This window comes from Macaca fascicularis, chromosome 19 (assembly GCF_037993035.2).
Source record: "Macaca fascicularis isolate 582-1 chromosome 19, T2T-MFA8v1.1".
In the NCBI taxonomy this organism is placed as follows: Eukaryota; Metazoa; Chordata; class Mammalia; order Primates; family Cercopithecidae; genus Macaca; species Macaca fascicularis.
The window spans coordinates 65,161,844-65,287,018 of NC_088393.1; the positions used below are offsets into that span (position 1 = coordinate 65,161,844).

The 125,175-nt window shown below is 45.1% G+C and overlaps 8 protein-coding genes across 50 annotated transcripts in view; 7 read left to right on the plus strand and 1 right to left on the minus strand.

Moving 5' to 3' along the window:
- TRAPPC2B (trafficking protein particle complex subunit 2B) overlaps positions 1-11,879 on the plus strand; it is a 16,914-nt gene extending 5,035 nt beyond the window's left edge. Inside the window, exons 3-5 of one of the 2 annotated variants that reach the window (XR_012428028.1) lie at positions 278-313; positions 3,454-3,580; positions 9,461-11,879. The gene's annotated coding sequence lies outside the window, so the exon portion shown is untranslated. The remainder of the gene's footprint in view (positions 1-277; positions 314-3,453; positions 3,581-9,460) is intronic. The other variant, XR_012428029.1, reaches the window with a different exon arrangement.
- Positions 1-11,879, plus strand: part of ZNF547 (zinc finger protein 547) — a 16,914-nt gene extending 5,035 nt beyond the window's left edge. For both annotated transcript variants that reach the window (XM_015441450.4, XM_005590503.5), the window contains exons 2-4: positions 278-313; positions 3,454-3,580; positions 9,461-11,879. In XM_015441450.4, the coding sequence (XP_015296936.3) occupies positions 290-313; positions 3,454-3,580; positions 9,461-10,518 (1,209 nt within the window). In that variant the 5' untranslated portion in view covers positions 278-289 and the 3' untranslated portion in view covers positions 10,519-11,879. The remainder of the gene's footprint in view (positions 1-277; positions 314-3,453; positions 3,581-9,460) is intronic.
- Positions 11,880-19,736: 7,857 nt separating this feature from the next.
- On the plus strand, positions 19,737-31,940 carry ZNF548 (zinc finger protein 548). Of its 3 annotated transcripts, none has more exons than XM_005590522.5 (4): positions 19,737-19,997; positions 24,311-24,346; positions 27,172-27,298; positions 28,967-31,940. In XM_005590522.5, exons 1-4 carry the CDS (start codon positions 19,983-19,985, stop codon positions 30,424-30,426), a joined length of 1,638 nt encoding a protein of 545 aa, XP_005590579.2. In that variant the 5' UTR covers positions 19,737-19,982; the 3' UTR covers positions 30,427-31,940. The 3 variants fall into 3 exon arrangements, with proteins under 3 accessions (XP_005590579.2, XP_045235049.2, XP_045235048.2); XM_045379113.3 differs by lacking the exon at positions 19,737-19,997 and adding an exon at positions 23,595-23,684; XM_045379114.3 differs by lacking the exon at positions 24,311-24,346.
- Positions 31,941-47,365: 15,425 nt separating this feature from the next.
- On the plus strand, positions 47,366-57,154 carry ZNF17 (zinc finger protein 17). 15 transcript variants are annotated; one of them, XM_074024927.1, is made up of 5 exons: positions 47,366-47,601; positions 49,482-49,522; positions 53,154-53,280; positions 53,802-53,921; positions 54,870-57,154. In XM_074024927.1, the coding sequence occupies exon 5, from the start codon at positions 55,175-55,177 to the stop codon at positions 56,714-56,716; it is 1,542 nt and encodes a 513-aa protein (XP_073881028.1). In that variant the 5' UTR covers positions 47,366-47,601; positions 49,482-49,522; positions 53,154-53,280; positions 53,802-53,921; positions 54,870-55,174; the 3' UTR covers positions 56,717-57,154. The 15 variants fall into 15 exon arrangements, with proteins under 15 accessions (XP_073881028.1, XP_073881021.1, XP_073881032.1 ...); XM_074024920.1 differs by lacking the exon at positions 53,802-53,921 and having other exon boundaries at positions 47,366-47,675; XM_074024931.1 differs by lacking the exon at positions 53,154-53,280 and having other exon boundaries at positions 47,366-47,675; positions 53,348-53,921.
- Positions 57,155-60,724: 3,570 nt separating this feature from the next.
- ZNF749 (zinc finger protein 749) lies at positions 60,725-71,706 on the plus strand. Of its 7 annotated transcripts, none has more exons than XM_074024914.1 (4): positions 60,725-61,058; positions 63,793-64,294; positions 67,529-67,655; positions 69,244-71,374. In XM_074024914.1, exons 2-4 carry the CDS (start codon positions 64,205-64,207, stop codon positions 71,220-71,222), a joined length of 2,196 nt encoding a protein of 731 aa, XP_073881015.1. In that variant the 5' UTR covers positions 60,725-61,058; positions 63,793-64,204; the 3' UTR covers positions 71,223-71,374. The 7 variants fall into 7 exon arrangements, with proteins under 7 accessions (XP_073881015.1, XP_045235043.2, XP_073881016.1 ...); XM_045379108.3 differs by having other exon boundaries at positions 64,254-64,294; XM_074024915.1 differs by having other exon boundaries at positions 60,725-60,984.
- LOC102138110 (uncharacterized) lies at positions 60,725-95,971 on the plus strand. 11 transcript variants are annotated; one of them, XM_074024935.1, is made up of 5 exons: positions 60,725-61,058; positions 85,827-86,433; positions 91,973-92,099; positions 92,615-92,713; positions 93,358-95,971. In XM_074024935.1, the coding sequence occupies exons 2-5, from the start codon at positions 86,416-86,418 to the stop codon at positions 94,590-94,592; spliced, it is 1,479 nt and encodes a 492-aa protein (XP_073881036.1). In that variant the 5' UTR covers positions 60,725-61,058; positions 85,827-86,415; the 3' UTR covers positions 94,593-95,971. The 11 variants fall into 11 exon arrangements, with proteins under 11 accessions (XP_073881036.1, XP_073881037.1, XP_073881038.1 ...); XM_074024936.1 differs by having other exon boundaries at positions 85,827-85,987; positions 91,970-92,099; positions 93,358-95,184; XM_074024939.1 differs by lacking the exons at positions 60,725-61,058; positions 85,827-86,433 and adding exons at positions 87,623-87,853; positions 90,656-90,694 and having other exon boundaries at positions 91,970-92,099; positions 92,615-92,739.
- Positions 77,912-85,890, minus strand: ZNF772 (zinc finger protein 772). 9 transcript variants are annotated; one of them, XM_005590515.5, is made up of 5 exons: positions 85,623-85,890; positions 84,980-85,018; positions 84,007-84,133; positions 83,373-83,495; positions 77,912-82,727 (listed from the first exon to the last, which is right to left on the minus strand). In XM_005590515.5, the coding sequence occupies exons 1-5, from the start codon at positions 85,653-85,655 to the stop codon at positions 81,580-81,582; spliced, it is 1,470 nt and encodes a 489-aa protein (XP_005590572.1). In that variant the 5' UTR covers positions 85,656-85,890; the 3' UTR covers positions 77,912-81,579. The 9 variants fall into 9 exon arrangements, with proteins under 9 accessions (XP_005590572.1, XP_065391127.1, XP_005590573.1 ...); XM_065535055.2 differs by lacking the exon at positions 83,373-83,495 and having other exon boundaries at positions 84,007-84,127; XM_005590516.3 differs by lacking the exon at positions 83,373-83,495.
- Positions 95,972-110,078: 14,107 nt separating the features above from the next.
- On the plus strand, positions 110,079-118,111 carry LOC102136965 (uncharacterized). Its single transcript, XM_005590508.5, is given in 5 exon segments — positions 110,079-110,328; positions 114,789-114,918; positions 115,434-115,532; positions 116,482-117,532; positions 117,534-118,111. Coding segments are annotated over 5 exon segments (1,398 nt in total). The 5' UTR covers positions 110,079-110,295; the 3' UTR covers positions 117,619-118,111.
- The last annotated feature ends 7,064 nt before the right edge of the window (positions 118,112-125,175 follow it).

Below are 125,175 nucleotides of genomic sequence, written 5' to 3' on the forward strand. Positions count from 1 at the left end.
GATGAGCTACCAGTGTTTGACACCGGTAAGAGTCCTCTGGGGTGGGAGCCATTCTTACAACCTATTTACAGATGAGAGCACTGAAGCTCCAGCAGGTTCAGTTCTTTCTAGAGTCACAGTGCTACTAAGAGCCAACGCTGAAGTCTGAGAAGCTGAGTTTATACAATCAACTTGAGATCAGTTTGCTTTAGGGTAAGGAAGAAGAGATGGTGGTCCACCTCTGCCTGTAGGATCTTCCCATGGTTTCCCATTTCTCATGGTTTCCCTCTTCCCTCAGGGCCCCCTGGCGATGGCAGAAATGAACCCAGCACAGGTGAGTAGAGTTTTTTCTACCTTTCACCTACCAGTTATCTCATAGATGGTTTTGGCACCTCCATGTAAAGAAAAGTGGTGTCCTGAGACTCTTTCTCTGTCTTTTTCCCTCTCTTATGTCTGAAAAGTGGGTGGTTCCACCAGTTCTAGTACCTTAAATTAGGTCTGGGATTTTTGTTTGATTGTTTGAAGTTTATTGTGACACCTTATCTGGATGGCCCTGGATTATATGGAGTGGTTCTCATTTTTGACAACTGACGTGGTAACATCTGTCAGAGTGTCATGGGCACAAGATTAAGAATGTTTCAATGTTTGGAGGGGAGACTGAACTGGATTTTTAGTTAACTGCAAGTGTCTGTTATATCAGGTAGGAATAGGGAGCAGAGTGGGAGGTGGCTAGAGACACACGAACATCAGGCCAGGAATGACAGCCTAGGTCCTGGGTCTCTAAGGGAGGTGGTAGATGGGGAAGATTTGAAGCAGAAGAGGGCAGTGATAGGACCCTAGCTTAAGGAACTTTCTTTGGCTTCTGAGGAGGACAGACTGTGGAGGTGAGGGTAATGGCAGGGAGATCTGAGAGGATGTTCCTGCAGCAGTCTAGGTGGATGTTGGTGGTAACTTGTCAAGAGTAGTGTTGGCTTCAGGATGTGTTTTGAACTGGAGCTGCCCACATTTTATGATGTAGAGAGTGAGGCAGCTGGGGAGGTAGGATAGAAGGAGAATCAGGAGTGGCCCCATGGTTTTGTTTGGAATTATAGATGCTCCATTAGCTATGACGGGAGAAGTCAGCAGTAGAAGGAATTTTCAGAGTGAGTATGAGGAGTCAGTGTTTGTTCAGGCCACAGATGTCTCAGAGACTCCTGGTGGAGGAGTTCAGGTTGGAGACGTCCACACCACAGTGGCTGTCATATGGACCAGGATGAAGCCGTGGATTCAGTTTAGGTGACAGCATCTCTAGGTTATGGTGGCAGTGCTGTTTGACGATAGAGAATTGGAATGGGGCATGAGACCTGGGTCTCTTACTGGGTACGTGTGTGGTGGGGGGGAGTCACTAGACAAATGAGGGAATGGAGTGTTTGTGGGGATGAGTGTATGTGAGATGGTGGGGTATAGGAGTGAGAAAGGCTTCTGAAGGAGAGTGGACATGATGGGGTTGATGAGGGGGTAATAGGGTGAGGTTGGAGAGTTGCTAAGCATCAGTTGGATTGAGGTGTGGATGGGAGTTGTATTAGTCCATTTTCATATTGCTACAAAGAACTACCTGAGACTGGGTAATTTATGAGGAAAAGAGGTTTAATTGGCTCACAGTTCTTTTTCTGTTTGTTTATTTTTGAGATGTGGCCCAGGCTGGAGAGCAATGGCATAATCTCAGCTCACTGCAATCTCTGCCTCCCAGGTTCAAGTGATTCTTCTGCCTCAGCCTCCTGAGCAGCTGGGACGACAGACTCACGCCACCATGCCCAGCTAATTTTTGTATTTTTAGTAGAGATGGGGTTTCACCATGTTGGCCAAGATGGTCTTGATCTCCTGACCTCATGATCCACCCTCCTCAGCCTCCCAAAGAGGCAGGACACAGCTGAGAGTATGTGAAGTCCTCACATGGTTGGTTTGGGCTGCTGACAGTGAACTGAGAAACAGGGTCATGTAGGGAACCTTCAAAGCAGGGCTTTGGGCTGCCCCCGGTGCTAGGAGACTTTGGTGTTCTGGGGCAGGACTGGGAGTGAACTGGATGCTGAGCGTATTTGCCGTGCACCACCTGGTTTCCATGTGCAGAGTGGCCTGTTAGGAGATGAAGGAAATGCTTGTGGTGTGGGCTGAGAGGTGTCTGTGGAATTGATGGGAGTGGAGGTGTGAGAGCTGGGATTGGAATGCTGACCAAAGACTGATGTTTAAGCAGGAGGAGTGTGAATGGAGGCCCCAGGCCCTGCCCCTGGTAGCTCAAGGGAGGAGGATGAGTCTGAGTTTGGTTGTCTTGGGAGGCAAGATCTGGGTGACCCCATGGACTCTGGCTGGCAGGAGAGGATGGATCCCCCATGGGAGGCCCACATTCCTTTTCTACCTTATCTTCCATCTGTTTCCTCTGTGCTGGACACGGTAGCCAATGGAAATACGGAGAGAAAAGTCACTTGTGCCACCTGGATGTTGTTTGTCTGCCACACTGACTGGGAGGGTGTGGAGGAGACTGAGGAAGGAATGGAGGTGTAGGGGAGAGGGATGAGTTCCTGGAGAGAGAAATGTAGCAGTGATTGTACCCACTGGGTTTTTTTTCTCTTTCTTTTTCTCTTTTTTTTTTCTTTCTTTTTTTCCTTTTATTTTTTTTTTTTTTAGATGGAGTCTCGCTCTGTTGCCCAGGCTGGAGTGCAGTGGCACGATCTTGGCTCACTGCAACCTGCACCTCCTGGGTTCAAGCAATTCTGCCTTAACCTCCCAAGTAGCTAGGACTACAGGCCTGTGCTGCCATGCCCAGCTAATTTTTGTATTTTTAGTAGAGACGGGATTTCACTGTGTTGGCCAGGCTGGTCTCTAGCTCCTGACCTCAGGTGATCTGCCCGCCTCAGCCTCCCAAAGGTCTGGGATTATAGGCATGATCCACTGTGTCTGGCCCCCATGGAGCTTTCATTTATGGATGTGAGTGAGTGATGCCAGGGACAGGCCAATGACACTGAAAGAAGATATTTATTCCTTACGTTTCCCTAAGGAGGGTGCACACCACATTACACGGGGCCACATGGTGAAGTGCCAGATTTGGTCAGGAGAAAAATTGCCATGAGGAGAGTTTAGTTTAGTCCACAGATGCTCTTGGGATTTCAAAGGGAAACAAGGCAGGGCTGGGTGTCAGGATAGTTTGGCTAGTTTTAGTAATTCCAGGACACCTGGGCTATTGGGACTGTCCCTAGTTGAGCAGTACCTGTCCCTGGGTTGATTTAGAACATGGGAAATAGTGGCTTGTTTGAGAAAGTTAGAGATGGAGGTGGTTCAGAATATGTGCCCAGGATGGTAGGGGAGATGGAAACACATTTGGCTGTTAGTTTGGCCCTGTGTTTAATGGGTGGTAAATATAAGTAGAAAATAAATAGAGAATTTAAGTAAATACAGCTTGAAAAGAAGCTACTCATGTATTCATCTCTCCCAATTTGGCAGGGCCGTGTGGTCTTTGAGGACGTGGCCATATATTTCTCCCAGGAGGAGTGGGGGCACCTTGATGAGGCTCAGAGGTTGCTGTACCGCGATGTGATGCTGGAGAATTTGGCCCTTTTGTCCTCGTTAGGTAAGGCCTTCATACTTGCCCAGTGTCCTGGGTTGGGCTGTGTTGTCTCCTTTTACCTGAAGGTGGCTCTGCGTTTCCCGCAGTGAGACCGTGGGTGCTGCTGCTTTTCCTTGTTTCCTGACATATGTTCTATGAGAGTCAGGACTGGGCTGTGTGCTGTGTGCTCCCTTTTTCCTAGCAGCCCCATCCCCTGCTGCACCGAGGCTTGCAAGAAAGGGCTCAGGATCCAGAAATGTTGAAGTTGACATAGAGACCCACTGGCCCTGAGTTCTCATCTAATGCATGGGACCTCTGTGCTCTGTTGTTCCCTTGCTCTTGCCAATATTTCTTGGTGCCTTCTTGTTCCTGGAATTTCTGGCACTGACCTGATCACTAATTTGATGAAGCACTGGCTTGATTGTGCAGGATGTAGAAATCTTCTGTGAAGTTCTGGTGATTATAGAATGTGGGATATCATCAGGTGGTCTCTCTGGGTGTGTGCTTGTCTCTTTCTGTGTCTTTCCCCTAGGACTGGTCTCTTTCAGGTCTCACAGACTGTCACCTTAAGCAATGGGGAGGGCCCTGGTACCCAAGAGGGTGGATATTACTCCCTGAAGGGCTGTAGAGACTCAGAGGGACATGATCCTGGTTCCTGGGAGTTGGGAAAAGGTGTAATATCGGCCGGGCGCGGTGGCTCAAGCCTGTAATCCCAGCACTTTGGGAGGCCGAGACGGGCGGATCACGAGGTCAGGAGATCGAGACCATCCTGGCTAACACGGTGAAACCCCATCTCTATTAAAAAATACAAAAAAACTAGCCGGGCGAGGTGGCAGCGCCTGTAGTCCCAGCTACTCGGGAGGCTGAGGCAGGAGAATGGCGGGAACCCGGGAGGCGGAGCTTGCAGTGAGCTGAGATCCGGCCACTGCACTCAGCACGGGCGGCAGAGCGAGACTCCGTCTCAAAAAAAAAAAAAAAAAAAAAAAAAAAAAAAAAAAAAAAAAGAAAGTGTAATATCACAGGTTGGGTCATACCACACTAGGAACCTGTCCTGTGACCCCTGTTGTTTAGTTCAAGACCGGTTGCCACAACTCACTCTTCCTTTCCTTCCCGCATTGTCATTTCTACTCTGACTTCTAATCCCTGGCTTCCACCTGTTACCTATTCTCTTCGACTGCTCCCTTTGCAGTGCCCTCCAATGCATGACCTGTACTTGAGGTGAGGTCTGCATGTATTTGTCAGTCGTCCCTGAACGCCATCTCCTCTGTCACAATCAGATCTCTCTGGGTTTAGACACAGCCTTCTACACACTGCTCACTAGTCACCAGCAGCCATGGCTTGTGGAAGGCCATTTGCAGAGAAGTGATTTGGAGACCCTCCTTCTCTTCTCTGCACTGTACCCCTCTCTTGTGTTCTTACCTATCATCAGGGCTCTCCCATTAGGGGTATTTGCCAGGTCCAACTCTGCACAGCAGGCCTTCTTCTCATTGGCCTTCGTGTTTGTATTACTTCGTTCTCACTCTGCTATTGGGAAATACCCAAGACTGGTAATTTCTAAAGGAAAGAGGTTAATTGACTCACAGGTCCCCATTGCTGGGGAGGCCTCAGGAAACTTACACTCATGGCGGAAGGCAAAGGAGAAGCAGGCATCTTCTTCACAGGGTGGCAAGACAAATGAATCCAAGCAGGGGAAATGCCAGACACATAAAACCAGCAAATTTCATGAGAATTTACTCAGTTTCGTGAGAACAGCATGGGGGAAACTGGTCCCATGATTGAGTTATGTCCACCTGGTCCCATGCTTGACACATGGGAATTACTGGCATTACAATTCAAGATGAGATTTGGGTGGGGACACAGAGCCTAACCATATTATTCCACCCCGGCCCCTCCCAAATTTTATGTCCCTTTCACATTTCAACACCAATCCTGCCTTCCTAACAGTCCCCCAAAGTCTTAATTCATTCCAGCATTAACCCAAAAGTCCAAGTCCAAAGTCTCATCTGAGACAAGGCAAGTCCCTTCTGCCTATAAGCCTGTAAAGTCAAAAAGCAAGTTAGTTACTTCCAAGATATAATGAGGATACAGGCATTGGATAAATGTACCTATTCCTAATGGAAGAAATTGGCCAAAACAAGGTCTACAGGCCCCATGCAAGTCCAAAACCCAGCGAGGCAATCATTAAATTTTAATGCTCTGATATTATATCCTTTGACTCTCATCTCTCACATCCGGGGCACACTGATGCAGTAGGTGGGCCCCCTCCCACTGTCTTGGGCAACTCTGCCCTTGTGGCTTTGCAGGGTATAGACCCTCTCTCAACTGCTTTCATGGGCTGGCATTGAGTGTCTCTGGCTTTTTCAGGCACATGGTGCAAGCTGTTGGTGGATCTACCATTCTGGGGGCCGGAGGACAGTGGCCCTCTTCTTATAGCTCCATTAGGTAGTGCCCCAGTAGGGAGTCTGTGTGGGGGCTCTGACCCCACATAACCCTTCCTGCAGTGCCCTAGCAGAGGTTCTCCATGAGTTCCACCCCTGCCGCAAACCTCTGCCTGGACATCCGGCATTTCCATACATCCTCTGAAATCTAGGTGGAGGTTCCTTCCCAAATATCAATTCATGACTTCTGTGCACCCACAGGCCCAACACCATGTGCAAGCCACCAAGGCTTGGGGCTTATACCCTCTGAAGCAATGGCTGGAGCTGTACCTTGCCCCTTTTAGCCATGGCTGGAGCTGAAGCAGCTGGAATGCAGGGCACCATGTCCCAAGGCTGCATAGAACAGGGGGACCTAGGGCCAGCAGCTGGGAGGCAGGGCTCCATGTCCTGAGGCTGCACTAAACAGTCTGGGCCAGACCCATGAAACCATTTTTCCCTCCTAGGCCTCTGGGCCTATGATGGGAGGGGCTGCCAGGAAGGTCTCTGACAGGTGTTGGAAACATTTTCCCCATCATCTTGGTGATTAACATTTGGCTCCTCGTTACTTATGCAAATTTCTGCAGCAGCCTTGAATTTCTCCCCAGAAAATGGGTTTTTCTTTTCTATTGCATAGTCAGGCTGCAAAATTTCCAAACTTTTCTGCTTTGCTTCCTCTTGAACACTTTAGCACTAGACATTTGTTCTGCCAGATACCCTAAATCATCTCTCTCAAATTCAAAGTTCCACAGATATCTAGGTCAGGGGCAAGATGCCGCCCATCTCTTTTCTAAAGGATAGCAAGAGTCACCTTTACTCCAGTTCCGAACAAGTTCCTCATCTCTGTCGAAGACCACCACAGCCTGGACTTCATGGCCCATAGTGCTAAATCAGCATTTTGATCAAAGCCATTCATCAAGTCTCTAGGAAGTTCCAAACTTCCCCACATTTTCCTGTCTTCTTCTGAGCCCTCCAAACTGTTCCAACCTCTGCCTGTTACCCAGTTCCAAAGTCACTTCCACATTTTCAGGTATCCTTACAGCAGTATTTCACTACCTCGGTACCAGGTTACTACATTTGTCCGTTCTCACACTGCTATTAAGAAATACCCTGGCTGGGCGTGGTGGCTCACTCACTCCTGTAATCCCAGCACTTTGGGAGGCTGAGGTAGGTGGATCACCTGAAGTCAGGAGTTTGAGACCAGCCTGGCCAATATGGTGAAACCCCATCTGTACTAAAAATACAAAACTTAGCTGGGTATGGTGGCAGGTGCCTGTAATCCTAGCTACTCGGCAGGCTGAGGCAGGAGAATCACTTGAACCGAGGAAGTGGAGGTTGCAGTGAGCTGAGATCGCGCCACTGCACTCCAGCCTGGGTGACAGAGCAAAATTCTGTCTCAAAAGAAAGAAATATCCAATATTTGGCCAGGGTTGGTGGCTCACGCCTATAATCCCAGCACCTTGGGAGGCTAAGGTGGACGGGTCACTTGAGGTCAGGAGTTTGAGACCAGACTGGCCAACATGGCGAAACCCTGTCTCTACTAAAAATAACAACAACAACAAAAATTAGCCGGGCATGGTGGCTCATACCTGTTATCCCAGCTAGTTGGGAGGCTGAGACAGGAGAATTGCTTGAACCCAGGAAGCGGAGGTTGCGGTGAGCTGAGATCACACCACTGCACTCCAGCCTGGGGGAAAGAATGAGAGTTCATCTCAAAAAAAAAAAAAAGAAAAGAAATACCTGAGCTTGGGTAATTTATAAAGGAAAGAGGTTGAATTGACTCACAGTTCTGCATGGTTGGGAGGTCTCAGGAGATTTACCATCATGGTAGAAGGCGAAGGAGAAGCAGGCACCTTCTTCACAGGACGGAAGGATGGAGTGAGTGCAAGCAGGGGAAATGCAAGATGCTTATAAAACCATTAGATCGTGTGGGCGCTGTGGCACACGCCTGTAATCCCAGCACTTTGGGAGGCCAAGGAGGGTGGATCACCTGAGGTCAGCAGTTCGAGAAGAGCCTGGCAAACATGGTGAAACCCCGTCTCTACTAAAAATACAATAATTAGCTGGGTGTGGTGGCACACGCCTGTAATCCCAGCTACTGAGGAAGCTGAGGCAGGAGAATCACTGGAATCCAGGAGGTAGAGGTTGCAGTTAGCAGAGATTGTGCCACTGCACTCCAACCTGGGCGGCAGAGCAAGACACAGTCTCAAAATAAATAAATAAATAAAACCCATCAGATCTCAGGAGAACTCACGATCATGAGAACAGCCTGGGGGAACCGTCCCCATGATCCAGTTAGTTTCACCTGGTCCCACCCTTGACACGTGGGGGTTATGGAGATTACAATTCAAGATGAGATCTGGGTGGGGACGCAACGCCTAACCGTATTGTTCCCACACCAAACCGAGGGTGGGGCTGCTTATTCTCGCAGCCCAATAATGAGATGCAGATGAACTGGGAAAATAGAGTTTTTATTTCTGTAACCAGTTACAGGGAGAAGGCCTGGAAATTATTGCCAGACCGGCCGGGCGCGGTGGCTCAAGCCTGTAATCCCAGCACTTTGGGAGGCCGAGACGGGCGGATCACGAGGTCAGGAGATCGAGACCATCCTGGCGAACACGGTGAAACCCCGTCTCTACTAAAAAAATACAAAAAACTAGCCGGGCGAGGTGGCGGGCGCCTGTAGTCCCAGCTACACAGGAGGCTGAGGCAGGAGAATGGCGTAAAGCCGGGAGGCGGAGCTTGCAGTGAGCTGAGATCCGGCCACTGCGCTCCAGCCCCGGCGACAGAGCGAGACTCCGTCTCAAAAAAAAAAAAAAAAATTATTGCCAGACCAACTCAAAAGCACAAAGTTTTCCAGAGCTTATATACCTTCTAAGCTATTTGTCTACATGTAAGTGTGCATTCTTCTAAAGATGTAAGTGATTAACTTCTCTATAACCAAGATCTGAGTCTTGAAGACCTTCCTCTGGAGCCTCAGTAAGTTTACTTCATCTAAATGGGTCCAGGTGCTGGAGTGATTACCCTTGTCTCCTTCTAAATCATGGAGGTTTGGGGAGTTTCTTTAGAACCCCAATAAACTTATTCACAGAGGCCTGGGGAGTTTCTTCAGACCTCCAATAAAACATATTTAAAACGTATTTAATCCTAAACGGGTCCTGTTAAGAATTCCTTCGTGATCTTGTCGTCCTTCAAGGCCCAGGAAAGGCCTAGGCAAAACTCTTGGTGGACTTTTGTTACACTCCAGCCTGTGCATGAGAACACTGGCACTATCAGCCTTTAATCAACTTAACCAGTCAGTGCTGAAACCGTTGTCATGGAAGCCTGCCTGCTCAGCTGTTAGGGAGACCTGGCCTGCCACAGTACCAGGGTTCATGCCTGTCACCAATTCCATGATCATTTTCATGGGGTGTCTGACTGACATTTGTGATGGGGTTGCCTCCGCTCATCACAGTCAACATGCACCTCACCAGCATTTTTATTCTTACAGGTTGTTGCCATGGAGCTGAGGATGAGGAGGCACCTTTAGAGCCAGGTGTTTCCGTAGGAGTGTCACAGGTCATGGCTCCAAAACCCTGTCTGTCTACCCAGAAGACGCAACCGTGTGAGACATGTAGCTCACTTCTGAAGGACATTCTGCGTCTGGCTGAGCATGACGGATCACACCCCGAGCGGGGACTGTACACGTGTCCAGCACATCTTCACCAGCACCGAAAGGAGCAGATTAGAGAGAGACTTTCCAGAGGGGATGGAGGAAGACCGACATTTGTGAAGAACCACAGCGTTCACATGGCAGGGAAGACCTTCTTGTGCAGTGAATGTGGGAAAGCCTTTAGCCACAGACATAAACTTGCTGACCATCAGAAAGTCCACACGGGAGAAAGACCTTATAAGTGCAGCAAATGTGGGATATTGTTCACGGAAAGGTCCACACTCAATAGACATCAGAGAACTCACACTGGAGAAAGGCCTTATGAGTGCAATGAATGTGGGAAGGCCTTTCTTTGTAAGTCTCACCTTGTTCGTCACCAGACAATCCACTCTGGAGAAAGGCCTTATGAGTGCAGCGAATGTGGGAAATTGTTTATGTGGAGTTCCACACTCATTACACATCAGAGGGTTCACACTGGAAAGAGGCCTTATGGTTGCAGTGAATGTGGGAAGTTCTTTAAGTGCAACTCAAACCTCTTTAGGCATTACAGAATTCATACAGGAAAAAGGTCTTATGGTTGCAGTGAATGTGGGAAGTTCTTTATGGAGAGGTCTACACTCAGTAGACATCAGAGAGTTCACACTGGAGAAAAGCCTTATGAGTGCAACGAATGTGGGAAATTCTTTAGCTTGAAATCTGTCCTCATTCAGCACCAAAGAGTTCACACTGGAGAACGGCCTTATGAATGCGGTGAATGTGGGAAGGCCTTCCTTACAAAGTCCCACCTCATTTGTCATCAGACAGTTCACGCTGCAGCAAAGCAGTGCAGTGAATGTGGGAAATTCTTTAGGTATAACTCCACACTTCTCAGACATCAGAAAGTCCACACTGGATAAGGCCCTTATGAATGCAGTGGATGTGGGAAAGCCTTCAGTCGCCAACATATTGTGGCTGGACAACAGGCAGTACACACTGGAGAAGGACTGAGTGTCATGAATGTGGGTAATTATGTAGGTACAGTTCTCCAATCGCTATGTATCAGATAATTCACACTGCAGAAATGTGTGTTCAGCAAACTTGGGACATTATTTTGGTTTGACTCTCATTAGACATAGGAGAGTTTACACTGAAGAAGAGTCTTTTCAATAAAGTAGGAAGTGGTAAAGATTCAACATGGAAGATTGTACTTACTGGGCTTCAGAATATCCACACTAGTGAAAGTCTTCTGAGTACAGCAAATGTGTGACATTATTTTGCTACTACTTCGCACTACTTAGACACCGGTAGTTCACACTGGAGAAGGGCCACATATATGCCTTGAATGTAGCCAAGATAATGAACAACACCCAGAAATCTCTGATTTAGCAATGAGAACTAGTATCATATGTTTTTTTAAAAAACAATGGTAAAGTACGTGCCACATCAAGTTTGCCATCTTAACTGTTGTCCTGTTTAATACTTGAAGTACATTCACATTGTTGTGCAAATAATATCCTGAACTCTTTATCTTGTAAAATGAAACTATAACCATTAAATAACAACTCATTCCCACATTTCTTCAGTCCTTGGCGACCACCATGCTAAAGTCATTATGAATCTGACTATTCTTGGTACTTTACAGAAGAAGAATCTTAGAGTGTTTTTCATTATTTTTTTTTTCACTTAGGATAATATCCCCAAATTTCAGCCATGTTTTAGCATGTGTCAGAAATTTTAAGGCTGAGCAATATTTCATTGTTGGCATTTGCCACATTTCCTTTATTTATGACATCTATTCATGGACACTTGGGTTACTTCTACCTCTGGCTATTGTGAATGTTGTCCCTACAAGCATAAGGGCACAAATATCTCTTCGAGTCCCTGCTTTCAGTTCTTATTGGGTATACCCAAAAAAGTGGAACCGCTGGATCCTGTGGTAATTCTAACTTGAATTCTCTGATGAACTGAGAAACTTTTCCATAAAACTTGTACCGTTTTACATTCCTAGCATTTCACAAAAGTTGTGATTTGTCCTCATTCTAATCCATAGAAGGCAACATTTCTAACAAGTTTCTAGGTGATTTTGTTGTTGCTGATGCAGGGACTACATTTTGAGAACTGCCCTATCCCATTTCTAGTACAATGCAGATATTCTGTAAATACCCCTTGTTTCTATGTTCTATCCTGTGAACCTTTTCATTTTGTTAATTTTTCCCAATGTTTACAACCAGGAAATAGCTTGTCATCTTTGATATAAAATAGAAATATTTGCAAAATACCAATTGCATTCTGTAGCCCTTGGATCCGTTTCTACCCCAATCTATGTAGATATTTAGTGGCATATAATCTTGTGTGAGAATACCTCATGGTAAGAATACACTTTAAAGGATCTTAAGTAAGGTCCCAAAATAACAGCAGTTTCCCTGTGGACCTGCCCTCCACCCAGGCCATCCAGTCCCAACGACTGTGCTCTCACTGCTGCTTTCCAGGTGTGTACCTGTCATGGGGTGTGCATGCCGCTGACCATTCCTCTTAATGGGTTCTAGGCAACAGATAGAATAGCTTAGATGCCAAAGCCATAGAACCTGCCAGGGGTTGTGTCATTTTGAAAATTATGCAAAATTCTAAATGATCTTACATGGCAGCAGTCCCCAACGTTTTTGGCACCAGGAACTGGTTTCATGGGAGGCCATTTTTCCGTGGATGGTTTTGGAATGAAACTCTTCCACCTAAGATCATCAGGCATTAGTTAGATTCACATAAGGCCCACACCTAGGTCCCTCGCATGCACAGTTCAGAATAGGGTGTGCGCTCCTATGTCTAATGCCGCCGCTGATCAGGAGGTGGAGATGAGCAGGAATGCTCGCTCCTGCTGTGCGGAGGCCTAGTTCCTGACAGGCCACGGACTGGTACAGTCTGTGGCTTGGGGGTTGAGGATCCCTGTTAAATGGGATTTGGGGAATTTTATTTGGGTTCTCTCTTTGACTATTCTATTGTCAAAGTTATTGCATCTAATTTTTCTAGAGTAAGCCAGGTTCTGTGTCACGTCATAGAGCCACATAAACAGCAAGGGGCGCTATTGTGAACTGTGCCTGCGAGGGATCTCCGTGTGCTCCTTATGTGAATCTGAGCTAAAATCAGAAAAAAATAAAAAATAAAAATTGAGCCTGTGAGGTTAGAAGCAAGACAGTCATGTTAGATTTCTGTCATTATTCATAGTTCTGCAAAGGTGGTTTCAGGTTCTGCATCAACCCAAATGTGCTCTTCGATCCAGCAGCATTTACAACCAAAGATGCAGCCAGGCGCGGTGGCTCAGGCCTGTAATCCCAGCACTTTGGGAGGCCGAGGCAGGCAGATCACGAGGTCAGGAGATCGAGACCATCCTGGCTAACACAGTGAAACCCCGTCTCTACTAAAAATACAAAAATTAGCCCGGCGCGGTGGCGGGCGCCTGTAGTCCCAGCTACTCGGGAGCCTGAGGCAGGAGAATGGCCTGAACCCAGGAGGCGGAGCTTGCAGTGAGCCGAAATCGCGCCACTGTACTCCAGCCTGGGCGACAGAGCGAGACTCCATCTCAAAAATAAAATTAAATAAATAAATAAAACCAAAGATGCTGTCCCTTAATTAGTTACTCTCACAATCCATTTTCGTACTGGTTCCTCAGGAAACTATTTCAATCTATAAAAGTGAAACAGTTTCTTCACATTATACTCTCTGGTTTGAATAGTTACTTGGTTTTGCTCTTCCCCACATTGACTACCTTCTTGGTAGCCATAGGTCTCAGAGGCATTTTCTGTTGTCCCTAAATGATTCTGCCCTTGGTGGGGGTGGCTTTTAGGCTGGCTGGTGGCTTTCATTCAGATGGACAGAAATCTAAGCTTGATCTAGCATCAAGTCTGGACCCAGCACTCTCTATTATTATTTTTTTTTTAGCTATTATAGATAACAAAGGATTGAATAATTTGCTTTTGGCTTATTAGCTCGCATTTTCTTATGCATCCAGTGAATCAGAGATTGAATATTTTGCTTTTTGCCTATTAGTTTGCATTTTCTTATGCATCCAGTGTGCCAACTCCCTGGGAGTTGGATCCACCTCTAAATTTCATAGTAACTTTTACCTTTAGTAACTGAGCACAGCCAGCCACATGGCCACCAAGGAGTCAAAGGTTTTTCATCCTCCACCCATTTTTAAATAGAGAATTATTCAAAAGTTAAACAAAAAACTTTATTATCTCTTATTAATATATGAAAATTGTGTTCAAAATAGAAAGTGAACTTCTACTTTTCTTTTTTTGAGTGGTGTGATCTTGGCTCACTGCAACCTCCACCTCCCAGGTTCAAGTGATTCTCCTACCGCAGCCCCCATGTAGCTGGGATTACAGGCACACACCACCACGCCTCGCTAAGTTTTCTATAAGTAGAGATGGGGTTTCTCCATGTTGGCCAGGCTGGTCTCAAACTACTGGCCTCAAGTGATTCACCCACCTTGGCCTCCCAAAGTTCTGAAAATTATAGGCTTGAGCCACTATGCCCAGTCCGAGATCTATTTACTTTTGTCTACGTTATTTTCCTTTCATTTTGAAATGACCTTTACATAACCCCTAAACCTGAAATAATCCCTTTGTGTTTTTTTGGCTTTTTTGGGTTTTTTTTGAGAGAAGTCTCACTCTTGTCTCCCAGGATTGAGTGCAAAGATGGCTTAATCTAGGCTCACTGTAACCTCTGCCTCAGGGTTCACACAATTCTCCTGCCTCTGCCTCCCAAGTAACTGGGATTAAGGCACCTACTACCACGCCCGACTAAGTTTTGTGGGTTTTTTTTTTTTGAGACGGAGTCTCACTCTGTCGCCCACGCTGGAGTGCAGTGGCATGATCTCAGCTCACTGCAAGCTCCGCCTCCTGGGTTTACATCATTCTCCTGCCTCAGCCTCCCGAGTAGCTGGGACTACAGGCGCCGCCACCTCGCCCGGCTAGTTTTTTGTTTTTTTTAGTAGAGACGGGGTTTCACCGTGTTAGCCAGGATGGTCTCGATCTCCTGACCTCGTGATCCGCCCATCTCGGCCTCTCAAAGTGCTGGGATTACAGGCTTGAGCCACCGCGCCCGGCCGTTTTTGTTTGTTTGTTTTTTGTTTTGTTTTGTTTTGTTTTTAGGAGAGACGGGGGTTTCACCAAGTTGGCCAGGCTCGTCTCGAACTCCTGACCTCAGGTGATCTGCCTGCCTCTGCCTCCCAAAGTGCTGGGATTACAGGCGTGAGCCACTGCGCCCGGCCCAGAATTACTTTTTCTTTAGCAAAAACCACATCTTCATTTTTTAAATATAAGCTTCTTCACCAAAAACACATAGTAAACATCATGGCGCTGGGCTGCACAATACTTGGATAGAGCACGTTGATGTAAAGACATTTTTCTAAGTGTTTAGACCATGCCTTTTATATCTAAACATGCAAGAAATGAGTAGGTTCCTGTAAACAACTGCCACCAACTGCCTCTTACACTGCAGCTCTTGCTTGTGACAGCCATCATGCACACCAAGGTCAAGTTCTTTCCCAGGACAAAGTAATCTCTGGTACCCCCAGAACCAATGATATCAGGTAATGCACTACAAAAGAAGGCAGAATTTTAGACCTGAGAGAAATCTGTCCTCTTAAAACTCTTGACAGAGAGATACTTCCTCATCTGGTTAGTGTAGATAATAAGTTGGCTTCCTGAGCTGGTCAGTGCAGGAGTGGGTTAGAGTTCTGTTTTATATTTGGCTTGGCCATTGTTGATTTCTATAGTCAATTTCTTACATGTAAACAAGGAAGATATCTATAATATTGAGATTTCTTGTTTTCTTAACTGGTCTTAGGTTGAAAACTGATTTAATTTTCATTCTCTTCCCCTCTCCCCGCACCATCCCATTCCTCTGCCTCTGCCAGATCTTCAGCTGGGTAGAGTTTTGGTTTTGTTTGTTTTTTAACCTGGAGGATGTCCCCAGATATCAAAACCTAAACTTCTGATTCTTAGAAGTCCTCCCTTCGATGAGTTGCTAGTTTTATTTCTGAACATGAACTTACCAAAACATCCCCCAGCAATCCCCTTGTTTCAGACATAGCTCTCTATGCTTCCCATTCCATGGCAGCAACTAAGTTTGACTCATCCAAAGCACAAAACCAATCCCTTTTTGCTTAAGTGACACAAGGATCCCCAGATGAACAAGTAGCTGTATCACCCTCCAATTAAATGGAAATAATATTTACTTCTGGTGGAACCTCTCCTTCCTTGGAACAAAGGGCCCCCAACCAGCAGAATTTACAGTTAAGAAGAAGTGGCCAGGCACTGTGGCGCACGCCTCTAATCCCAGCACTTTGGGAGGCCGAGGCAGGCAGATCACAAGGTCAGGAGTTCAAGACCAGCCTGGCCAACATGGGGAAACCCTATCTCTACTAAAGATACAAAAAATTAGCTGGGCGTGGTGGTGCATGCCTGTAATCCCAGCTACTCAGGAGGCTGAGACAGGAGAATCGCTTTACCCCAGGAAGTGGAGGTTGGAGTGAGCTGAGATCACGCCATTGCACTCCAGCCTGGTCAACAGGACGAAAAAGAAAAAAAAAAAAAAAAAAATATATATATATATATACACACACACACACACACATATATATATATATATATATATATATATATATTTTAGCCGGGCGTGGTGGCAGGCATCTATAATCTCAGCTACTCAGGAGGCTGAGGCAGGAGAATCACTTGAACCTGGGAGGCGGAGGTTGCAGTGAGCTGAGATCACGCCGTTGCACTGCAGCCTGGGTGACAGAGCAAGATTCCGTCTCAAAAAACAAAAAAAGAAATAAAAAAAGAAGAAAGGTAGCAGAAATTCTGTGAATGAGTTATTAAGTTCAAAAATGAGGATGCTCAATATAATCCATAGGTTCAGAAAAAAATTACGATGAAAAGAATTGTCAAATTTTGTAACTGATACTTGACCTGGTTAAATTTGAATTATTTCTAATTCCCTATGCAGTGAGATAAAAGATAAATATTGTATGTGACATATTCATCATAAAATTATTTGTTGTTTATCTGAAATACATTCTAAATTAGGAGTTCCCAACCCTGGGGCCACAGATGAGTACTATGGCCTGTTAGGAACGGGGCCATATAGCAGGAGGTGAGTGGCAGACGAGTGAGCATTGCTGCCTGATCTCCGCCTCCTGTCAGATCGGCCGCAGCATTAGATTCTCATAGGAGTGCAAACCCTATTGTGAACTGCCCATGAGAGGGATCTAGGTTGTATGCTCCTTATGAGAATCTAATGCCTCTGAAACCATCTGCTCCCACACCCCTCTCCCTTATCCGTGGAAAAATTGTCTTCCACAAAACCGGTCCCTGGTACCAAAAAGTTTGGGGACCACAGTTCTAATGACATAACTCTTTCCCTGATAATTTGCCTGTACTTAACAATGCCTTGTTTTATAGAATTTGCTCACAGAATTCCTGCAGTTACAGTCTTGATGCCATTTATGTTGTGACAAACCTTCATCATTCGTCATATTCAACTTATTTCATTCCTTTATCTATTGGACATTCATTAATGAGAAACACACTCAACAGTAGCATTCTGAGCCTAAAGACTCATGATGATAAACAGTGTAGAAAACATTACAAACTCTATTATAATTATCCTACCATCTCCATCTGAATTTAACAAAAAAGTGATTTTGTCTCTTTCTTTGGAACTAGTTGAGATTAGGGGCGTGAGCCACCACACCCGGCCAGGTCATATTCTTAAACTGTGTCCAGGTCTTAATTCATAATTAGCAATAACACAGTTCACTGCCATCAAAAATAAAGATTAATGTTACAGTTGCCCTGGAAATAAGAGGCACTGCACACCACACAGGCCACAAGAAACCTTGTTACATACAGAGACCAGAAAGCAGAAAGAAAAGAGAGTAACTAGAACTATGTCTTTATAACTAAAGTGGCAGAGAATGATGTAGAGATATCATCAATGGGCAGGAAGGAAAAACACATTTTAGTGTTTGTGGTTGGGGGGTTTTATATGAGTTTCATGCACTTTAGTAAGTGGCTTGCAAGAAAAAAAGTAAACAACTTTGGTTCTATTAGTTTGACCCTGTGATTAATGAATATCAAACAGACAAATATGGAATCTAAGAAAACACAGAACAGTTCTGTATACACATAGCAGCTGGGAAACCTATTCCCAGTGTGTCCCATGCACCTGTCATTGATCTGAAACCCAGTACATATGTGCTTATTGAACATTTACTAGAGTAAATACACATCATCACACAGCTTCTCTATTCATTTTTGTCATGTGGCAAGTCTTTCACTTTATCATCTGTACTTACCCCTCTAAGCAGTCAATGAGCAATGTTTTCAAGTATGTAAAAAAATTACATTTTGGAAACAAAAGCATAGCGTGTCCAAGTGTCCAGCACAGCCACAGGCTCAACTTCATTCTCTGACTTCTCAGAATTTGCTGTCTCTCACTCAAACATCATTGAGATCTTATCTTTCTCTCACATCACAGATGGATTTTTCTAGGGCTATTTATGGTTTTTTTTCTCTTTTGGACTAACCTACATAATTACTAATAGATTTCAGTAATTTTTTTATTTCACAAGTGTTTTTCACAGATAATTTCAACTCCCTGTGCAAATACGGTTGTAAACACAGGTGAAATTTTAAATCACTTCTGAGGAAGAAGATAACATCAAGGAATTCCACACCTTTTTTGAGGATAAGATGTGCATATGCTTCAACTGTGAAAATGGTAGACAATGTCGTGTCCAGAAATGGCATGTATCAGCTGCTCTTGAGAAATAAAAGTAAAATTCTAAGCACCTCCTAACTAACTGAATGGATGCCCTCTTGACCATGAGAACCCTAGAATAACTTTGGAAGCTGAATTCACCACTATAGAGGAATGGGAAATCAGACACCCTTCATTATATCCCCTACCTCACTACAATCATTAGGTTTTCTTCCCTAAGGGCTAAATAGAAATCAGCCTTTTCAGAAGACTACTAGCTTACCTTCCAAGGTACAGAACAGAGAGAAGATGAGATTATTCATTCCTTCATCCTTCTCTGAGGCATCTGCTTTCTCTATTCCCTTTTCCCCTCACGTGTTTACTCTATCTTATGTAAAATGTAGATTTACTGGGCACTAACTAAAGTTTCACATGTCTGTAATCAGTTGTCTCACTGCCAACCCCTCTTCCTTTTTAAGGAAAATGTATAATAAATACTAAAACTCCTAAGAACCTCTCTGGAAAAATCAGTCACATTTGCTTCTGTGACTTACATTTTTCTGGATGTGCCTTTAGGCTGGTCCAGTAAACCTCCATGATTTGTGACTTATGCTTCAATCACTCATTTTGGTCGTCACTTTCATTTTCAGATAGGATCGTGATTCTTAAAATAAATGGAAAATGTATATCAGATATGAAGTAGTAAGTATTATTAGAATAAAAGCGTTGTACCCTTCATAGGAACACAATCGCTGACTCTACAGTTAGGTAACATGTCTTCTCTTTGATCTAGAGGCATAGCTTCACCCTTTCAACCTACTTCAGTGCCTCCTGCCATCCTTCCTACAAATTCCAGTCCATAGCCCTAACTGTGTAGTCTGTCTTTCTTCTTCTGGACCAAACATATTGAGGCTTACTAAACAGACTCCAAAGCGTAACTGTATGTGTATTTGAAAAGCAACAATATGGCTGACAGGCATGAGTAGAGACCGAGTGCCTTTATGGTATGGGGTGTCTCTTTGGACGTGTAGTCATTGGGAATTAGCTGTGCTTAATAGAGTCTTAAATAATAAGTTGCTAACATTTCTGTAAATATCCTACACTAGGCTACAAAAAAAATCGTGTGTTGCCTTTAAGAGCAAGCCAAGCCCCCTCCTGTCTTTGGAGTCGGGGACTCCGTTTCCCAGCTCCCCTGACAGTGCCACTGGGCCTTTATCTGCCATATAAGGACTGATCAACGCTCTAAGACAAGTCCGGAAGCGGTGTCGAAACTTCATAACCCAGAAGACACTGCAGCGCTCGGCGGCACGACTTACCCAATAAAGGTTTAGAAGGTGACAGTTGCGTGCGTGCGTGCGCACCGTCGGGGGGCGGGACTTCCGTCGTCCTCCTGGTGGTCGTGGTTCTGGTTCTCTCTGGTGTTTCGCTAGGTCCGGCCTATGGCGCTCTCTGACGTCACCGAAGTGACGGAGCGGAAAAGCGCGAGAAGCGGCTTGGTTCCCACCGCGGAGAGGCGGGAGTGAGTCAACTGACAAGCGCTGGGGACGGCGGTGTCCTTGTCTTGCCTTTGTCGCCCCCGCCCCGCTCTTCCCTGACTGGGCCGGCGGAGGCCTTGCTGATGAACCTGACTGAGGTGGGTGCCCCGTCGCAGGCTCCCCCGCCTCCCAGTGCTGAAGCCCCTAGAAGGGGCCCTGCCGGTCAGGCCCCTTGTCCCGAAGAGAGGGGCGTTCCTGTGTGGGGTCCCCGTATCAGCCGGTTTGATGCAGCCTCAGAGCTCCCTTCGGGGACCTCAGGTTCAGGGCATGGAGGCGCTGCCGAGTGCGCTGTGTGGGGGCGCCCGGGGTGTGTGTGGTTTGTGCGGGAAAGAGCGTTTTGTGAATTCTCGCTTGGAATGGCAGCCTAAGCAGCCAGTAACCATGGAGGGTTGTCGAGGGACGGACAGTTGGAGGGGGCAGGTCCAGAGTTCGAAGTTTCAAGTTAGGAAAACCAGGCTAGGAATGGATGGATACAGGGAGACCGGCGAAAAGGCCCTGAGGCCACTGCAATAGACCCAGGAGAATTGTGGTTGGGGCTGGACCAGTGACAGGAGAGGGAGATGTGATGAGATTCTTCATAGGCCTGAAGGATAGGGCCGGTGGGTTTTCCTGGTGCTTCACTTATGTCTGAACAAAGGCAGTGAAGAGCCGTTTCAAGTGTTTGTTTTGTTTTGTTTTGTTTTTTCTGTTTAAACGTTGGAAAGAATGGAGTTGGGGAAGTCAGTATAAGGAGCAGATTTCCGGGAGAAGATCACAGGTTGGATTTTGGACATGACGGTTCTCAAATGTCTTAAGATGGATATGTCACACAGGCAGGTGGATATAAAGGTGTGGAGTCTGAGGAAAGAGATTGGGTTGGCCATACCAGAGGGATGGAGGGCGTGGACTGGGCCGGAGCATGGTCTGAGGATCAGATTGAGTAGGAAGGTCTCTGGGGTTTTCGTTTGTTTGTTTGCATAAATTTAAGGACTCAAGTGGAGTTTTGTTACATGGGTATATTGCATAGTGGTGAAGTCTGGGCTTTTAATGTATCCATCGCCTGAATAATGTACATTGTATCCATTAAGTAATTTCTCATCACCCATCTTTGTCTCATCCTTCTACCTGTTTGGAGTCTCCAGTGTCTGTCGTTCCATACTGTGTGTCCATGTGTACACATTATTCAGCTTCCACTTATAAGTGAGAACATTTGGTATTTGACTTCCCCCCCACCAGGCGGAGTCTTGCTGTGTAGCCCAGGCTGGAGTGCGGTGGTGCGATCTCGGCTCACTGCAAGCTCCGCCTCCCGGGTTCACGCCATTCTCTTGCCTCAGCCTCCGGAGTAGCTGGGACTACAGGCGCCCGCCACCACGCCCGGCTAATGTTTTGTATTTTTAGTAGAGACGGGGTTTCACTGTGTTAGCCAGGATGGTCTCGATCTCCTGACCTCATGATCTGCCCGCCTCGGCCTCCCAAATTGCTGGGATTACAGGAGTGAGCGACCGCGCCCGACCGGTATTTGACCCTCTGTTTCTGAGTTGTTTCATTTAATAATGGCCTCCAGTTCCATCCACATTGCTGTAAAAGACATAGTTTCATTCTTTGTGTGTGTGTGTGTGTGTGTGTGTGTCCCAGTGGTATTACCTTGTGTATATATATGCCCCATTTTCTTTACCCAGTCATACATTGATGGACAGTTACGTTAATTTCCTATCTTTGCTATTGTGAATAGTGCTGTGATAAAAATACATGTATGTTTTTTATATAATGATTTCTTTTCCTTTGGGTAGATGCCCAGTAGTGGGATTGGTGGATTTAATGGTAGTTGTATTTTCAGTTATTTGAAAAATCTTCGGCCGGGCGCGGTGGCTCAAGCCTGTAATCCCAGCACTTTGGGAGGCCGAGACGGGCGGATCACGAGGTCAGGAGATCGAGACCATCCTGGCTAACACGGGCGAAACCGCGTCTCTACTAAAAAAAAAAATACAAAAAAACTAGCTGGGCGAGGTAGCGGGCGCCTGTAGTCCCAGCTACTCGGGAGGCTGAGGCAGGAGAATGACGTAAACCCGGGAGGCGGAGCTTGCAGTGAGCTGAGATCGGGCCACTGCACTCCAGCCTGGGCGACAGAGCGAGACTCCGTCTCAAAAAAAAAAAAAAAAAAAAAAAATCTTCATACTGTTTTCCATTGAGGTTGTACTTATTTACATTCTCACCAACAGTGTATAAGCTTTTTCTTTTCTCCATATCCTGGGCAACATCGGTTATTTTTTGACGTTTTAATGATAGCCATTCTTACTGGTGTAAGGAGATACTGTGGTTTTAATTTGAATTTGTCTGATGATTAATGATGTTGAGCATTTTTTATATGTCTCTTTGCCATTTATATGTCTTTTTTTGAAAAATGTCTATTAATTTCCTATGCTTACTGTTAATGAGGTTTTGTTGTTGTTGTTGTTTTGTTTGTTGTTGAGTTCTTTGTAAATTCTGGATATGAATACCCTGTCAGATGCATAGTTTGCAAATATTTTATCCCATTTTTCAGGTTGTGCATTCACTTGGTTGATTAGTCTTTTTGCTATGCAGAAGCTATTTAGTTTAATTAGGTCCTATCTGTCTACTTTTTTTTTTTTTTTTTTGAGACGGAGTCTCGCTGTGTTTCCCAGGCTGGAGTGCAGTGGCATGATCTCGGCTCACTGCAAGCTCCGCCTCCCGGGTTCACGCCATTCTCCCGCCTCAGCCTCCCAAGCAGCTGGGACTACAGGCGCCCGCCACCACTCCCGGCTAGTTTTTTGTATTTTTAGTAGAGACGGGGTTTCACCATGTTAGCCAGGATAGTCTCGATCTCCTGACCTCGTGATCCACCCGCCTCGGCCTCCCAAAGTGCTGGGATTACAGGCTTGAGCCACCGCGCCCGGCCTACTTTTCTTTATGTTGTTTGTGCTTTTGAAGTCTTATTCATGAATTTTTTGCCTAGACCATGTCCAGAAGGGGTTTCCCTGGGTTTTCTTTTCGTATTTTTAGTTTCAGGTCCTATATTTAAATCTTTAATTCATCTTGAGTTGATTTTTGTATATGGTAAGAGAAATTGGTCCAGATTCATTCTTCTTCATCTGGCAATCCAGTTTTCCCAGCACCTTTTATTGAAAAGTGTGTCCTTTCCCTAGTGTACGTATTTGTTGCCTTTCTCAAAGATCAGTTGGCTGTAGATATGTGGCTTTATTTCTGGGAACTTTATTTTCTTCCACTGATCTATGTGTCTTATTTCTGCAGTCAGATGCTTTACCATTGAGCTATACTCCCTATGTGTCTAGTTCTATACCATTACCATGCTATTTTGGTTACTACCAACTTGTAGTATAATTTGAAGTCAGATGGACTTAATTTGAGGGAAATCTTGGGGTTGTCATTTCAGGTGGGCTCTGTGGTGAGAGAGCAGAGGGCTGAGACTTGGGGGCCAGACCATTGGTGGCTCCACAGACATCATACTTTGTTCAGAAAGGCACAGACCTGGCCTAACAGGGATTCTGGATTGTATCTGTAAAAAGGGAGGCCTGGACTGAGTAAGCAAATAGCCTGGGATGGAGGCTGAGGTGTGAGGTGGTTTCGATTCTACATCTGCAGGCTTGGTTGACCCTCAGGGCCACTCTCTGTTGAACAAGAGAAATGTTATTGAGGCTGGTGGAGTAGCTGGGTTCTAGACCAGAGCACTGCTTTTTCTCCTTCTCTACATGTAAGGGCAAGAGGGGATGATCTGCTGCTCCAACCAAGGTCTCCTGGCAAGCTCACTTTAGAAGCTTCTGCAGCAGGTAGACCTGGTTGCCTAAAGGACCAGTACCTGACCTGCCTTCTCTTCCCCTCTCTATAACTCATTAACTTAATAATGTATGAAACACATACTGATTTAAACCCTAATTAGACAATATCTTTCTAAGTGTGTGCAAACAGGTAGGCAGTTAATAGTGAAGTTATTAAGTTAAATTTCCAAAAGTGGTTCATAATTGGTTTGATGTTAATTTATTTCATTTGCTTTCCATGGAAAAATTTAATATCACATCCTCTAAAATCTTAAGCTAAAAACATACATGAAAATTTCAAAACCCCACTATTTCATTTGTATTGAACACATGTACAAAAGCATTAATTCGTGGACCCAGCAGCTGATATATGGTATATGCTACTGATGTTTGATACTACATGAGCCCTGTGAGGGGGCAGCTATTCTTACAATCTATTTACAGATGGGGACACTGAAGCTCAGGTGGGTTCAGTTCTTTTCCATGGTCACAGAGCTGCAGCACTGAGGCCTGAGGAACTTTATGCGATGAATTGAGATCAGTTTGCTCCCAGGCAGAGTAGAAGAGGTGGCGGTCCATCTCAGCCTGTAGGATCCTTCCATGGCTGTCCATTTCTCATGGCCTTTCTCTTCCCTCAGGGTCCCCTAGTGATGGCAGAAACGGACCCTACACAGGTGAGTAGAGTGCTTCCTACCGTCCACCCACTCCGGTTATCTCCCAGATGGTTTTGGCAGGTGCCAGAACCTCTTTTCCTGTCGTTCTCTTATGTCTGAAGAGTGGGTGCTTTCACCAGTTTCAGTATTGTAAGTTGGATGCTGGGTTACATGGACTGGTCCCCGTTTTTGAGAATTGATCTGATAAGATATGTTAGGGCCTCCTGGGCACAGGATTCAGAATATTTCAATGTTTGGAGGAGAGACTGAGCTGGATTTTTGGGGAACTGCAAGTGTCTGTTACATCTGGTAGGAATAGCGAGCAGAGTGGGAGGTGGCTAGAGACACACGAACATCAGGCCTGGAATGACAGCCTAGGTCCTGGGTCTCTATTCTAAGGGAAGTGGGAGGTGGGGAAGATTTAAAGCAAAAGAGGTAGTGATAGGACCCTAGTTTAAGGGACTTCCTTTGGCTTCTGAGTGGAGGACAGACTGGAGGTGAGGGTAATGGCAGGGAGATCTGAGAGGATGCTCCTGCAGAAGTCTAGGTAGATGTTGGTGGTGGCTTGTCAAGAGTGGTCATAGCTTCAGTTTTAACTAGAGCTGCCCACATTTTATGATGTAGAGAGTGAGGGAGCTAGGGAGGTGGGATGGAAGGGGAATCAGGAGTGGCCCCATGGTTTTTGTTTGGAAGCATAGATACTCCATCAGCTAAAATGGGAGAAGTCAGCAGTAGAAGGAATTTTCAGAGTGAGTATGAGGAGTCAGTGTTTGTTCAGGCCACAGATGTCTCAGAGACTCCTGGTGGAGGAGTTCAGGTTGGAAACGTCCACACCACAGTGGCTGTCATATGGACCAGGATGAAGCCGTGGATTCAGTTTAGGTGACAGCATCTCTAGGTTATGGTGGCAGTGCTGTTTGACGATAGAGAATTGGAATGGGGCATGAGACCTGGGTCTCTTACTGGGTACGTGTGTGGTGGGGGGGAGTCACTAGACAAATGAGGGAATGGAGTGTTTGTGGGGATGAGTGTATGTGAGATGGTGGGGTATAGGAGTGAGAAAGGCTTCTGAAGGAGAGTGGACATGATGGGGTTGATGAGGGGGTAATAGGGTGAAGTTGGAGAGTTGCTAAGCATCAGTTGGATTGAGGTGAGCATGGGAGTTATATTAGTCCATTTTCATATTGCTACAAAGAACTACCTGAGACTGGGTAATTTATGAGGAAAAGAGGTTTAATTGGCTCACAGTTCTTTTTCTGTTGTTTGTTTATTTTTGAGATGTGGCCCAGGCTGGAGAGCAGTGGCATAATCTCAGCTCACTGCAATCTCTGCCTCCCAGGTTCAAGTGATTCTTCTGCCTCAGCCTCCTGAGTAGTGGGGACGACAGACTCACACCACCACGCCCAGCTAATTTTTGTATTTTTAGTAGAGATAGGGTTTCACCATGTTGGCCAAGATGGTCTTGATCTCCTGACCTCGTGATCCACCTTCCTCAGCCTCCCAAAGTGTTGGGATTACAGGCATGAGCCACTGTGCCTGACCCATAGTTCTTTAGGCTTAACAGGAAGCGTAACTGGGAGGCCTCAGGAAACTTACAATCCTGTGTCCATGAGGCAGGACACAGCTGAGAGTATGTGAAGTCCTCACATGGTTGGTTTGGGCTGCTGACAGTGAAGTGAGAAACAGGGGCATGTAGGGAACCTTCAAAGCAGGGCTTTGGGCTGCCCCCAGTGCTAGGAGACTTTGGTGTTCTGGGGCAGGACTGGGAGTGAACTGGATGCTGAGCGTATTTGCCGTGCACCACCTGGTTTCCGTGTGCAGAGTGGCCTGTTAGGAGGTGAAGAAAATGCCTGTGGTGTGGGCTGGGAGGTGTCTGTGGAATTGACGGGAGTGGAGGTGTGAGAGCTGGGATTGGAGTGCTGACCAAAGACTGATGTTTAGGCAGGAGAAGTGTGAATGGAGGCCCCAGGCCCTGCCCCTGGTAGCTCAAGGGAGGAGGATGAGTCTGAGTTTGGTTGTCTTGGGAGGCAAGATCTGGGTGACTCCATGGAAACTGGCTGGCGGGAGAGGATGGATCCCCCCATGGGAGGCCCACATTCTAGATGGTACTTTTCTACCTTGTCCTTCATGTAGTTTCTCTGTGTGCTGGACACGGTGGCCAATGGAAATGGGGAGAGAAAAATCACTCATGCCACCTGGATGTGGTGTCTCTTCCACACTGGGAGGGTGTGGAGGAGATTGAGCAAGGAATGGAGGTAAAGGGGAGAGGGATGAGATCCTGGAGAGAGAAATGTAGCAGTCATTTCACCCATAGGGTTTTAATTTATGGATGTGAGTGAGTGATGCCAGGGACAGGCCAATGACACTGAAAGAAGATATGTATTCCTTGCATTTCCCTAAGGAGGGTACACACCACATAACACAGGGCCACATGGTGAGGCCCCATATTTGGTTAGGAGGAAAATTGGAGTGAGGGGAAAGTTTAGTTTAGTCCACAGACGCTGTTGGGGTTTCCAAGGAAAACAAGGCAGGGCTGGGTGTCAGGATAGTTTGGCTAGTTTTAGTAATTCCAGGACACGTGGGCTATTGGGACTATCCCTAGTTGTGCAGTACCTGTCCCTGGGTTGATTTAGAACATGGGAAATATTGGCTTGTTTGAGAAAGTTAGAGACGGAGGTGGTTCAGAATATGTGCCCAGGATGGTAGGGGAGATGGAAACACATTTGGCTGTTAGTTTGGCCCTGTGTTTAATGGGTGGTAAATATAAGTAGAAAATAAATAGAGAACGTAAGTAAATACAGCTTGAAAAGAAGCTGCTCATGTATTCATCTTTCCCAATTTGGCAGGGCCGTGTGGTCTTTGAGGACGTGGCCATATATTTCTCCCAGGAGGAGTGGGGGCACCTTGATGAGGCTCAGAGGTTGCTGTACCGCGATGTGATGCTGGAGAATTTGGCCCTGTTGTCCTCACTAGGTAAGGCCCTCACTCTTGCCCAGTGTCCCGGTTGGGCTGTGTTATCTCACTAGGTAAGGCCCTCACTCTTGCCCAGTGTCCTGGGTTGGGCTGTGTTGTCTCACTAGGTAAGGCCCTCACTCTTGCCCAATGTCCCGGTTGGGCTGTGTTGTCCCTTTTTACCCAAAGGCAGCTCTGTGTTTCCCACAGTGACACCGTGGGTGCTGCTTCTTTTCCCTGTTTCTTGGCATATATACTGTGGGAGGCAGGGCTAGGCTGTGTGTTCTTTTTTTTTTTTTTTTTTTTGAGACGGAGTCTTGCTCTGTCCCCCAGGCTGGAGTGCAGTGGCCGGATCTCAGCTCACTGCAAGCTCCGCCTCCCGGGTTCACGCCATTCTCCTGCCTCAGCCTCCCGAGTAGCTGGGACTACAGGCGCCCGCCACCTCGCCCGGCTAGTTTTTTGTATTTTTTAGTAGAGATGGGGTTTCACCGTGTTAGCCAGGATGGTCTCGATCTCCTGATCTCGCGATCCACCCGTCTCGGCCTCCCAAAGTGCTGGGATTACAGGCTTGAGCCACCGCGCCCGGCGGCTGTGTGTTCTATACCCCCTTTTTCCTAGCGTCCCCATCCCTGCTGCTCTGAAGCTTACAATAAAGGGCTCAGGAACCCAAAATGTTGAATTTTGCATAGAGACCCCACCAGCCTTGTCTGTCCCTGATCAGGTTACTCTGTGCAAACACATGAGACCTGTGTTCTGTTGTCCCCTTTCTCTCGCTGCTATTTCTTGGTGCCTTCCTGTGCTTGGAATTTCAGGCACTGCCCTGGTCACTATTTTTGGGGACTACTGGGTTAATTGTGCAGGACACAGGACTCTTATGTGAAGTTCTTAGGATTGTAGAATGTGGGATGCCATGGGCTCGATCTCTCTGGACATGTGCTGTTTACGCTTTTTCTCTTTCCCCTAGAGAGGGCCCTAGGCACCTGAGAGGGTGGCTAGTACTTCAACAATGGCATTGGAGGCTCAGGGACATGGTCCTGGTGCCTGGGAGTTGGGAAGAGGGTTGATGTCACAGCTGGGGTCAAATCACCCTGGGAACCTGTCCTGTGCTCACCATTGTTTGCTGTCAGGGCCACTGGCCACAAATTTCCACCTTTTCTTCCCCGTTATCATTTCTAGTATGATTGCTGGCCCCTGCACCTCCAATGCCCCACAGTCTGTACTTCTGGGGCCACCACCCCTCACCCATTCTTTTCCACTGCTCCCTTTGAATGCCTGCCAACACGTGACCTGTATTTAAGGTAGCGTGAAGTCTGCATGTATCCGTGAACACCAGCTCCTCTGTCACAGTCTGATCTCTCTGGGTTTGGAGAGAACCTTCTACACACTGCTTTCCAGTCTCCAGCAACCATGGCCTGTTGATGACTGTGTACAGAGGAGTTAGTTGGAGATCCTGCTTTCTCTCTCTGTACCGTATCCCTCCTTTGTATGCTTACCATCATCAAGGCTCTCCCATTATGGACCCTCGCCAGGCCCAGTCCTACATAGTGGACCCTCCTCTCACTGGCCTTAATGTCCATGATGTCCCCAGTCCCATGGCCTTATTTGTGTGTGTGCCTGACACACATTGTGATGGAGCTGCCTTCTCCACCAGAGTCAGCATGCACTTCACCCGCATTTCTGTTCTGACAGGTTGTTGGCATGGAGCTGAGGATGAGGAGGCACCTTCACAGCAAGGTTTTTCTGTAGGAATGCCAGAGGTTACAACTTCAAAGTCCTATCTGTCCACCCAGAAGGTCCACCCTAGTGAGACATGTGACCCACCCTTGAAAGACATTCTGTGCCTGGTTGAGCACAGTGGAATTCATCCTGAGCAAGACATATATATTTGTGAGGCAGAGCTTTTTCAGCACCCAAAGCAGCAAATTGGAGAGAATCTTTCCAGAGGGGATGATTGGATACCTTCATTTGGGAAGAACCACAGAGTTCACATGGCAGAAGAGATCTTCACATGCATGGAGGGCTGGAAGGAGTTACCAGCCGCCTCATGCCTTCTCCAGCACCAGGGCCCTCAAAGTGAGTGGAAGCCATACAGGGACACAGAGGACAGAGAAGCCTTTCAGACTGGACAAAATGATTACAAATGTGGTGAATGTGGGAAAACCTTCACCTGCAGCTATTCCCTTGTTGAGCACCAGAAAATCCACACAGGAGAAAGGTCTTATGAATGTACCAAATGTGGGAAATTCTTTAAGTACAGTGCCAATTTCATGAAACATCAGACAGTTCACACTAGCGAAAGGACTTATGAGTGCAGAGAATGTGGAAAATCCTTCATGTACAACTACCGACTCATGAGACATAAGCGAGTTCACACCGGAGAAAGGCCTTATGAGTGCAGCACATGTGGGAAATTCTTCCGGTACAGCTCCACATTTGTTAGACATCAGAGAGTCCACACTGGAGAAAGGCCGTATGAGTGCAGGGAATGTGGGAAATTCTTTATGGACAGCTCCACACTCATTAAACATCAGAGAGTTCACACCGGAGAAAGACCTTATAAGTGCAATGACTGTGGGAAGTTTTTTAGGTACATCTCTACACTCATTAGACATCAGAGAATTCACACTGGAGAAAGGCCTTATGAGTGCAGTGTATGTGGGGAATTGTTTAGGTACAACTCCAGCCTCGTTAAACATTGGAGAAACCACACTGGAGAAAGGCCTTACAAATGCAGTGAATGTGGGAAATCATTTAGGTACCACTGCAGACTCATTAGACATCAAAGAGTCCACACGGGAGAAAGGCCTTATGAGTGCAGCGAATGCGGGAAATTCTTTCGTTACAACTCCAACCTCATTAAACATTGGAGAAATCACACTGGAGAAAGGCCTTATGAGTGCAGAGAGTGTGGGAAAGCCTTTAGCCACAAGCATATCCTTGTCGAGCACCAGAAAATCCACAGTGGAGAAAGACCTTATGAGTGCAGCGAATGCCAGAAGGCCTTTATTAGAAAGTCTCACCTGGTTCATCACCAGAAAATCCACAGTGAAGAGAGGCTTGTGTGCTCCATGAGTGTGGGGAATTCTTTAGCTAAAACTCCAGCCTCATTAAACGTCAGAGATTTCACAATGGAGAAAGTTTACCATTGACTATTGTAATTGGGTAGTAATGTTATATAAATTCCACATTTTTATGCAACTAATCTCCAGAACATTTTTCCTCTTGCAAAAAAAGTAAAATGCTGGACCCATGAACAACAACTCATTCCCCTTCCCTACTTCCCCAGAAATGTCTCAACTATATTTCTATACTCTATGTCTATGAATTTCATATCTATTGGTACCTCATATAAGTGGATTCATACAGTATTTATCTTTTGAGACTGGCTTATTTCACTTAGGATAAGGTCTTCACGGTTCACCCACATTGTATAATGTGTCAGAATATCCTTCCTTTATTAGGTGAAAAAATATTCTGTGCTATTTATATACTACATTTATTTATCCATTCATCTGTTAATGGATGCTTGGGTTACTTCCACCTTTTGCCTATTGAAATAATGCTGCTATGAAGATGAGTATACAATTGTCTATTCAAGATTCTACTTTCAATTCTTGTTGGGTATATACTCAGAAATGGTAGTGCTGGATCATATTGGATTTCTTTTTTTTTTTTTTTTTTTTTTTTTTTTTGAGACAGAGTCTTGCTCTGTCACCCAGGCTGGAGTGCAGTGGTGTGATCTCGGCTCACTGCAAGGTCCACCTCCCAGGTTCATGCCATTCTCCTGCCTCAGCCTTCTGAGTAGCTGGGACTACAGGTGCCCGCCACCACGCCTGGCTAATTTTTTTTTGTATTTTTAGTAGAGATGGGGTTTCACCATGTTAGCCAGGATGGTCACAATCTCCTGACCTTGTGATCCACCTGCCTTGGCCTCCCAAAGTACTGGGATTACAAGCGTGAACCACCGTGCCTGGCCAGATTTTTATTTTTAATATTTTTGAGAAAACTTTTTCCGTAGTACCTGTGCCATTGTACATTCCCACCAGCAGTGCACAAGGATTACAATCTATATATATCCTCACCAACATTGTTCATTTTCTATTTCTGTTTTTTGGGTTTTTTTGTTGTGCCTTTTGTTTTGCATAGCAGCTATCCTGTTGGATGTGAGGTGGAATCTCATAGTGTCTTTCATTTTTATTTTGTGAATGATTAATGATGTTGAGGATCTTTTCATGTGCTTGTTAGGCATTTGTGTATCTGGAAAAATATTCAAGTCTCTTTTTCCATTTTTAATGGGACTCTTTGCTTTTTGTTGAGTTGTAGAAATTCTTTATAGATTCTGGATATTAACTCCTTACCAAATATATGCTTTTGACATATTACCTCCCAGTCCATAGGTTGCTTTTTTGCTCTGTTGATTGTGTCCTTTGATGAAATTTTAAATTTTGATGTACTGTTGACTCTCTCTGTCCCTGGGTTCTGTATTCATGGATTGAAGCAACCATGGATCAAAAGTATTTGGAGCATCCATGGATTGCACTGATCATTAATCAGAAATATTTGGAAAACAAAAAGGGTAGTTGGATCTGTACTAAACACGAACAGACATTTTTTCTTGTCATTATTCCCTAAACCATATATTATAATAAATATTTACATAGCATTTACATTGTGTTAGATGTTATAAATAACCTAGTGATTATATAGGAAGATGTGTGTAGGTTATATGCAAACTTTATGCCTTTTTAGATGAGAGACTTCTTGAGCATCAGATGATTTTGGTATCCACAAGGGGTCCTGGAATCAGTCCCCCACGGACACCAAGGGATGACCGTAGTCCAGTTTATCTATTTTTACCTGTTACCTGGGCTTTTGATGATATATATATATATATATTAGTATCAAATCCAATGCCAAGCATTTTCCCTATGTTTTAATCTAAGAATTTTATATTTGTAGGTCTTACATTTAGGTCTTTTTTTTTTTCTTTTGGAGACAGAGTCTTGCTCTGTCACCAGGCTGGAGTGCAGTAGTGGAATCTCAGCTCACTGCAACCTCCACCTCCTGGGTTCAAGCCATCACCCCACCTCAGCCTCCCTAGTAGCTTGGATTACAAGTGTATGCCACCACACCTGGCTAATTTTTGTATTTGTAGTAGAGATGGGGTTTCGCCATGTTGGCCAAGCTGTTCTTAAACTTCTGGCCTTAAGTGATCCACCCACCTTGGCCTCCCAAATTGCTGGGATTATAGGCAGGAGCTGTAATGCACTGTGCCTGGCTACATTTAGATCTTTAATCCACTTGGGGTTCATTTTTGCATATGGTTTTAAGGCAAAAGTCCACTTCATGTGGCTATCCAGTTTTCCAAGCACCATTTGTTGAAAAGAGCATCTTTCCTCTGTTGAGTAGTCTTGGCACACTTGTCAAAATCATTTGTCTGTATGTGCCATGGTTTATATGTGGATTCTCTATTGTATTGGTCATATGTCTGTCTTTATGTGAGTACCACACATTTTAGGTATGTGTGTGAGACTCAGTTTTGAGGACAAGGCTAGTGGGCTTTCACACTCCAGACTGCTGTATTCCAGCCCAAATTATTCAAATTAGCCAATCCATGGGGAACATGGAAAACATAGCTAATGCAATCCCCTTGCCTTCCCTAAGTTGTCCCTGCAGCCTCAGGTTGCTGTTACTCTGTCTCAGATGCATCCCTCTGTGGGACCTCACCCAAGTTCTCTCATTCTTAGCTATAGGTAATAAATAGTTCTGATTTTGTGTATCCAAGTGACATTGGGTTGTTTCTTGCTATGAGAAAAACCCAGAAAGGTATTATGAGTCTAGCGAATGTTGGAAAGTCTTTAGCCATTAGCCTAATCTTATCTCGTGCCAGCACGTTCACCCTAGAGAACAATAGAAGTGAAGGCAATGTGATCTTTCCTTGTTAACATAATAACTCAGTAGAGCAATGCTTTGGAGATTAGTTTTTTAGGGAGACAGCCAGCAGTTGAGCCTCCTGCATCTAAACATCCACACTAGGGATATTGTCTATACTGCCAGATATATGGGAAGATTTTGTGAACTGTGTTGCTCTTTTCAACTTGACTGGGGCTTTTGCCAGAGTTATGCCCCTGCCAGGGCCTATTAAAAAAGTCATCTCTTTTCTACCAACTGGCAAAGAGCCATGGTGTGTAGCACTTTAGTCACATTAAAACGCAGTTATGGGCCGGGCGCGGTGGCTCAAGCCTGTAATCCCAGCACTTTGGGAGGCCGAGACGGGCGGATCACGAGGTCAGGAGATCAAGACCATCCTGGCTAACACGGTGAAACCCCGTCTCTACTAAAAAATACAAAAAACTAGCTGGGCGAGGTAGCGGGCGCCTGTAGTCCCAGCTACTTGGGAGGCTGAGGCAGGAGAATGGCGTAAACCCAGGAGGCGGAGCTTGCAGTGAGCTGAGATCCGGCCACTGCACTCCAGCCTGGGTGACAGAGCGAGACTCCGTCTCAAAAAAAAAAAAAACAAAACGCAGTTATGGCAGCATGCTGTGTTCTCTATCTGAAGAATTCACTAGTCACTTGAACACTTTGGAGGCCTCACCCCCACTCCTATGATTGATTAGGGCATAGACATCAGCCTTGGACAGAAGACATGGACTGGCTTTGGCAGGCAGATTGCAGAAATTTCCTTTCTCCAGGGGAAAGTATTGGTTATCTCATTGATAGTGGTAGGACGCAGATAAATTCCTAGGCAGACTAAGGACAGGTCCCTGGTGAAACCCAAACTTCAAGCCAAAGACAGTTTAAAGCCTGAAAATTGAGCTGCCAGTTCCAAGTCCATGACTGGAGTGAGAACTTCTTCAATGCCTTTTAGCCAATCGAACGGTGCTTTTTCCAGGCTCACCCATGGCCCAATCAGTATGCAGTCCCCATTCTGAGCCCATAACCTGGACCCCGCTACATACTGGGGCTACCCACTTTCGGGTCCCCTCTTCTTGTTGAGAGCTTTTCTGCCACTCAGTAAAGTTCCCTGCCTGGCTCACTCTCTGGTGTCCACATAACGTCATTCTTGGTTGTGGGACAAGAACTCGGAAACTGCCAAATGGCGGGTGTGAAAGGAGCTTTAACACTGCAGCCCTCCTGCCTTCCACCAGCCCCAGGCAGCCACCCCATGTGACAGGAAGCAGTGGCAGCAGGGCCAGGCCAGCTCACACAGGGTGGCAGGACGAAACCAGCTGTGCCACACCCCCATTCACTGAAGTGTGTGGACGGTAGGAACAGACAAGCTGTGACACAAATCAGCTGTAATGCTTCCTTGGGGCTCAGACCTTGGGATTCCCTGAGCAAAAGCTGTAACACCCCTTGGGGCTCCGTGGTTGCTGACGTCTCTGAGTTTTTGGGCGCTACTGTGTCCCCCTTGTCCAGACACCAGCTCCCAAGGCAGAAGCCGGTCGCAGCACGCCTGGACCAGCTGTAGGCCAAGCACAGAGCCATAGTGGGCACAGGATCCGGCTGGTAGCATGAGCCAAGCACAGCTTGCCAGACTGAGTGGGTGGAGTGAGCCCAGCAGGCCAAGCGATGTCTGGGCAGAGGTGCTTCGGCCATGGAGGTTTCTGGCTGGTGAAGTGGCACTGAAAGGATCCTGTGTCATCATGACACTTGGGATGGAATTTTCCAACCTGCCAGTCACCCACACTGAACTCCTTCTCACCCCTAATGCACACACATACCCTGGTTGGTTTTGTGATAATAAAGGTCACATTGTTTAAGCTACCTTCACTCTTGGAAATCTAGTCACTGTCTGCAGTGGGTTTTGAACAGAATTGGTCTCTGCTAGAATAAAAGCATGAATGTTTTTTCTGTGGGACCTTTGTGAGCTCCAGAGGGAGTAGTAGGACGCAAAATCTCAGCTCTCATGCAGATTTGGACCAATTTGCACTGCCATGAGAAGCCTCCTGGGAAAGTCTGAAGGACTTCTGCACAAAATCTCGAGCCCTGAGTACAAAGGTTATTTGTATTCAGAAGACTACAATTTGAGGAGAAATCAGTTGCCTTGATGTTTAAGGCATTGGGCAACAGTATGCATTGGGTATCCCTACACAGATTTCCCATATTTCCCCTGCATTGAAGAGGGATAGCTGTCTCTTGTGACCTGCTGGGAGCTATGTGTCCTGAAGTAAAACACTATCTAGGTGTATGTTCCTGGCTATTGACCTTTAGGGCCAGATGGAAGCCATATTCGTTTTTTTTTTTTTTTTTTTTTTGGACAGAGTCTCGCTCTGTTGCCCAGGCTGGAGTGCAGTGGAATGATCTCGGCTCACTGCAACCTTGCTTCCTGGGTTCAAGCAATTCTGCCTCAGCCTCCCGAGTAGCTGGGACTATAGGTGCATACCACCACACCCGGCTAATTTTTTTTTTTTTTTTTTTTTTTTTTTGAGACGGAGTCTCGCTCTGTCGCCCAGGCTGGAGTGCAGTGGCGCGATCTCGGCTCACTGCAAGCTCCGCCTCCCGGGTTCACGCCATTCTCCTGCCTCAGCCTCCCGAGTAGCTGGGACTACAGGCGCCCACAACCGCGCCCGGCTAATTTTTTGTATTTTTAGTAGAGACGGGGTTTCACCGTGGTCTCGATCTCCTGACCTTGTGATCCGCCCGCCTCGGCCTCCCAAAGTGCTGGGATTACAGGCGTGAGCCACCGCGCCCGGCCTAATTTTTGTATTTTTATTAGAGACAGGGTTTCACCACATTGGCTAGGCTAGTCTCGAACTCCTGACCTCGTGATCTACCCACCTCGGCTTCCCAAAGTGCCAGGATTTACAGGTGTGAGTGACTGCACCCAGCTGGAAGCCATATTCTATGATAGTGGACCGGGCGCGGTGGCTCAAGCCTGTAATCCCAGCACTTTGGGAGGCCGAGACAGGTGGATCACGAGGTCAGGAGATCGAGACCATCCTGGCTAACACGGTGAAACCCCGTCTCTACTAAAAATACAAAAAATTAGCCGGGCAAGGTGGTGGGCGCCTGTAGTCCCATCTACTCAGGAGGCTGAGGCAGAATGGCATAAACCCGGGAGGGGGAGCTTGCAGTGAACTGAGATCTGGCCACTGCACTCCAGCCTGGGCGACAGAGCGAGACTCGGTCTCAAAAAATAAATAAATAAATAAATAAATAGTGGTTGGATTAATAGGACATGGGAGAGACTGCAATAGGGTGGTTCAGTCCTCTCTAAAGGAGCACTCACAAACGTCCCAGTAACTATGGCTATGTGGGGTGCGGTATTACAGGAATTCCAAAGACCTAAGGACCTGTGTACCTCCTGTAGCCAAGGTCAATGTCAGAGCAACTAATTCAATGACTTTATGAATTCCTGTACCCTCCCTGGGCTGTAAGTTTCAAACCATAGTTGCATCAACTACATAGGGATGGGCCTCGAGCCTTCCCTAAAGATAAAAGGCCCACATAGGCTGTGCTGCCCCATCACCTGTGTGTTGGAACATCTTCCTTGTTTCAAGCTAAATGAGTGCTTTTTTGTTCTGTTGAAGCGTGTCATGTCATGCCTGGTGAATTAATAAATCTATCCTCTGTAACTGACAGCGTTCTTCCACTGTGAAACAAGAGGGTTGTGTATAGGTTGTGTTTAACTAACTGGGAGTTAATTAAACCTTTTTACTTTAAAAATTACTCAGTCTTGGGCTGGGCGCAGTGGCTCATGCCTGTAATCCCAGCACTTTGGGAAGCCGAGGCAAGCAGATCACGATGTCAGAAGATCGAGACCATCCTGGTTAACACAGTGAAACCCCGTCTCTACTAAAAATACAAAAATTAGTTGGGTGTGGCGGCGGGCGCCTGTAGTCCCAGCTACTCAGGAGGTTGAGGCAGGAGAATGGCGTGAACCCGGGAAGGGGAGGTTGCAGTGAGCCGAGATCGCACCATTGCACTCCAGCCTGGGCGACAGAGTGAGATTCTGCCTCAAAAAAAAAAAAAATTAAAAAATTACTCAGTCTTAGGCAGTTCTTTATAGCAGTTGGGCTATAGATGAATACAGGTATGTTGAAGTGTTTTGGCTGCCTTTGTCCCTGTGGTGAACACTGGTATCTGAACTGTGGGAGAGCACCCCTGCAAAGCCAAATACTGGTGTGGGCAACAATTTGGTGACTTCTTGAGGGCATTACATTAGACTACCAACTCGTGCTGGACTGCTTGCTTCCCCAGGAACAAGTGGCAGTGGTGGAGTACCATACTTGGGGTGCAGCTGTTGGGGGACTGTTTCCTGCCTAGAGAACCTCAGTCCTGGCCAGGTGCAGTGGCTCACGCCTGTAATCCCAGCACTTTAGGAGGCTGAGGCGGGAGGATCACGAGGTCAGGAGTTCAAGACCAGCCTGGCCAACATGGTGAAACCCCGTCTCTACTAAAAATACAAAAAGTAGGCCGGGCGCGGTGGCTCAAGCCTGTAATCCCAGCACTTTGGGAGGCCGAGACGGGCGGATCACGAGGTCAGGAGATCGAGACCATCCTGGCTAACACGGTGAAACCCCGTCTCTACTAAGAAATACAAAAAACTAGCCGGGCGAGGTGGCAGGCGCCTGTAGTCCCAGCTACTCGGGAGGCTGAGGCCGGAGAATGGCGTGAACCCGGGAGGCGGAGCTTGCAGTGAGCTGAGATCCGGCCACTGCACTCCAGCCTGGGCTACAGAGCGAGACTCCGTCTCAAAAAAAAAAAAAATACAAAAAGTAGCTAGGCAAGGTGCTGCACACCTGTAATCCCAGCTACTCCGGAGGCTAAGGCAGGAGAATCACTTGAACCTGGGAGGCAGAGATTTCAATGAGCCGAGATCATGCCACTGCACTCCAGCCTGGGAAACAGAGCGAGTCTCCATTTAAAACAAAAACAAAAACAAAAAATCCACCTCAGTCCTTGTATCTCCACATTATGATCAGACTGTTAACAGTCTGATCTGTCTGTCTTTCCCCACATATGAGAGTCCCCAAAGACATTCCATGGTGCCCATTCAGACTGTGGGAGCTGCACAGGGCTGGCTGGACTCAGGGTGGCAGCAAGGTTGCCAGTGGTCCAGCCCTTAGGGAGTGCTGCTCCAGAGGGATAGTGCAGCATACCAAGATAGCACTTATTGGGACAAAGAAAACCAGAGCCCATACTTTACAGTGCCCAAATACCTCCCTTTTGCAGGCTGTGAGAGATGGCGCTGCCTCCAGCAAAGATGTGAGCACAGTGATCAGCTCTGTAAGGGAGGAGTGTAGTTCTGTCCCAGCAGCCAAGTGGCCCCAGTGCTCAGGCCCAGGTGTGGAGAGGGAGACTTCTCCCCACTCTGCCCACTGCTACAGACATCACTGCGACTGTCCCTGTTAGGTTTTGAAGGGAAGGCGAGGGTTAAAGAAAGACACAGAGGGCTGGGTGTGGTGGTTCATGCCTGTAATCCCAGCATCTGTGGAGGCTGAGGCGGGGCGGATCACTAGGTCAGGAGATCTAGACCATTCTGGTTAACACGATGATACCCCATCTCTACTAAAAAAAAAAAAAAAAAAAGACACAGGGAGGGCAAATTGACTCAACAGTAACACCAGTTGATTGCAAGAACCTGCAGGGGGGGACCAGCTTAGTGCTGGAGCCCACTGCCACTTACAGGCTGGGGTAAATAGGGGTCTGGGCAGGAGAGGTCTGGGTGGTATGGCTTGCTGCCCAGGAGGTATTGATAAGGATGTTCCTTGGGCCTTTGCACAGCAGTATGTGATAAAGAAGTCAGGTGGTTGGACAGGATGTTACTCATGGCCCAAGCCCCTGTGGAATATTTCACTCTGATCAGGGTCTGTGAAGTGGCAGGGGGGTTACAAAATGGTGCAGCTTGGACTGACATGCTTGCCTTTTACTTTAGTATAAAAGGACATTGTTGATTATCTGGCTGCTTCCTGCTGAACAGGGGTGCTGCAATCAGAGTTTGGATTTTGAAGCAGTGGACATCTGGCTTCACAGCTGCTTTCCTGGAGGCACTGATACCTGGAGGCACTGATACCAGACTCAGTGCGGAAGAGAAGGATGGTATTAACATGTTTCTGGGTGGTTGTTTGGACAAGGCAGTTCAACCTTCAAGAGATAAAGTGGGATATAAAATGTGCATGAGCCAATTGTTACTATTAGGAGGAGGAAGATTAGGGGCTTTAAGCAAGAGGCAATCTGCTATTCTGGTGCCCAGTGTAGTGGAGATGCTTAGTCCTGTAAACAGGGGAATGAAGCGTACAGCCTGCTTGGTGTGTGTGAAGTAGGAAATAGGAATTACTAAAGGAACCTGAATGGTGTGGTGGTTAGGCAAAATGTTAATGTCTGGAGATGGAAACACTAGGGTGCACGTTCCTGACCAACTTGTTGGCACGCAAAGATAAGAGTTTGAGGCTGGGCGCGGTGGCTCATGCCTGTAATCCCAGCACTTTGGGAGGCCGAGGCGGATGGATCATGAGGTCAGGAGTTCGAGACCAGCCTGGCCAATATGTTGAAACCCTGTCTCTACTAAAAATACAAAAATTAGCCGGATGCAGTGGTGGGTGCCTGTAGTCACAGCTGCTCTAGGGGCTGTGGCAGGAGAATTGCTTGAACCTCGGAGGTGGAGGTTGCAGTAGGCCAAGATTGCACCATTGCACTCCAGCCTGGGCGACAGAGGGAGACTCCATCTCAAAAAAAAAAAAAAGGAGTTTGTGCCACACAGAAAGAAAAGACGAGGGGTTGACAAGCAAAAGGTTGTAAGTGAAGCCAGCGAGCCATGAGAAGGTGGAGGAGGTGGGGAGGGCTGTTTGGTTTTGGAGAAAGAGGAAGAAATGGGCTTTTGTTGACTAATAGCCATTGTGGTCCTGACAGGGCAGAAGGATAAAGGTTGCAGTTGGGGGAACTTTTTGTATATTTTTTCCAGGGAGTGCCCTTAAGTTGAATACAAGGAGAGTGGTGCTGGCAGAGAGGGGAAAGGTTGGTAATGAGTGAGGGTAGGATTACAAAGGGATGGGGAAATCTGTCCAACAAAGGCATCATGGGCCGGTTTAGGGTAGGTTTGGCTGAGACATAAAAGGGCCAAGAATGCAAGTAAATTTGGGGTAGATATAAGATCCCTATGGGTGCTTTATGAAATTTAACTTGTAACATATTTAGTTTAGAGATTACGAGGTGAAGGAGGGTGACAACCCTGCATGTGACGGTATGGGTGAATTTGATGGATTGGGTGAGAAAGGTGTTTAGCTGAGCAAAATTCTAAACAGGTTTTGGGGATGGATTGGTTGAGTAGGTGAGATACAGGTTTGTTTTTGACCGGGTCCATGTGCATGGGTTAACAGAAAGAGATGAGAACCACTGGATTTGTGTGAGAAATTGAAGTGGACTATTCAGCAACTTAGGGAAGGGATGCCAGGAAAGATCTGAAATAAGGTTTGAGATAAAAGATTTGAAATTGGAGGTGGAGAGTTAAGGACAAGGGCCTCCTGGATTTGCAACTTTTGAAATTTTTTTTTTTTTTTAATTTTTGAGACGGAGTCTTGCTCTGTCACCCAGGCTGGAGTGCAGTGGCCGGATCTCAGCTCACTGCAAGCTCCGCCTCCCAGGTTTACGCCATTCTCCTGCCTCAGCCTCCCGAGTAGCTGGGACTGCAGGCGTCCGCCACCTTGCCCGGCTAGTTTTTTGTATTTTTTAGTAGAGACGGGGTTTCACGGGGTTAGCCAGGATGGGGAATTTTTTTTAAGCACAGCAAGGTTGGTCCTGTGAGAAAGGAAGAATATTTTTGGGGTAAGAAAATGTTTGGATGTGGGTCTGGTGCTGGTTTTAGTTTGGAGTAGTGAGTGTGGAGAGGATGTTAGCTTTGCCACCATGGGAGTCGCTAGGGTAACCTGGTGAGGACCCGTCCACTTAGGTTGGAGAGGGGAGGAGTCTGTGATCCAGATTCAGTCCCATGGTTGTAGGGCGGGAAAAAGTATTTGGAGAATGGACTTTCAGGCTTGGGCAAGTAAGCGTTAGGGTCCTGTCTTATTAGATATTGAGTGAGGAGTAATGCCAGCCAAGTATCCCGTATAGAAGATGGGGAGATACAGGGAGATTCTGGAGGAAACAAGGGCGTCCACACATGAGTTAAAATGGGCTTAGGCTGAGGGGCTTGCAGGGAATGGCTTGTAAACACATGAGGACCGATGGGAAAAGTGAATCACAGTGAGGACCAATGGGAAAAGTGAATTACGGGCCATTTAACCTCTTAGAGAGAGTTTGGCCCGTTGTTGCTTTAAAAGGGCATTGGCCTGTTCAACTTTTCCAGAAAATTGGAGGTGGTAAGGGATATGGAAGTCCCATTTAATGTTTAGAGGCTTTGCCAGCTGTTAGTTAACCTGTGAAACAAATGCTGACCTATTGTCTGACTGGATGGAAGAGGGGAGTTTAAACTGGGGAATAATATGGGTGAGGAGAATAGAAGTGATGAGGTATGCCTTTTCGGTGGTGGTAGGAAGAGCTTTTCTTCATTCAGAGGATGTGTTTACTATGGTCAGAAGGTACTGGACTTGTTTTATGGGAGGCATGTGGGTGAAGCTGATTTGCTAGTTCTGCCCTGGTGTCTTTGGTGTGTGGGGAGAGGAGGTAGTCTGAGAGCTCCCTGAGGGGAATTTTGAGTGCAAATGGAACATGCCTTAGTAATACCTTTGAGACTGGCAGCCATGGTGGGAGAATGTATCTAAGGTTTTGTTGTTTTTGTTGTTTGTTTGTTTGTTTTTGAGATGGAGTCTCGCTCTATCACTCAGGTTGGAGTGTAGTTGTGCAATCTTGGCTCACTGCAATCTCTGCCTCCCCGGTTGAAGCAGTTCTCCTGCCTCAGCCTCCCGAGTAGCTAGAACTACAGGCACACACCACCATGCCCAGCTAATTTTTGTTTTAGTAGAGACGGGTTTCACCATGTTGGCCAGGATGGTCTCGATCTCCTGACTTTGTGATCCACCCGCCTCGGCCTCCCAAAGTGCTGGGATTACAGGCGTGAGCCACCACGCCTGGCCAAGGGTGGCTTCATCCATGCCAACTAGGAGTTATTATATGGCCTCATTTCTGTTTGTGGAAATTATCTGATAATCCCAATTGGGGTTAGTTCTGGGGACAGCTAAGGTTCCTGTTGCATTATGAGCAGCATCTTGTTGGTGAAGGCATCATGCAGCATCATGCTGTCTGCCTGGGCCTGGTGGCTGTCTAGATACGTTCCCTATCCTCCAGGGTGAGGGAGGAGGAGAGGATAACATAAATGTCATGCCGGGTAAGGTCCTAAGATTGAGTGACATAGAGAAATTCCTTGTGGAAGGAGGTGGGATTTGTGAAAAAGGAGCCACATCTCTTTTCAAGGTGGGAGAGGCTGGCTAGGGAGAAAGGAACATGAACTTGAACTATGCCTTGGGCCCCCGCGACTTCCCCCAAGAGGAGAACTTTGCAGGCCCTTTGGGCATGTGTCTGGTTTTCAGTGGAAGGGGGCTTGATACAAGATTGGGTATGATGGGGAGAGGGAAGGGAAGATGGAAGACAGGGATAAGGGGGTATGTGAGCCAAAGGGGGAGGAGGAGGAGAGGGTGGTGGAAGTTGGGCTAGTGGAGTGGTTTCATCAGTGGGATCAAAATCAGAGGAGGAGGGCTTGTCTGGAAGGGGAGGCATTTTGGCAGGCTTCTCATTTAAGAGCAGAATCTGTAAGGTGAACAGGACTTACAGAGGGAAAGGCACAAACGAAGGCAGGCAAAAGCCTGGATGTAGGGTACCTTGGACCACTTGTCATTGCGTTGGAGGAAATTTTCTAAATCACGTTAAATTGGAAGTTGAATGTTTTGTTTTCCAGCCGTTGACTATTATTGTCCAGTTTACATTGGGGGCTAGGCCACATTTCAAAGGAACATAAGGTGTTTGGTTTTTTTTGTTTGTTTGTTTGTTTGTTTGTTTTTGAGACGGAGTCTCGCTCTGTCTCCCGGGCTGGAGTTGCAGTGGCCGGATCTCAGCTCACTGCAAGCTCCGCCTCCCGGGTTCACGCCATTCTCCTGCCTCAGCCTCCCGAGTAGCTGGGACTACAGGCGCCCGCCACCTCGCCCGGCTAGTTTTTTGTATTTTTTAGTAGAGACGGGGTTTCACCATGTTCACCAGGTTGGTCTCGATCTCCTGACCTCGTGATCCACCCGTCTCGGCCTCCCAAAGTGCTGGGATTACAGGCTTGAGCCACCGCGCCCGGCCAAGGTGTTTGGTTTTAATGGAGTTTGCCAAGCCTAAGGCTCAGAGGTCTTGGATGTTTATACTGGGGCCAGGCCCCGTTACAGAGGAAAATAAGGTGTTCAGTTTTAATGAAATCCATGAAGCCTAGGGCTTGGAGGTTCAGGATGAGATATGTGAGAGGGGTGTTTGGAGGGGTTTTGAGGAGGCTTTTCTCATACTGGGGGCCGGGAGGGAAAAAATATAGAGGAGGGGAGTGAGCACCCCGATTCCAACCGCGAGAAGGGAAGTGGAGGAGCCGGGGCATCCTCACAGCTCTTTGTGTTCCCTCCGGGCTGCAGAGGCTGGAGCGTGAGCGTTCTGAGGGCATCCCCGGAGAAGGCAGGCCAGGGTCATCCAGCGGTGATCAGGGAGTCCTCTCACTCTCAGGGGCTGCAGCGGCTGGGGCGTGAGCGTTCTGAGGGCATCCCCGGAGAAGGCAGGCCAGGGTCATCCAGCGGTGATCAGGGAGTCCTCTTACCCAGCGCTGGGATGTTCTGGCTAACAGACAGCAGATGGCGCTCTCAGGCAGGAGATGGCTGAAGTGGGCACAATAGGGTGTTTAGGCCTAACCTCAGTGCCCTAGGAGGACTGCTCAGGTGTTTCCCATGGTGGACTAGGTTGTGCAATCTCTGGGGGATTTTAAAAGTTTATTTTGCAATTGAGAATGGGATGTTTAGAATTTTTGTCTCCTACAGATTAGAGTATGGGAAAAAAATCAAGCAAAACTAGGAGTTTAAAGAAAAGGAGAGAGAAGAAAAAGAAATGAAGATACAACAATACAGAAAGAACAGAGGAGAAAACTTTATTTATATTTAATACCTATGATGTGACATGCCCGCAGTTAGGAGCATTCATAAGCACCATCTCATATTACCCTCCAACCAAGCTACTTATGTCAGAAAAAATTAAAATTAACAAAGGTCAAACAGGGAGTAAGAAATAGAAAATGGAAAGAAAACAATTTTAGAGGGAGACCCGCAAAATGATCTCAGAATTCACCCTCTAATAAGTCTTTCTTTGATCCCAGAGTGCACAAAATGTTACATGAAAAACAAATTAATATAATTAGATGTAAATTTCAAGCTTTCTATTTCATAAAGATTATAAGTCAAAATTGAGTGAGTTCAGGGACTCAGAGAAGACATTTGAAATATCTAAGTGTGCCCAGTTTTATGGTTTTAGGCATGCAAGGTTTAGATTTTTTTGCTTTTTTCTTGAGATAGGATCTCATTCTTTCACCCAGGACGGAGTGCAGTGGCGTGATCTTCACTCACAGCAGCCTCCACCTCTCAGGTTCAAGCAATCCTCCCACTTCAGCCTCCCCAGTAGCTGGGACTACAAGTGCACACTACCATGCTTGGATAATTTTTAACTTTTTGGTATATTCAAAGATATGTGGCCTGTCACCAAGTATTAGATGGATGTTTGGGCCAGGCGAGGTGGCTCATGCCTGTAATCCCAGCATTTTGGGAGACTGAGGCGGGTGGATCATCTGAGGCCAGGAGTTCAAGACCAGCCTGGCCAACATGGTGAAACCCCATCTCTACTAAAAGTACAACAATCAGCCAGGCGTGGTGGCCATGCCTGTAATCCCAGCTACTCAGGAGGCTGAAGCAGGAGAACCACTTGAACCTGGGAGGTGGAGATTGCAGTGAGCTGAGATTGCGCCATTGCACTCCAGCCTGGGCGACAGAGAGAGACTCTGTCTTTAAAAAAAAAAAAAAAAAAAGTTTATTTAATTTCTCTTGGTAAATATCTAGAAATAAATTGTAGGATGGTAGGGATGTATTGTTGGTAAATGATTAACATATTTTTAATTTTCAATTTTTTCAGAGACGGGGATCTCATTATATTGCCCAAACTGGTTTTGAACTCATGAACTCAAATAATCCTCCTGTCTTAGCTTCCCTGTAGCTGGCACTCCTGAGCAGCTTTAACTCTTCCAGACCTTCAGTTGGCTGGTTTTTCTTTTCTTTTCCTTTCCTTTCCTTCTTTCTCTCTCCTTCCTTCCTTCTTTTTGTAATTTGATAAACCAAATTTCAAGACTTTGGCCAAAATACAGTCTTCTCTTTTACTGAATATCTCAGTGCTCCATTTCATTTTTCCCTCACCAATTCTGCAGGAGAGATCACAAGACTATGTCCATATCTTTATTTGTAGGGGTATGATTTTCAGCTAACATAGCCACTAAGTGATTTAATTTACAATTAAATTTTATTTTAATAAAATTTATTTTACAATTAAATTTTATTTTAATAAAATTTATTTTACAATTAAATTTTATTTTAATAAAATTTATTTTACAATTAAATTTTATTTTAATAAAATTTATTTTACAATTAAATTTTATTTTAATAAAATTTATTTTACAATTAAATTTTATTTTAATAAAATTTATTTTACAATTAAATTAATTTAACATAGCCACTAAGTTATTTAATTTACAATTATAGTGGTAGAAAAATAGCTCTGACTTCTGAGGTTTTGTAATTTATTGTAAAAAGCTGAATACAGGACATTTAAAGTGACCTGACAAAGTCAATACAGGACTGAGGACTAATTCATTAAATATGTCTTACATGTCTTATAGGATCACAGACAGCTGGCATCCCTATTCCTGATGTGTCCCATGCACTTAGTATTGTACCTGGCATCTAATGAGTGTTCATCAGACATGTTAGAGTAATAAATACGACAGCACAGTTTCCCTATTCAGTTTTATTTTTCTGGTAACTCTTTTAATGTATAGTCTTTACCTCTCCCTTCAAGCTGTTAATGCACAATGTTTTCAAGTTTGAAAAATAATCAGATTTTGCACACCAAATTTGAGTGTGTCCAAGGTTCTAGGACAACCTTAGCTTTTTTCCTCCTATCACAGATATATTTCTCTATAACTATTTTTGCCAGTTTCTTTGGATAACTACATAATCATCATTAATAGTTTCAGTAATAGCCATTTCACAAGAGTTATTCAGAGACGATTTCAACTCCCTGTGCAGACACTGTTGATACAATTTCAGGCGAAATGATAAATCACTTTCCAGTGATGAGATGAGATCATGCATTCCCAAACCTTTATCTCAGCAGTAAGATGCTTTCTTTGCACAAGGGCTTTGACTGGTGGAAGGTCACATTATTCTGGCAGATAATGGTAGATAAGTCGCTTTTCCTTTTCAGTTAGGTTTCAGTTTCTTAAAGTAAGTGGAAAATATCTCAGATATAAAGTAATAAGTATCATGTGAATGAAGTGTTACTGGGTAGGCTGAAAGACAGTAACTGATTATTCAGAAAGGAAAGATATTCCTCCTCAAACTCCCCATCATGCCATGTCTGGGTCTTTTCTTGTCCCAGCAGAACACATTGAAGATTATAAAACAGTCTCCAGAGCTTCGTTCTGTGTGTATTTGGCAAGCACAAAAGAACTGATCGCTATGCGTGGAAGATCAGTTCCTTATGGTTGGCCATGTTCCTTCGGACGTTCGTCCTTCGGGAACTTGCTGTGCTTTACAGAATCTGAAAGGGCAGGTCTCTGAAACATTTCTCTGACTTGTTCTAGACTGCCTTCCGGGAAAATCTGGATGCTTGCCGTTTAAAAGCCAGTGAAGCCCTCCACGCCCTTGGAGCCCCGTAACTGCATTTCTCAACACCTCTGGAGGATCCTCCTGGCTTTCATCCTGAACGCGAGTTACCTAGGTTCACAGGCGGGGCAGGCAGCGGCGTGGGAACTACACTACCCAAAAGACACAGCGGCGGACACAAGCAGCGAGTGTAGCTGCTTAGCAGAGAAGGCCTAGCAGAGAGGCGTCTACGTGGGTTCGTACTGCGTGTGGGCGGGACTTCCTGCAACGCCCCAGGGTGTTGTCAATATGGTTGAGTGGGGATCTGTTCACCCTCAGGCTGAGTCGAGACTGAGGTGAAAGAGCGGAAAAACGCGAGAAAAGGTTTCCCCGCTGTACAGAGGCTAGAGTGAGGCTCGACTGAGTCGGGTGTAGGCGTCGGTGCCTTCGACAGCGTCCAGATCACCGCCGCTCCCGCCCCTCTCTTCCCTGGCTGTGCTAGCGGAGGCCGCGCCGATGAACCTGACTGAGGTGGGTGCCGCGTCCCAGGGCGCCCCGCCAGACCCCTCCTCCGAGTGCCGAAGCCCCGAGGAGGGGCCCTGCAGGTCAGGCCCCTGTGTCCCAAAGAGAGGGGCGTTCTCGTGTGGGGTACCGGTGTCCGCGGTGCTGTGAGGCGGGGGAGCTCCTGTCAGGGACCTGCACTTGCGAGGCTGCAGAGCGGGCGGCACTGGGGAGCCCGAGCGTCTTTGTCTCCACGGAGCTGAGAGTGAGGCGGAGTCTCGCCTGGGAGGGCCGCGGAGCTGCTGAAAGCCATAGCAGGCTGTGCAGGAAGGGTTACGCCCAGAGGTAGACGTTTAAAGTTGGGGAAAACAGGATGTTAAAGTAGGACAAGGGGACCGCTGAGGAGACCCCTTGAGTTATGGTAGGGATGGGCCAGAGGAGTTGCAGTAGAGGGGAAGTGTGATGAGATTCTGGGTGGATCTCAGAGAGACAGTCGACAGGATTTCCTGGTGCATCAAATATAGCAGTGAGGGTAGTGAAGAGTCTATTCCATGGGTTTTGTTTTGGCCTGAAAATCTGATAGAATGGAGTTGGAGAAATCGGCTTAAGGAGCAGGTTTCAGAGAGGATTACAAGTTGCATTTTTGGAGGACTGAGTTTTGGAAGGCAGGTCATGGTTGGGTCCATAAGCCTGACACTCCCTTTAGACAGGTGCAAACTTGTCATAGGAAGGATTCTGGGCCGTGTCTGCAAAAACGGAGTTCTGAATGGGTTAAAGAACTGGCCTAGGCTGGAGACTGAGGTGTGAGGTGGTTTAGATTTCGGCACCTGCAGACCCAGCAGACCCCCAGGCCCACTCTGTGGAACAGCAGGAAGGTCATCCAGACTAGTGGGGAGATTGGGTCCAGACGTGGGTAGGGCTTTCTCACATCTAGTCAAGGGCCTCCAGCGATCTTCCAGCAACTGAATTTGTAGCAGGCAGGCCTGGTTGCTGATGGGACTAGGAACTGACCTGCTTGCTTATCCTCTCCCTACAACTTATTTATTTATGAATGTATAAAACATTTCTTTAACCACTAATGAACCAATATCCTTCTAAATATGTACACAGAGGTCGGCAGTTAGAAATGAATGTAACCAATAGTTAAATTTATTCACTTAATAGTTGTTGAATGTTAATTTTTCTTTTTTCGTTTTTTCTTTTTTTATTTTTTTGAGACGGAGTCTCACTCTGTCGCCAGGCTGGAGTGCTGTGGCGCGGTCTCGGCTCACTGCAGCCTCTGCCTCCCAGGTTCAAGCGATTCTCCTACCTCAGTCTCCCGAGTAACTGGGATTACAGGCATACGCCACCATGCCAGCTAATTTTTGTATTTTTAGTAGACAGGATTTCAGCATGGTTGGCCAGGATGGTCTTGATCTCTTGACCTCGTGATCCACCCACCTTGGCCTCCCAAAGTGCTGGGATTACAGGCGTGAGCCACCGCACCCGGCTGAATGTTAATTTTTCTATTTGCTTGCAGTGGAAAGTTTTATGTATCACATTTGCTTAACACTGTAAGAAGTGGGAAAAATACACACCCAAAATTTCAAAACCCTTCCATGTCATTTGTGCTGAAAACTTGTACAAAATATTTAATCCAGTAGAAAGAAATTGCTGATACATAGTGTGTACTACTTATGTTTGGTGCCAATATAAGCCCTATTAGTTGGCAGTCCTTTTAATCTCTATTTTACACATAAGGGCACTGAGACTCAAGGAAGTTCAATCCTCGTCAAGACTGTGAACCCTGAGGACTTACTGTGTAGCCTGAGATAACTTTGCTCTAGTTGCAGGGCCAGAGGTGGTTATACAGTCAGCCTGTAGGATGCTGCAATGCTGTCTTAATCCTCATGGCCTGCCTCTTCCCACAGGGTTCATAGCAGTGGCAGCAGTGCTTATGGATGCTGGACAGGTGAGTGGAGAGTGTTTCCAGCTTTCACCCATCCCAGATGGTTTCAGCATGCTGATATAGGGAATGGTGTTATCCTGAGACTGTTCACCTTTTCTTCTTTCTCCCTTGGGTCCAAGGAGAGTCTGTAGTTTCACCAGACCTGGGTTCCAAACTCAGTCCCTGGTTATATAGAGTGGTTCTAGTTCTCACAACTGATGGTTTGAGATTTGGCAGGACATCTCAAACACAGGATCCAGAATGTTCAAATGCTTGGTGGTGAGACTTAGATGGGATGCTTAGAGAACTGTAGCTTAATGTTCTAGCTGGCAAGGATAAGGAGCACAGCAGCAGGGCAGGAGGTCGGGGCATGCAGGGATCAGGCATGGAATGGCAGCCTGAGGTTGTCTAGGTTTTGTTTTTTGTTTTGTTTTGTTTTTGAGACAGAGTCTCGCTCTGTCGCCAGACTGGAGTGCAGTGGCGCAATCTCGGCTCACTACAACCTCCGTCTCCCGGGTTCAAGCAATTCTCCTGCCTCAGCCTTCCAAGTAGCTAGGATTGCAGGCATGAGCCAACACACCCAGCTAATTTTTGTATTTTTAGTAGAGACAGGGTTTCACCCTGTTGGCCAGGCTGGTCTCGAACTCCTGGCCTCAAGCAATCTGCCTGCCTCAGCCTCCCAAAGTGCTGGGATTGCAGGTGTGAGCCACTGTGCTCGGTGGTTCTAGGTCTTTAATCTGAGGGGGTTAGTAGCTAGGGAAGTTTTGAGAAAGAAAAAATAGGTCATTTGGCCTAGATTCTAAGACGCTTCCTCTGCCTGCAGAATGGAGGACAGAGTGAGGGTTAGGGAAGAACAAAGGATACTTGGGTGATAATTCCTGCCACAGTCCAGTGGAGGTTAGTGGTGGCTGGACACGAGTGGTGGCTGTGGAGGTGGAAGGGTTGGGTGGCTTCTGTAGGTTTTGATCTAGAGCAGCTCACATTTTTTGATGTACAGAGCAAGGAAGCTGGGGAGGTAGGATGCAAGAGGGAATCGGGAATGGCCCCATAGTTTTGGCCTTGTTGAGAAGATTGGATGTTCCAGCAACTAAGATGTGGTAAATTTTGTAGTAGGGGGAGTTTAATAGAGCATATGAAGAACCAGGTTTGGGCCAAGTCAAAAATGTTCCAGAAACTCATGTAGAGGTGCCAGGAACACACAGAAATGGAGTTCATTGGAGGTGTTCAGGATGGAGACATCTACTACATGATAGCTGGTGTGTACACCATGGTAAATCTATGGGTCAGATTTAGGAAGAAACATCTTTAGATTCTGGAGGCGATGCTGTCAGGGAGAAGGAAGGGGAAGGAAGAGGCTGAGGACTGGATCTTTCTATTGAGCACCTTGGTAGTGTTGCTGGGCATCACAAAGACAGATGAGGGAGTAGATGGACTGAGGATACGTGTGTGTGTATTTGTGTTTATGTTGGGGACGGCCTTTGGAAAATAAGAGGCTTTTGAGCGGGAGAGGGCATGTAAGATGGATGGTGAGGCGTCTCCACAAAAGAGGTGAGATGGTAGTGAGGTCTGGGAGGGGCTTATTACCCTGTTATGGACTCAGCAGGGTTTTGTGGCAAGTCTTGGTTGTACCTGGGTAGTTTCTTGTGAACTCTGAGACTATTTTGGCAGAAGATGGGATCAGCTAGAAGCATTGCTAGGCCTGGGGTGGGAATGGCATTGGGGAGGTCGGTGTATCTGGGCTTTGGATTAGAGCTGGGGGATAGAGAAAGTCGTGACTGCTTGTGGGACAGCATATACATGTAGAAGTGGGAGACAGCCAAGGTCTGGAAATCAAAGGAGGTGTGCAAGAATATGTGGGTTTGGAAAGCCGAGGTCAAAGCAAGAAACAGGACTGGGTTCAGAGACCTTCAAAGCAATGTTTCCTAAACATTGCATTCTGGTCAGTCCAGGGACAAATAGGATTCTGGTTGCATTTGTCATGCACTGCAGGATTTCATGTGCAGAGTGGCATGGTAGCAGGCCATGGAAATAATCCCGGTTGGGCTGTGGTGGTTGTTAGTGTTGGAAGAGTGGAGGTGTTGGATACATGTGGAAGGTGCCATCCAAAGTGTGAGTAGAAGAGCATGAATAGATGGTTCCACCTCTGGCACTGGGCACTTAAGGGAGGAGGGTGAGTCCAAGTTTGGTTATCTGAGAGGCAAGATCTGGGTAACTCTAGGGAAATTGAGTGACAAAAGAAAGGTAGGCCCCCATGTGCCAGGTGTTTTGTTTTGTTTTGTTTTTTGAGATGGAGTCTAGCTCTGTCACCCAGGCTGGAGTGCAGTGGTGCGATCTCGGCTCACTGCAACCTCTGCCTCCCAGGTTCAAGCAATTCTTCTGCCTCAACCTCCTGAGTAGCTGGGATTACAGGTACCTGCCACCATGCCTGGCTAATTTTTGTGTTTTTAGTAGAGACGGGGTTTCACCATCTTGGCCAGACTGATCTTGAACTCCTGACCTCATGATCCACCTGCCTCGGCCTCCCAAAGTCCTGGGATTACAGACATGAGCCACCGTGCCCGGCCATGTGCTGTGTTTTGATGGCGCTTTTCAGTCTCTCCCCACTCATCTTTGTTCTATGCTGGAGTCAGTGATCAGTGGCAATGAGAGGAGAGCAGGTACAGGTGCCACGAAGACCTAGTGTGTCTTCGTCCTTGAGAAGTGGGTGGAGGCTGAGCAGGGGATGGATGTGTGTGGATGTGGTGAGGAGCACTGAAGGTCTTGGAGAGGGAAGTATATCAGTGATTGTACCCAGAGGATACAATCTTGTTCAATCTATGAACAAGAGTGAGTGATTAGAGAAAAGCCAATGACACTGGAATAATTTTTTTCTTCGATTGGTGAGAAATCATATCTGGATGAAATGATTTTTATTCCTTTCATTTCCTGAGTGAAGGGGGCATGCCACACAGCCTAAAGCCACAGAGGAAATTGCGGATTTGGTCAGGTGGCAGATGCACAATTGAAGGGAGAGCATACATCAGAGGCTTTATTGGGGTTTTGACTGGAAAGGCATGCAGGGGAGAGCAAAGAGCTTAAGACTGGGTGGTTTGCATGATTTTGGCAGCCTTGGGTATAGGGACTATCCCTCCTTTTGTGGTACAAGCCTTGTGTTGATTTAGGGCAGGAGAAATAATCATGTGTGATTGTTAGATAGGAAGCAATTCAGACTATGGGATCTGAATTATAAGAGAAATGTTAAAATGCTGGTTGTTATTTTGGTCCTCTGATTCTTAGATTTCAAGTAGATAAATACAGATCTAAGGAAACAGAATAAGAAGTTGCTCGTGGGCCGGGCACGGTGGCTCATGCCTGTAATCCCAGCACTTTGGGAGGCCGAGGCAGACAGATCACGAGGTCAGGAATTCTAGACCAGCCTGAACAACATGGTGAAACCCCATCTCTACTAAAAATACAAAAATTAGCCAGGTATGGTGGCGCGTGCCTGTAATCCCAGCTACTCAGGAGGCTGAGGCAGGAGAATTGCTTGAACCCGGGAGTCAGAGCTTGCAGTGAGCCAAGATCGCATCACTGCACTCCAGCCTGGCGACACAGCGAGACTCCATCTAAAAAAAAAAAAACTTGCTCGTGGACTAAACTGTCATAATTTTGGCAGGATTGTATGGTTTTTGAGGACGTGGCCATACATTTTTCCCAGGAGGAGTGGGGGATTCTTAATGGCGTTCAGAGACACCTGCACAGCGATGTGATGCTGGAGAACTTTGCACTTTTGTCATCAGTAGGTAAGGCCCTGACACCTACGTCAGTGTCTTGTGCTGAGCAATGTTTTTTCACTTTTTTCCTTGGCAGCTCTGTCTCACACCAGATCATGGATGCTGCATCCTCTCCTAGTTTCCTGGCATATGTGTTGTGGCAGCCACAGCTGGGCTGTGTGACCTGTATCAGTTTTCCTTAAGAAGCTTAGCTCTTGTCACTGTGAAGCCTTATGAGGCTCAAAAGTCAGAAGTCTTCAGATTTCTCAAGAATATCCTGATGACCTTGCCTGTTCCTGGTTAGTTTACTCTGTCCAAATGCATGACACTTTCCTCTGTGCAAGGCTTTCTCCATTCTGCTTGCCGACATACCTGGGGGATACCCCATGTCAGGAATTTCAGGGACCTACCTGGTCACTGCTTGTGAGGACTGTGGGCTTATTTCTGCAGGACTTTCCACTAGAAGTTCTGGTAACTTTAGAATGCAGCATGTCATGGGCTTATTGCTCTGTGTACATGCTGTCCCCTCCCTTTCCCTGTCCTTCCCCTAGCTTGGCTAACGCCACACCTAGATAGTTGCTTACCTTCAGCAAGGTAGAGGTCTGTGGGTGCCTGACAGAGTGGACATTACTCCATTGATGACAAGAGATGCTCAAAAGGACTTGGCCCTGGTGAGTGGGAGCTCAGAAGGGGTGTGATGACAGGGCTGGGTTCACATCACACTGGGAATCAATCCAGTTTGATGCCTCTGCCAGTGGCCACACCGCATGTCTCTCTTTTCTTCCCTATTGTGATTTCTTTTTTGACTTTCATCTTCTGGCTCCCACCTCTGACCCTACCTCTTTGGCCTCCACCTCTCACCTGTTCCCTTTTTTTTTTTTTTTGAGATGGAGTTTCGCTCTTGTTGCCCAGGCTGGAGTGCAATGGCACACGTGATCTTGACTCACTACCACCTCCACCTCCCGGGTTCAAGTGATTCTCCTGCCTCAGCATCTTGAATAGCTGGGATTGCAGGCATGTGCCACCACATCTGGCTAATTTTGTATTTTTAGTAGAGATGGTGTTTCTCCATGTTGGTCAGGCTGGTCTCAAAGCCCCGACCTCAGCTGATCCGCCCTCCTTGGCCTCCCAAAGTTCTGGATTATAGGTGTGAGCCACCGCACCCAGCCACCTGTTCCCTTCTGTTCCCTTTGTAGTGTCCTCCAACATGTGACCTATACTTAAGGTGTTGTGAGTTCTGGATGTATACTTCAGTCGTCCCTGAACACCAGCTCTACTGTCACATCAGATCTCTCTGGGTCTGGACACAGCCTTCTACACATTGTTCACCAGCAGCTATGGCCTGTTGAAAGCTATTTACTGAGGAGTAACCTGGGGACTCCGCCTCTGTGCTCTGCACTGTGCCACTCCCTATGTTGTTCCCCATCATCAGGACTTTCGTTACGGGTTTCTGTCAGGCCCGGTTCTGCCCAGAAGGCTTTCCTCTCACTGGCTTTAGTGTCCCATGCCTTTCACCAATCCCGTGGTCTTATTTGTGAGTTGGTCTGACAGACATTTGTTCGGGGGCTGCCTCCTCCCTCCAAAGTCAACATGCACTTCATCAGCATTTCTGTTCTTAGGTTGTTGGCATGGAGCCAAGGATGAGGAGGCACCTTCCAAGCAGTGTGTTTCTGTAGGAGTGTCACAGGTCACAACTCTAAAGCCAGCTTTGTGCACCCAGAAGGCCCCGCCCTGTGAGACATGTAGCTCACTTCTGAAGGACATCCTGCACCTGGCTGAGCATGACAGAACACACCCCAAGCGTACAGCTGAGCTTTACCTGCACCAAAAGGAGCATGTTAGAGAGAAGCTCACCAGAAGTGATGAAGGGAGGCCTTCGTTTGTGAATGACAGTGTTCACCTGGCAAAGAGGAACTTCACATGCATGCACGGTGGCAAGGATTTTACTGGTGATTCAGATCTTCAACAACAGGCTCTTCCCAGTGGGTGGAAGCCACACAGAGACACTCGTGGTGTGGAGGCCTTTCAAAGTGGACAGAATGATTACAGCTGCAGCCAATGTGGAAAAGACTTTTGCCACCAGCGTATGCTGTTTGAGCACCAGAAAATCCACACAGAGGAAAGGCCTTATGAGTGCAGTGAATGTGGCAAATTTTTTAGGTACAACTCCGACCTTATTAAACATCAGCGAAATCATACTGGAGAAAGGCCTTATAAGTGTAGTGAATGTGGAAAAGCCTTCAGCCTCAAATATAATGTTGTTCAACACCAGAAAATTCACACTGGAGAAAGGCCTTATGAGTGCAGTGAATGTGGGAAAGCTTTCCTTAGAAAGTCTCACCTACTTCAGCACCAGAGAATTCACACCAGGCCAAGGCCTTATCTGTGTAGTGAATGTGGGAAGACTTTCCTTACACAGGCTCACCTTGTTGGTCACCAGAAAATTCATACTGGAGAACGGCCTTATGGATGCAATGAATGTGGGAAATACTTTATGTACAGTTCAGCACTCATTAGACATCAGAAAGTTCACACTGGAGAAAGGCCTTTTTATTGCTGTGAATGTGGGAAATTCTTTATGGACAGCTGCACACTCATTATTCACCAGAGAGTTCATACTGGAGAAAAACCTTATGAATGCAACGAATGTGGGAAATTCTTTAGATACCGTTCCACACTCATTAGACATCAGAAAGTTCACACTGGAGAAAAGCCTTATGAGTGTAGTGAATGTGGGAAATTCTTTATGGACACTTCCACACTCATTATTCATCAGAGAGTTCACACTGGAGAAAAGCCTTATGAATGCAGCGAATGTGGGAAATTCTTTAGGTATTGCTTCACACTGAATAGACATCAGAGAGTTCACTCTGGAGAGAGGCCTTATGAATGCAGTGAATGTGGCAAATTCTTTGTGGACAGCTGTACACTGAAGAGTCATCAGAGAGTTCACACTGGAGAAAGACCTTTTGAATGCAGCATTTGTGGAAAATCCTTTAGGTGTCGCTCCACACTTGATACACATCAGAGAATTCACACTGGTGAAAGGCCTTATGAGTGTAGTGAATGTGGGAAATTCTTTAGGCACAACTCAAATCATATTAGACATCGGAGAAATCACTTTGGAGAAAGGTCTTTTGAGTGCACTGAGTGTGGGAGAGTTTTCAGCCAAAATTCCCACCTCATTCGGCACCAGAAAGTTCACACTAGGGAAAGAACTTATAAATGCAGCAAATGTGGGAATTTTTTTATGGACAGCTCCACGCTCATTAGTCATCAGAGAGTTCATACTGGAGAAAAGCCTTATGAATGCAGTGAATGTGGGAAAGTCTTTAGATACAATTCCAGCCTCATTAAACATCGGAGAATTCACACTGGAGAGAGACCTTATCAGTGTAGTGAATGTGGGAGAGTCTTTAACCAAAATTCTCATCTCATTCAGCACCAGAAAGTTCACACCAGATAAAGAATGTGTATATAAAGCAGACATGGAAAGACTTCACACAGAAATCTACTCTGATTTAACACTGGGACCTATGTTTTAAAAAAGTATTCTTGTAGAATACAGATAACATAAAATCTAACATCATAACCATGTTAAAGTGTATAGTTCAGTACTGTTAGTCATTCACATTGTGCAATGAATATCTAGAAGTCTTTTCAATTTATGAAACTAAGTCTATACCTTTTAAAACCTTATTCCCCAGTCCACCCAGCTTCTTGACAAGCACCACTCTCTATGAATTTTACTAGTCTGGGTACCTCATATAAGAAAACTTAAGTTTTGGTCTTGTGGATTATTTTGTGGCTTATTTTGCTTAATGTTATATTTTTAAGGTTTCATGTTCTAATCCATTAGAATTTCCATCCTTTTTAAAGGCTGAATAAAATTCTGTTACAGTCATGTGTTGCTTAACAAAGGGGAAGTGTCCTGAGAAAAGTGTTATTAGGTGATTTTCTTTCTTTTTTTGGAGGGGGAGTGGGTTTATCAATGCCTAGGCTATATGGTATATCCTATAGCACCTTGCTACAAACTTGTACAGCATATTACTGTGCTGAATACTGTAGGCTGTTGGAACACGTGGTAATTCTTTTTAAGTATATCTAAACAAAAGCTACAGTAAAAATACAGTATAAAAGAAAAAATGATAGACATACAGAGAACTTACTGTGAATGGAGCTTACAGTACTGAAAGTTGCTCTAGGTGAGTCAGTGAGTGGTGAGTGAATGTGAAGGCCTAGGTTGTTACTATGCTGTAGACTTTACAGACACTGTATGCTTAGACAACACTACATTTTTATTTTTATTTTTGAGACAGAATCGTGCTCTGTTACCCAGGCTGGAGTGCGGTGGGGCTATCTTGGCTTCCTGCAACCTTCACCTCCTGGTTCAAGCAATTCTGCCTCAGCTTCCCAAGTATCTGGGATTACAGGCATGCGCCACCACCATGCCCCGCTAATTTTTGTATTTTTAGTAGAGAATGGGGTCTTACAATGTTGGCCAGACTGCTCTCAAACTCCTGACCTCAAGTGAGCCACTTGCTTTGGCCTCCCAAAGTGCTGGGATTACAGGCATGAGCCACTGTGCCCGACTGGACAAAATAAAATTTATAGAATTTTTTTTTTAATATATTAACCTTAGCTGACCATTTTTTACTTTATAAGCTTGTATTTTTAAAGACTTTTTGACTTTTGTAATAATGTTTTGCTTAAAACATTGTACAACTGTACAAAAATTTTTTTATATCCTAACTTCTTAAACTTTTTTTTGTTAAAAACTAAGATACACACATTCGTCTAGGCCAGGACAGGATCAGGATAATGTCATTGTCTTCCACCTTCACATCCTCTTCCAGAAAGTCTTCTGGGGCAGTGACACACATGGAGCTGTCATCTGAAATAACAATACCTTTTTCTGGAATACCTCCTGAAGGACCTGCCCGAGGCTGTGTTACAGTTTGTGTTTGTGTGTATATACACCTGTATATTTATATACATACACACAACTCCATATATACTCTACTGTTGGAGAATACCTAATGATAAAAAGTGTGGTATACTAAGAACATAAGCTAGTAACTCATTTATTATTATATACTGTACATTATTGCATATATTATACTTCCATATGACTGGCAGCACAATAGGTTTGTTTGTACCAGAATCATCATGAACATGTGATTAATATATTGCCTTACCACTGCTGTCATGTCATTAGGCAATAAGTATTTTTCAGCTTCATTGCAATTTTATGGGACCACTGTCATGCATGTGGCCCATTGTTAACTGAAAAGTGTAGTGCATGATTATATATGTATGTGCCACTTTTCCTTTCATTAGTGGACATTTGGGTTGTTTCCACTCAGCTGTTGTTAATAGCAGATGAGCATGAGTGTACAAATGTTTCTTTGAGGCTGTGCTTTAAATTCCTTTTGAGGATTTACTCAAGTAGAATTGGTGCTTCCTATGTTTTGTTTTGTTTTTTTTGAGACTGAGTCTCACTCTGTCACCAGGCTGGAGTACAGTGGCGTGATCTCAGCTCACTGCAACCTCTGCCTCTCGGGTTCAAGCAGTCCTCCTACCTCAGCCTCCCAAGTAGCTGGGACTACAAGCACGTACCACCACACCCAGATAATTTTTGTATTTTTAGTAGAGACGGGGTTTCACTATGTTGGCCAGGATGGTCTCAATCTTGACCTCATGACCCACTCACCTGGCCCCCTATGTTCATCTTAAAAATATTTTTAATTTTTAAAATTTCTTCCTCACAGTGTTCCCATCCTATGTTAATTCTATTTTAATTTTTTTGAGGACTCTTTTTATAGCAGTTGCATCGTTTTTAACTTTATTAATTTTAAGTAGCTTTACTACTGGGTTGAGTTTTTGTTTTTGTTTTACTTCTCTAGGGTTATTTGGTTTTGTTGAAATGTAGGAGTGTTTTAGTATATGTGGGGACTTCAGAAAGTTTGTGGAAACTTGAAAGTAAAAGATAACAAAAAGAAAACATAAGTTTTATTTCTCAACAGAAGCTCCATCAAGTTCAAGACAATTTTATAAATGATAATACCAGGCATTTAGTCCATCCCTAAAGAAGTGAGGTTCCTGGGAATTTAACCTTGTGTATGCAATCTTTTTAAATATTAACTAAAGAAAAATGGGTGCCCTTTAAAGATTTTTTAAAAGTAGGAAACAAGAAGTCAGAAGGAGCCAAATCAGGACTGTAAGGTGGATGCCTTAGGATTTTACATCAGAATTTTCATAAAGTTGCAGTTATTTGATGAGAGGAATGAGCAGGAGCATGCTAGTGAAGGACTCCTGGTGAAGCTTTCCCAGGGGTTTTCTGCTAAATCTTTAGCTAACTTTCTCAAAACAATCTTATAGTGGGCGCAGTGGCTCACGTCTGTAATCCCAGCACTTTGGGAGGCCGAGTTGGGCAGATCACCTGAGCTCAGGAGTTTGAGGCCAGCCTGACCAACATGGAGAAACCCCCTTCTCTACTAAAAAATACAAAAATTATCCGGGCGTGGTGGCGCATGCCTGTAATCCCAGCTACTGGGGAGGCTGAGGCAGGAGAATTGCTTGAACCCAGGAGGCAGAGGTGGCAGTGAGCCGAGATCACGCCATTGCACTCCAGCCTGGGCAACAAGAGTGAAACTCCATGTCAAATAATAATAAAGTCATGTTTCATCTGTACAGTTCTTCAAAGAAATGCTTCATCTTGATCCTACTTGCTGAACATTTACATTGAAGGTTCTGCTCTTGTCTGCAGCTGATCTGGATTCAGTGGCTTTGGCACCCATTGAGTGGAAAGTTTGCACAACTTTAATTTTTCAGTCAGAATTGTGTAAGCTGAACCAATACAGGTATCTGTGGTGTCAGTTATTGTTTGTGCTGTTAATCATCAGTCTTCTTCAATTAGGTCATGAACAAGATGAATTTCGTCCTCACAAATTGATGTTAATGGTTTGCCACTGTGGGCTGTGTGGTCATCATCTCATCTCTTTTTTTTTTTTTTTTTTTTTTTTTCTTTTTTTGAGACAGAGTTTCGCTCTTTTTGCCCAGGCTGGAGTGCAATGGCACGATCTCGGCTCACGGCAACCTCCGCCTCCCAGGTTCAAGCAATTCTCCTGCTTCAGCCTCCCTGGTGGCTGGGATTAATACAATCTGAAACGACAGGTCTCTGAAATATTTCTTAGACTGCCCTCTGGTAAAATCTGGTTACTTGCAGTTTAAGAGTCAGCAAAGCCCCTCCACGTCCTTAAGAGCCCCGGAACTGTATTTCTCAGCGCTCCTCCAGGGACCTCCAGCTTTTTTCTGTAAGGTCAGCGCGCTCTACATTATGAGGCGGGGCAGGCAGCAGCGTGGGATCTACACTACCCAGAAGACACTGCGAGGGCACTGGCCGCGACTGTAGCCATCGGTTTAGCAGAGAGAGGACTAATGAGGTCTCAGTTGTGTGGGCGGGACTTCCGGCGGCGCCCTCATGGTTACGTTAGCATGGCTGCCTAGAGATCCGTTTACTGATTTAGGGAGTCCCAGAGCTCTGGGTCGGGACTGAGGTGACAGAGCAGAAAAACGCGAGAAGCGGTGTTCCTTCTACACAGAGGCTAAAGTGCGGATCGGCTGAGTCGGCTGCAGGCACCCCTGCCTCCGTCAGCGTCCAGGTGACCGCCGTTCCCGCCCCGCTCTTCCCTGGCTGGACCAGAGGAGGCCGCGCCGATGAACCTGACCGAGGTGCGTGCAGCGTCCCAGGCCGCCTCGCCCAACCCCTCCTCCCAGTGCTGAAGTCCCAAGGAGGGGCCCTGCAGGTTAGGCCCTTGTGTCTCTAAGAGAGGGGCGTTCTTGTGTGGGGTGCCCGGGACTGGGTCTGCCGTGCAATGAGTCGGGGGAGCTCCCGTCGGAGACCGACACGTCTCTGGGGCTTGGAGGCACTGCAGAACGGGAGGCACTGGGGAGCCCGAGCGTCTTTGTCTCCAAGGAGCAGAGGATGAGGCGGAGTCTCCCCTGGAAGGGCGGTGGAGCCGCAGAAAGCCTTAGAGGGCTGTTCAGGGAGGACGAATGGGAGGGTCACGCCCAAAGTTAGAAAGTTTAAAGTTGGGGAAAACAGGATGTTGAACGGGGGCAGGGGGACCGCCGAGGAGACCCCTTTGAGTTATGGTAGGGCTGGGCCAGAGGAGTTGCAGTAGAGGGGAGATGTGATGAGATTCTGGATGGATCTCAGAGGATTTCCTGCTGCATCAAACAGCTGTGAAGGAAAGTCGGTAGTGAAGGGTGTCTTCCGTAGGTTTTGTTTTGGCCTGAAAAATCTGAAAGAATGGAATTAAAGATATCAGCTTAAGGAGCAAGTTTCAGACAGAAGATCCTGGGTTGGATTTTGGGTGACATCACATGGGTAGGTGGACGTAATTTCTAAAGGTCAAGGAAAGTAGCTGGCCTGGAGCTTTAAATGAGTTAGAAGTTGTGCACTTGAGAAGCTGGCCTGTGGATCAGATTGAGAAGGAAGAATCCTAACATTGTTTTTTAGTATGGGCTGAGGGAGGGGAGGGCTCAGATTTGGAGGAAAGACCATGGTAGGGAGGACATCTCTGATACTCCCTGCAGAAGGGAGCAGATACGGGCTAAGAGTTTGGTCTGTTTCTGTTGAAAACGAGGCCTGGATGGATAAGGAGTTGCCCTGGACTCCAGAGACTGAGGCATGAGATATTGTAGTCACTCCACCCTTCTAACTCAGCCAGCCCTGAGGGCCACTCTTTGGGGAACAAGATAAGGCCATGAAGCAAGTGGGTCCAAAACTAGGCAGGGCTTTCTCATATCCTCCACCACAGTTAAGGGCCTCCAGCAAGCTCCCTTTACTGAATTATATGGCAGGCAGACCTGTTTGCTGAACGGACCAGTAACTGATTGATTGCTCAGCCCCATCCTGCAACTCAGTAACTTAGGGATGTAAAAACAGGTAATTGACTTAAACACTAATGAACTGTATCAATCTTAAATAACCAAGCAAGTCAGAATCTAGTTTAAAGAGAGTTCACATGTTGATAATAGCCATCTGAGACCCTAGATTCAAGTTGTCCTGAATATACACTTCAATTAGCAGCAGTGACTTTTTTTTTTTTAAGGAAAAAAGGAGCAGTTTCTGAGTTGTTTACCAATAACTTATGTTAAAGTAACGTAAGTTTTTATTGGCTATACGTTGTTCTTTATATTATAGATTACAGAAACACGAAGATAATAGGTGAGACAGCTAGTCAGGAACAAAATGTCTGTAAACAGTTGTTCTCAGGCATCGGTTCAGGGATGTGACTGACATATTCTTTTTTTTTTTTTTTTTTTTTTTTTTTTTTTTTTGAGATGGAGTCTCGCTTTGTCGCCCAGGCTGGAGTGCAGTGGCCGGATCTCAGCTCACTGCAAGCTCCGCCTCCCGGGTTTACGCCATTCTTCTGCCTCAGCCTCCCGAGTAGCTGGGACTACAGGCGCCCACCACCTCGCCCGGCTAGTTTTTTGTATTTTTAGTAGAGACGGGGTTTCACCATATTAGCCAGGATGGTCTCGATCTCCTGACCTCGTGATCCGCCCGTCTCGGCCTCCCAAAGTGCTGGGATTACAGGCTTGAGCCACCGCGCCCGGCCGACATCTCATATTCTGGCCTCTCTGAGCCTGATACATTTTGTGTAGGTCAGACAGCTCTGGGCTATTTTTGTTTGTTTGTTTCTCAGCCAATATCCTTCTAAATATGTACACATAGGCAATTGGAAATAGATGTAATCAATAATTTAAACGTAGTAAAATATTTATTGTTAGAATGTTAATTTACCTATAACTCTGCTTATAGTACAAATCTTTTTATATATCACATTTCCTTAAAACATTAAGAAGTGGGGGCTGGGCACAGTGTCTCACACCTGTAATCCCAGCACTTTGGGAAACGAAGGCGGGCAGATCACGAGGACAGGAGTTTGAGACCAGCCTGGCCAACATGATGAAACCCCGTCTCTACTAAAAATACAAAAATTACCTGGGCGTGGTGGTGGGAGCCTATAATCCCAGCTGCTCGGGAGGCTGAGTCAGGAGAATCGTTTGAACCTGGGAGGCGGACCAGTGAGCCGAGATTGTGTCATTGCACTGTAGCCTGGGCAACAGGGCAAGGCCCTGTCTCAAGAAAAAAAAAAAAGTGGGAAAAATACTCAAATTTTTGAAACCCTTCTACTTCATTTGTGCTGAAAACATGTACAAAACCATTAATCCTATAGAAAGTAATGCTTATACATAGTGTGTACTACTTATGCTTCTTGTCAGTATGAGCCCTATGAAGTGGGAACCCTTTTAATCTCCATTTTACATATAAGGGCACTGAGGTTTAGAGAGGTTCAGTCCTTGTCCAAAGACACAGAGCTGCTAAGAGGCAGCACTCAACTTAGGACTTGCTGTAACTTCAGATTACTTTGCTCCAGTACAGGGCAGAGATGGTTGGTTGTACAGCTCAGCCTGTAGGATGCTGCAATACTGTCCTGATACTCATGGCTTGCCTCTTCCTTGTTACAGGCCAAAAGAATGAGGGTTGTGATCAACTGAGTATACCACTGGAGGCTATGTGAGTAAACAGCAAACTGTTTCTCATGAAAGCAGGATGTTGGCAAACTGACAAACTGCGTCTGCTCCCCAGAAGGAATGCTGAAGGTAGTCACAACCCAGGCACAAGTGAATTTCTTGTGATTAGGCATAATTGAAGCCTGTTAACAATGTGAACTTGTGATCAATTAAGCGGCTGACCAGTCGTTACCTCCTCCTCCTTTTCATTCTATCCAATAAATGCGGAGGGCTGTGGAAGCTCAGGGGCTGCCTTTGCTCACTAGAAGCAGGGAGCTCTCTTCTTCCTCGGTTCGCCTTCTTTAAAACAGTTTCTTTTGTCTTAAGTTTTCATTTCTACATTCGTCCCCCTTCATTCAGTCTCGTAATGATGGTCTCAAGTAGTAACTGTACAAGTCTGTCACATCTTCCCACAGGGTCCATGGCAGTGGCAGCAATGCATAAGGACCCTGCACAGGTAAGTCAATGGTTTCTCAGGCTCTCTCCCCCAGTCCCCCACCACTTATCTCTCCAATATTTTAGGCATGCTGATATAGGGAAAGGTGGTGTCCTGAAACTTCATGTTTTTCCCTTCCTTGGGTCTGAAGACTGTGGTTCCACCACAACCAGGGGTCAGAACTCAGCCCCTGGTTATAGAGTGGTCCTGGTTCCGACAACTAATGGTCTAAGATGTGGCAGGGCATTCAGGCACAGGATATAGAAAGTTCAAATGCTTACTGGTGAGACTTAGCTGGGATGTTTAGTGAACTGAAAATTCATGTTCCATCTGGTCGTGATAGAGTATGGCAGCAGGGTAGGAGGTTGGGGCATGCAGGGATCAGCATGGAACGGCAGTCTAAAGCTCTGGGCTTTTCATCTGAGGGTGATGGTAACTGGGGAAAGTTTGAGCAGGGGGAAAAAGAGGTGACCTGACCCAGATTTTAGTGGCTCCCTCTGCCTGCAGAATGGAAGACCATGTGGGGGTGAGGATGGAGCCACAGATACCTGGGTGATTGGTCCAGCAACAGTCCAGGTGGAGGTTGTTGGTGACTGAACGAGAGTGGCGGTGGTGGAGGTGGGAGGAGTGGGGGGCTTCTGTATGTGTTTGATCTAGAGCTGCCTGTATTTTATAATGTAGAGAGCAAGGAAGCTTGGGAGCTGAGATGGCAGAGGGGGTCAGGAATGGCCCCACAGTTTTGGCCTTGTTTGGAAGGATGGATGTTCCAGCAACTAAGATGTAGTAAGTTGTGTAGTAGGGGGAGTGTTTATGTAGTAGAGCATATGAGGAACCAAGTTTTGGCCAAGTAAAAAATGTTCCAGTGGCCAGGCATGGTGGATCACACCTGTAATCCCAGCACTTAGGGAGGCAGAGGTGGAAGATCGCTTGAGGTCAGCCTGGGCAACATAGGGAGACCCTGTCTCTACAAATAATAATAAATAGCTGGGTGTGGTGGCGTCTGTCTGTGGTCTCAGCTAATCGGCATGCTGAGGCAGGAGGGTCACCTGAGCCTGGGAAGTAAAGGCTGCGATGAGCCATGATTGTGCCCTGCACTCCAGCCTGAGCAACAGAGTAAGACCCTGTCTTCAAAAAACCAAGCCAAAACAAAAACAAAAATCGAAGCCAAAACAAAAACAAAAATACACAAAAAATGTTTCAGAGACTTTGAGTGGAGGTGTCAGGCTGGCAGTTGTACACACAGGAATGGAGTTCAGTGGAGGTGTTCAGGATGGAGACATCCACTACATGATAGCTGAACTGTTGTGAAACTAGGTCAGACTTAGGAAGCAATGGTGTTAGTGGGAAGGAAGGAGAAGGAACAGACTGAGGACTGGGTGTCTCCATTGGGCACCTGGATGGTGTTGGTGGGTATCACAAAGACAGATGAGAGTGGATCGACTGAAGGTATGCGTGTATGTTTGTGTGTTATGTTGGGGGCGGCCTGTGGAGTATAAGGAAGGGCTTTTGAGGGGAGAGTCATGAGGTGGATGGTGAGGCATCTCCACAAACTCACCAGGGTTTTGTGGCAAGTCTTGCTTGGACCTGGGTAGTTTCATGCAAACTGTGAGACTACTTTAGGGGAAGATGCGATCAGCAAGGAGCATTGCTAGGCCTGGGGTGGGGATAGCATTGGGGAGGTCAGTGTATCTGGGCTTTGGATTAGGATTACGGGGATAGAGAAGGTTGTGACTGCTTATGGGACAGCATGTACAGTGCAAAAGAGGGAGACAGCCAAGATCTGGAACTCAGAGGAGGTATACAAGAACTGTGAGGTTGTCACTTGGGTTTAGGGGGCTGAGGTTAAACCAGGAAACGGGACTGGGAAGGGAGACCTTCAGAACAGTGCTTGGTGCTGCCCCAGGCACTAGGAACGTTACATTCTGGGCAGCCCAGAGGCAAATAGGTTCTGGTGCACTGCAGGACTCCATGTACAGAATGGCATCTTGAGAGGCCATGGAAATGCTCCTGGTTGGGCCAGGGCTGCTGTTAGTATTGCAAGAGTGGAGGAGTTAGATACATGAGAGATGTACTGTCCAAAGCGAGATGTGAAGGTGAGGAGGAGCGTGAATGCATGGCCCCAGCCCTGGCAATGGGCACATAAGGGAGAAGAGTGAGTCTAAGTTTGGGTGTCTGGGAGGCAAGATCTGGAGACCCCAAGGAAACGGGGTGATAAAAGAAGGTAGGGCTGGCCAGGCGCAGTGGCTCACGTCTGTAATCCCAGCACTTTGGGAGACCAAGGTGGGTAGACCACGAGGTCAGGAGTTTGAGACCAGCCTGCCCAACATGGTGAAACCCCGTCTCTACTGAAAATACAAAAATTAGCCAGGAGTGGTGGCAGGTGCCTGTAATCCCAGCTACTCAGGAGGCTGAGGCAGGAGAATTGCTTGAACCTGGGAGGTTGCAGTGAGCCACTGCACTCCAGCCTGGGCGACAGAGCGAGACTCCCTCTCAAAAAAAAAAAGAAGAAGAAGAAGATAGGCGCCCTGGGCTAGGCTTTGATGATGCTTTTGCTTTCTCCCCACCCATCTCTGAGCTGTGCTGGACTCAGCAATCAGTAGCAGTGGGGGTGAGAGAAGTGCAGATGCTACCAGGATGTGGAGTCTCTTCCTCCTTGGGAAATGGGTGGAGGCTAAGCAGGGGATGGATATGTGTGGGTATTGGGGAAGCACTGAAGATTCTGGAGAGGAAAGTGTATCAGTGATTGGCCCACTGGATTTTAATTTTTGGAAGAGTGAGTGATGACAGAGAGGCTAATGGCATTGAAATAATTTTTATTACTTTCATTTCCTTAGTGCAGGGGGAATGCCATGCTGCACCAGGCCACAGGAAATGCTAGATTTGGTCAGGAGGCAGAGGCATGACTGAAGGGAAAGCATACATCAGAGACCGTATTGGGGTTTTGGCAGGAAAGACATGCAAGGCGGGATGAGGAGCTTCAAACTTGGTGGTTTGCATAAATCTGGCAGCCTTAGGGCTTAGAGATTATCCTTTATTGTGTGGTGACAGGGCTTGTGTTGATTAGGACAGGAGAAGTAATCATGTATGAGCATTAGATAGTGGTTCAGCATATGGGATCTGGATTGCAAGGGAAATATAAAAACATTGGCTGTTAGTTTGGCCCTCCAATTCTCAGATTTTAAGTAGATAAATACAGATCTAAGGAAACACAGAAGAAGAAGTTGTTCACAGACTGAAGTGTCATAATTTTGGCAGGAGTGTATGGTCTTTGAGGATGTGGCCATATATTTCTCCCGGGAGGAATGGGGGATCCTTAATGATGCTCAGAGACACCTGCACAGCAATGTGATGTTGGAGAACTTTGCACTTTTGTCATCAGTAGGTAAGGCCTTCATACCTACTCCGGTGTCTTGTGCTGGGTGCTGTTTTTTTGCTCTTTTCCATGACAACTCTGTGTTTCTCACACCAGATTGTGGGTGCTATGTCCTGTCCTCTCCTGGTTTCCTGGCAAATGTGATGAGGCAGCCAGAGCTGGGCTGTATATACTGTACTACCTCCCCTTAGGCAGCCCCAGCTTCTGTTGTTCTGAAACTTTACACGATAAGGCTCGGAAGTCAGAAATCTTGAGGGTTTTTTTTGTTTTTGTTTTTGTTTTTGAGACAGAGTTTCACTCTTGTTGCCCAGGCTGAAGTGCAATGGCATGATCTCGGCTCACCACAACCTCTGCCTCCCAAGTTCAAGCGATTCTCCTGCCTCAGCCTCCCGAGTAGCTGGGATTACAGGCATGCGCCACCACGCCCGGCTAATTTTGTATTTTTAGTAGAGACGGGGTTTCTCCATGTTCGTCAGGCTGGTCTCGAACTCCCTACCTCAGGTGATCCGCCTGCCTCGGCATCCCAAAGTTCTGGGATTACAGGCGTGAGCCATCGCGCCCAGCCCAGGTTTCTTTAAGATACCCTAATGGTGGTGCCTGTCCCTGATTTGATTACTCTGTCCAGATGCATGAAACCTCCATCCAAGGGTTTCCCTGTTCCCCTTGCTGACATACTTGGAGACAGTGTCTGTGCTAGGAATTTCAGGTACCTCCCTGGTCACCACTTGTGAGGATTGTGAAGTTATTTCTGCAGGACTCTGCTCTATGTTCTGGTAACTTTAGAATGCAGCGTGTCCTGCGTTTATTGCTCTGTGTACATGCTGCCCCTCCCTTTCCCTGCCTTTCCCCTAGCTTGATTTATGCCGCAGCTAGATAGTTGCTCACCTTGAGCAAGGGGGAGGTCTCTGGGTGCCTGGCGGAGTGGATAGTCCTCTATTAATGGCAAGAGACACTCAGAAGGACTTGGCCCTGGTGGGTGAAAGCAGGGAAAGGATGTGATATCAGGGCTAGGTTCAGATCACATTGAGAACTTCCTTGTGACCACTATTGTTTGATGCAGGGCCACCGGCCACCCCTCACTCTTCTTTTCCTTCCCTGTTGTTATTTTTACTCTGACTTCCAACCCCTGGCTTCCACCTCTGACCCCTCCTATCCAGCCTGCATCTCTCCACCATTCTCTGCCACCACTCCCTTTGCAGTGCTGTCTAATGTATGACCTGTACTTTAGGTGTTGTGAGGTCTGCATGTATCCTTCAGTAGTCCATGAATACTCGCTCTCACACAATCAGATCTCTCTGGATCTGGACACAACAGTCATGGCCCGTTGAAAGCCATTTGTAGAGAAGCGAGTTGGAGACCCCGCCTGCCCTCCCTGCTTGGTACTTCTCCCTTGTGTCCTTACCACCAGGGTTCCCCCACTACACACACTTGACAGGCCCACCTCGGAACAGTGGGCCTTCTTCTCACTGGCCTTATTTCCTTGCCTGTGACCAATCCTGTGCCCTCATTTGTGGGTGTGTCTCACGGACATTTGTGATGGGGCTGCCTCCTCCCTCCAGAGTTCACATGCACTTCACCAGCATTTCTGTTCTTATAGGTTGTTGGCATGGAGCCAAGGATGAGGAGGTACTTTCCAAGCAATGTGTTTCTGTAAGAGTGTTACAGGTCACAGCTCCAAAGCCAGCTTTGCCCACCCTGAAGGCCCAGCCCTGCAAGACATGTAGCTCACTTCTGAAGGATGTTCTGCACCTGGCTGAGCACGATGGAACACACCCTGAGCAAGGGCTGGACACATGTGCAGCACAGCATGACCTGCAGCAAAAGGAGCAGGCTAGAGAGAAGCTCACCAGAAGTGATGAGTGGAGGCCTTCATTTGTGAACTGCAGTGCTCACGGGGGAGAGAGGAACTTCACATGCACACAGGGTGGCAGGGATTTTACTGCCAGCTCAGACCTTCTCCAGCAACATGTCTTGAACAGTGGGCGGAAGCTATACAGGGATACTCAGAATGGGGAAAACTTTCAAGGTAAACAGAATGATTTCAACTCCAGCCAAGGTGGGAAAGACTTTTGCCACCAACACAGGCTGTTTGAGCACCAAAAAACCCATAATGGGGAGAGGCCTTATGAGTTCAGTGAATGTGAGGAATTGTTTAGGTACAACTCCAACCTTATTAAATATCAGCAAAATCATGCTGGAGAAAGGCCTTATGAGGGCACTGAATATGGAAAGACCTTTATTAGAAAGTCCAACCTAGTTCAGCGCCAGAAAATTCACACTGAAGGCTTTCTTTCAAAAAGGTCTGACCCCATTGAACATCAGGAGATTCGCAGTAGACCAACACCTTATGAATGCACCCAATGTGGGAAGGCTTTCCTTACACAGGCTCATCTGGTTGGTCACCAGAAAGTCCATACTGGAGAACAGCCCTACGAATGCAACAAGTGTGGGAAATTTTTTATGTATAACTCTAAACTCATTAGACATCAGAAAGTTCACACTGGGGAGAGGCATTACGAGTGTAGCAAATGTGGGAAATTGTTTATGGACAGCTCCACACTTGGTAGACATCAGAGAGTTCATACAGGAGAAAGGCCTTTTGAATGCAGCATATGTGGAAAATTCTTTAGTCACCGCTCCACACTCAATATGCACCAGAGAGTTCATACTGGCAAAAAGCCTTATAAGTGTAATGAATGTGGGAAAGCCTTTAGCCTCAAACATAATGTTGTTCAGCACCTGAAAATTCACACTGGAGAACGGCCTTATGAGTGCACTCAATGTGGGAAGGCCTTTGTTAGAAAGTCCCACCTAGTTCAGCACCAGAAAATCCACACTGAAGCATTTTCAAAAAGGTATGACCTCATTCAACACGAGAGGACTGACATCAGGCCAAGGCCTTATGGGTGTAGTGAATGTGGGAAGGCCTTCCTTACACAGGCTTATCTTGATGGTCACCAGAAAATCCATACTGGAGAACGGCCTTATGAATGCAGCAAATGTGGGAAATTCTTTTTGGACAGCGACAAACTTGTTATTCATCAGAGAATTCACACTGGAGAAAAGCCTTATAAATGCAGCAAATGTGGGAAATTCTTTAGATATCGTTGTACACTGAATAGACATCAGAAAGTTCACACTGGAGAAAGACCTTACGAGTGTAGTGAATGTGGGAAATTTTTTAGAGATAGCAACAAACTCATTATTCATCAGAGAGTTCATACGGGAGAAAAGCCTTATGAGTGCAGCAACTATGGGAAGTTTCTTAGATACTGCTCTACATTCATTAAACATCATAAAGTTTGCAATGGGGAGAAGCCTCATGAGTGCAATAAATGTGGGGAATTGTTTAGGATTAAATCGAGCCTTATTATACATCAGCAGTCTCACACTGGAGAAAGTCTTTTTAAGTTAAGGGAATGTGGAAAAGACTTGAGCAACAAATGTAATAATGGTCAGTGCCAAAAAATTCACACTGGAGAAAGGTCTCATGAGTGTGGTGAATGCAGCAAAGTGTTTAAATACAATTCCAGCCTCATTAAACATCAGAGAATTCACACTGGAGAAAGGGCTTAGGGCAGTGAATGCAGGAAAGTCACCAAAATCGTCACCTCATTCAGCATGAAAAAGTTCACATCAGAGGAAGAACCTATTAGTATATGTAAATCTAATGTTGAAAGAGTTCAGACAGAAATCTGCGAGGATTTCCTGCTGGGAACTATGTTAAAAACATTATGGTCAGACGTGTGGCTCACGCCTGTAAATCCCAGCACTTTGGGAGGCAGAGGTGGACGGATCACCTGAGGTCAGGAGTTTGAGACCAGCCTGGCCAACATGGGGAAGCACCCATCTCTACTAAAAACACAAAAATTAGCCGAGCATGGTGGCGGGTGCCTGTAATCCCTCAGGAGGCTGAGCTACTCAGGAGGCTGAGGCAGGGAGAATCACTTGAATCCAGGAGGCAGAGGTTGCAGTGAGCTGAGATTGTTCCATTGCACTCCAGCCTGGGTGACAGGGTGAGACACTCTTAAAAAAATAATAAATAATAAAATAAATTGTAGCAAATTATAGGTAACTTAAAATCTATCATCTTAACCCATATTTAACTATACTGTTCAGTAGCGTTAAGTCAGTCACATTGTTGTCAATTAATATCCAGTAGTTTTTTCAACTTTACGAAACTAAAATATTATACCCTTTAAACCAGGGGCCCACAACCCCCAGGCTGCAAACTGGTACCAGTCTGTGGCCTGTTAGGAACCGGGCCAGCATCACCACCTGAGCTCCACCTCCTGTCAGATCAGCAGCAGCATTAGATTCTCATGGGAGTGTGAGTCCTATTGTGAACTGTGCATGTGAGGGATCTAGGTTGTGTGCTCCTTATGAGACTCTAATGCCTGATGATCTGAGGTGGAACAGTTGTATCCTGAAACTATCTGTCCCCTCCTCTGTCCCTGATGCGTGGAAAAATTGGCTTCCATGAAACCAGTCCCTGGTGCCAAAAAGGTTGGGGACCGCTGCTTTAAACCACTCCTCATTCCCTACTCCAGCCCCTGACTACTACTACTGTATGAATTTTACTACTTTAAATATCTCAGATAAGTTTTAGTCTTTTGTGACTTATTTTGAGGCTTATTTCCCTTAATGTCTTCAAGGTTTCCATGTTGTAACATAGCTTATAATTTTCATCTTTGTTTTTTGCTTTTTTTTTTTTTTTTTTTTTTTTGAGACGGAGTCTCGCTCTGTCGCCCAGGCTGGAGTGCAGTGGTGCAATCTCGGCTCGCTGCAAGCTCTGCCTCCCGGGTTCCCGCCATTCTCCTGTCTCAGCCTCCCAAGTAGCTGGGACTACAGGCGCCCGCTACCATGCCTGGCTAATATTTTGTATTTTTAGTACAGACGGGGTTTCACCGTGTTAGCCAGGATGGTCTTGATCTCCTGACCTCGTGATCCACCTGCCTTGGCCTCCCAAAGTGCTGGGATTACAGGTGTGAGCCACCACGCCCAGCCCTCATTCTTTTTTTTAGTGCTTATACTAAAGATATGAGGGGTTCACACACCACAACTACAGTATTAGAATATTCTCAATTTGTCTATTTACTTTTGCCAGTAAGTTTCATTCCTTCAGATGATTTCTTGTTGCACATTAGCATTCTTTTCTTTCAGATTGATGAACTCTCTTTACTATTTCTTGTAAGACAGACCTGGTATTGATGAATTCCCCCAGCTTTTGTTTGCTGGGAAAGCTTTTATTTCTCCTTCATGGTTGAAGAATATATTTGATGACTAGAATATTCTTGGTTGAAAATGGTTTCCTTCAGCACTTTAAATATGTCTTCTCACTTTCTTCTGGCCTACAAGATTTCTGCTGAGAAGACTGCTGCCAGATGTACTGGAGTTCCTTTATATGTTATTTGTTTCTTTTCTCTTGCTACCTTTCCTCTTTTACGTCTTTGACCTTTGAGAGTTTGATTGTTATATGTCTTGTGTTGAATCTGGTTGGCATTCTTTGACTTTCTTATACCTGGATATTCATATATACATATATATATGCATATATGTGTGTATATATGTATGTGTGTGTGTGTCTGTGTATATACATACATTTGGAAAGTATAATTATTTCTTCGAATAAATTGTCTATCACTACATCTCTCTCTACACCCTTTTAAATCACTCTTATACTTGCCCTTTTGTGGCTATTTTCTGTATCTTTTAAGCACAGTTCTTTTTCTTTTTTCTCTTCTGTATTTTCAATAGCCTGGATTTAAGCTAACAAATTCTTTTTTTTTTCTTCTCCTTCTTCTTTTTTTGAGATGGAGTCTTGCTCAGTCACCCAGGCTGGAGTGCGGTGGCGCAATCTCGGCTCACTGCAAGCTCCACCTCCCAGGTTCACGCCATTCTCCTGCCTCAGCCTCCCAAGTAGCTGGGACTACAGGTGCCCGCCACTACGCCCAGCTAGTTTTTTTGTATTTTTAGTAGAGTCGGAGTGTCACCGTGTTAGCCAGGATGGTCTCGATCTCCTGACCTCATGATCCGCCCGTCTCGGCCTCCCAAAGTGCTGGGATTACAGGCGTGAGCCACCGCGCCCGGCCACTAACAAATTCTTCTGCTTAATCAATTATGCTGTTGTTATATTCCAAAGTATTTTTCAGTTCATCCATTGTCTTTTTCAGCTCTAGGATTTCTGGGGTTTTTTTGTTTTTGTTTTTGTTTTTTGTAATTATTTCAATCTCTGTTAAATTTCTCTGCTAAAATTCTGAATTCTTCATGTTTTCTTGACATTCTTTGAGCTTCTTCAAGACAGATATTTTGAATTCCCTGTCTGAAAGATATTCCCTGTCTGATAGATCTCTATCACTCCAGGGTTGGTCACTGGGCAGCTTATTTAGTCCATTTGATGAGATCACATTTTCCTGAATGTTCTCAATACTTGTGGATATTTGTATATGACTGAACACTGAAGAGTTTATTTATTCCAGTCTTCACAGTCTGGCTTTGCTTGTACCCATTCTTCTTCAGAGGGCCTTCCAAGAATTCAAAGGGTACTGAGTGCTGAGTTGCCTAAGCTGTAGTCACTGCAGCCATTTCAGCACTAGAGGGTACCATAATCCCAAGTATGCAATAAATCTTGCAGACTCCTAGATACCCAGACTAGATACATGCGGGAAAGAGAAGAAAATGTTCTGGGTTCCCAGAACCCACTCTCTTCTCTCTCATTCCCCCAAGTATAAGAACTCTCTCTATATATACCAGGCTGCCTGTAATTGGGGAAGAGGTGACAGGGACTCCTGTGTTAATCACAGCTGGCATCACAGTAATGCTAATCTAAACCCATAGACTCTACGACCAGCACAGGACTGGAGTTGGGGGAGGGGTATGGCACACTCCCTTGGCTGCTACAGCTGGTGTCATACTGGGTCACATGCACCTAAAGTCCACAGCCTTAGAGACCACTGCTGCACCAGGGCTTGCCCAAGGACTGCAGTCCTTGTGACCTAATTGCCACTCAAACTTATTCTGGGCCCCAGGCCACTTCAGTCAGCTGTTGGTGGTGCCAGCTGAGACTCAGGTTCCTTTCACGGGGGTTGAGGATTTGCTTCTGGCCCCAGGCTGGTCTAAATGCTCTCTCCATGGGCACAAGTAGAATTGTGCCGTGTTGTGTTCTTCCATGCCTGGGCAGCACCGGTTCCAATGCAAAGTCCCACACACACTTCACGCTCTCTTCTATAAGCACACAGATTTTTCTTTGCATGTTGGTCTGCCAAGGGATGGGGAAGGGGTGGTTTGGGCAATGCAAGGCCTTTCCTACCCACTTCAATGCCTTTCTTCTTGACATTATGTTAAAATCAGGTACTCTGATAACTCATCTAGTTTTCTGGTTCTTATGAATGTGCTTTCTTGCATGAGTAGTTGTTCAGCTGGTGTTCCTGTTAGGAGAAAATTGATGAAGGTTTCTCTTTGGCCTTCTTGCTCCACTCTGATTTTTCTTTTTCTAGATTTTTACATAAATTGAATGATACTACATGCAATCATCTGCATCTGGCTTCTTTCACTAAGCTTAAGGCTTTTGAGATTCATCCATATTATGTATAGACATCCTTTTATATTGCTGGATAGTGTTCCACTTCATAGAGATGCTACAATCGATTGCTGCCATGGACATTATTGTGTATACCCAAAATTTATACGCTGAAATCCTAATCCCGTAGTAGCTCGAAATGTGATGTATTTGGAGGTAGGACTTTAAAGAGGTAATTAAGTTGAAATCAGTCCATTAGGTTGGACCCTAATCTGACCAGTGCCCTTATAAGAAATTAAGACACACAGACACCAGGGGTACACATGCATAGAGTGATGGCCTTGTGAAGAGACAAAGAGGGCAGCCATGTGCAAGCCAAGGAGAGTGGCCTCAGAGAAATCCAACACTGCCAGCATCTTAATCTTGGACTTTAGAATTGTTAGAAAATTAATTTCTGTTGTTTGAGCCACCCAGTCTGTGGTATTTTGTTATGGCAGCCCTAGAAAATTAATACAATTACTCATTCACCTATGGATGGTCATTTGAGAATTTTTAAAAAATGTTCTAGTTATTGGTTAGATGTGAAGTTTCCACACCTTCTCCCCACAAAGTCAAGGCACATTACCCTCCTGGTACATCATGTTCACCAACCAGGAAACTCCACCAAGCCTCTGCGTCAAGAGTTCTAAGTTGGTAGGGAGGAATGAGGAGGGGGTATCTCATTTTGTAGCTGTGATTAAATCACAACCACATGGCTGACTTCAATCTCTAGTTCCTTTCCTCTCCCCAAAGGTCAATCTGGCTCAAAGTTTCAACCCTCTTATTACATGGTTGGTCTTTCTGATGAAGAGCCCCCATTCTGAACCTTTCTAGGAGTCTAAAATGAATCACTTCGTTAGTATAAAAAATACACTCCTCTCACTCAAAGAATTACAAGATTTTTGTAGCACTAAGCCTGGGACAAAGATCCAGATATATTTATTATTACACCACAGCTTGTATTTAATATAATAGATTAATACATTTTCTATTGTTAAACCAACTTTAAAATCCTAGCAAATCTCGAGGCTGGGTGCGGTGTCTCACGCCTGTAATCCCAGCACTTTGGGAGGCCGAGGCAGGCAGACGATGAGGTCAAGAGATCAAGACCATCCTGGCCAACACGGTGAAACCTTGTCTCTACTAAAAATACAAAAATTAGCTGGGCATGGTGGTGTGCACCTGTAATCCCGGCTACTCAGGATCACGAGGCAGGAGAATTGCTTGAACCCAGGAGGCGGAGTTTGCAGTGAGCTGAGATAACGCCACTGCCCTCCAGCCTGGCAACAGAGCGAGACTCCGTCTCAATAAAAAGAAAAAAAAAAAAATCCTAACAACTCTCACTAGAATATGACTTATTCTTTCTCTCTAAGAGATATATAGATATACAGATATAGATATATGTATTAAATATCTTTAGTAGAGGATTTTTCAGATCTCTTGAATGAGCCTGGTCAGTTGGTATCTTTCAATGGATTTTTGTTTTCCGAGTTTCAACTTACTGAGAAAGGATTGTTTAAAACAATCACACATTATCCATTATATGTTTCAAGGTTATCTAATATTATGTTTCATTGCTCATATCTGTAATATGTGATTTATGTTTTTTCTTTCTGATTAAATAAAGGAGACACCTTGAATAAATTATTAAAATTTACAGACCTTACACTGTATCAGAAAGAAAAAACATGGGTTCATAGATTTTCTCAAAAAAGAAAAAACTAAATAAGGTTACTGTGAAAATTAATTCCGAGGCCCTAATACAAAGATGGAGAGTTCAGACAGAGCCCAAAAGTCATCCTGTGTTAAGGAGACATAGCTAAGAGTCTGGGTTTGCCAAGGTAGCTGGAGTCTATAGAGCAGAGTACACGAGAGAAAAAACTTCAGAGATATAGAGGGCCATCCTCAAGTATTCAGCTGAGTATAATCTGTGTTTGCATATAGTAAAAGACCAGACGATGGGTAAAGAACCACGAGGCCGGGCGCGGTGGCTCAAGCCTGTAATCCCAGCACTTTGGGAGGCTGAGACGGGCGGATCACGAGGTCAGGAGATCGAAACCATCCTGGCTAACACGGTGAAACCCCATCTCTACTAAAAAATACGAAGAACCGCCGGGCGAGGTGGCGGGCGCCTGTAGTCCCAGCTACTGGGGAGGCTGAGGCAGGAGAATGGCGTAAACCCGGGAGGCGGAGCTTGCAGTGAGCCAAGATCGCGCCACTGCACTCCAGGCTGGGTGACAAAGCGAGACTCCGTCTCAGAAAAAAAAAAAAAAGACCCACATGAAAGGATTATACGGGAAGCAATTCCCAAGGCTTATACAGAAAACATGATAGTTCTCATTCCAACCAGCTTGAGTAAAAAACCTCATAATTCATGAAGCATTAGGTAGAGAATATAGGAAGGTTGTGTCCCAGTAATGGGAGAGGAATTTGTCTTAAAATGTATGCTGCAATAGTCTCATGGAGAAATGCTTAGAATCAAGACCCCCCCAAAAGATCATATTGTTTCCAAGTAACTTAACCATGTAACAGAAAAAAAAAAAATCAAGAATATCTGTAGAAATTTAAAAAAAAAAAATCAGTACCTAAAATTCAGTGTCCAATCAAAATTAAACCATGTTAACAGTATCAGACAAGGGAGATTTTAGAGGAAGAATATTACCAGAGATTAAGAGGATCACAATGATAAAGTGGTCAACACATCAAGTGGACATAACATAGGAAATATTTATTCACCTAATAAAAAGATATCAAAATATGTGAAGCAAAATCTGACAGAACTGCAGAGAAGTAAATCCAATTTAATATTCAGAAATGTCAACAATCCTCTTAAAATAATTGCTGGAACCAAAACAAAACCACAGAATGTCAATAAAGATATAAAAAACTTAAATAACACTATCAACCATTTTTACCTGATCAACACTTGTAGAACCCCTTCATCAAACGAGAATACAGTATACATTTCAAGTGAACATGTAACTCATACCAAGATAGCCCATATTCTGGGCCACAAAGCAAATCTCAATAAATGTAAACAATTCAAGTCTTAATGTACTCTGACCACAATGGAATTATTGCAGAAATTACCAGAAAGATAAGCAAAATCCCCAAATATTTAGAAATTAACATACATTTAAAAAGAGCGTGTGTCAAGAAGAATTTTTTTAACTGGACTCAACTAAAATGAAACCACATTGGCCGGGCACAATGGCTCACGTCTGTAATCCCAGCACTTTGGGAGGCCAAGGCAGATGGATCACGAGGTCAGGAGATCGAGACCACCCTGGCTAACACAGTGAAACCCCGTCTCTACTAAAAATACAAAAAATTAGCCGGGCATGGTGGTAGGCGCCTGTAGTCCCAGCTACTTGGGAGGCTGAGGCAGGAGAATGGCATGAACCTGGGAGGAGCAGCTTGCAGTCAGCCAAGATTGCGCCACTGCACTCCAACCTGGGTGACAGAGTGAGACATTGTCCCCCCACCAAAAAAAAAAATGAAACCACATCAAGCTTGATGGGAGGTAATTAAAGCAGTTCTTAGATAGATTTTTAACATTAACATTTTCCCCCCATATTAGGGGAAAAAAACCCAAAGGTTTGAAACGAAGGACCTCAGCTTCCATGTCAAAAAGTAGCAAAAGAAATGAAATCCAATAAAAGCAGAAGGCATTAGTAAAAGTCAAAAAGGAAAAAAAAAAAAATCAGAAAACAGAAAATTCAATAATACCAAGTACTTTAAAGATCAATAAAACTGTAAAATTGATAAATCTCTACCCAAACCAATCAAGGTTAAAAGAGAAATACAGACATTACCAGTATCAGGAATAGAAGAGGTAGCACCACTACAAATTCTACAAGTATGAAAATAATATTTTGAAAAATTTGAGTACTTAAATGAAACAGACAAACTCCGTGAAAGACACAAACCATCAAAGCTCACTCTAGAGATGGATGGATGGAGAGACAGATGGACAGACAGACAGATGTATATATAACTAGTATAGCCCTCCATCTACCATGGAAATCAAACTTGTAGTTAGATGCTGTCCTACAAAACATACTTCAGGCCCAGAGAGACAGACAGACAACACACACACATAGATAGATGGATGTATATATAATTTGTACAGCCCTCTGTCTACCACGGAAGTCAAACTTGTAGTTAGAAACTTTCCTACAAAACAAACTCAAGACCCAGACAGCTTCCTTGGTGAATTCTACCAAACATTTAAGGAAGAAATAATACCAATTATTCACAAACTCTTCCAGAGAATTGAAGAGCAGGAATACTTCCCAACTTACTCTATAAAAAGCTGGCATTATACTGATACCAAAGCCAAACCTGGGCAAGATATAAAATTAGAAACAAAAAAAAGCAAGCAAGTAAGCAGGAAAGAAAATTAGAGACAAATATCACTCATGAACATTGGTGCAAAACTTGTTACAAAAAAAAAAACACAAAATAGCAAATCACATTCAACAATATACTAAATGACTAATACATCATGACCAAATGAGAATTATTCCAGAAATGCAAGGTTGGCTTAACATTTAAAAAAATTAGTCAATGTAATTCACATTAAACAACTAAAACAGAAAAAGAAAAAAAAAACCACATAGGATTATAGTCACCAGAGTCCAAGAAAATGCCCCACAAATCCCTATTTTCACCTTTGTGTAGTTCTCTTCCACTTTTAACCAGGATTAGCTAGGGTTACTTATGAAATATAGCAGAAATAATGGCTCATCACTTTCAGTTTAAGGTAATGACAGATACTGTGGCTTTGTTCTTGTGTGAGTTCTCTCCTGCATCACTTGCTTTGGAACTACTTCTCTACAATCGAATACTCTTAGCAAAGTACAAATGAAAAGGAATGAACTATGAAACACAGAACACCACCATAAACCATAATTTCAGAGTTTAAGAAGCCAAAAACATTAGAATACATATTAAATTACTGCATCTCTGTAGGAAATACAAACCAATCTACAGTGACAAAAGATCAATGGTTGCCTGGGGATGGGTGAAGGAAAGGAAGAAAATATAAAAGGAATTAGGAAACTTTTGGTTTGAGAAGTACCAACATGTATCAAAACTTATCAAATGGTACACTATAAATACGTGCAGTTTATTGCAAAAATGTTTACACTGACTTCTGGACAGTAACCTTAGCCATAAGAGACACAGGTATGGGAGTACTTCTGTAAACCCTCATAATGGAGCCAAAGTGATGGAAACACATGTGGATGCACCTTTAGAAGGGTCATATTCCCTATAGTTTGCTGCAGTTTTCTCAATCCCTTATTAATCTGGGTCTCTGCAACAACTATGATTCCTACCTGGGCCTTCTGGAGGACAGCCAGCATCAACTGCTTACTGAAAAAGACTTCAGAGATCTTGGCATGTCCCATGAGTTCAAATTCTCCTCAAGAAGCCTTGGGAATATGAAGTATCCTCTGGGAACAAGGGACCTAATTCATGTTGCTCCCAGACGCACTAGAAATTATTACAACAAATGCCCACTGCTTAGGGTGACCTCAATTACACAAAAAATCTTAACATATAGACCAAAAGATTAGGGCTGCAAAGACTGGCATACTTTCCTAGGAGAGCTTAAGCAGTCAAGTAACTTAGCTTGACACTAGAATAAGAGCTAGTCTTTGCCATTCTACTGTCACCTCAGAGATACAGACAGTTGGAGCTCTCACAAAAGCTGTTCATCCCTTCATACTGGCTTAGCCCAATTCTGTTCTCAACCCAACCCACAAAGCGAACAGAATCCCCAAGATTTAAGATAGTCTAAAAATTAAGGCATTTGTTGCAAAACCGGAATAGGAGGCAGCCAATTTCAGTTTAGGTGTCTTGGAGGCTGGAAAAATCCATTGCAAGTGCCATGTGAGATCAACTATATCCATGAAGGGAAACCTCTGCCAGTGGTCAGAACAAAGCTCCCATCTTTCTGGCTAAAACTGGGTCACACTCATGCTTAAACCAGTTGGGGCAGAAAAAAGTGAGAATCCTTCATGGCCTCAGGCTACTGATGATTCCCTCCAGGAAACGGAGAAGTACAGAGGTCTTTTGAAGCACATTGGGGTTACTTTTGCACAAAGCAGGACTTTTCCAGCACAAAGACAGATGGCTTCTATCAGAGGCACTGCCTTGACAACATTCCAGCAAGGGTCTAGAAAATTCAGCATACCTCCAGAAGGCTTCCCATATAGCTGGCACTCAGAAGAACCTCCCCAGGGTGAGTGAGTGAGTGTATCAAGTTCTACTTCTGGCTGCTGGCTACACATAAAGGCTACTCTTGGAGCTTCTCTCTGGTGTCAGTTATTATGTTGAACAAGGAAATGGAATTATCTATCTCCCATCCTAAGGCCTTTCTCCACTGTGAATTTTCCAGTGGCGGATGAGGGAAGCCCTCTGCCTGAAGGCCTTCCCACATTCACTGCACTTATATGGCCTTTCTCCAGTGTGAATTCTATGATGCTGAACAAGTACATGTTTGTGGCTAAAGGCTTTTCCACACTCACTGCACACATAAGGCTTTTCACCATTATGAACTCTTTGATGTGCAATAAGGTCAGAGCTTTGGCTAAAGAACTTCCCACATGCAATGCACTCATAAGGCCTTGCTCCAGTATGAACACTCCAATGTTTAATGAGTCTGTATTTGTGACCAAAGTATTTTCCACATTCACTGCACTCATACGGCCTTTCTCCAGTATGGATACTCTCATGCTGAACAAGTGTAGATTTGTGGCTATAGGCTTTCCCACATTCACTGCACTTGTAAGGCCTTGCTCCAGTGTGTACTCTTTGATGTACAATAAGGTTAGAGCTATGATTAAAAACTTTCCCACATATGCCACACTCATAAGGCATTTCTCCAGTGTGGATTCTCTGGTGCTGAGCAAGTATCGGTTTGCGGCTAAAGGTTTTCCCACATTCACCACACTCATAAGGCCTTTCTCCAGTGTGGACTCTCTGGTGTTGAACGAGTGAGTCTTTGCGGCTGAAGGTTTTCCCACATTCGCTGCATTTGTAATGCCTTTTTCCACAGCGAGAGGCCTCCTCGCACTTGGTGTTGCTGTGTGGCTTCCACTCATTGTGAGGGGCATGGTGCTGGAAAATGCTTGAGCTGGCTAGGAAGTCCTTACAAGCCTCCCCTGTCACAAAAGACATCTCTGATGATTGGACAGTGCAGTTGTTCACAAGAAAGGCCCTGCTCTTATCCCTTCTAAAGGGTTTCTCTCCACTGTGCTGCTTCTGGTGCTGGTGAAGGTTTGCACTGAACCAGAACTGTTTCCCACACAGCACACACATGTACGGTTTCTGCCCTGGGTGTGTTTCCTGGTGCTCAGCCAAGTGCAAAATGTCTTTTAAGACCAGGCCACATGTCCCACAGGGGTAAGCCTTCTGAGTAGAAGGACCTCCCTTGGAAATCCTGATCTGTGACATTCCTATAGAAAAGCTCTGCTCAAAAGGTATCTCTTCATCCTCCATTCCATGCCAACAACCTGAAAGCAGAGAAATGCTGGTGAAGTACAAATTGACACAGGTGGAAGAGAGGAAGCCTCACTACAAATATGTGTCTGATGCAACTAAGACCAAGGTCATAGGACTGTTGTTAGGACAAGGGTCCAAACTCAAGTTCAGCAAATGTGTACTATACAGTAGTTGGCATCTAAATGTCATAGAATGGAGAAGACCTCAACTGGGAGAGGACAAAGATGTGGGGTACAGCACGAAAAAGAGGCAAGTCTCAAAGTCATTCACAATCAGATTTTCTTGGCTGCTGGGGACAGGTGAGAGTGGTGCAGAAGGTTATGTGGTCCACACCAAAGAAAATCAAATTGCTACTCAGTAGTTGATGTTTAAGGACTATTTGGGCTACACATCTCATGAAACACTAAGTACAGGCCAATGTTGGAAAGCACTGTAGAACAAGCCATGGAGAGGAACAGGTGAAACATGGAGGGAGAGGTATGGAACATCCAGAGGCCAAAGGCCAGAGTATGAAAGGCAAGTGTATAAATGAGAAAGTAGATAAAAATGAAGTACGGCCTAGTGGCCTTAGCACTAATACAACTGTAGACACAAAGAGGCTATGGAACAATATGAACCCAGCCCTGACATCACACTTTTCCCCAGTTCCCACTCACCAGGGCCACTCCCACCTAGAGTCTCTGTGGCAACAGGTAGGGTCATGTCCACCCAGTCAGGTACCCAGGGCTCACTACCCATCACCAGTGAGGCAACTATGTGGGACATGAAAGATGTATGTCCTAAGGGAAAGATAGAACAGCACTGGTATGGGTAACCTAAATAGAAAACTAAACATTATTAAAATAATCTCAGAGTAGGGTCTTGCAGGAATAGCGCAGTGGTCCTAGCAAGTAGTGACCATAATGGTCCCTACAATTCCTGGCATAGGCAGGCCACAGGAAATCTCAGCTAAAGGAAGAGCAGAGTCCCAGGCACAGAGGTGTCATGGATACAGACAGAGGCATTCAGACAGGGAAAGGACAAGATGGATATGACCCACTGGGCTGAAAATACAATGCTTAACTCCTGAATCCATCCCTGCAAGGCTCTGAGACAGCAAGTGCTGGGAATGCTCAGAAGGAGGAGGTAGGAGTGCACACTGCCCAAGCCCAGCACTCACAGAACCTACTCCAGGAACTAAGAAATGAGGCAGTGTCCATGGCTCTGATGTAGGAAGGACAAGGATGCCCTGAAAAAAAGGGGAAGGGCAGGGCCCAGTCCAAGTCACTGGGGTGGATGTGACGGCCTTACCCAGAGAGGCCATAAGTGCAAAGTTCTCCAGCATCACATCACGGTACAGGAGCCTCTGAGCCTCATCAAGGAGCACCCACTCCTCCTGGGAGAAGTACACGAACACGTCCTCAAAGTTCACCTGCCCCTGCCACAATTGGGAGAGCCAAGTCCATGAGCAGCATCTCTCCCAAGAACCCCCATCCATGCCCCCACACATCTCCCTCCTGTATACCCTCCTACCTAACTTCTCAGCTCAAGAAATATCAGGACCAGGTGTCATTGGTGTCTTCTCTCTCCTCATGGTCCCAATGATCACTCTGTCTACCCATAGCAACCACAGGCAGGTGAAGTTGTTACCCTCTAAGCTCTGTGCCTAGCATACAGGGCCTCACCCTTCGGTAAGCAAATTCCTCTGGGGTCACTAACATCATGCTTACCAGACAACCAAAGATGGGCTTGCCTTTCTCCTTTAAGCCCAGAGGTCATCAGTCTACACTTCTTTCCATATGTACATCACTCTTTGGATCACAGTTATCTCACAACTCTGGCTCTCCACCATCATTTTCCTGGCTCACTAAATGCACTACCACTGTGAAATGAATATTCTCTTTTAACTCCCAATCTACATAATTAATCATCTGTAAGCCATTTCAGGATGATTCCCGCCCCTTTGCTCTTGGTTCCCACCAGACATGACAGAGACCTGCAATTTCTTGAAAACTCCCATCTCAGTCTCACCTCTAAGTATTTGCACAGGCTGGTTCCTGTGCCTGGAACAACCTTCCAACCTTATTCCAATGGTTGGCAGAAATGGAAACCCCTCCATAAAACCCCTGGCCCGGAGTCAGGACCCTGGGCTTGGGGCTTCTCCAGAGTCCTCAGACCCAAGAAACTGGAGAGTAGCAGGAGAGTGTTCTATATAACACCACAATGCTGGACAGCGTGTTGGGTGGGGGTGGGATCGGTGAGAGCATGGACATTCTCCCCTCACCTGTATAGGGTCCATAATTACTTCTGAGTTCATGGGAACCTGTGGGGAAGAGGGAGACTGTGAGAGCCACGCAATCTTGAGGGAACCCCAACGGCTCAACCCCATCCCATATTCCTACCCTGTTACAATGTGCCTGGGAGTTGAATGTCTGCCCTCTGTGCCTCCATCTTCAAGGATGCCTCTTAACTGTGTTACCTCCGAACAGTGCTCATTATCTGCCCCCATGGCCAACAAGAGTCTGCCCTCCATGAGCAGTCTATAGAATACTTTTTAAACCCTCGAATTCTGGCTCTCCTCTGTTCAGAACCTTCCATGGCTCCCATCACCCTCAGAATAGGGACCCAGATGCTCAGGATGATATTCCAGGTGCGATCACTTATAAAGCACTCTGATCCTTTCAGACACCAAAGGCCCAGTTTTCCCCAATGCTCCAGCTGTGAACCATCTCCGACTCTTTGCATACACTGGTCTCTCTGCCTGGAACGTCCTTCAACTCTTGCTGTCAAAATGGGTCCCAAGCACGAGCGCTCCCACTGTTCTAGATTCAGGGGCCTGAGCTGCAGTAACCCGAGGAGCGGTTTATTCGAAGCTTTCGGAGTCAGAGATGGGGGTCAGCGCGCAGACTCGCAGACGCAGCACCCACCTGTGCCGGGCCCATCGGCTCAGCTGCCGCCATCAGGCCTGTGGACTACGGAAGGGTGGCGACAAGTGCAGGAACCTGGGATCAGCCGTCCAGGGCCCAGTCCAGCGGTTAGGTCACTCGGGCAGCGCCACTGTCGAGCCTCAGGCCCACTTCTCTTCAGGGAAGAAGACACTGTCTCACGTTTTCCCTTTTCTGTCACCTCAGGTCTGACATTGCGTTCCGGAGACTAAACCAGTGGATTAATGGAAGAGCAAACAAAATGTCCACCAGAGGATGTAGAGGAAGTCCCGCCCTGACGTTTTCCTCACCAACGGAAACGCCTATTTCCTGGGCTTTCATTGGCCCAGAGCCGCCACGTTTTCTGGGTAATGTAGTTCCCACGGCACCAATACTAGTAAGCGGCGTCTCGCGTCACTTCCAGGTCAAAAGCCCAGAAAAGACCGCCAGGGGAGCCTGGAAATGGTGTCCCTTGTTCTCCAAGGCCCAGACGGAGCTTAGCATCCTCTTGAAGGAGCCATTTCTGTATTTCTGGTGAACGTAGTCTGTGACATCAAAGAAATGTTTAGAGACATGATTTCAGGCTTCCTTACGCAGAGAATGCTCATCAAAAAATAAAATGGACACACCATACACTAACGTCACCCAGACTTCTATAGCTGGAAGTTAACAAATATTGTTTGCAAATGCTTGTAGCCTGAAGCTCCAGAGTTAGTTTGGCGAGCCTCAGCATTTTCTGTCAGGCACAAGAAAGAAAAGACTCAGACACCACCACCATGTGGAACATGGAGTGGGGATGTTAGGTGGCCTTGAAGTAAGTGAATAATGCTTCTGTCTCTGGTTACCTCAGGGAATATTTCTCCTACTTATACAGCAGTGATTGTGTCAGACCCAACAAGTAATACTCTTGTTCAAGATAGTATGTCATACTCCATATACAGAGATGTATTCAATATTTTAAGTGTTTTACAAGTATCTGAAAAGACAATTCATCAAATGTCATATGGCAATGAAAAGGGCAACAAGAACACTTTCTGTAAAGAAGAAGTAACCACCAAACTAGATTTCTATACACAACACAATGTCTTTTATGAAAGTGTGATATAAAACTATTTGAAACCAAAAACAATAAATGTAATGGAAATACATTTACACAGAAAATAATTTTTAACTAGATTCAATGGGAATGGATGTAGTGGGACAACACATAATTAAGGGTTGACATAATTTTTTTTATCAATAGTTGTGTGTTGTAAACAACAGTCTAGCATTCTACCTACCTGTGAGGAATTGGCTTTATATTTGGAAATGGAAGAGCAGTGAGAACATGGAGCAGAAAAGGATGAAGGAGAGAAATTGAGGGGGAGTTTGTTTATGGGTTTGCTACCTATTGTTGTGCCTGTACACCAATGTTGGGTCTTTGAGGAAGGAAAGAGCACAAATTCGCATGGGGTGAAGGATGAAAGTAAATCCTTGGGCTCCCCTACTCTGTCATCACCTACCTCCAGAATTCAGAGCCTTTTATTGTCATACATCAGGCATTGCTTCGCCACCATTAGTTTTAATATTGGGTGTCCCTTTGTCAAGGGAAATTTGGGCATGTATACGTGGCTCTGCCCAGAGAAACCTCTTTATTGTGGCTCTGAAGATCCTCTGAAAGTCCTTCAAAAGAAGGAAAGATTGGAGTATCAGTTGCAGGAAACTGAAATCCAGGCCCATCTCCAATAACAGCAGCTTCAGGATGAGTCCGAGAGAAGTTCTCAACCCTAATTTCTCCTCCATCTCCTATTCCGTTACCTCCATCTCCATCATCATCTCCATCTCCATCATCATCTCCATCTCCATCATTATCTGTCATCTCCAATCTCCATCTCCGAATTTATGCCTACTTCCTCCAAGTTTGGAGCCATGGGAACTACATTGTCCAAAAGGCGCCACGCCGGGAGGCGGAGATCCTTGGCCAATAAAAAGAGGCCTGCTCGAGCGTGCGACGCACAATGGGCGGGATTTCCGGCGTCTCTCTTTGGGTTCAGGTTCGCGACTCTCAGGTGAACTGAGCCCGCGGAAAGCTGGTGGTGGGTTGAGGCGACCAGCGCCGGAAGGGGCCGTGGCGACGTGCTCTGTTCTCGCCGCTCAGAGGCTGGTCTGAGGCTCGGTGGCGGCGCCCAGGGTCGCCCTACCCGCTCTACCCACAGGCTCGGATGGCGGCGGCCGCGCTGAGGGACCCGACTCAGGTGAGCGCCGCGTCCTCCCGGCCTCCCTGGAATCCTAAAGCCCTGTGAGGGTCGCTTGCTCAGGTCCCCGGGTGCAGAACTGTGGGGCGTTCGTGGGCGGGGTCCCGTTTCTGACACGCAGTGTGATGGGGTGGGAATGGAGGGCAAGGGGTCCGGCTCGCAAAGATGTAAGGCGCGCTCAGCGAGTCCCGAACCTGAGGCCTCCGGGTGTCTGTAGTAGGCAGCTTGGGAAGGGACCAGTCGCGTGTGGCGCGACAGCCCGAGCAGCTGCCCCTTCATCCTGAGGGCACCACAGTGGCCGCGGAGGGCTAGAGACAGAAGAGTGACACGATCTGTATCTCAAAGTTTGCCAAAGTCCCCTCAAGGCAAAACACAGTGGGGTGGGGGTGAGGCGGGTGAGGACAGACCTGTGAGTAGGTAAATTCAGTAGACTGGTGGAGAATCTACTAGGACTGGGCCATAGAGGAGGGGAAGTGATCAGATCTTGGATGGATTTCAAAAACTGAACAGACAGGAATTCCTGCTGCATCACATGTGACTGTGAACGAAAGTAGGGAATGAAGAGCCATTCTGGATTTCTAATTGCATTTTTGTTTGTTTGTTCCTGAATATAAGGAAGGATGGAGATGGGGAAGGCTGTGCAGGGAGTAGGTTTTGGGCATGGTGATCCTGAGATGACCCAGAATGGAGGTGTCGTGTCCACATGGGCAGCTTGCTCACTCACATCTGGAGGTTTGGGGAGGGATCTGGGCTGGAGATATCCAAGAGGTGGTGGGTAGAGGCCTGGACTAGGGTAAGGCTTGGGACTCCTATTTAGGAGGGAGAATCTTAAGGTTTCCTTTCAGATGGGCCCTAAGGTGAGAGAAGGGAGAGATGGCCCTGTAGGACGGGGCTGCCTCTATAGCATGGAGTTTTGCGGTCTGAAGTGGTTCTGTCTGATGTCTGCAGGAATGGAGGGTTATAGAGTATGAAGACCCAGGACTGGATGGAGACTGCAGTGTTGGGTAGTATATAGGTTTGCCACTCTAGGCTCAGCAGTTCCTCATGTCCAGTCCATGTGGAGAAAAGGAAAGGTCAGCCAGGCTGGTGGAGCAGCCCCTTTGGTGCCTAAGTTTCCCTAGCCATCAGCACAGGAGGGATGATCAACTGCTCCAGTAGAAGGGCTCTCAGCAGGATTGCCTTCAGGGGAGTATATAGCAGGCAGCCAGGTTGCCAAAAGGAATGGTGTCCGCTCAGGTTTCTCAGACCCAGGTCCCAGTTTATTAATTTGTGAATTTATGAGGTACGTACTTATTTAAGCACTAATTGATCATAGTTCATATACACACGGGCAAATAAAACCACACGGATTTATTAAGTTAAACTGATATAAGCACTTCATAATTGATTGTAAACTTAATATACTGGAAAGTATTTGATTATAACACCCTAAGTATCACATTCTTAATTTAAAAGTAAGTTTAAGAAACCCGTATTTTCTTTTCTTTTCTTTTTTTTTTGAGACAGAGTTTCGCTTTTGTTGCCCAGGCTAAACTGCAATGGTGCAGTCTCTGCTCACTGCAACCTCTGCCTGCCAGGTTCAAGAGATTCCCCTGCCTCTGCCTCCTGAGTACTGGGATTACAGGCATGCACCACCACACCCAGCTAATTTTTATGTTTTTAGTAGAGATGAGGTTTCGCCATGTTAGCCAGGCTGGTCTCAAACTCCTGATCTTAGGTGATACACCCACCTCGACCTCCCAAAGTGTTGGGATTACAGGCTTGAGCCACTGCGCCTAGCCAGAAACCCATATTTTCAAAACCTACCAGTTTATTTGCACTGAAAATGTTTTTTTTTTTGTTGTTGTTGTTGTTTTTTTTTTTTTTTTTTTTTGAGACGGAGTCTGGCTCTGTCGCCCGGGCTGGAGTGCAGTGGCCGGATCTCAGCTCACTGCAAGCTCCGCCCCCCGGGTTTACGCCATTCTCCTGCCTCAGCCTCCCGAGTAGCTGGGACCACAGGCGCCCGCCGCCTCGCCCGGCTAGTTTTTTGTATTTTTTAGTAGAGACGGGGTTTCACCGTGTTCGCCAGGATGGTCTCGATCTCCTGACCTAGTGATCCGCCCGTCTCGGCCTCCCAAAGTGCTGGGATTACAGGCTTGAGCCACCGCGCCCGGCTGCACTGAAAATGTTTACAGAAGCATTAATTATGTGTACAGTAGGAGTTGATACTTAGTCCTAGACACATGAGAATGAGTTTGATACAAACAATAGTCCTATTGAGTGAATACCTTTTTTTTTTTTTTTTTTTTTTTTTTTTTGAGATGGAGTCTCGCTCTGTCGCCCAGGCTGGAGTGCAGTGGCCGGATCTCAGCTCACTGCAAGCTCCGCCTCCCGGGTTCACGCCATTCTCCTGCCTCAGCCTCCCGAGTAGCTGGGACTACAGGCGCCCGCCACCTCGCCCGGCTAGTTTTTTTTTGTATTTTTTAGTAGAGACGGGGTTTCACCGTGTTAGCCAGGATAGTCTCGATCTCCTGACCTCGTGATCCACCCGTCTCGGCCTCCCAAAGTGCTGGGATTACAGGCTTGAGCCACCGCGCCCGGCCGAGTGAATACCATTATTATTGCCATGTTGCAGATGGCAACACCAAGGCACAGGGAGGTTGATCATTTTTGCAAGGGCACACAACAGGTAAGAGGCATCACTAAGAACCAAAGCCCGGATTGTAGATACTCAGGCACACCTGACTCCAGGCTAGATGAGGGGGCTTGGATGATCCTTTGACAACATCACTATCTGGTTCTCATTGCCTTGATTTTCCATAGGTTCTTGTGACTGCAGAGTTATTTACATACCATGAGGAGGTAAGTGGAGGATGTCTCAGGTCCTCACCCTGCTCAACTCCTACCTACATGGTCTTCAGAATTATGGTGTCTTGAGGCTTGCTATTCTCCCTATCCTTCCAATTGAGTTCCCTGGAAGATAGACACACAAAGTTAGGGCCCTGAGTCCAGACCATATTATTATTATTATTTTCTTTTGAGACAGAGTTTTGCTCTTGTTGCCCAGGCTGGAGTGCAAAGGCACGATCTCGGCTCACTGCAACCTCTGGCTTCCGGGTTCAGGCCATTCTTCTGTCTGAGCCTCCTGAGTAGCTGGGATTACAGGCATGCATCGCCACACAGGCTAATTTTGTATTTTTGGTAGAGACAGGTTTCTCCACATTGGTTAGGCTGGTCTCAAACTCTCGACCTCAGGTGATCCGCCTGCCTCAGCCTCCCAAAGTGCAGGGATTATAAGCGTGAGCCACCATGCCCAGCCCAGGTTATATATTATATGGAGAGGTTCTCATTTCTGGCAACCAATGACAGGAGGTTTAGAAGGTTTAGTGATCAACATTAGAAAATACCTGTAGGTAAGGTTGAACTGGGAATGCTTAGGCAACCTTAGATCTCCATTATGTCTGGCGGAAGTATCAGCAGGTATAAGGCAGACCTGAAGTGGTTGAATAAGGAGCCGAGCTGAGGTGTCCAGATATGCGTGCAATTCCAAGTAGCTGAAGATAAAGCAAGAAAAAGAGCCAGGTAGGGAGGCCTTCAAAGAGGGACTGAGGGCTGCCCCTGGCAGTTAGTGCCCTTGGAGGACTGGGATGGCATGGAGTTCTGATTGCATTTGGTAAGTGCCCTCTGGATGCCATGTGTAGACTAAAATATGGTGACACTAGGGGAGGCACATAAGGTGGTGTCGGAGGCACTGAATGTGGTACAGAGTATGTGCACATTCTAGTGAGTGTAAACAGATGTCCCTAGGACCTTGTATTGGGGGCTTCAGGGAGAACACTGACACAAATTTAATTGTATTTGGGAAACACAATCTGGGGGATCCAAGGTGAGTTGTGTGGCTAGAGAAGAGTAGGACTCTGCATACCATACCCAGAGCTGAAATGCACTATATCTGCTTACCTGCCTGTGCTTGCTCAGTGGGAACACGAGGAGAGAGGGGGCATCAGTGGTTCTGGGGCAGGGTCTCTCCTTTGAGATGGGGATTGAGGAAGAGGGTGAGCAGGGGTGGATGTTTAGGGGGATGCCTAAATTCCCCAGTAAGGAGGCCACAGATAAACTCAACTCTCTCCATCTTAGCAGGGCTATGTGACCTTTGAGGACGTAGCTGTCTACTTCTCCCAGGAGGAATGGAGATTGCTTGATGAGGCTCAGAGGCTCCTCTGCCGCAATGTGATGCTGGAGAACTTTTCACTTCTGGCCTCTCTGGGTAAGTTTCTCACAGCCCACCCCAGCATCCTGGGCTGGACTTGGCTCTTCCTCCTTTTCCTAGTGACAGGTCTGTTCTTCCCAAAGCTGAATTGTGGGCACTCATTCCTTCTCCAGGATCTTGAAGTAGCTACTGTAGTCAGCCTGGGCTGCGTATACTACCATCTTCTCTCCCCGAGCTGCCCCAGAGCTGTGTAGGAAAGGGTTTGGGGGTCACGAGTCTTTCAGTCAGCTTGATGGGTCTTAACCCTGGTGGCCTCTCTGTGGCCTGGTGACACTGTGCAGATCTGTGGTAATTCTATTCTGCTACATTCTGCCTGCCTCCTCTAGCCAACATACCTGGGTGTCTGTCTGTGCCAGCATTTGAGTCACCAATGTGATTGCTGTTTGACTGGGTTGTTCCTGTAAGACCCTCCTCCAAGGTTCTTTCTGTACTATGTTGTTTTCTTTCCTGTGGTCCATGATGGGATAGGTCATTCTGGCTCAGTGCTGCCACTCACCTGTTGTTTTCCTTAGGACTTGCATCTTCCAAGACCCATGATATAACCCAGCTGGAGTCATGGAAGGAGCCCTTCATGCCTGCCTCGGAAGTTGTGACTTCAGCCATACCGAGAGGTACTTGATGGGTGGAGCTCAGGGAGGTATGAACTCGGGGATGGGTTCATATCATACCAGTAGGCACAGATATTTTGATACTAAGGCAAGGGGTCGTTGCTGATTTCTATCTTTTCTTCCTCAGTCACCCATTTATTTCTATTCTGATATTTGACCCAGGGCCATTCCCCACCTCTCTGTCCTCTATGTTTCACCCAAGCCTCAGCAGCACCTTTCAGCAGTGGCTTTCACTGAATGTGTGGCGAGGTGGGCACTTATCCTTGCATAGTCCTTGAGCACCAGCTATTTGGTTGCAGCTGATTTTCTCTGGACCTGGACATAACCTTCTGTGCCATGTTCCTGTGCCTCCAGCAGCCAAAGTCCTGTGGAAAGCCTTTTGCAGAGGATTGTGTTGGGGACTCTGCCTCTCCTCCCTGTGCTATACCCAATCCTTGCATCCTTGGTGCTCATGAGGCCTCCCCAAATCCTTGAGCTGACCAGGTTCAGCACTGCATAGCAGGCCCTTCCCTGCCGAGAACTGGCCCCCCTCATTTCTGCCAGCAGCCCCAGGTAATAATTACTGGGTATGTCAGACACATTTGTGAGACTGCTGCCTCTTCACACCAAAGACTACGTTTACTTCATCAACATTTCTCTTCTTTCAGGTTGTTGGCATGGAGCCGAGGCCGAGGAGGCTCCTGAGCAGAGTGCTTCTGTAGGACTGTGCAGTTCAAACGTTCAGCAACACCAGAAGCAGCACTGTGGAGAGAAATCCTTAAAAAGACAAGAGGGCAGGGTCCCAGTTTTGAGGAGTTGCAAGGTTCAAGTATCAGAGAAGTCCTTGCAAAGCAGAGAAGTTGGGAAGGACCTCCCGACCAGCTCAGTTATTCTCAAGCACCGGGTGACTCACACGGGAGAGAAGTCACATAGGAGCTCCAAAAGTAGGGAGGCCTTTCATGCTGGAAAAAGGCATTTCAAATGCAGTGAATGTGGGAAAGTCTTTGGTCAGAACTATTTACTTGTTCAGCACCAGAGACTACACACTGGGAAAAAGCCTTATGAATGCAGTGAATGTGGGAAGTTATTTAGAGATATGTCCAACCTTTTTATACACCAAATAGTTCACACTGGAGAAAGGCCTTATGGGTGTAGTGACTGTGGAAAATCCTTTAGCCGTAATGCTCATCTCATTGAACACCAGAGAGTTCACACTGGAGAAAAGCCTTTTACATGCAGTGAATGTGGAAAAGCTTTCAGGCATAATTCCACACTTGTTCAGCATCACAAAATCCACACTGGAGTAAGGCCTTATGAGTGCAGTGAATGTGGAAAATTGTTTAGTTTCAACTCCAGCCTCATGAAACATCAGAGAGTTCACACTGGAGAAAGACCTTATAAGTGCAGTGAATGTGGAAAATTCTATAGCCACAAGTCCAACCTTATCAAACATTGGCGTGTTCACACTGGAGAAAGGCCTTATGAGTGCAGCGAATGTGGAAAATTTTTTAGCCAAAGCTCAAGCCTTATGCAACATCGAAAAGTTCACACTGGAGAAAAACCTTTTAAGTGCAATGAGTGTGGGAGATTTTTTAGAGAGAATTCCACCCTTGTTAGACATCAGAGGGTTCACACTGGAGCAAAGCCTTATGAGTGCAGGGAATGTGGGAAATTTTTTAGCCAAAGCTCAACCCTCATGCAACATCGAAAAGTTCACATTGGAGAAAAGCCTTTTAAGTGCGATGAATGTGGGAGATCGTTTAGAGAGAATTCCAGCCTCATTAAACATCAGAGAGTTCACACTGGAGCAAGGCCTTATGAGTGCAGGGAATGTGGGAAATTGTTTCGCCACAACTCCAGTCTTTTTAAACATCGAAGGATCCACACTGGAGAAATGCAATGATTGTGTGAAATCCTTTAGCCAGCGTTTCAACCTCATTCAACACCAGAAAGTTCACAGTGGAAAAAAGTCCTGAAGATAACAGATGGAAATCCCTTAGTCACACCTACAATCTCATTCAACACTGGACAGTTCGCAAAGCGGACAATGTAGTGAGTATAGAAAAGGGCTTCAGCCAAAGGCCTAACCCTATTCAACACCAGAAAGTTTAGAGAGAGGAGAAAGGCCTTAGGGTGGAGAAAGGCCTTAGGGTGGCGGATTATATACTGTCTCTGAATCAATATGACCTCACTTAAAACAGAAACTCTGAGGATGGCCTTTATGAGGGAGCTGGCAATTGAACATCATTCATCTAAATATGCACACTGGAGGCAGGATGAGAATTCCTGACAGATTGTCCTTCCTGAGAAGATAGCCCTCTGCCTTGGAGCTCCGGAGAGAGGGAGCCCTGTATTCTTGGCTGCAGCAGTCGAATGGAGTTTTAATCTCGCTGAGTTTGGAGTTGGGGGAGGAAAGGAGTGGTCTTGGTTCAGATGTGACTGACTTTTGCTGTTCTTATGAATGTTAGATCTTTAATAAATATTTATTTGCCGTACACCCTTGTGACCATTTCCAGAGACTGAATTGCATTTTTATAATTTTCACCCTTTTGGCTGTATAACAGGACTGCAAAGTTCCTCACTCAGTTATTCTGTAAGTGGATCCAAATGTTTGAAATTTTAAAAGCTTGCCAAATTGTGTTCTAAATGGTTAGCATTTCATATTCCCTCCTGGAATATATTAGATTTTCCATTTCTTCACATTACTGACAATTTATATATATAGAAGTCATAGGCCATTCATTTTAGCCATTTTACTAAGTGTGCACTAGTATTTCATTGTAGTTATTTTTCCAGTGACTCAGTTTTGAGCATTTTTTTTAATGTGCTTACTTGTCAGTCATATATCTTCGTTAGTAAAATGTCTGTTGGTATTTTTTACCTGTTTTTTAAAACATTTGGTTGGTTACAAGTTTTTAATATTTCTGGAGACAAATCCCTTATTTGATATCAGCATTGCCAATGTTTTCTCACGGTCCGTGGCTTTTGTTTTCTTTTTTAAAATTTAGAGATGAGGTCGTGCAATGTTGCACAGACTAGTCTCTAACTCCTGGCCTCAAGTGATCATCCTGCCTCAGCCTCCCAAAGTGCTGGGATTACAGGCATGAGCCACCATGCTTGGCCTTGTTTTCAGTTCTTAACAGTATCTTCCCTAGAGCAGATTGTCTTAATTTTATGAAGCCCATTTTATCCATTTGTTATTTTATTCATTGTGCATTTGGTGTTGTATTCTTACTATACCACATATTTGCCTATAAATAAAAGCTTTATGTGAGTATGCTACTGTAGTCTTAAGAATCTTTTTAAATACCCAACTTCTGAAATATTTGTAGGTTTAACTACATATAAAGAATTTGAAGTATAGATAAATGTGTACATATTCCCTGTCTTTACTGAGACAGCCTAGCAAGCCATGGCATTCCAGTAGCTTGAGCATATTTAGTACCCAGTTACTGGTTTATATAATTTTTTAATAAAAAGAACCAGAACTCCTTAGAGAAGAGGCTGTTTTCAAGTTGTGGCAGAAAAGGTACAACATGATTTGAGGAAATACTGCATTGGAAAATAAAGAAATGCTTACAGAATAATGTTGATGTATTAGCTTTCTATTGCTATCCCGACAAATCACCACAAACTTATGGTTTAAACAACACAAATATATTATAAATATAACAGAGGTCTCACTGGGTTAAAATCAAAGTGTTGGCATGATTGTGTTCCTTTCTAAAGTCTCAGGGAGAATCTGTTTCTTGCTTATTTCAGCTGTTAGCATATTTAAGTTCTTTGTGGTTGTAGGACTGAGATTCGTTTTTCTTGATGGCATCAGCTGAGGGTCATCCCTAGAATATGTAAGAAGTTTTATGAAATATTAAATGAAGAAGTAATACCAATTGTATACAAACTCTTCCAAAAAGACAAAGGTTCAAACAATTCTGGACTACATGAAAGTTAGCATTAACAGGACACTAAAGCACGCAATGACATTAGACAAAACTATAAACCAATAACCACATGAAGACACGGAGCCTTAAGAAAGTTTTAGCAAATTGAGGCACTTGTCCATCAAATCACCCCTTTGGGTCTCTTCCAAGCATACTTGCCTTTCTTTCCTGTTCTAAAGGCTTTTAAAATAAACTTGCACTCGTGCTAAAACAAAACAAAAAGACATTTAGCAAATTGAATCCAGCCATATACAAACAATAGTAAATCATAACCTAGTGAGGTTTATCAAGAATACAAATTTGGTCAAACAATTCAAACTCTTTCTTAATCTATGTTAACAGAGTAAAATGAAAATCTCAAAATGTAATAAAAGCATTTTACAAAATTCAAAACTAGGTTATGATACACGCAGCAAACTAGAACAAGATGGTTATTTCTTCCACCTGATACAGCACATCTATGAAAAACAAACAGCTAACAGCACATTTGATATATATGTGATCAAATATTTGATAAGCTGATGTTCCCCAACATTAGGAATAACGTAAATATGTCAACATTCATCACTTCCCATTAAAAAAAAAAATCTATTGTAAAGGCAGAACCCAAACTGTCTTTATTTATATATGACCTGATAATGTTGGAAATTCTAAATTATCTACTAAACAGCTACTAGATCTAATAATTGAGTTTAGCAAGGTCCTAAGATAAAAAGGCCAGTGTATAAAAAGTAGGTGTCTCTATAGTAAGTTGGTATATAGCTAGCAAATACATGCTTGGCAACTGAAAAAAAAGTACTTCGCAATAGCATAAAAATATGAAATATTTAGAAATAAATTTAACAAAATATGTTCAAGAACTTTAAAATATTCCTGAGAGACATTAAAGAAGGCATAAATAAATGACACAAGAAGTTCCTGAATCTGAGCCTTGATACTTCTAAGTTGTCAGTTTTCCTTTAACTGTTCTATAGGTTGAGACAATCCCGATGAAAACCTAATCTTTTAAATACAAATTTACAAATGTATTCTAAAAAGTTACATGGAAATACAAAAGGCCTAGACTAATTGCCAAAACAATTTTATAAATAAGAATAAGTCTGAAAATCTTTATGACTTCAAGACATATAAAGGTACAGTAATTGAGAGGGTACAGTATTAGCTAAAGGACGGACATAGAAATGAACAGAAGAGAATAGAGAACCCAGAAATACACTCACACAACAATCTATTGTCAATCTCTTCAACAAAGTTGCAAAAGTAGTAAAACAACTTCAGAAAACAGTGTAGCAGCTTTAAAGGTAGCATAACCTTACCATATAGCTTAGGAATCTTACCTATAGGGATATCCCCAAGAGAACAAAAACATATGTCCTAGAAATACACTTGCATGCTCAGCAGTTTTATTTATAAAACCCAAACACCAGAATTTGTTTTTAAAACACACACACACGCACAAACTAAAATGTCCATGAACAGAAGAATGAATAATCAATTATGGCATATCCTTAACATAAAATACCATTCAACAAGATAAAAGAATAAACTATGAATACAAGCAAAAACAGCATAGATAAATCTGAAAAGCCCTGAGCTAAGTGGAAGAAGCCAGACACAAAAGTTGACATCCAGTATCATTCCATTTATATGAAATGAAGAAGCTGCAAAACTAGAGTAAAAGAATGCAGATCACTGGTTATTGAGCCTGGGGTCTGAGGGGGAAGGTTCTGACTGAAAGAGTACAGGAAAATAATATCAGGCAATGGCAATTTTTTCTATCATGACTGTTGGTGGTTTCATGACAGTACAGCTGACCCTTAAATAACACAGGTTTGAAATGCACAGGTCCAATTATATGTGAATTTTTTTCAATAAATATATTGGATATATATTCTTGAATATTTGAGACAATTTCAAAAAAACAGAATTCGTTGAAATAGGTATACCAAGAATGCATAACATAAAATATATGTAGCTTCTATTTTATCATTTACTACCATAAAATATATATAAATCTGTTATAAAAGGTTAAAATTAGTCAATAGTCACACAAACACAGACTGTACATGGTGATCCCAGAGAAATGTAAACAAATGTAAAGATACAGTAGTAAGTCATAATCGTGCATGTGTGTGTGTGTGTGTGTGTTTTAATAGCGTCTCCCTCTGTCACCCCGGCTGGAGGGCAGTGACATGATCATAGATTGCTGCAGACAGAAATTCCTGGGCTCAAGTGATCCTCTTGCCTCGGCCTCCCCAACAGCTGAGACCACAAGCACGTGCCACCACACTGGCAAATTTTTAAATTTTTCTGTAGAGGCTGAGTGTGGTGGTTCACACCTGTAACCCCAGCACTTTTGGAGGGTGCACGGGTCTCAGAAATTTGAGACCAGCCTGGGAAATATAGTGAGGACCCATCTCCACAAAAAAAAAAAAAAAAAAAAAGAAAAAGAAAAAAGAAAAATTAGCTGGGTATGGTGCCACCCACCTGTGGTTCCAGCTATTCAGGGGGCTGAAGTGGGAATATCACCTGAGCCCAGGAGATCGATTTTGTAGCCATCTCCTGTTGCTCACAGTGTTGTGAGTATTCACTTAAAGAAACTTGTGGTGTTAATCATCTCCACGTGAGCAGTTCATCACTCCAGTAAATCACATATTGCAGTAAAAAGTGATCTCTCAAGGTTCTAATATATTTTTCATAGTATTTAGTGCAATATTGTAAACTTTAAATAACACTGTGAGGCCTATATGAAGTGCCAATAGTGATGCTGGAAGTGCTTCCAAGAAGCAGGGAAAAGTCATGACATTACAAGAAACAGCTGAATTGTTTTGCACTGTATGTACAAATAGACTGTACATATGTACTATAGATTGAGGTTTGCAGCTGTAGTTGCCCACCATTTCAAGATAAATTAATCCAGTATAAGAATCATTGTTAAAAACAAACAAACAAAAAAGGAAATAAAGACATTGCTGTGGCTATGCCCGCAGGCATGAAAATCTTGCACTTTCTGCAAAATATATTTTTATCTTATTTGAAAATGCAGCTTTCATGTGGGTGCAGAATTGCCATGGGAAAGGCATACAGAGAGACTTGATAATGGAAACAGTCATTATATGACAACTGAAAGCAAAAGGAAGGTGAAAGATCTAAAGCTGGAGAATTTAATGCCAGCAAGGGATAGTTTGATAATTTTAGAAAGATGTTTGGCTTTAAAAATGTCAGGATCAAGGCTGGGTGTGGTGGCTCAAGCCTGTAATCCCAGCACTTTGGGAGGCTAAGGCGGGCGGATCACAAGATCAGGAGTGTGAGACCAGCCTGACTAACATGGTGAAACCCCCTCTCTACTAAAAATACAAAAATTAGCCATGCTTGGTGGCGCATGCCTGTAATTCCAGCTACTCAGGAGGCTGAGGCAGGAGAATGGCTTGGACCTGGGAAGCGGAGGTTGCAGTGAGGCAAGTTGCGCCATTGTATTCCAGCCTGGGCGACAAAGCGAGAGTCCATCTCAGGAAAAAAAAGAAAAAGAAAAAAAAGAAGTCAAGATAGTAGAAGAAGCAACTTCTGCCAACCAAGAGGCAGTCAACAATGTCTCAGGTGCTATTAAGAGAATCACTGACAAGAAATTATATCAACCTGAACAGGTGTTTTGATTTTTTTGTTTGTTAGTTTATTGTTTTTTGTTTTTGTTTTTGTTTTTTTGAGACAAGAGTTTTGCTCTTGTCTCCCAAGCTGGAGTGTAAAGGTGCAATCTTGGCTCACTGCAACCTCCGTCTCTGGGCTTCAAGCGATTCTCCTGCCTCAGCCTCTGAAAGTATCTGGGATTACAGGCACCCACCACCATGCCCAGCTAGCTAGCTAGCTATTTATTTACTTATTTTTGTGATGGCGCCTCACTCTGTTGCCCAGCCTGGAGTGCAGTGGCGCGATCTTGGCTCACTGCAACTCCCGACTCCCAGATTCAAACAATTTTCTGCCTCAGCCTCCCGAGTAGCTGGGATTACAAGCGCTCGCCACCATGCCTGGCTAATTTTTGTGTTTTTATTAGAGACGGGGTTTCACCATCTTGGCCAAGCTGGTCTTGAACCCCTGACCTCGTGATCCACCCACCTCAGTCTCCCAGAGTGCTGGGATTACAGGCATGAGCCACCATGCCTGGCCTAAACGGGCTTTTAATGCAAATAACGTGCCCTATTTTGGGAAAAACTGCCACAAAGGACATTTATTAGTAAGTAAGAGAAGCACATACCAAGATTTAAAACAGAAAGGGATAGGCTAACTCTAGTGTTTTGTTCAAATGTAGTTGGTTTTATGATAAGGACTGCCCTTATCTATAAAACTGCTAACCCCAAACCCTTGCACAAGCTGTCAGTCTTTTGGTTGTACAGCAAGAAGACCTGGACAATGAGAACCCTTTTTTTCTGGGTTGTTCCCATTAATGCTTTGTCCCTGAAGTCAGGAAGTCCGTTGACAGTAAGGAACTGCCTTTAAAGTTCTTTTGACGTTGGACAATGCCCCTGGCCAGCCAGAACCCCATGAGATCAACACCAATGGTCTACTTGATCCTAAACACCCTCTAATTTGGCCTGAAGATCATGGAGTCATAAGAACCTTTAAAGCTCATTATACACAGCATCCCTAATCCCCACATTGTTCAAGGGTCAACTGTATATATTGACCAGTATTCACTGAACTGTACATTTGAAATTGGCAAATTTTATTGTTTGTAAATTACACTTCATTAAATCTGTTTAAAGAGAAAAAAATAATCCATGAGTCCACAGACACAAATGAATGAATGAATGAAGTAGGAAATAAAAAGTTATACTTTATAGTAAGGTGTCAATTAAAATAGATAGAGATAGAAAATCATCAATGAGAGCTAAAACTGGTGAAGTAAAAGATTAATGAGGAACAGGAGTTTTATATATTTCTAAAGAATCTTTCTTCTATTTATTTGCATTTATGTAGGAAAAACACTAGAGAGAATGGAAACAACCCAGTCAGGAGGAGACTCCCAACACCGAAAAAAATTCATGAGTACCATATTTACATGTTTTAAAATCATATTTTGTCAGAATTAAATTTTATTTCAGAATGATACAAATGGTAAAAATAATTTTGCATTTTCTCACAGTACCACAAAATATTTTAATGGAGCAAGAGATTTATTTTTTATTTTATTTTTTTATTTTTGAGAAGGAGTTTTGCTCTTGTTGCCCAGTCTGGAGTGCAGTGGCCCTATCTTGGCTCTCTGCAACCTCCACCTCCTGGGTTCAGGCGATTCTCCTACCTCATCCTCCCAAGTAGCTGGGAATACAAGCATCCACCACCACACCTGGCTAATTTTTTGTATTTTTAGTAGAGAGGGGTTTCACCATGTTGGCCAGGCTGGTCCTGACCTCCTGACTTCAGGTGATCCATCCACCTTGGCCTCCCAAAGTGTTGGGATTACAGCCGTGAGCCATCATGGATGGTAGAATAAGAGATTTCTAACCATAACTAAGACTTTGCTTATTCGTATAACTTAATGGTTTATGTTACAAGATAAATAAAAATGATTAGTAATTGATTAAAAAGTTTAGGCCAGGCATGGTGGCTCACACCTATAATCCCAGCACTTTAGTATGCTGAGGCAGGAGGATCACCTGAGGTCAGGAGTTTGAGACCAGCCTGATTAACATGGTGAAACCCCTTCTCTACTAAAAATACAAAAATTAGCCGGGCGTGGTGGCACGCCCCTGTAATCGCAGCTACTTAGGAGGCTGAGGCAGGAGAATCACCTGAACCTGGGAGGCGGGAGTTGCATGAGCCAAGGTCGCGCCATTGCACTCCAGCCTGGGTGACAGAGTGAGACTCCATCTCAAAAAATAAAAATAAGTGAAAACAAAAATAAATATTTTTAGATTAAAAATATAAAAATATAATAATTTTTAGAATAATGCTCTAATAAACATTTTACTTGTAAAAAGAAAACTTATTTCCACTCTATGCTACAAGTAGACATCTAAGAAAAGATCATTTTTACAGTTCAAAATCTTAAATATTACATAATATTTTAGAATGTGACCAGATTATTCTTCCAGTTGCTTACAAAAAATACTGACAGAATCATCCCTCTTTTGTAGACTGAAGATCCTAGTAACTAAATAGTTCCAAACTTTGACTTAGATACAGATTAAGAAACAGTTGGTGGCTCACACCTGTAATTCCGGCACGCTGGGAGGCCGAGGTGGGTGGATCACCTGAGGTCGGTTGTTTGACACTAGCCTGACCAACGTGGAGTGCCTAACGTGGAGAAACCCTGTCTCTACTAAAAATACAAAATTAGCCAGGCATGGTAACCCATGCCTATAATCCCAGCTACCTGGTAGACTGAGGCAGGAGAATCGCTTGAACCCAGGAGGCAGAGGTTGCAGTGAGCTGAGATAGGGCCACTGCACTCTAGCCTGGGCAAAAAGAGCGAAACTCTTTCTCAAAAATAAATAAATAAATAAATAAATAGAAATAAGGCATTGCTACACAAAACAAGGGTGAATCGCAAATGCATTACACTAAGTGAATGAGGCCAGACTGAAAAAGCTACATGGTGTTGGATTCCACGTACATAACTCTGGAAATGTGTATTCCTAAAACTCCAAGGAGACAGAAATCACATCCATGATCCTGGGGCCAGGAGTAGGAGAACGAATTAACCCCAAAGTGGCATGAGGGAGGAGGAAAGAGCTGCAAACTGACCACTGAATGCACAATCATGTCCAGTTTCTCACATCGCTGCTTTCCGCATGCCCTGGCTCAGCCACCGTCTCCTCCTTCCTGTTACTGCAATTCACCAAGTTTTCTCCCATTGCATCTCTTTGACACTTTCTCCACCTTTTACCCGAATATTTTAAACTTTGTTCTTTCATAGCTGCCTCCTTCTCATTTTTTGGGGGGTAGTCAACTCAATTATCACCTTCAAGAAAGCCACCCATATCCAGCTCATCTGAATGGGCACTGTCCTCAGCCTTCAGCTTAAACATTTCCAACTCTGTCCTCAATACAACTGCCATTTCCCTCACATTCTCCCCTTCATTTCCCCTATTATTTTCACCACTACTTAGAACAACTCCTGGCATTTGTTATTTATGTTTGTTTGTTTGGTTGGTTTTTTTTACCATTCTAGGTTCAGTTCCCAAGTAGAATATGGACTTAGCAAATTCTACAAAACCAGACCAATATTTTCAAGGCTTGACCTGGGAGGAGAGAATAGTGTATTTGGGTGGTATGTGCTGAGGAAAAGTTTCATATTTTCAGTCACTTTTTGGTGAGTCAGTGTTCAGCAGAGCAAGGACATCCAGATAAGTCTCAAAGATGCGGTATCTGTGGAAGAGTAGATTACTATAGTGGTTAGGAATAGCTGTACTCTTGAGTAGTTGGTGATCCTGGCTCCTTGGTTCCACTGGAGCTTCACATGAGTTTGTAATCATCACATCTGCTAGGATAGTACCTTTGAACATAAGACTGTGTTTGGGCAATAAGAGGACATAGGACTGCTTACCTGCTATGGAGCAGAACTGCTCTTCTGAAATATTAGGCTTCTTCCTCCTTGAGGACACGGTTATATTTTCCCTTCCTGTGGCCTCATCTTCCTCCCTACTTTTCCTTATAAGGATAGTTCAGATGGGAAGTTAGTCTTCACTCTCTAGCTGAGGCAACCAGACTTCAAGTGTCTAAGGACCAGGTGGCCATCTCCACGGAAGTCCAAAGTTTCCAGAGCTGCTGGGTCGTGACTCCTTCTATTAAGCTCTAAACTTGGGGATGGCAGGAGATATCATCAAAATTTGTTTAGTTGGTTACAGTCCTCAGCCTTCCCTCATTCCCTGCAGCTGCTCATGTGTTGAGGGTTGACTTGTGATTAGACCCTGAGGCACATCTGCTTTTCATGCCATCTTGGGTAGGTTAGGCTTCCCAAACACAGAGGAATGTGCTTGCCAGTCCTGAAGGAGATATAGCCAAAGGTAGAGTCTTGGACCCAAACTTTGATGTTCCCACTCCTTATAGACATGTAAATATTCCTAAAGGTTGGAAATAAAAATGGATTTCAGAAGATAGAGAGAAAACATATAACCCAGCATATGTTGCTTTTAACAACAACAACAAAATAGCTTCATGGGATTTGTTTTGTGCGTTCAAAGAGCTATAAGTGAATTTTTTATGTAGATAATGATTTTACCTAAACCAAATGATTAAATAGTCTACTGTGTCCTCACTAATCATGTTATTTGCAATTCTACACACGACTGTGTTTTAGTTGGTTGTCTCTTCCTGTAATAATACTAAATTGTCTACATATACTCTTTATTTCAAAACCATCACACAATTCACTATAATGTTCGTATGATATATAGTTTTTTTAAATTAAAACCACATCTGTAAAACAGAACCAGTAGTGATAAAACATCGTTTCTTTCTTTTTTTTATTTATTTTTTGAGACAGAGTCTCACTTTGTCACCCAGGCTAGAGTGCAGTGGTGTGATCTCAGCTCACTGCAACCTCTGCCTCCCAGGTTCAAGCGATGCTCCTTCCTAAGCCTCCCAAGTAGCTGGATTACAGATGACTGCCACCACGCCTGGATAAAAAGCATACTTTCCTAGGCATCTTCTCTTTTCACATTGCCTCACATGCCTGACTCACCCCGTCAAGCTAACATTTACATGACATTTTTGTTAATCATTTTGATAATCATTCTATTAATGTCTTTGTAGTTTTACCACATACATATATTTTCCTAAATGACATACTCTTTCTTATTGCCAGATTCTGAATTTTCTATATGTTTTGTACTGTGTGACTAGATTCTGTAATATGTTTGTTAGGTTCATTCACAAAGGTTCATGTCATGATGGCCAGCTAATTTTCATGACTGACTCATAATCTTTTTTTTTTTTTTTTTTTTTTTTTTTAGACGGAGTCTCGCTCTGTGTCACCCAGGCTGGAGTGCAGTGGCGCGATCTCTGCTCACTGCAAGCTCCGCCTCCCAGGTTCACGCCATTCTCCTGCCTCAGCCTCCGAGTAGCTGGGACTACAGGCGCCCGCCACCACGCCCAGCTAGTTTTTTGTATTTTTAGTAGAGACGGGGTTTCACCATGTTAGCCAGGATGGTCTCGATCTCCTGACCTCGTGATCCACCCGCCTCGGCCTCCCAAAGTGCTGGGATTACAGGCTTGAGCCACCGCGCCCGGCCGACTGACTCATAATCTATTAGATGAATAATCCAGAATCTGTTCTTCTAATAGATGTTCTGAAGGAAGTGAAACATTTATTCCTGTGCTTTGTTTCAGAAGGAGGAGATTATCTACACATTGTCCCACTCTGTCATGGATTCAGCTCTCCTCACTCTCCTCCTCCCCTCCCTTCCACATGCCACATAATGGTCTAACTGAAATAATTAATGCCATAGTTGCCATGGAAGGGGTAAAGAACTTGTGTCTCTCTCAATTCTACCACGTTCTCAATCCCAATATTGACTCCCATCCTTTTCAGAGTCAATTAGTTCTGAACACCCAGTTCCAGAAAGCTCCAAGAAGGAGGGAAGGCTTCATTTTCTCTTGTCCTCATGAGTCACTCCAAGGCTGTGTTGAAATTGATTATTCAGCCCACAGATGGAAGGGGCAGGAAAAGAAGTAGGGAAATTAGATTGACACGAGGACTAGATTCAATGGGAATGGATGTAGTGGGACCACACATAATAAAGGTTTGACTTTTAAAATCAATAGTTGTGTGTTGTAAACAACAGTCTAGCATTTTACCCACCTGTGAGGAATTGGCTTTATATTTGGAAATGGAAGAGCAGTGGGAACATGTTGGAGGCTGAAAGAATGAGGATTGTGATTAACTCAGTATACCACTGGAGGCTGTATGAGTAAACAGCAAACTGTTCTCATGAAAGCAGGTGGTTTGCAAACTGACAAACTGCATCTGCCACCCCGAAGGAATGGTGAGGGCAGTCACGTCCCAGGCACAAGTGTTTCTTGTGATTAGGCACATCTGAAGCCTGTTCACAATAATATGAACCTGTGATCAATCAAGCAGATGACCAATCGTTAGCTTCTCCTCCCTGCTCTTTCTACCCAATAAATATGAAGGGCTGTGGAAACTCAGGGCCATTACTCACAAGAAGCAAGGATCCCCTGACCCCTTCTTTAAAACAGATTATTTTGTCTTATGTTTTCATTTCTTGTTCATCCCCCTTCATTCAGTCCCATAGTAACCATCGCAAGTGGCGCCCAAACAGGGACCTGAAGAGACCTGCAGGGACAAGTAGGGATGAATAGAGATGAATAGGGAAGAAAAGGGACTTCAAGGGACTTGCAGGGACTCACAGGGACTAACAGGGACCTACAGGGACCATAAACAATGAAAGTCTGCTAGAGCTGAAGAAGTGAAACTGATCAGACAAATGAGAAACTCCGAGATGAGTCTGCCGGCAGTGAATATAAGGCCAGTGCCCTAAAGAGGTACTAGTCAGCATCCTAAAGAGGTACAGAGAATGGGAAATTTTTGAATCAAGGTAACATGGGGCAGAATTTGTTTTTTCTGTTTTGTTTGGAATTTGTTATGTTCTGAATTTCAAAATTTGAGAGTCTTTTGCCCCACCCACAACTCCTATCAAGGTTGGTGAAAAGGAGAGGGAGGACGAAAACTTGCCTGTACCACTCCCTCAGCAGCGGGAACACCTGGAAGTGCAGGATTAGACCTCCCAGTCAGAGAACAGGTTACATTAGTTGGAGGAGACAAACCCACCAAGATTCCCACTGGTATTTGTGGACCTTTGCCAACAGGATATATGGGATTAATTTTGGGCAAAACTCATCTTAACTTACAGGGTATTGCTGTAGTCCTAGAAGTTGCTGATTCAGATAATGAGGAGAAATTCTGGTAGTGGTGATGTTGCAAGATCTTTGGGTTTTTGAACCAGAAGACTATATTGCTCAACTGTTGCTTGTTACCTGGAAATTGAACCCTTCTCCACGAAGGGAGAAATGAGGGAATCAAGGATTTGGAAGTACAACTACATGGCAAATTTATCTATCAGAACCTATAGCATCTATAGACCCACCTGTACAGTGTAAATTAAAGGAAAGAAGTTTTATCAGCTTATGGCTATGGGAGCTAATGTGTCATTAATATCTAAGAACAATTGACCCCTGTCCTGGCCTCTGCAATTAACTTCTACATCCCTAGAAGGAGTAGGAACAGCTCAAAGTGTTCAAAACAGTGCTGAGACTTTACCCTGTCTCAGACTGGTCATGTACTTTTCAACCTTACATTGCAAATATGTTAATCTATGGGGTGGAGATTTACTTACAGCATGGGATATCAGACTTACAAATGAAACTATTGACAAACCAGGATTTAAAATGTTAAAAATAAAAAAGGGGGGGGAGATATCAGAGCAGAAAAGGCTTAGGAATGTCCATACAAGGAAACCCTGATCCTATATCAATAACTGGAGAAAGAAATGAAAAAGGGCTAAGTTGTCAGGATTTCTGATGGGGGTCATTGGTATTTCTCTTCCACACACTGCTTTGCTGTTAGAGCGGCTGACTGACAAACCTATATGGGTGGTTCAATATCCTCTATCACAGGAGAAACTGATTCAACTCCATCAGTTAGTAGAAGAGCAATCGGAAGCAGGAAATATGGAAGAGTCAGCCCTTGAAATTCACCAGTATTTGTGATTCCAAAACAGTCAGGTAAATGGCGATTGCTACATGATTTGAGAGCTATTAATGCACAGATTAAACCAATGTGTGCATTATAGCAGGGTCTGCCATCACCGGCAGCCATTCTAAGAGACTGGCCTCTCATGGTGGTAGACCTTGGGGATTTTTTTTTTCTATACTATTGCACGAGAAGGATAAACCTCAATTTGTTTTCTCTGTGCCTTCTATTAATCCTTGATTTGCTTTCTCTATGCCGTCTGTTAATCAGAAAGAGCCTGTCTCTCATTATCAGTGGAAAGTTTTCGGTAGATTTACTAACGTGGAGATGAGGGTATGCTTGTGTTTTTAAAGGAGATGGACAAACCATGTGGATACCCTCAAGGTGTGTGTGACCATGGAGGGGAGACTGGGATTCCAACCATGGGCCTGGTTCTCCCAATGGAAGCCATGAGCCAGCTGAATCTGAATGCGAAGATGGCATGAGGACCGACTGGAGTCACACTGGCATCAATCTCCATAACACAGGGACAGATCTTATTCAATTAATTCAAACACAGAAAGGGGGAGATGTTGGAGGCCGAAAGAATGAGTGTTGTGATCAACTCAGTATACCACTGGAGTAAACAGCAAAGTGTTCTCATTAAAGTAGGTTGTTGACAAACTGACAAACTGCGTCTGCTGCCAAGAAGGAATGCTGAGGGCAGTCACACCCCAGGCACAAATGTTTCTTGTGATTAGGCACATTTGAAGCCTGTTTGCAATAATGTGAACCTGTGATCAATCAAGCAGCTGACCAATCATTAGCTCCTCCTCCCTGCTCTTTCTACCCAATAAATATGAAGGGCTGTGGAAGCTCAGGGCCTTTGTTAACTAGAAGAAAGGAGCCCTCTGACCCCTTCTTTAAAACAGATTTATTTTGCCTTTGTTTTCATTTCTGTGTTCGTCCCCCTTCATTCAGTCCTGTAGTAACTGTGAAAGGAACATGGAGCAGAAATGGATGAAGGAGAGAAATTGAGGGGGAGTTGGCTTATGGGTTTGCCTCCTATTGTTGTGCCTGTACATCAATGTTGCGTCCTTGAGGAAGGAAAGAGCACAAATGAGCATGGGGTGAAGGAGGAACGTAAATCCTTGGGCTCCCCTACTCTCTCATCACCTACATCCAGAATTCAGAGCCTTTTCTTATTATCATACATCAGGCATTGCTTGGCCACCGTTAACTTTAATATTGGGTGTCCCCTTGCCAAAGGAAATTTAGCAAGATATACGTGGCTCTGCCCAGAGAAACCTCTTTATTGTGGCTCTGAAGATCCTCTTTGAGTCCTTCAAAAGAAGGAAGGATTGGAGTATCAGCGGTAGGAAACTGAAATCCAGTCCCATCTCCAATTACAACAGGCTCCAGATGAGTCCGAGAGTTCTCGACACTCATTTCTCCTCCATTCTCCATTTCCTACTCCATCATCTCCATCTTCTCCATCATCCCCATCTTCATCATCATCTCCATCTCCATCATCATCTCCATCTTCATCTCCATCTTCATCTCCATCTCCACCATCATCTCCATCTCCATCTCCGTCATCATCTATCATCTCCAATCTCCATCTCCGAAGTTACGCCCACTTCCTCTAAGTTTGGCGCCATGGGAACTACACTGCCCAGAAGCCGCCGCGCCCGGAGCCGCGATGCTTGGCCAATGAAAAGAGGCCTGACCGAACGTGCGCCGCGCACTGGGCGGGACTTCCGGCGTCTCCTCTGGGCGGACAGTTTCGCTGCTGTCAGGAGAACTCAGCCTGGTGGAAGCTGATTGTGCGCTGAGGCAACCAGCGCCGGAAGGCGCGGTGGCTCGGCGTTCTGTTCTCACCGCTCAGAGGCGGGTCTGAGGCTCGGTGGCGGCGCCCAGGGTGACCCGGGCCCTCTCCTCGGTTGTTGTCTCCCCGCCCGCTCTACCCACAGGCTCGGATGGCGGGGGCCGCGCTAAGGGACCCCGCTCAGGTGAGCGCCGCGTCCTCCCGGCCTCCCCCGAATCCTAAAGCCCTGTGAGGGCCGCCTGCTCAGGTCCCCGGGTGCAGAACTGTGGGGCGTTCGTGGGCGGGGTCCCGTTTCTGACACGCAATGTGATGGGGTGGGAATGGAGGGCAAGGGGTCCGGCACGCAAAGGTGTGAGGCGCACTCAGCGAGTCCCGAACTTGAGGCCTCCTGGTGTCCGTAGTAGGCAGCTTGGGAAGGGACGAGTCGCGTGTGGAGCGACGGCCCGAGGAGCTGCGCTTTCATCCTGAGGGCGCCACAGTGGCCGCGGAGGGCTGGAGACAGAAGAGTGACACGATCTGTTTCTCTAAGTTTGCCAAAGGCCTCTCAAGGCAAAACAGACTGGGATGGGGGTGAGGCGGGTGAAGACAGACATGTGAGTAGGTAAATTCAGTAGATTAGTGGAGAGTCTACTGGGACTGGGCCATAGAGGCGGGGAAGTGATCAGATCTTGGATGGATTTCAAAAACTGAACAGGCGGAAATTCCTGTTGCATCACATGTGACTATGAAAGAAAGTAGGGAATGAAGAGCCATTCTGGATTTTTATTTGTATTTTTGTTTGTTCCTGAATATCAGGAATGATGGAGATGGGGAAGGCTGTGCAGGGAGTAGGTTTTGGGCATGGTTTCCTGAGAAGTCCCAGAGTGGAGGTATCGTGTCCACATGGGCAGCTGGAAGGCCTGGGGCTCCTATTTAGGAGGGAGAATCTTAAGGTTTTCTTTCAGATGGTCCCTGAGGTGAGGGAAGGGAGAAATGGGCCTGTAGGCCGGGGCAGCCTCTACAGCCTGGGGTTTTGCGGTCTAAAGTGGTTCTGTCTGGTGCCTGCAGGAATGGAGGGTTATAGAGTATGAAGACCCAGGACTGGATGGAGACTGCAGTGTTGGGTAGTATATAGGTTTGCCACTCTAGGCTCAGCAGTTCCTCGTGTCCAGTCCGTATGAAGAAAAGGAAAGGTCAGCCAGGCTGGTGGAGCAGCCCCTTTGGTGCCTAAGTTTCCCTAGCCATCAGCACAGGAGGGATGATCAACTGCTCCAGTAGAAGGGCTCTCAGCAGGATTGCCTTCAGGGGAGTATATAGCAGGCAGCCAGGTTGCCAAAAGGAAACCCACATTTTCTTTCTTTCTCTTTCCTTCTTTCCTTCTTTCTTTCTTTCTTTCCTTTCTTTCTTTCCTTTCTTTCTTTCTTCTTTCTCAGAATTCTGCCGTTGTGATCTGCCCACCTCAGCCTCCCAAAGTTGGGATTACAGGCTTGAGCCACTGTGCCCAGGCAGAAACCCATATTTTTAAAACCTGCCAGTTTATTTGCACTGAAAATGTTGACAGAGGCATTAATTATGTGTACAGTAGGAGTTGATACTTAGTCCTAGACACATAAGAATGAGTTTGATACAAACAATAGTCCTATTGAGTGAATACCATTATTATTGCTGTGTTGCAGTTGGCAACACCAAGGCACAGGGAAGTTGAGCATTTTTCCAAGGGCACACAACAGGTAAGAGGCATCACTAAGAACCAAAGCCCAGATTATAGATACTCAGGCACACCTGACTCCAGGCTAGATGAGGGGGCTTGGATGATCCTTTGGCAACGTCACTGTCTGGTTCTCATTGCCTTGATTTTCCATAGGTTCTTGTGACTGCAGTTACTTGCATACCATGAGGAGGTAAATGGAGGATTTCTCAGGTCCTCACCCTGCTCAACTCCTACCTACATGGTCTTCAGAATCGTAGTGTCTTGAGACTCCTTGCTTGCTATTATCCCTACCCTTCCATTTGAGTTCCCTGGAAAACAGTTGTACAGTCAGGGTCCTGAGTCCAGACTATATATTATTATTATTTATTTATTTATTTATTTTTGAAGTGGAATTTAGCTCTTGTTGCCCAGACTGGAGTGCAATGGCGTGATCTCGGCTCATTGCAACTTCCGCCTCCTGAATTCAAGCGATTTTCCTGTCTGAGCCTCCTGAGTAGCTGGGATTACAGGCACATGCTGTCACACCTGGCTAATTTTGTATTTTTAGTAGAGACGGGGTTTCTCCATGTTGGTCAGGCTGGTCTCGAACTCCCGATCTCAGGTTATCTGCCTGCCTCTGCCTCCCAAACTGCTGGGATTTTAGGCATGAGCCACCACACCTGGCACAGATTATATGTTATATGGAGAGGTTCTCATTTCTGGCAACCAATGATAGGAGGTTTAGAAGGCATAGTGATCAACATGAGAAAATACATGGATTTAAGTTTGAGCTGGAAATGCTTAGGCAACCTTAGATCTCCATTATGTCTGGCGGAAGCATCAGCAGGTATAAGGCAGACCTGAAGTGGTTGGCTGAGGACCTGGGCCTCTATTCTTTGTATTTTTGTTTGTTTGTTTATTCCTGAATATCAGGAAGGATGGAAATGGGGAAGGCTATGCAGGGATTATGGCCCAGTCTTTTTTTTTTTTTTTTTTTTTTTTGAGACGGAGTCTCACACTGTCGCCCAGGCTGGAATGCAGTGGCGCAATCTCGACTCCCTGCAAGCTCTGCCTCCTGGGTTCAGGCCATTCTCCTGCCTCAGCCTCCGGAGTAGCTGGGACTACAGGCACCCGCCACCACGCCCGGCTAATTTTCTTTTTTGTATTTTTAGTAGAGATGAGGTTTCACTGTGTTAACCAGGATGGTCTCGGATCTCCTGACCTCGTGCTCTGCCTGCCTCGGCCTCCCAAAGTGCTGGGATTACAGGTGTGAGCCACCGCGCCCGGCCTGGAGTCTGTGTTTTTTAAGTAGATATGAGCAGATTTTCTAAAGTGTAGGGTAAGAGAAAGAGGTTAATGGTAAGAGTAGTTTTCAGTGGGAATAATTAAGTTAGGTTTTGGCCATGTTGATATGAGATGTTCCAGAGACCCTTGAGTGGATTCATTGAGTGGGCACCAGGATAGAGAAGTCTGGAATTCAGGTGAAGGGTTCAGATTGGAAATACACACTATACAGTTGGTGTTTGCACCAAATGGGGTAGTGGAGCAGATTTAGGAGGGAGCATCTTGAGGTCCTATTGGTAATGCCATTAGGTAATAAGGGAGAATAGGGGCAAAGAACTGATTCTCTTGCTTGGATACCTGGATGGGAGTGGTAGGCTTCACAAGGACATGAGGGAGAATGGTGGCCATGGGGAAGGGGATGTAGTGGTGAGGAGGGTCTGGTTGGTGACCAAAGTTCCTGTGGGGGTAAACATGAGATGGACATGAAGATGAAGCTATAATGATGTAAGATGACAGGAAGGCAGGCACTACTTATTCATCCAACTGTGGGATCACAAGGCTTTTGTTCTTACCTGGGACCTGGGGAGCTCCTCAGGCTGCTGGATTAGCTCAAGATCAAATGAGGTCATCTGGGAGAATTGCTGGGCCTGGTTTGGGAGACTTGGGCTTCTTTTTTTTAATTTTAATTTTTATTTATTTATTATTATTTTTTTTGAGATGGAATTTCACTCTTGTTGCCCAGGCTAGAGTGCAATGGCAAGATCTTGGCTCACAGCAACCTCCGCCTCCCGGGTTCAAGCTGTTCTCCTGCCTCAGCCTCCCGAGTACCTGGGATTACAGGCATGTGCCAACACGCCCAGCTAATTGTGTATTTTTTGTGGAGGTGGGGTTTCTCCATGTTGGTCAGGCTGGTCTCGAACTCCTGACCTCAGGTGATCCACCTGCCTCGGCCTCTGAAAGTGGTGGGATTACAGGCGTGAGCCACCACACCCGGCCTGGCCTGCGATTCTAATGAGAGTCAGAGGAAGGCTGACATTGGGAAGGGACAGCTTCTCAACACAGATATGGAAGAGTGCCAAAGGAGTCCAAATATGTGTGCAATTCCAAGTAGCTGAAGGTGAAGCAACAAAACGAGCCAGGTAGGGAGGCCTTCAAAGTGAGGCTGAGGGTTGCCCCTGGCAGTCAGTGCCATTGGAGGTCTAGGATGGGATGGTGTTCTGATTGCATTTGGTAAGTGCCCTCTGGATGCCATGTGTAGACTAGAATGTAGTGACACTAGGGGATGTACATAAGGTGGTATAGGGGGCAGTGGTTGTGGTATAGAGTATGTGTACATTCTAATGAGTATAAACAGATGTCCCCAGGGACCTTGTATTGGGGACTTCAGGGAGAACACTACACAAATTTGATTGTATTTGGTAAACAATCTTGGAATCCAAGGTCAGTTGTCTGACAAGAGAAGAGTAGGAGTCTGCATACCATGCCCAGAGCTGAAATGGACTATATCTGCCTACCTGCCTGTGCTTGCTTAGTGGGAACATGAGGAGAGAGTTGGCATCAGTGGTTCTGGGGCAGGGTCTCTCCTTTGAGATGGGGATTGAGGAAGAGGGTGAGCAGGGGTGGATGTTTAGGGGGATGCCTAAATTCCCCAGTAAGGAGGCCACAGATAAACTCAACTCTCTCCATCTTAGCAGGGCTATGTGACCTTTGAGGACGTGGCTGTCTACTTCTCCCAGGAGGAATGGAGATTGCTTGATGAGACTCAGAGGCTCCTCTACCGCAATGTGATGCTGGAGAACTTTTCACTTCTGGCCTCTCTGGGTAAGTTTCTCACAGCCCACCCCAGCATCCTGGGCTGGGCTCGTCTCTTCCTCCTTTTTCTAGTGACAGGTCTGTTCTTCCCAAAGCTGAATTGTGGGCACTCATTCCTTCTCCAGTATCCTGAAGTAGCTATTGTAATTGGCCTGGGCTGTGTATACTACCACCTTCTCTCCCCGAGCTGCCCCAGAGCTATGCAGGAAAGAGTTTGGGGGTCACGAGTCTTGCAGTCAACTTGATGGAACTTAACCCTGGTGGCCTCTCTGTGGCCTGGTGACACTGTGCAGATCTGTGGTAATTCTATTCCCCTACGTTCTGCCTGCCTCCTCTAGCCAACATACCTGGGTGTCTGTCTGTGCCAGCAATTGAGTCACCAATGTGATTGCTGTTTGACATGTTTGTTCCTGTAAGACCCTCCTCCAAGGTTCTTTCTGTACTATGTTGTTTTCTTTCCTGTGGTCCATGATGGGATAGGTCATTCTGGCTCAGTGCTGCCACTCACCTGTTGTTTTCCTTAGGACTTGCATCTTCCAAGACCCATGAAATCACCCAGCTGGAGTCATGGGAGGAGCCCTTCATGCCTGCTTGGGAAGTTATGACTTCAGCCTTACCAAAAGGTACTTGGTGGGTGGAGCTCAGGGAGGTATGAACTCGGGGATGGGTTCATATCATACCAGGAGTCTTTGCAGTGGGCCCAGATATTTTGATACCAAGGCAAGGGGTCATCGCTGATTTCTATCTTTTCTTCCTCAGTCACCCATTTATATCTATTCTGATATTTGACCCGGGGCCATTCCCCACCTCTCTGTCCTCCATGTTTCACCCAATCCTCAGCAGCACCTTTCAGCAGTGGCTTTCACTGAATGTATGGTGAGGTGGGAGCTTATCCTTGCATAGCGCTTGGACACCAACTATTTCTTTCCAGTTGGTTTTTTTTTTTTGAGACGGAGTCTCACTCTGTTGCCCAGGTTGGAGTGCAGTGGCTTGATCTTGGCTCACTGCAAGCTCCTCCTATCAAGTTCATGCCATTTTCCTGCCTCAGCCTCCTGAGTAGCTGGGACTACTGCCACCACGCCTGGCTAATTTTTTGTATTTTTAGTAGAGACTGGGTTTCACCATGTTAGCCTGAATGGTCTCGATCTCCTGACCTTATGATCCACCTGCCTTGACCTCCCAAAATGCTGGGATTACAGGCATGAGTCACCGCGCCCATCTTGCAGTTGATTTTTTCTGGACCTGGACATAACCTTCTGTGCCATGTTCCTGTGTCTCCAGCAGCCAAAGTCCTGTGGAAAGCCATTTGCAGTGGATTTTGTTGGGGACTCTGCCTCTCCTCCCTGTGCTACACCCCATCCTTGCATCTTTGGTGCTCATGAGGCCTCCCCAAATCCGTGATCTAGCCAGGTTCAGCACTGCACAGCAGGCCCTTCCCCACCAAGCGCTAGCCCCCTCATTCTGCCAGCAGTCCCAGGCACTAATTACTGGGTGTGTCAAACACATTTGTGAGAGTGCTGCCTCCTCACACCAAAGACTACGTTTACTTCATCAACATTTCTCTTCTTTCAGGTTGTTGGCATGGAGCTGAGGCCGAGGAGGCCCCTGAGCAGAGTGCTTCTGTAGGACTGTGCAGTTCAAACGTTCAGCAACACCAGAAGCACTATGGAGAGAAACCCTTAAAAAGACAAGAGGGCAGGGTCCCAGTTTTGAGGAGTTGCAGAGTCCACCTGTCAGAGAAGTCCTTGCAAAGCAGAGAAGTTGGGAAGGACCTCCTGACCAGCTCAGGTGTTCTCAAGCACCAGATGACTCACACGGGAGAGAAGTCACATAGGAGCTCCAAAAGTAGGGAGGCCTTTCATGCTGGAAAAAGGTATTACAAATGCAGTGAATGTGGGAAAGACTTTGGTCAGAAATATTTACTTGTTCAGCACCAGAGACTACACACTGGGGAAAAGCCTTATGAATGCAGTGAATGTGGGAAGTTATTTAGCCATAAGTCCAACCTTTTTATACACCAAATAGTTCACACTGGAGAAAGGCCTTATGGGTGTAGTGACTGTGGAAAATCCTTTAGCCGTAATGCTGACCTCATTCAACATCAGAGAGTTCACACTGGAGAAAAGCCTTTTACATGCAGTGAATGTGGAAAAGCTTTCAGGCATAATTCCACACTTGTTCAGCATCACAGAATCCACACTGGAGTAAGGCCTTATGAGTGCAGTGAATGTGGAAAATTGTTTAGTTTCAACTCCAGCCTCATGAAACATCAGAGAGTTCACACTGGAGAAAGACCTTATAAGTGCAGTGAATGTGGAAAATTCTATAGCCACAAGTCCAGCCTTATCAATCATTGGCGTGTTCACACTGGAGAAAGGCCTTATGAGTGCAGCGAATGTGGGAAGTTTTTTAGCCAAAGTTCAAGCCTCATGCAACATCGAAAAGTTCACACTGGAGAAAAGCCTTTTAAGTGCAATGAATGTGGGAGATTCTTTAGTGAGAATTCCAGCCTGGTTAAACATCAGAGGGTTCACACTGGAGCAAAGCCTTATGAGTGCAGGGAATGTGGGAAATTTTTTCGCCACAGCTCCAGTCTTGTTAAACATCGAAGGATTCACACTGGAGAAATACAGTGATTGTGGGAAATCCTTTAGCCAGCATTTCAACCTCATTCAACACCAGAAAGTTCACAGGGGAAAAAAGTCTTGAAGGTAACAAATGGAAATCCATTAGCTACACTTCTAAACTCATTCAACACTGGACAGACAGTTCACAGAGTGGACAATGTAGTGAATATGGAGAAAGGCCTCAGCCAAAGGCCTAACCTTATTCAACACCAGAAAGTTTAGACTAGAGAAAGGCCTTAGACTGTCGCTGATTCAATATGATTCACCTTGCCGGGCACGGTGACTCACACCTGTTAATCTTACCACTTTGGGAGGCTGGAGCAGGCGGATCACAAGGTCAGAACATCGAGACCATCCTGGTTAACACAATGAAACCCTGTCTCTGCTAAAAATACAAAAAATTACCAGGCGTGGTGGCAGGCGCCCATAGTCCTAGCTACTCAGGAGGCTGAGGCAAGAGAATGACGTGAACCCAGGAGGTGGAATTTGCAGTGAGCCGAGATCGCACCACTGCACTCCAGCGTGGGTGACAGAGTGAGACTCCGTCTCAAAAAAAGAAAAACAGAAAACAAAAACCAGGCGTGGTGGCAGGCACCTGTAGTCCCAGCTACTTAGGAGGCTGAGGCAGGAGATTCACTTGAACCTGGGAGGCAGAGATTGCATGGAGCCAAGATCACGCCACTGCACTCCAGCCTGGGTGACCGAGCGAGACTTCGTCTCAAACAAACAAATAAACAAAAAACCCAGAAACTCTGAGGATAATCTTTATGAGGGAGCTGGCAATTGAATGTCATTCATCTAAATATGCACACTGGAGGCAGGATGAGAATTCCTGACAGATTGTCCTTCCTGAGAAGATAGCCCTCTGCCTTGGAGCTCCAGAGAGAGGGAGCCCTGTATTCTTGGCTGCAGCAGTCTAATGGAGTTTTTATCTCGCTGAGTTTGGAGTTGGGGGAGGAAAGGAGTGGTCTTGGTTCAGATGTGACTGACTTTTGCTGTTCTTATGAATGTTAGATCTTCTTTAATAAATATTTATTTGCCGTACACCCTTGTGACCATTTCCAGAGACTGAATTGTGTTTTTATAATTTTCACCCTTTTGGCTGTGTAACAGGGCTGCAGAGCTCTTCAGTTATTCTGTAAGTGGATCCAAATGTTTGAAATTTTAGTTGCCAAATTGTGTTCTAAATGGTTAGCATTTCATATTTCCTCCTGGAATATATTAGGTTTTCCATTTCTTAACATTACTGACAATTTATATGTATGGAAATCATAGGCCATTCATTTTAGCCATTTTACTAAATATGCAGTAGTATTTCATTGTAGTTCTTAATTTGTGTTTTTCCAATGACTTAGTTTTCAGCTTTTTTTAATGTGCTTATTTGTCACTCATATATCTTCGTTAGTAAAATGTCTGTTGGTATTTTTTGCCTGTTTTTTAAAACATTTGGTTGGTTGCAAGTTCTTAACATTTCTGAAGACAAATTCCTTATTTGATATAAGCGTTGGGAATATTTTTTCATTGTCTGTGGCTTTTGTTTTTTAAAATTTAGAGGCGCGGTCTTGCTATGTTACATAGACTAGTCTCTTAACTCCTGGCCTCAAGTGGTCATCCTGCCTCAGACTCCCAAAGTGCCAGGGTACAGGCATGAGCCACCATGCTTGACCTTGTTTTCAGTTCTTAACAGTATCTTTCCTAAAGCAGATTGTCTTAATTTTATGAAGCCCAGTTTATCCATTTGTTATTTTATTCAATATGCATTTGGTGTTGTATTCTCATACTATACCATATCTTTGCCTATAAATAAAACCCTTACATGAGTATGCTACCGTAGTCTTAAGAATCTTTTTAAATAACCAACTTCTGAAATATTTGTAGGTTTAACCTCCAAAAAAAGAATTCAATTTATGTAGATAAAGAATTCAATTTAAATAGATAATGTGTACATACTCCCTATCTTTTGTGAGATATCCTAGCAAGCAGTGGCATTCCAGTAGCTTTGAGCATATTTAATGCCCAGTTATTGGTTTGTATAATTTTTTAATAAAGGGAACCAGAACTCCTTAGAGAAGAGGCTGTTTTCTGATTGTGGCAGAAAAGGTACAACATGAGTCGAGGAAATACTGCATTGGAAAGTAAAGGATGCTCACAGAATAATGTTGATGTATTAGCTTTCTATTGCTGTCCTGACAAATCACCACAAACTTACAGTTTAAACAATACAAATATATTATCTTACAGTTCTTTTTTTTTGTTTGTTTGTTTGTTTGTTTGTTTGTTTTTTGAGACGGAGTCTCGCTCTGTCGCCCAGGCTGGAGTGCAGTGGTGCGATCTCGGCTCACTGCAAGCTCCGCCTCCTGGGTTTACGCCATTCTCCTGCCTCAGCCTCCTGAGTAGCTGGGACTACAGGCGCCCGCCACCGCGCCCGGCTAATTTTTTGTATTTTTAGTAGAGACGGGGTTTCACCGTGGTCTCGATCTCCTGACCTTGTGATCCGCCCGCCTCGGCCTCCCAAAGTGCTGGGATTACAGGCGTGAGCTACCGCGCCCGGCAATCTTACAGTTCTTTAGGTCATAAGTATAATAGAGACATCACTGGGTTAAAATCAAAGTGTTGTCATGATTGTGTTACTTTCTAGAGTTTCACGGAGAATCTGTTTCTTGCTTATTTTGAGTAGTTAGCATATTTAAGTTCTTTGTGGTTGTAGGACTGAGGTTCCTTTTTCTTGATGGCATCAACTGAGGGTCATTCCTAAAACATGTAAGAACTTTTATGAAATATTAAAGGAAGAAATCGTACCAATTATATACAGACTCTTCCAAAAACAGAAAGGTTCAAACACTTCTGAACTATATGAAAGTTAGCATTAACAGGACACCAAAGAGACAATGACATTAAACAAAACTAGACCAATCACCACATGAATATAGACAGAGCCTTAACAAAATTTTAGCAAATTGAGGCACTCGTCCTTTAAATCGCCTCACTGGGGTCTCTTCCAAGCATACTTCTCTTTCTTTCTTGTTGTAAAGCCTTTTTAAGTAAACTTGCACTCATGCTAAAACAAAACAAAAAGACATTTAGCAAATTGAATCCCTCCATATACAAACAATAATAAATCATAACCTGGTGAGGTTTATCAAGAATACAAGTTTGATCCAATAGTTTAAACTCTCTTAGTGTAATCTATGTTAACAGACTAAAATAAAAATCTCAAAAATGTAATAAAAGCATTTTACAAAATTCAAAACTAGGTTATGATAAACTCTGCAAACTAGAACAAGACAGTGATTTTCTCCACCTATTGCTGCACATCTATGAAAAACAGCTAACAGCACATTTGACATATATGTGATCAAATATTTGATAAGCTGATTTTCCCCAACATTAGGAATAACACAAATGTCAACATTCATCATTTCTCATTAAAAAAAAAATTTTTTTATTATACATGTTCTAGGGTACATGTGCACAAAGTGCAGGTTTGTTACATATGTATACTTGTGCCATGTTGGTGTGCTGCACCCATCAACTCATCATTTACATCAGGTATAACTCCCAATGCCATGCCTCCCCCCTCCCCCCTCCCCACAATAGGCCCCGGTGTGATGTTCCCCTTCCCGTGTCCAAGTGATCTCATTGTTCAATTCCCACCTATGAGTGAGAACATGCAGTGTTTGGTTTTCTGTTCTTGCAATAGTTTGCTGAGAATGATAGTTTCCAGCTACATCCATGTCCCTACAAAGGACACGAACTCATCCTTTTTTATGGCTGCATAGTATTCCATGGTGTATATGTGCCACATTTTCTTAATCCAGTCTGTCACTGATGGACATTTGGGTTGATTCCAAGTCTTTGCTATTGTGAATAGTGCCGCAGTAAACATACGTGTGCATGTGTCTTTATAGCAGCATGATTTATAATCCTTTGGGTATATACCCAGTAATGGGATGGCTGGGTCATATGGTATTTCTAGTTCTAGATCCTTGAGGAATCACCATACTGTTTTCCACAATGGTTGAACTAGTTTACAATCCCACCAACAGTGTAAAAGTGTTCCTATTTCTCCACATCCTCTCCAGCACCTGTTGTTTCCTGACTTTTTAATGATTGCCATTCTAACTGGTGTGAAATAGTATCTCATTGTGGTTTTGATTTGCATTTCTCTGATGGCCAGTGATGAGCACTTTTTCATGTGTCTGTTGGCTGTATGAATGTCTTTTGAGAAATGTCTGTTCATATCCTTTGCCCACTTTTTGATGGGATTGTTTGATTTTTTCTTATAAATTTGTTTGAGTTCTTTGTAGGTTCTGAATATTAGCCCTTTGTCAGATAAGTAGATTGCAAAAATTTTCTCCCATTCTGTACGTTGCCTGTTCACTCTGATGGTAGTTTCTTTTGCTGTGCAGAAGCTCTTTAGTTTAATTAGATCCCATTTGTCAATTTTGGCTTTTGTTGCCATTGCTTTTGGTGTTTTAGACATGAAGTCCTTGCCCATGCCTATGTCCTGAATGGTATTACGTAGGTTTTCTTCTAGGGTTTTAATGGTATTAGGTCTAATATTTAAGTCTCTAATCCATCGTGAATTAATTTTCATATAAGGAGTAAGGAAGGGATCCAGTTTCAGCTTTCTACTTATGGCTAGCCAATTTTCCCAGCACCATTTATTAAATAGGGAATCCTTTCCCCATTTCTTGTCTTTGTCAGGTTTGTCAAAGATCAGATGGCTGTAGATGTGTGGTATTATTTCTGAGGGCTCTGTTCTGTTCCATTGGTCTATATCTCTGTTTTGGTACCAGTACCATGCTGTTTTGGTTACTGTAGCCTTGTAGTATAGTTTGAAGTCAGGTAGCATGATGCCTCCAACTTTGTTCTTTTGACTTAGGATTGTCTTGGCAGTGCGGGCTCTTTTTTGGTTCCATATGAACTTTAAAGCAGTTTTTTCCAATTCTGTGAAGAAAGTCATTGGTAGCTTGATGGGGATGGCATTGAATCTATAAATTACCTTGGGCAGTATGGCCATTTTCACAATATTGATTCTTCCTATCCATGAGCATGGTATGTTCTTCCACTTGTTCGTGTCCTCTTTTATTTCGGCTCACTGCAAGCTCCACCTCCCGGGTTCATGCCATTCTCCTGCCTCAGCCTCCTGAGTAGCTGGGACTACAGGCGCCCGCCACCACGCCCAGCTAATTTTGTTTTGTATTTTTTAGTAGAGGCGGGGTTTCACGGTGTTAGCCAGGATGGCCTCGATCTCCTGACCTCGTGATCCGCCCACTTCGGCCTCCCAAAGTGCTGGGATTACAGGCGTGAGCCACCGCGCCCGGCCAGATTTCTTTTTAAAAATAAATGAAAGCGATATTTCAGAATATGTGAACTTTTAGAAAAACACAAGTAAGAATAAATGTGACAAAGGTTGAATGAAGTAAGACTTATTTATTTATTTGTTTGTTTATTTTTGAGACAGAGTCTCCCTCTGTTGCCCAGGCTGGAGTACAGTGGCGCGATCTCGGCTCACTGCAAGCTCTGCCTCCCCGGTTCACGCCATTCTCCTGCCTCAGCCTCCCAAGTAGCTGGGACTACAGGTGCCCACCACAACACCCGGCTAATTTTTTGTATTTTTGGTAGAGACGGGGTTTCACCGTGTTAGCCAGGATGGTCTCGATCTCCTGACCTTGTGATCTGCCCACATCGGCCTCCCAAAGTGCTGGGATTACAGGTGTGAGCCACCGCGCCCAGCCCTCATTCATTTATTTTTTTGAGATGGAGTCTCACTCTGTTGCTCAGGCAGAAGTGCATTGGCACCATCTCTGCTCACTAAAACCTCCGCTTCCCAGGTAGAAGTGATTATCCTGCTTCAGACTCCCGAGTAACTGGGATTACAGGTGCATGGCACCACGCCCGGCCAATTTTTGTATTTTTAGTAGACAAGGTTTCACCATGTTGGCCAAGCTGGTGCTGAGCTCCCAATCTCAAGGAATCTGCCAGCCTTGGCCTCCCAAAGTGCTGGGATTGAATTAAGTAAAATTTAAGGGCTCGTAAATTTGCTATAAAAAGTAACGGTATTGACATTTCATAATACAGATTCTTTTTTTTTTTTTTTTTTTTTGAGACGGAGTCTCGCTCTGTCGCCCAGGCTGGAGTGCAGTGGCGCGATCTCGGCTCACTGCAAGCTCCGCCTCCTGGGTTTACGCCATTCTCCTGCCTCAGCCTCCTGAGTAGCTGGGACTACAGGCGCCCGCCACCGCGCCCGGCTAATTTTTTGTATTTTTAGTAGAGACGGGGTTTCACCGTGGTCTCGATCTCCTGACCTTGTGATCCGCCTGCCTCGGCCTCCCAAAGTGCTGGGATTACAGGCGTGAGCCACCACGCCCGGCCCATAATACAGATTCTAATTACAGAAGTTATATAGATAAATACAAGGAACTTGAACAATTCACCAGGAATTTTCACGTATTAAAATATAAAATGAAAATGCTATAAGTAAACAAGAATATGATGAATGTACTAGCAGAAAATAGAACTTTCAACAAAGAGCTTTTTTTCTCTTTTGAATTTGGTCATTTGTGTAAAACAAACTGAGGAAAACATTTTGTAAATATTAGAAACTTAAAGCCAGCCATTAGAAAGTAATAATGCTTTTCCTGGAAAGATTAACTAATAAACAATCTATAAAATTTAAGGTATTATTAACTAAACAAACTTTTAAATTAAATATTTTTTAAAATAATTTTTTTTTTTTTTTTTTTATGAGACGGAGTCTCGCTCTGTTGCCCAGGCTGGAGTGCAGTGGCCGGATCCCAGCTCACTGCAAGCTCCGCCTCCCGGGTTCCCGCCATTCTCCTGCCTCAGCCTCCCGAGTAGCTGGGACTACAGGCGCCCGCCACCTCGCCCGGCTAGTTTTTTGTATTTTTTAGTAGAGAAGGGGTTTCACCGTGTTAGCCAGGATGGTCTCGATCTTCTGACCTTGTGATCCGCCCATCTCGGCCTCCCAAAGTGCTGGGATTACAGGCTTGAGCCACCGCGCCCGGCCTAAAAATAATTTTTAATGTCAACTGATATTTTAATCCAGATTGAACTAGCTCATGGATTTGTCAGTTTCTTTAAACAAATGCTCAGATTTCTCAGTCTGTCCTAAGAGTGCACCTACAAACTTCCTTTCTAGATTCATATTCTGCTACTCTACTATCTCTCTACATTCCAAACACATACAGTTTCTTCCAACTCCTTAAGGCCGTATGGGATCATTCTAGGTGATTTTCCCTCTGTCAGAGAGAATTGGACCCAATTATGTTTCAAAATATGTATTTTTAAAAATGTTCCATGTATCCTCATAAAAGTGAGAGATTTCTAATAATTCTCTAAAGTTAAAATTTTACTTCTGTAACACTATTTCAAAATTTCCTGAACTTCTCTTCTGAAGATCCTAACATAATTAGATTGGATAATCTTTGTATAATTGAGATAGTCATTTTTAGTTCTATTATAAGGTCCCCCATGTGGGCAGGAATATAACTGGTGCTATTTGCCATTGCATCCAAAATTTCTACCATTTAATATTTTGCTACATGTTAACAAATATTGAAATGAATGATTACATGCCATGAAGAAAACAGACTCATAGCAGTGTAATCAGATT

Coding starts and splice junctions, on each gene's coding strand:
- ZNF17 (XM_074024920.1), top strand. Junction 53,281..54,869: donor TGCACTTTTGTCATCAGTAG/GTAAGGCCCTGA, acceptor TTCTGTTCTTAG/GTTGTTGGCATGGAGCCAAG.
- ZNF749 (XM_074024914.1), top strand. CDS start 64,205: ATGATGGTCTCAAGTAGTAACTGTACAAGTCTGTCACATCTTCCCACA. Junction 64,295..67,528: donor TGCATAAGGACCCTGCACAG/GTAAGTCAATGG, acceptor TAATTTTGGCAG/GAGTGTATGGTCTTTGAGGA. Junction 67,656..69,243: donor TGCACTTTTGTCATCAGTAG/GTAAGGCCTTCA, acceptor CTGTTCTTATAG/GTTGTTGGCATGGAGCCAAG.
- LOC102138110 (XM_005590512.5), top strand. CDS start 87,821: ATGGCGGCGGCCGCGCTGAGGGACCCGACTCAG. Junction 90,695..91,969: donor TATTTACATACCATGAGGAG/GTAAGTGGAGGA, acceptor TCTCCATCTTAG/CAGGGCTATGTGACCTTTGA. Junction 92,100..92,614: donor TTCACTTCTGGCCTCTCTGG/GTAAGTTTCTCA, acceptor TGTTTTCCTTAG/GACTTGCATCTTCCAAGACC.
- ZNF548 (XM_005590522.5), top strand. Junction 24,347..27,171: donor CAGAAACGGACCCTACACAG/GTGAGTAGAGTG, acceptor CCAATTTGGCAG/GGCCGTGTGGTCTTTGAGGA. Junction 27,299..28,966: donor GGCCCTGTTGTCCTCACTAG/GTAAGGCCCTCA, acceptor CTGTTCTGACAG/GTTGTTGGCATGGAGCTGAG.
- ZNF772 (XM_005590515.5), bottom strand. CDS start 85,655: ATGGCGGCAGCTGAGCCGATGGGCCCGGCACAG. Junction 84,134..84,979: donor TAATTATGGACCCTATACAG/GTGAGGGGAGAA, acceptor CAATTGTGGCAG/GGGCAGGTGAACTTTGAGGA. Junction 82,728..83,372: donor TCTAGGTGGGAGTGGCCCTG/GTGAGTGGGAAC, acceptor CTCTGCTTTCAG/GTTGTTGGCATGGAATGGAG.